This window comes from Piliocolobus tephrosceles, chromosome 1, assembly GCF_002776525.5.
Source record: "Piliocolobus tephrosceles isolate RC106 chromosome 1, ASM277652v3, whole genome shotgun sequence".
Classification (NCBI taxonomy): Eukaryota; Metazoa; Chordata; class Mammalia; order Primates; family Cercopithecidae; genus Piliocolobus; species Piliocolobus tephrosceles.
The window spans coordinates 11,937,028-12,081,206 of record NC_045434.1 but is presented as its reverse complement, the minus strand read 5'-3'; the positions used below and the strand labels follow the sequence as shown (position 1 = coordinate 12,081,206).

The following is a 144,179-nucleotide window of genomic DNA, read 5'->3' as shown; positions in this document are numbered from 1 at the left end:
ATGAATAAAACTATTGCACCTGCCCTGGTTAGCAAGAAACTGAACGTCACAGAACAAGAGAAGATTGACAAACTGATGATCGAGATGGATGGAACAGAAAATAAATCTCAATTTGTGGGAACGCTATTCTGGGGTTTCCCTTGCCGCCTGCAAAGCTGGCGCTGTTGTGAAGGGGGTCCCCCTGTACCACCACATCGCCGACTTGCCTGGCAACCCCAAAGTCATCTTGCCAGTCCCGGTGTTCAGTGTCATCAATGGCGGTTCTCATGCTGGCAACAAGCTGGCCATGCAGGAGTTCATGATCCTCCCAGTCGGTGCGGCAAACTTCAGGAAGCCATGCGCATTGGAGCAGAGGTTTACCACAGCCTGAAGAATGTCATCAAGGAGAAATAAGGGAAAGATGCCACCAGCGTGGGGGATGGAGGCGCATTTGCTGCCAACATCCTGGAGAATAAAGAAGGCCTGGAGCTGCTGAAGACTGCGATTGGGAAAGCTGGCTACACTGATAAGGTGATCATCGGCATGGACGCAGCGGCCTCTGACTTCTTCAGGTCTAGGAAGTGTGACCTGGAATTCAGGTCTCCCGACGACCCCACGGGGTACATCTCACCTGACCATCTGGCTGACCTGTCCAAGTCCTTCATCAAAAACTACCCAGTGGTGTCTGTCAAAGATCCCTTTGACCAGGATGACTGGGGAGCTTGGCAGAAGTTCACGGCCAGTGCAGGAATCCAGGTAGTGAGGGATGGTCTCACGGTGACCAGCCCAAAGAGGACAGCCGAGGCCGTGAATGAGAAGGCGAGCAGCTGCCTCCTCCTCAGAGTGAACCAGATTTGCTCCATGACTGAGTCCCTTCGGGCGTGCAAGCTGGCCCAGGCCAGTGGTTGGGGTGTCATGGTGTCTCATCGTTCTGGGGAGACTGAAAATACCTTCACTGCTGACCTGGTGGTGGGGCTGTCACTGGGCAGCTCAAGACTGGTGCCCCTTGCTGATCTGAGCGCTTGGCCAAGTACAACCAGCTCCTCAGAACTGAAGAGGAGCTTGGCAGCAAGGCTAAATTTGCTGGCAGGAACTTCAGAAACCCCCCAGCCAACTAAGCTGTGGGCAGGCAACCCTTCAGTCACCTGGTGGCTAATTAGACCCCTCCCCTCGTGTCAGCTCGGGCAGCTGAAGGCCCCTGACCAACATTTGTAGGGGCCGCTGCTAGTTAGCTCCCCTCGCCCACCACCGTGGAGTTTGCACCGCTTCTTTAGAACTTCTACAGAAGCAGGTTGCAGTGAGCCGAGATGATGCCACCGCACTCCAGTCTGGTGACAGAGTGAGACTCCATCTCAAAAAAAAAAAAAAAAAGAATTTCTACAGAAGCCAAGATCCCTGGAGCCCTGTTGGCAGCTCTAACTTTGCGGTCATGTAATTGGCCCAAATCATTGTTTTTCTCGCCTCACTTTCCACCAAGTGTCTGGAGCCACATGACCCTCCGGTGTCATCTCCAGGGTGGCCACAGGCAAGATCTCCAGTGATTTTGTGCTCAAAATAAAAAGCCTCAGTGACCCATGAGAAAAAAGGAAAAAAAAAAAACCAGCAATGAGAAGTGACCCTGTCTTGTTGGTTTATTACTTTTTTTGTTATAAAGTACTTTGGTGAATTAACAGGATGCTGTTACTCTTGAGAACACCTGCCGCATCTTTTTTATGCAAATATGTTTACAATCGGTGGACTATCAGTAATGTCGTTTGCTCAAATATTTTTTATTTTTTATTTTATTTTATTTTTTTTGAGACGGAGTCTTGCTGTGTCTCCTGGGCTGGAGTGCAGTGGCTGGATCTCAGCTGACCGCAAACTCCGCCTCCCGGGTTTTACGCCATTCTCCTGCCTCAGTCTCCCGAGTAGCTGGGACTACAGGCGCCCGCCACCACACCCGGCTAGTTTTTTGTATTTTTTAGTAGAGACGGGGTTTCACCGTGTTAGCCAGGATGGTCTCGATCTCCTGACCTCGTGATCCGCCCGTCTCGGCCTCCCAAAGTGCTGGGATTACAGGCTTGAGCCACCGCGCCCGGCCTCAAATATTTTTTAAAGACCTGCAGAAACTGATGGTTATTGGGAAAACAGTCAGGAAGCAGTGAGGTAATCAAGGCCATGGGAATAGTGTTTGACAAAGAGAGTACTCCAAATCCCCTTTGGTTACTCAGGACTTTAAAAAAGAGTACTCCATCACACCTGTAATCCCAGCACTTTGGGAGGCCGAGACGGGCGGATCATGAGGTCAGGAGATCGAGACCATCCTGGCTAACACGGTGAAACCCCGTCTCTACTGAAAATACAAAAAACTAGCCGGGCGTCATGGCATGCGCCTATAGTCCCAGCTACTTGGGAGGCTAAGGCTTGAACCCGGGAGGCGGAGCTTGCAGTGAGCCAAGATCACACCACTGCACTCCAGCCTGGGCGACAGAGCAAGTCTCTGTCTCAAAAAAAAAAAAAAAAAAAAAAAAAGGACTCCAAATCCCCTTTGGTTACCTGGGACTTTAAAAAATGTAATGTGATAGTTAGGCTGGGCGTGGTTGCTCATGCCTATAATCCCAGCACTTTCAGAGGCTGAGGTGGGTGGATCACCTGAGGTCAGGAGTTTGAGACCAGCCTAGCCAACATGGCGAAACCCCGTCTCTACTAAAAATACAAAAATTAGCCAGGCGTCATGGCAGGCGCCTGTAATCCCAGCTCCTTGGGAAATCGAGGCATTAGAATTGCTTGAACCCAGGAGGTGGAGGTTGCAGTGAGCCGAAATCACGCCACTGCACTCCAGTCTAGGCAACAGAGCGAGACTCCATCTCAAAAAAAAAAAAAAAACTAATAATAATAATTTAATGTTAATATTTACTTTTTCATCCTTTGTGTAAGGCTGAGTGCTTCACCCCTAAAATAAAGCTCAGTTAAGAAATAAATGAAAATCCAGTAACCTATTGGTGAAATGTAACCACCTCCAGCTTCTACTAGCCCGGCTTAAGACAGTACCTCATCACACTACACAGCGGTTTAGCCAAGAGGAGGGAGTCTTTACGTGCACGCTGGGAGGGAAGGGATTCCTTCAAATCCAAACTTTAAAGGATTTTAAACAAACGCAACATTTGGTTCAAATTTGTTATTGGAAAGATCAGATTTTCTAGGTAATTTGGGGGAGAAAATATAACAGGCAAAGCCTTGCTTTGACTGACAATTCCATGAAAGTGCTATTTGGTTTTGGTTATGGGCTTAGAAAATTGAGACACTTAGTTCAATTTGGAAGGATTCTGTATAAGTCCCTGATTAAAATAAGCAAAAATGACGAATAACACTGATTCAGTACAACCGAAAGATTAGGATTAACTCAAAAGAAAGTTATTTTCTAAACCACCATGTTTTTTTCCACTGACAATTAAAGTGGTTTTCATTAGGTTGCTAGCACATGAAGTCAGCCTCCCCATCAATTGTAAACTCTAAACCAGCAAAATCTATTATAGAGACAGACTTATCACTTCTGATTTAGTGCTCGTCATATCCAGCTCATCTTCTCTTGTCAGATTTATGAGATAAATGTCAGATTTATCACCAGATATATTGAAAGTAACAGCCAGTAACAAAATGTTGAGATTTAAAAAAATAGATTCTTTGGCAAATTGGTGTTCAGTGAGGCAATTATGAAACATTTTTGTCAGCCAGGTTCCAGGCACTGTACAGAAGCCGTTAGGAGTTCTTGCCATCTACAAATTGGATTTGATGTATCACATTCTCATTAAACTACATGTGACACATTCTCATTTATTAGCCCAGAATTTACTGTGGGGAAATGGAAGAGGACATTCCTTTTTTACCTTTTGGAGAAGTGGGATTTAAAAGGCTGTGGTTGTTTAGTGTGGGTGGTAGCAGACCCCAGCTGTCTGATGCTCTGCACTTCTTCTATCCGGCCACCCCCGGGGATGCAAAGAATGGATCTCAGGGTGACAATCTTCTTGCACACGACTGCCTGGCCAAGTGCCTCCAGAAAGCCCCTTCCTTCCCCCATCTCCACCCAGGCCCACTTGTCACCTGAGCCTAACACCAGCCTGCAGTCTGTGGCCACCATACAGGCAGTGGGAGAGGGAAAGGGGAGGAGCGTGGGAGGGAAAACCCCTTTCTATACCTCTCCTCACCTGTTCTGTCCTCCTCCCGCCTCTGGGCCTCCACCCCCCGCAAACAGACAGAAAAGATGGAAGAACAGGTGGGACCTGCACCCCCCCACCCAAGCCTTCATCCTGGTGGAGGGGGGATGGGAAGGTTTCTCTCAAGAGACTCCTCCACCTCAGACTGCAAAAAGGGCAGAAGCCTGGCAAGAAGAAAGGGCACCCTGGGGAAGAAGGGCATTGAAATAACACCTGCGGCCCGGCACGGTGGCTCATGCCTGTAATTCCAGCACTTTGGGAGGCCGAGGCAGGTGGATCACGAGGTCAGGAGTTCAAGACCAGCCTGGCCAAGACGGTGAAACCCCGTCTCTACTAAAAATACAAAAATTAGCTGGGTGTGGTAGCAGGTGCCTGTAATCCCAGTTACTCCGAAGGCTGAGACAGGCAACTGCTTGAACCGGGGAGGTGGAGGTTGCAGTGAGCTGAGATTGTGCCACTGCACTACAGCCTGCGCGACAGAGTGAGACTCCGTCTCAAAAAACAAAAACAGAAATAGCACCTACCCCCACCCACTGCCCGCTCTCCTTCCCGCCCCCATCCTTTCCTAGTCTTCACTCAAGTCCTCCGCTCAGAGGAAGCCCTGCTCTACTGAAAGCCACAGGGCCACTCTCGGTGGCCTGGACAGCAGCCCAAGAAGTGGGCTTCTAACTCCCTCCGAAGGGCCACAGCAGCGAACATAAAGAAAAATAGTAAAATGACCTTAAATTCTAAATTTAAAATTTGGAAAATTTAGTGAGCACAGCTTCTAGGGGGCATGTTTCCAAAATTCCAACCACGAAAGTGCAGTCTTAAAACCGACTGTAAACTGAATGTACCATCTTATCTGAAACACAGCTATTGTTCACAAGTGTCAGTGGAACTTTCCTTCCTTGAGACGGATCAGAAATGTCAAGCAAGATGACATTTGCTGATTTGCAGGGTTCAGGCAGATAAGATACAGGCAGAGTTGAGTGTGTGCCTTTATCCTTACATTCAGTAATAACAGGAATAACAAGAAAAACACAGGATCACAGGGTAACCTCCCACTTGTCTCATTTGGTATCATTATTTCCAGAGTCCTGATTGCTAGTCATGTCTAACACTGGATTTATCATCATCTCGTTGCTAGCGTGGCTAGGAAAGCTTTGAACATCCTTATAGTTCTGTTTTAATTCCTTTTAAAATTGCATGGGGAAGTTCGAAGGTGGAGGAATTTTCTTTCTTTTCTTTTTCTTTTTTGTAGAAGGCGAGTTGGCTGGGGACGGTGGCTCACGCCTGTGATCCCAGCACTTTGGGAGGCCAAGGCAGATGGATCGCCTGAGGTCAGGAGTTCAAGACAAGCCTGGCCAACCTAGTGAAACCCCATCTCTACTAAAAATACAAAATTACCTATAGTCCCAGCTAGTGGGAAGGCTGAGACAGGAGAATCACTTGAATCCGGGAGGCAGCACTGAGCCGAGATGGCGCCACTGCACTCTGGACGAGATCTGCCACTGGGCGAGACAGAGCGGAACTCCATCTCAGAAAAACAAGAGAGTTGATATAAATTTGCTGTTATAATTTGACTGTACTGTTTCTTGCACATGTTGTCATCTGTAATGACTGGAGTTTATGAAAATTTTTGATGAGTAGGAGCATGCCATTAACAGAGAGAAATTTAATCAAAAGATTTTTAAAGTTCCTTCGGAGTCCAGACTTTGACTAAATGTAGTATGATTTATATCAATGTTGCCTACAAAAATATCAAACAGTAATTCCCAACTGAAATACAAGTATCAATCAATTGCATAACAATGCAAAAATCATTTTATTTAAAGTTAATTTATGGCAAATAAGTACTGTAATAGCATAAGCATGATGATACTTTACAAAGGAGAGAGTGGAAAGGTAGGACATTATAACTAATTGATCAAATAATTGTTAAAATTTAAGTTTATTAATACTTTTACTTCTGTCCGTAGGGATCCATGTTAAATTGGGCATATTATAAACTTAACTGCTGATGATGAGGTCCTTTTGCTATTAGAAATCTAATTTTTATTTCTTTAAATTATTTTTTGGAGATAGGGTCTTGCTCTGTTGCCCAGGCTGGAGTGCAGTGGCGAAATTATAGCTCACTGCAGCTTCAACCTCCTGGGCTCAAGGAATCCTCCTGCCTCACCCTCCTACCTCACCCTCCTAAGTAATGGAAACTGCAGTCCTATACAAGCAAGCCCGGCTATTTTTTTTTTTTTTTTTAAGTAGAGATGGAGTTTAGCTATGCTGTCCAAGCTGATCTCAAACTCCTGGCCTCAAGTAATCCTCCCACGTCAGCCTCCCGAGTGCTGGGATTACAGGCTGGAGCTGCCATTCCCAGCCTAGAATGAAATATCTTTTGCTAAATTACAGGGCTGGGTGTGGTGGCTCATGCCTGTAATCCCAGCACTTTGGGAGACTGAGGGTGGGAGGGTCACTTGAGGTCAGGAGTTCGAGACCAGCCTGGGCAACACGTGATAATTCTGTCTCTATTTTAAAAAGAGAAAAATCTGGGGTATATTCTCTGAAACAAAACTTTGATCTGTAATGGTAGTTGATGAGGTTCTATGTAGTATGCATTTCCTTGGTTGCAATAGCAAATTACTACACACAGAGAAAGGAAGGCCACACTCATCCACACATCCACACACAGGAGGGCTCACACAGGAGGGAGACTCAAAGAAGGCACGTGACTTTTCAAATGGCAAAGGTTTACATTGTTAGGGCTTAAGTGGTGCTGGGATTTCCCACAAGTACTCAAAAGATCAACTGTATGAACAAGTCACCTATTTTTACAGCACTAAATAATAATTATTCAACAACATAGAAAATATGTGGTAGCAGACAAAAGATGCTGCGCCCTGGATGTTCCTTAATAGTAATTTTTATGTGGTACTGCCCCCTGCTGGAGTATAGCATCTATACATATCCTTTCTGACTGGGCTGACGTCCTAAAACCAGCCTAGGACCAACCAGCCTTTTATTAATATTAATTCTTAGCCAGGTGCGGTGGCTCGCCTGTAATCCCAGCACTCTGGGAGGCCAAGGCGGGCAGATCGCGAGGTCAGGAGTTCAAGACCAGCCTGGCCAACGTGGTGAAACCCCGGCTCTACTGAAAATACAAAAATTAGCTGGGCATGGTGGTGCATTCCTGTAATTCCAGCTAGTCAGGAGGCTGAGGCAGGAGAATTACTTGAACCAGGATCCAGGAGGCAGAGGTTGCAGTGAGCCAAAATCGCACCACTGCACTCCAGCCTGGGCTACAGAGCGAGACTCTGTCTCAAAAATAAATAAAAATAAAAATAAATTAATTCTTGGTTGTATGCTAAAAGCCTTGCAAGTAGCCCCACTAGAAGGTAGGAAGAGTGAGGCTGTTTTGCCAATGAGCACATACAAGCAGAACGAGGCTGGCATAATTGAGATGAGGGTCCCCGTCCTCTGAATGTGTCCATCGCTACTTCACCCTGTCATTCGGATCCAGTGTGTGACCAGCCAACTCCAATAACAGTTCCATACTCTGGGAATTATTTTTACCACTCAGCAGGATGCCTTCTTCCTGTAGATTTAGGCTAAGCCCTTTGTGGACTTTTGGTCTCTTTCCCTTTCAATTTAGCATCCGAGGAAGCGGTTGTGACCAAAGGTAGCTGTAATGTTAAAGTACAAAGTTCATAGTTACAGCAAATATTGACCCAGAGCACTATCCTTGTCCCTTCCTCTGTAATATGCAATGCAAAAATATGTTCTTTTAAGTACAATATTAATAAGTAAGGTCTAGGAGATTTTCTTCCCCCTTCCTTTCTCTTTTAGATGAATTAATGTTTTACCTAGTTTTGAGGAGACTGTCCTTCTTATCACATCTCTTTCCACTTCTGCCCTCCTTGTTTTATAATTTTCCTCTCCTCTGGGTCCGTGTCATTGTTTCGTGTCACTTGTTTTCAAGCCATTCACTCATTTCTCAAATCAGATTTCCTCCATATGCTGACGGCCTTCCTCTCCCCACCACGGGCTTCCTTTTTCCTGACCGTGCCGAGGCAATTGTTGGCTTGTGTTTCTGTTTTCTTTTTTCTTTTTTTTGAGACAGAGCCTCGCTCTGTCACCCAGGCTGGAGTGAAGTATCGAAATCTCAGCTCACTGCAACCTCCGCCTGTCAGGTTCAAGCGATTCTCATGCGTCACCCTCCGGAGTAGCTGGGATTACAGGTGTTTGCCACCACCCCTGGCTAATTTTTAGTAGAGACGGGTTTCACCATGTTGGCCAGGCTGGTCTTGAACTCCCAACTTCGGGTGATCCACCCATCTCGGCCTTCCAAAATGCTGGGATTATAGGCATGAGCCTTGGCTTTCATCCTTAATGACACTTTGGTCCTACTATTGCTAAAACCATTTTCTACTCTTTGAAACACAGCTTATCTACCTGAGCCCAAGGCAGTAGCAACGTTCACCCCCATGTCTTCTCTGATCTCCACCTTCTGAATCCTGTGTACTCGGTTGTAAATGGATGAGGGCAAGTCTTGCTTCCTTCCCCTTGTTTACAGAGGATCGTGGCTGAGATGCTGGGCCATGCACTGGGCCTGCTGGCACCCCTGGGCTGGTGGATACCGCCCCTCGGGGTGCTCACCACCTAGACCAGAAGAACCAAGGTGAGGGAGAACCTGTTCCCTTTCTTCCTGTGGCTGCAGGGGCTGCGAGTCATGGGTCTAGTGGCCATGTTTAGCTGGGGATGCCTCCTAGAAATCAGCTCCACCGCTGAAGAGACCAAAGCAATGCACAGTGCCACTTGAAATTAAACGATGGAGCTCATCAGCGCTTTTGCAAATGTACAAGAGGGTAGCTTCCCCGGACATCCTGAACGGAGCCATGCTCTTCTATTTGGTGTAACAGCCCAGTGACCCCTGCATCTTCCCAAGGCAGGTCCTCGAAGCTTCATGGAGGATGTTCCTTAGCCGCAAAGGTGATGCTCTTGAGCTCCTAAATCTTCATGACACTGTTTATACATCTTTGTGCTGTACTTTTTAAGCTGCCTTCATGTTATCATCTGTATGATTGTATGTTTTGCTTCTAAATAAGTAAAGATTATTTTAAACTCTAATAATGGGTGCTACAAAATTAAAGATTATGTCAATCACTGTCTCTGATGAATTATGTAGATTGCAACACAATCATTGATTCATGTGTACTCGGCACACATGATTATCAGCCATCTGAGCACCTACTGAGTTTCTAAAATGGGCCCTGGATGCTGAGGATGCAAAGATAAGCAACACATTTCTATCCTCAAGGAGCCTGTGGATGAGGGAGAATCACTGCAGACAATGAGGGAAGCTACCGGAGAGAACAGTGCACATGTGGTCCAGAAATGGGTGGAACAAAGTTGAGAATCACTGAACTAGGAGAAAAGACAGGCCATTGACAATCCAAGGCTGGGCACAGTGATTCACACCCTAATCTCAGCACTTTGGGAGGCCAAGGCAGGAGGATCCATTGAGCTCAGGAGATAAAGACCAACCTGGGCAACCTATGGAGACCCTTCTCTACAAAAAAAAAAAAAAAAAGAAAAGAAAAAAATTAGCCTGGCATGGTGGGGTGCGCCTGTGGTACTAGCTATTCAGGAGGCTGAAGTGGGAGGATTGCTTGAGCCCAGGAGGTGAAGACTGCAGTGAACCATGATCACGCCATTGCACTCCAGCCTAGGGAAGAGAGCAAGAAAGACCTTGTCTCAAAAAAAAAAGAAAAGAAAAATCCAATGAAGTGTTTCAGATGTTGTGATATGTGTAAGTGAAAGGTGGTTTCACTGTTACTTTTCACCTCTACTCATTTTACATCTCTGACCCATGCTTATCCTCTGAGTGACCAGACATTCCTAGCTGTGGACTTGATGTCTCCACATGGAGCCTCTCAGGCACCCCAAACTCAACCTGCTCTAAGCTAAACCCATGATCTTTCCTTCCAAACTTGTTTCTCACCAGAGTTCCCATCTTACCATCCACCTAGTTGTTTAAGTCATCCTTAGACCTCCCTCTCCTTCCCTGTCTATTCTACTTCCCAAATATCTCTTAAATCCTTCCATCCTCTCCCACCTCACAGCCACCATCCTAACCCAAACCCAAACAGCTACCCTTTCTCACCCAATAATGACCTCCCGGATGTTGTGTGTCTGTAGAGCTGGCGAATCCTTTCGTCTTCAGCCTGAATCTCTTTTGATGAATTCCTTTTTTTTTTTTTTTTTTTTTTTTTTGAGATGCAGTCTCGCTCTGTGGCCCAGGCTGGAGTGCAGTGGTGAAATTTTGGCTCACCGCAACCTCCACCTCCCAGGTTCAAGCGATTCTCCTGCCTCAGCCTCCCGAGTAGCTGGGATTACAGGTGCATGCCACCATGCCCAGCTAATTTTGTATTTTAGTAGAGATGGGGTTTCACCACGTTGGCCAGGCTGGTCTTGAACTCCTGACCTCAGGTGATCCACCCACCTCGGCCTCCCGAAGTGCTGGGATTTCAGGTGTGAGCCACCGCACCTGGTCAGATTCCTATCTTGAAGACAAAGCCCCAGACCATCGACACGGCCTGCAAGGCCCTGCGTGACTTGCCTCCTGCCCCAATACCTCGTGTCATCTTGCTCTACTCTCCTGCAGCTCCTGAGGCTTTAGCCACCCTGGAATTCCAAGTCCCCATGGCCATTTTTTTTTCCTGCTCCAGGTGTCACCATGTGCCATCCCCTCTGCCCTTGTCTACACCCACGCATCCTTCTCCCGCCCCAGCCACACTCATGTGGCACGCTGTCCTTCCCTGGCTAATCCTCCCACACTCAGTACCACTTTCTCCAGGAATTGCACCCAATCCTCTGCCACACTTGTCTCCCTATGACCCACTCCCACAGCTCTTGCCACAATGGTAATTGTTTGATTCCTGCTTGTCATCCCTGCAAGGCTGCAAACCCCAGAGGACAGGGACCCTGTGTTCTCCTTCGCCCCTGGATCATCAGCACTAACTGAGTACCTGGCCTAGAAGAGATGCTAACGATGCTGAATGAATGAAATGGGATGAACGAATAGATAAGTGGAAAGCCTCTCAATAAAGCAAACCTTTCTTTACCATTTTATGGCCCTCAAGGAGGAAAACACATTATCAATGGAAAATGCAAAGTGAGGAGATCTGTTTAGCAAAGGAAACCACGAATTCCTCTGGCGCCCTGGCAGCCTGGGTTTCTGTTGATGAGGTCCACCCCCTTCCATCCATCTTCTGGGCTAAAGAGTTCAAAGCAAAACATGTGGAATTTGATACTGGTGCTGGTTGCACAACATTGTGAATGAACTAAAAGCCACTGGATTGTACAACTGAAAATGGTTAAAATAGTGAATTGCATGTTACATGAATTATAACCTAATTGGGGGAAAAGGCTTAAAAAAAAAGACAAAGCTTCCCCCACAATGGAAAGGAAGGTATAATAGAAACAGCAGCTCTCAAACCTTGGCAGGATAACGAAACCCTGTCTCTATTTTTAAAAATTAGCTGGGCACAGTGGCACATGCCTGTAGTCCCAGCTACTCGGGAGGCTGAGGCTGGAGGATCGCTTGAGCCCAGGAGTTCAAGCCTGCAGTAAACTATAATCACGCTACTGTACTCCAGCCTGGGTGACAGAGCAAGGCCCTGTCTCAAACAAGGAAAGAAGGAAGGAAGGAAGGAAAGAAGGAAATAGCAGCTCTGAGCTTAGAAACAGGAAGGAAGGAAAGAAGGAAATAGGAACTCTGAGCTTAGAAATTGGAGTCTGGCTAGTAGGGAATGGGAAGAAAGAGGGAACTGGGGATCTGAGGAAGAAGCAGGTATTGTAACCAGTGAGGACTGTGCTCTTGTGAGCCCAGCTAGGCAACTGGCAATTCCATTCTGTTAGTTCCAGCTAAAATGACCCAAAGCCCTCTAGAGCTCTGCTTTCCTCTGCTCTCTTCGCGGCTTGACCAGGAGCTGAAGATCCTGCTCCTCTTTGAGCATCTGCGGAGCTGCGCCCTGCTGGAAATCCCACCCTCCACCCACCCCGCCTCCCCGCTCCTCCACCTGCTGCCTCGAGGCCCCTCCCACTCCCGGGATGGACAAAACACTGCAGAGGCTGAAGTGACTGGGGCTGTAGCTGTTGGATTTGTACATGTTTTAGAAAATCATCCGCCGGGCGCGGTGGCTCAAGCCTGTAATCCCAGCACTTTGGGAGGCCGAGACGGGCGGATCATGAGGTCAGGAGATCGAGACCATCCTGGCTAACACGGTGAAACCCCGTCTCTACTAAAAATACAAAAAACTAGCCGGGTGAGGTGGCGGGCGCCTGTAGTCCCAGCTACTCCGGAGGCTGAGGCAGGAGAATGGCGTAAAACCCGAGAGGCGGAGCTTGCAGTGAGCTGAGATCCGGCCACTGCACTCCAGCCCAGGAGACACAGCAAGACTCCGTCTCAAAAAAAAAAAAAAAAAAAAGAAAATCATCATATGTTTTGTGTGGACTCCATGCGTAACAACAAAAGAGAACCAACCAGACCCCATAGACAGAAGGGGGTGTGAATTGAAGACAAAATTTAAATTATAATGAGTTGCCTTCCATTCAGATTTCTCCCATTTTTAACAAAAAGGGCCCCAAATTCCTAAATTTTATAGTTGTCTGCAGCAACTTACCATCTTTCTCCTTTCCTTCACAGCCAAGGTTTTTGAAAGAGCTATCTGCGGCTGGGCACAGTGACTCACGCCTGTAATCCCAGCACGGAGGCCAAGGTGAGTGGATCACCTGAGGTAAGGAGTTCGAGACCAGCCTGGCCAAAATGGCAAAACCCTGTCTCCACTAAAAATACAAAAATTACCCAAGCATTGTGGCATGCACCTGTAATCCCAGCTGCTCAGGAGGCTTAGGCAGGAGAATCACTTGAACCCAGTGATTTGTTTTTCTAAGACCACCAGAGCGGGTACAAAAGAACCAGCGACCAGGCAAGGGTAGAAGCAAAACTGCAAGTTTATTTTTGGTCACTTAAGGTGTGGGGGAGAGGTCTATCGGCCTCCGGCAAAGGAGGCCGACAGAGTCCCCCCCGGTGAAGCTCTCCGGCGGAGTTCCTGATGCAGTCCCGACATCCTGACAGGAGTGGGACTGGGAAGTCCGCGTGGGACCCTGGCCAAGAGCGGCTTTTCTAGGAGTGGGAGGGCAATAGGCGGGGCACAGGCGTGTCGGGGGGCGTTCCGCCAGTGCAACCAGGTAAATCTTGGTCTCTTCGGATTGACGTCACCTGGCACATGCCCAGTTGGTCTGCACCTTCCCTGGGCGCTGGCTGCATTTTCGCCGGCACGGGAAAAGCTGGCGAAGAAGAACCCGGAAGTGTGCCATCCTGCCTCTGTTCGTCCAAACACCCAGGAGGTGGAGGTTGCAGTGAGCCAAGATCTCGCCACTGCATTCTAGCCTGGGTGACAGAGTGAGACTCCATCAAAAAAAAAAAAAAAAAAAAAAAAAAAGTAAGTGTCTGTTCTTTCTTCTCGAACTCTGTTTCCCATTGGAGTCTGTGACCTGCTGCCATCTGCCTCAAGCGAAAGGGGACTAGCAGAGCTGGTGAATTACCTTTTAATTCCCGCAGCTGCACCCTGCCCATACCAGCTTGAATCTGTATGTAGAAGCTTAGCTTAATCCCTGCAGGACCTCCAGCATCCACTGGTCACAAAAGAACACCAAATAGCGTGACAAAGAATGGTCACATGGAGCTGAGGAGCTGCTGAGATTGAACTCAAGCCGGGGCTACTGCCGGGTGGAACTGGACATGCCCAGCCCATGGGAAGTTCTTCCCACAAAAGTCATATTTGCAGGGGCCTCCCAGGAGACAGCACATTCTGAGCAAAGAAGCCAGGCAGAGGTAACTCTTCAGGAACCAAGACACACTCATTGGAAAGAAGCAGAGATTTTCAGCACAGTGTCATGGATGTTTCTTGAATCTTCCCCTGTGGATGCCCCAAACCTTGAGGTCCTTCCAGCAAATAGCACATCACTAACAAACTGTGGCTCAAAGAGGAGGGAACACGCTCCCCTACTCTGTCACAAATCACTGTGAAGCTCTGGCACCCTGACTGCTCAGGTGGCCACCAACAGAGAAGGACCACGAATGGCTGAGTCAGGAAGTCACAGCCGTGTGGCTGGAAGAGGCTCCGCCGTGCTCTGGGAGAAATGCCTATCCCCAAGAAAGCCTGAGTATCCATGGGAGAGAAACACTGCAGCAGTGGTCCCCAGGACTCTTGGGAAGCCACTTCTGGTGGCAGGGGACTCAAAGGGTGCTGGGGGACCTGTGTCTGTATCTGGAAGTGAGGAGCCAGAGAAAAATTTCTTTCAGCTTCTTTTTTTTTTTATTGAGACAGGGCCGTACTCTGTTGCTCAGGCTGGAGTGTGGTGGAGCAATCTCGGCTCACTGCAACCTCCACCTCCCAGATTCAAGTGATTCTCCTGCCTCAGCCTCCCGAGTAGCTGAGACTACAGGTGTGCACCACCATGCCCAGCTAATTTTTGTCTTTTCAGTAGAGACACGGTTTCACCGTGTTGGCCAGGCTGGTCTTGAACTCCTGGCCTCAAGTGATCCACCCAAAGTGCTGGGATTACAGGTGTGAGCCACTGCGCCCGGCCTCTTTCTGCTTCATTTAACATTAATGGTCATCCCACAGGATGGCAGTGTGCACCTATAGTCCCACCTCCTTAGGTGGCTGAGATGGGAGAATCACTTGCGTTCCAGCTGTAGTGAGCCTTGATCGTGCCTGTGAATAAATGCCACTTCTCTCCAGCTTGGGCAACATAGGGAGACTCTGTCTCTTAAAAAACAAAACAGGCTGGGCTCGGTGGCCCATGCCTGTAATACCAGCACTTTGGGAGGCCAAGGCAAGACGATTGCTTGAGCCCAGGAGGTCAAGAGTAGCCTGGGCAAAATAGGGAGACCCCATCTTTACAAAAAATTAAAAAATAAAAAAAATTAACTGGGTGTGGTGACACACCTGTAGTCCCAGCTACTCTGGAGGCTGAGGTGGGAGGATCTCTTGAACCTGAGAGGTCGAGGCTGCAGTGAGCCATGATCATGCCACTGCACTCCAGCCCAGGCAACACAGTGAGATCCCGCCTCAAAAAAATAAAACAAAACAAAACTCATCTCTCCCTTGGCTCCTGAGACTACAATCCCTCATGGTTTTTTTCTACTTCTCTGTTTTTCTCTTCTTGTCTCCCTTTTTTCTGGTCTCTGTGTCACCCAGGCTGGAGTGCAGTGGTGTGATCATAGCTCACTGCAACCTTGACCTGCTGGGTTCAAGAGATCCTCCCACCTTGGCCTTTTGAGTAGCTGGGACTACAGGCGTACACCACCATGCCTAGCTAATATTTGTAGATTTTGTAGAGACAGGCAGGGTCTTGCTATGTTGTCCAGGTTGGTCTCGAGCTCCTGGCCTCAAGTGATCCACCCACCTCAGCCTCCCAAAGTGCTGGGATTACAGGTGTAAGTCACCTCACCTGACTTCTTCTTGTCTCCTTTTTGGCCCCTTATTTATTTATTTATTTATTTATTTATTTATTTATTTATTTATTTTTGAGATGGAGTCTTACTCTGTCGCCCAGGCTGGAGTGCAGTGGCGTGATCTCGGCTCACTGCAAGCTCTGCCTCCCGGGTTCAAGCAATTCTCCTGCTTCAGCCTCCCGAGTAGCTGGGATTAGAGGAGCCCGCCACCATGCCCAGCTAATTTTTTGTATTTTTAGTAGACATGGGGTTTCACCGTATTAGCCAGGATGGTCTCTATCTCCTGATCTCATGTGATCTGCCCGCCTCGGCCTCCCAAAGTGCTGGGATTATAGGCATGAGCCACCGCGTCTGGCCGATAATTTTTAAAAAACCATTTCCGGTTAAGGTATCCACTTAAGGTCAGAAAATGAGAATTTTTGTTTTTTAAGCTGTAAGTAAAACAGACTCATTGGGGACTTGATGGCTCATGCCTGAAATCCCAGCACTTTGGGAGGTTGAGGTAGGATAGTCACTTGAGCTCAGGAGTTCAAGATCAGCCTGGGCAACATAGCGAGACCTTAGCTCTACAAAAAAATTTAAAAATTGCCCAGGCATGGTGGCATATACCTGCATTCCCTGCTACTTGGATGGCTGAAGTGGGAGGCTCCCTTGAACTCAGGTGTTAGAGGCTGCGTGAAACACGATCGTGTCACTGTACTCCAGCCTGGTTGACAGAGCAAGACCCTGTCCCCTCCCCTCAACCCCGAAAAAAAAAAAAAACAAAAAACCTAAATCCAAATTTTAAAATCTTCCTTGACTCTTCAACTTGCTCACCCCCTGTCAAATAAAATAACTATGAAGGAGACTTGTTTTTTACTCTTTCCAGGGGTACCTTATATGTTTGTCCTGAAAATATAAATCATGGCTTTACTCAAGCCATAGTGGTGAGTCCTCATTGTCACTGTAGCCCAATTACGATTTTACAACTCCATTTAAAATTCAATTTAAACACAGTTGACAAATTCAGTCCAAGTCAAACAAGCTCTCAGTAGCTAGAAGCAAAACTCTGTTCAGGTCCTTGATGGATCTATTTGTACTTTCTTTCATGAAAACAGAAAGTCCTTTTTTACACATCACACAACAGGAAAATTCATAACAGACATTGTTTTTCCTGTTCTTGGCAAAGACAGCTGAGCTCTTAACAAGCAAGGTAACTATGGAGATGACGTTTTGCTCCAAGTTAACCCTTACATATTAGAAAGATTTCGAAGGTGGGCAGATTCACTGGAAAGTTTCCAAAAGCTTCACTTGTTCAACAAACAATGTCAGAGAGGGAGCACCATGCCCTCAGGCCCCTAGAAACGAGTCCCACGTGGTCCAGTCCTCTGTCCAGCGTGCCCAGCGTCCACTTGGGAGAACAGCATGGCCTCCTGTCCAGGGCAGCCCATGCCAGCACTGCCTGCCCTCTCAGGCCCACGGTTCCCACTAAGTGCCATATCAAGCATACTTGGCCAGGTTTCCCTATCACGGCCAACAAAGAGGTTGTTCAAAGATACTTGTCAGGTCGGGCATGGCAGCTCACACCTGTAATCCCAGCACTTTGGGAGGCTGAGGTGGGCAGATCACCTGAGGTCAGGAGTTCAAGAACAACCTGGCCAACATGGTGAAACCCCGTCTCTACAAAAATACAAAAATTAGCCGGGCATGATGGCAGGTGCCTATAATCCCAGCTACTCGGGAGGCTGAGACAAGAGAACTGCTTGAACCCAAGAGGTGGAGTTTGCAGTGAGCTGAGATCACACCACTGCACTCCAGCTGGGACGACATAGCGAGACTCTGTCTCAAAATAAATAAATAAATTAAATAAATAAATAAATAAATAAATAATAAATGCTTGTCAACAGTTTCACTGAATCCAGAATACTTTTATGAAATGTCAACCCTATAGAATACATTTTATAAAATTATGAAGGCCTGGTCTGGTGCAGTGGCTCACGCTTGTAATCCCAGCACTTTGGGAGGGCAAGGCAGGTGGATTACTTGAGGGCAGGAGTTTGAGACCGTCCCGCCCAACAAGGTGAAACCCTGACTCTACTAAAAAATACAAAAATTAGCTGGGCGTGATGGTTCACACCTGTAATCCCAGCTACTCGGGAGGCTGAGGCAAGAGAATCACCTGAACCCGGGAGGCGGAGGTTGCAGCGAGTGGAGGTCGCGCCATTGCACTCTAGCCTGGGTGACAGAGCGAGACTCTATCTTCAAAAAATAGATAGGCCGGGCGCGGTGTCTCATGCCTGTAATCCCAGCACTTTGGGAGGCCAAGGCGGGTAGATCACAAGATCAGGAGATCGAGACCAGCCTGCCCAACATGGTGAAACCCCGTTTCTACTAAAAATACAAAAATTAGCTGGGCGTGGTGGTGGGTGCCTGTAATCCCAGCTACTCAGGAGGCTGAGGCAGGAGAATCGTCTGAACCCAGGAGGCGGAGGTTGCAGTGAGCCGAGATCAGTGCCATTGCACTCCAGCCTGGGTCACAGAGCAAGACTCCATCTCAAAAGAAAAAAAAAAAAAAAAAAAAGATAAATAAATAATAAAATAAAATAAAATTATGAGGGCCTTAGGCCAGAGAATTACCAAGGGAATATTCAAAGTTATACCTCCAAGTATCTACAGTGAAGATACTTTCACCAGAAAAAAGGAGTTTACGGCCAGGCCCTGTGTTCATGCCTATAATCTCAGCACTCTGGGAAGCCAAGGCTGAGGCAGGAGGATCACTTGAGGCCAGGAGTTCGAGACCAGCCTGAGCAACAAAGTGAGATCCCATCTCTACCAAAAATAAAAATATAAGCTAGGCACGCAACTGTAGTCCCATCTACTCGAGAGGCTGAGGCAAGAGGATCGCTTAAACCCCGGACCCCAGCCTGAGCAACAGAGCAGGATTCTGTTTATCAAAAAAAAGAGAGAGAGAAAAAAAAGAAGAAGAAGAAGAAGGAGAAGAAAGGAAATAAAATTTAAGGAAAAAAAGGACTTAATAAGGTTGCATGAAGGCAAGAATATTCTTAGCTCTGTTTAAGTCAAGACCTGAGTAGTAGCTCTACGTAGCTGTATGTCCATAATGTTTTTGAGACAGCACTACCGATAAATTGTTTCATAATAAACTGCTATGGCTGGGCACGGTGGCTCACGCCCATAATCCCAGCACTTTGGGAGGCCGAGGTGGGTGGATCACCTGAGGTCATGAGTTCGAGACCAGCCTGACCAATATGGTGAAATCCTGTCTCTACTGAAAAGACGAAAATTAGCTGGGCGTGGTGGCGTGCCTGTAATCCCAGCTACTCAGGAGGCTGAGGCAGGAGGATTTCTTGAATCCAGGAGGCAGAGGTTGCAGTGAGCCGAGATTGCGCCACTGCACTCCAGCCTGGAAGACAGAACGAGACTCCATCTCAAATAAATAAATAAATAAACTGTTAAATTAAGTTTAGCCTAAAGCTGCCGCCTTACATATTTTAAATTCAGGTTAAAGGTTTCCCTGTACATAGTGAACTGTAACCTGACTGGATGTGTAAACGGACTGTAACCTACTCTTGGGCCAGTCACTGAGCTTTGGTCAATCAAAGGCAGCCAACTGTTCAAACCAGGCTAAAATAAGGCAAATGTGAGCTCTAACCAATCCAGCCATTTCTGTACCTCGCTTTCATTTTCTGTCCATCACTTTCCCTTTTTTATCCATAAATCTTCCTCGATGTGGCTGTGCTGGAGCCACTGTGAACCTCTTCTGTTTCAGGGGCTGCCCGATTCATGGATCACTCCTTGCTCAATTCAACTCTGTTCATTTAATTTGTCTAATGTTTTTCTTTTAATCAAAGTAATTTGGCTGGGCGCAGTGGCTCACGCCTGTAACCCCGACACTTTGGGAGGCCAAGGCGGGTGGATCACCTGTGGTGAAGAGTTCAAGACCAGCCTGGCCAACATGGTGAAACCCCGTCTCTATTAAAAATACAAAATTAGTCTAAATATTAGAGGGAGCCCTGGACCGACTGCATTCCACAGAGGATTGTGGGTGCAACATAGGTGGCAGATTGAGAAAAGCAAACAAACAAGCTCAGCCTTTGGAGCTTTGGGGAAGAAAAACTGCTGAGCAGTGAATGCTGGCTTCCCACGGAGAAGGCAGGCTGCTTCCTCAGCTCACATCCTTCCGTGCACCCACCTCCACTTTCCGGAGGTCACTTGAGATTGCTTTATGGCAGAATCTCTGGGTCACAGGAATGTTACGTTTTGATTGGGGTTTCCCCCTCCCCTGGAGGCCTGGGCCAGCTCCCCAAGGGCTAGTCTCTGTCCCAGGCCCTACACTGCCATAGCACTTAGCAAAAGCCTAGAGAGAGCACCGCAAAATGCCAAGCACAACAGGAACGTGTAGGAAGAACGCACTTGGAGTGACAGGGACGCTAGAACTGCCCATGGTCGTGGTCTGACATTTTCGCTCCACGGTCTGAAATACTAAAAGTTCTTAAACAGCTACTTGATTTCATACAATTGTTTTCAAGAAAACAGTTTTTGTTGGTTGGTTGGTTGGGTTTTTTTTGTTGTTGTTTTGAGACAGAGTTTTGGTCTTGTTGCTGGGTTTTCTCCATGTTGGTCAGGCTGGTCTCGAACTCCTGACCTCAGGTAATCCACCCGCCTCGGCCTCCCAAAGTGCTGGGATTACAGGAAAACAGTTGTGCATTTGAAACAATTATATAGGCTGGGCGTCGTGGCTCACACCTGTAATCCCCACACTTTGGGAGGCTGAGGTGGGTGAATTACCTGAGGTCAGGAGTTCGAGAACAGCCTGGCCAACACGGTGAACCTCCATCTCTACTAAAAATGCAAAAAATTAGCCAGGCATGGTGGCGCATTCCTGTGATCCCAGGTACTTGGGAGGCTGAGGCAGGAGAATCGCTTGAACCCAGGAGGTGGAGGTTGCAGTGAGCCGAGATAGCGCCACTGCACTCCAGCCTGGGCGACAAGAGTGAAACTCCATCTCACAATCTCAAAAAAATAAAATAAAATAAATAATTATATAAGCTACCTTATTGATGTAGTTACAAATGAGCCGCTGAAACATGAATTTTAAGGAACAAGCCACATATCTTTCACCCACAGCTTCACCAACTAAAGGTGTACGTAGTACTTTTGTGGAAGGCATTTGGACATGCTTTGAGGGAACCTGAAATACCGCCATGATTATGTGATTTTTCTAAAACCAGACTCTACTCCTACATTACAAGAATTTAAAAGTTCAGAGTAAATATTTGTAAGACCTAGGTTGCTAGAAAAGATGATGATTTTTTAAAAGACGCTGCCCATTTTGTCTCCACTTCCTTGATTAAAAAAAAGAAAAAAAAATTTGCTCAAGTTGGATTCATTCACAGAATTCTACACGTTACAAATGATGTTGTAGGTTGAGTGTGGTGGCTCATGCCTATAATCCCAGTGCTTTGGGAGGCTTGAGCCCAGGAGGTCAAGGCTGCAGTGAACCAAGATTGCACCACTGTACTCCAGCCTGGGCGACAGAGCAAGACTCTGTCTCAAAGCAAAACAAAGCAAAACAAAAACAGAAAAAAATAATGTTACAGAAAAAGTACAATATTTTTAATATATACAGATTTTTTTTTCCGAGACAGAGTCTTGCTCTGTCACCCAGGCTGGAGAGCTGTGGTGCCATCTCAGCTCACTGCAACCTCCACCTCCTGGGTTCAAGCAATTCTCCTGCCTCAGCCTTCCGAGTAGCTAGGACTACAGGCACCCAGCACCATGCCTGGCTAATTTTTGTATTTTTAGTAGAGACAGAGTTTCACCATGTTGACCAGGCTGGCCTTGAACTCCTGACTTTGTGATCCGCCTGCCTTGGCCTCCCAAAGTGTTGGGATTATAGGCATGAGCCACCGCGCCCAGCCAAAAGTACAGTATTTTTAATGACATACAAAGATGTTCATTCTTTGTGGTTGCCCTGGATGAGAGGGACTATTGATACTCAATAGTGTTTCTTTTGTTTCTACATTGTTTCTATAGTGAAAATACACATTGGCTTTGTATTAAAAATGTACAGTAAAAATGGTTTTATTAAAAATAGCAAATAACTACAAAAGCTCCATTGGAATGGAAAGCAGCCGTTGGATTTTCTAGTTGAATGAAACAAGTAATTTATCCAATGTTAGAAATGTCTAAAGGCTTGCTCAGCTTTCATGGGCAGAACAGGAATTGAATTAAAGTGAAACTGCAATGCCTGATGTGGCGGCTTGTTCCTGTGATCCCAGCATTTTGGGAAGCCGAGGCAGGGGATCACTTGAGCCCAGGAGTTCGAGACCAGCATGGGTAACATAGGGAGGCCCCATCTCTACAAAAAACAAGAATCATTAGCCAGGCAGGTTGGTGCATGCTTGTGTTCCCAGCTACTTGGGAGGCTGAGGTGGAAGGATCATCTGAGCCCAGGAGGTTGAGGCTGCAGTGAGACATGATCAATGCACTCCAGCCTGGATGACAGAGTGAGACCCTGTCTCAAAAAATAAATACATAAATAAATAAAGGTACAATCGCAATTAAGTGTGTTTGCATTGGTGGTTCCTGACCAAATTCCCTAAGCAAGCAGTACGTTAATGAGCAGAGAGGCCACAACTCCTCTTGCTCAATTAAAGCAGGAGCAGGCTGGGCTCGGTGGCTCACACCTGTAATCCCAGCACTTTGGGAGGCCGAGGCGGGCAGATCATGAGGTCAAGAGATCGAGACCATCCTGGCTAACACGGTGAAACCGCGTCTCTACTAAAAATACGAAAATCAACTAGGCATGTGGCGGGCACCTGTAATCCCAGCTACTTGGGAGGCTGAGGCAGGAGAATTGCTTGAACCCGGGAGGTGTTTTCGTATACATGATCTCAAGAATTGCCTGATCACTGCTAGGGTTAAACCAATACAGTAACCACCTGAAGTGCTGAAAAGTCAAATAGGAGCTTAGAACCTCACTCCAGATCCTACACAAGCTGATGGTTCTATTCCCAGAAACAGCCCAGCTTCCCGATCATCTGTGGCCAGCGCCGTGTAGCGGAGTGTGAGATCACCACTTAGGGGGTTCTTCAGCTGGATCTAGAAATCAAATGGACACCGGCAGATCAACAAGAGAAAAGTATACAGCTTTTATTGCTTTTATATGTACGTGGGAATCTGTACGAGAGCAAAGTCCGAAGAGGTGGCCAAAGCAAGGTGTTTTTATACTTTTTTAGAAAAAGAGCAATAAATTGGAGAAGAAATGATAGCACAAAGAAAGTCTAGCTGGGCAGGAAATTTTCTAGGAGAATCACTAGGACATGTACGAGGGATGGTGTGTAAAGCAGGTGAAAGATAAGGGCTAGTTCCTTAAACACGTTCACCCTGGTCCAGTGTAGCCTCTACGATAAGGAGCATCTCCTCGCTCTGGTGTGGAGAGGGCACGCCTCCCAGAGCAACCTTTATCACTCAGGGCACGCAGGAAGAGACAGGGCAGCCTGCCCTTTGTGAAACTACAATGTCTTCAGTGTTTTCAACTCAAAATAACCAATATCCCCCACCTGGCATATCTGGGGATGGCACGTCCTTTGCTCCTTCAGCTTGTTCTCCCTGAAGGTCCTTTGCGTAGTTGGGAATCTCCACAGAGGGGGCAGCTCTTTGGTCGAAATCCATGGCAGGCAGAGTTTCGACAATATTCCCAGCTTACGTGTTTCTGATTCTGAGTGGCGGTTAGATCCCTTAGTACACCCCTGTCCCAGTGCCTACAGAATGGGCATGTTAATAAGCGTTGGCTGAACATTCAGTGATGGATACGGAAGAATAGGAGGCAAGAGAGATGGTGGTCTCCAATGCCAAGCCCCTGTGCTAACTGGGGCGGTTTTTTTCATGGCTCATTTTCCTAAAAGCACCCTCAAGAGTCCCACAAAACTTTTTCCAACAGCTAAATCACAGACTGATCTCCCATCAACATCTTTCCATGACTATATATTAATTTTTTTTTTCTTTTGAGGTGGAGTCTTGCTCTGTCATCCAGGCTGGAGTGCAATGGCACTATCTCAGCTCATAGCAACTTCCACCTCCTGGGTTCAAGCGATTTTTCTGCCTCAGCCTCCTGAGTAGCTGGGACTGCCAGCGCATGCCACCATACCTGGCTAAGTTTTTTTTTTTTTTTAGTAGAGATGGGGTTTTACCATGTTGGCCAGGATGGTCTTGAACTCCTGACCTCAAGTGATCCGCTTACTTTGGCCTCCCAAAGTGCTGGGATTACAGGCGTGAGCCACTGCGCCTGACCATATATTAACGGCATCTGATGAATTTGTTCCGTCGATTAAAATCTTGTGCCTCATCGCATGTGGCACTCCATCACATGTGGGGCACAGGGCTCCTGAGGGTTTGTGGCTGTCAAACCAAGATGATTTCTTGCTTAATCATGCAGATTTAAAAGTTCATCTCTGCTACCAGGAAGCACTTGCTCAACTCAGAAGACAATGTCTTATCAGCCTTTCACTATCACGCATCTGTTCTTCAAGATTCGTCAAATTGGTTAAAGCTCCAGTGAAATGGAGGCTAAAGTGAAACTTTTTCTCTTGTATAGATTTTTATTTGTAACTAGGGAAAAATTAGGCACCCACAGGAAAATAATGACCTAAAAAAATTAGGCTGAACGTAAGAAAAATTTGTGATGAAGTAAACATTTCAATCAACTGAAAATATTTTTCTGCCTTTTTATGTGCCACCATTAGCTACATCATTGAGAAAACAATATTTGTATTAAAAAAAAAAGAGCTGGTGAAAATCTGGCAATTGGCCGGGCATAGTGGCTCATGCCTGTAATCCCAGCACTTTGGAAGGCAGAGGCAGGCGGATCATTTGAGGTCAGGAATTTGAGACCAGACTGATCCACGTGGTGAAACCCCATCTCAACGAAAAATACAAAAATTAGCTGGGCGTGGTGGTGGGTGTCTGTAATCCCAGCTACTCGGGAGGCTGAGGCAGGAGAATTGCTTGAATCTGGGAGATAGAAGTTGCAGTGAGCCGAGATTGAGCCACTGCACTCCAGCCTGGGTGACAGAGCAAGACTTCGTCTCTCTCTCTCTCTTTTTTTTTTTAAACTTCGTCTCAAAAATAAAAAGAAATAAAGAAAATCTGGCAATCTAGTAAAAACTGGCCACCATGGCTTGCATGTGCTATGCATAAACATAAATTGACGCATAAACTTAATTTTAGAACTGGAAGGAAATCTGGAGTTCTTTAGGAGCCAGATTTTACAGATGCAGAAATATAACAGCTTCAGTTTCGATTCAATAAAATTTGACTAACTAAATTTAAGATAAGCATGGTTATGCATTAGAGTATTAACTCTCAAACTTTTAAAAAAGAATTCTTCCTTTGCTTGCTAATTTTCTTTCTTTCTTTTTTTTTTTTTTTTTTTTGAGATAGGGTCTTGCTCTGTCGTCCTGGCTGAAGTGCAGTGATGTCATCATAGTTCACTGCAACCTGTACTTCCCCGGCTCAAGTAATCCTCCTGCCTCAGCCTTCTGAGTATCTGGGACTACAGGCATAAGCCACTATGCCCAGCCTTTCTTTTCTTTTTTTTCTCTTCTCTTTTCTTTTCTTTTTTTTCTCTTCTCTTTTCTTTTCTTTCTTTTCTGTCTCCCTCCCTCCCTTCCTCCCTTCTTTCCTTCTTTCCTTCCTTCTTCTTCGTTTTTTTTTTTTTTGATGGAGTCTTGCTCTAACGCCAAGCTGGAGTGCAGTGGCGCGATCTTGGCTCACTGCAACCTCCACCTCCCGGGTTCAGGCAATTCTCCTGCCTCAGCCTCCCGAGTAGCTGAGACACAGGCTTGTGCTACCATGCCCAGCTAATTTTTGTATTTTTAGTAGAGACGGGGTTTCACCATGTTGGCCAGGATGGTCTTGATCTCTTGACCTCATGATCCACCCACCTAGGCCTCCCAAAGTGCTGGGATTACAGGCGTGAGCCACAGCACCCAGCCCTTTCTTTCTTTTTATCAAGACAATAACATGTCTTTATAGTGCTCCCAAGGCTAAAGTATACCTTACATCCATGTAAACACTCAACCTGAGCTTTGCAATGGCCCATGTTGGCAGCAGTGCAAACAAAAACAATTATGAAACCCATTTTCCTTTGACAAAGAGAAATAAGTGGCAAGAATTGCTTCTTTCTCTTAGTATGGGTCTCTGAAAAGAACCAGATCAATCAAAAGGGGAATATTTTTCTGGAGGGATAGGTTTGGCCTAGTGGCTTCTGCCTCTTTTAGATGTTCTTGTTTTAATGTTAAATAGACACTAATAGGAGAAATCACATTAATTCAGTCAACAAACATTTACTGAGCACTTCCTGTGGTCAGGCCCTCTGTTAACTTCTCAGACTACAATGACAACTCTGACACTCTCAACTCAAGGAGCCAACAAGTCCAGGAATAGAGACAGACAAGAAAACAGACAATTACAACTCCACTGTTAGGATAAAGGTACACTGAGAACTTGCAAATATTCTTCATCCCTTATCTTAATTATTCATAACATGTTTACCACCAATAAGAACAGCAATAACAATAAATGCCCAACTCAGACAGTAATGTCCATTTACCCTGTGTTTACACAGCATAATACAAGCAAGCAGTGGACAGGGATTCTCTTGTTTAGTCCTCACAACTCTGCAAGGTGGGTTTTATTACTCTCCATTTCTAGATAAAGGATCTAACCTAATACTACACGGGCCAGCGCTCTTCCAATTGGGGTATGCACAACCCTGGGGGTAGGTGACGACCCTGCTCTGGGGCCTTCAGGTGGGGACCATCAACCTCCATTTGTACTCTTTTCTGAACATTGGTCTGTCTGAGATAGAAAGTCCCTGCAATTAAGGCATTAAGCTGGCTCTTTTTCTATTTCTCATTTCATAATTGCCCTTCTCCCACTTTACCAAAACCTTTCACCCGTCATATATACATAAAATCCCCATATATATCCTATATATCTCCCCTATATATATTCTATAGATACATATCCTATATATATGCACATACACATCATATATGTGTGTATACACACATATGTTATATATGTATGCATATATGGTATATACATATATGATATGTATACATATGTGTATATACATGTGTGTATGTGTATGTATATATGTGTGTACATGTATATTTATACACACATATGTGTGTACATATATACATCATATATGTGTGCCTATATATGTATATATGTGTGTCTATATATGCAAACATATATATGATGTGTATATATAAGATATGTGTATATATATGTGTGTGCATGTGTGTGTGCATATATAATATACAGATTAACAAGAGAAATATATATGTATATTTTGAGACACCGTCTCACTCTGTCGCCCGGGCAGAAGTTCAGTGGCTGATGACAGCTCACTGCAGCTTCCCGGCTCAAGTGATTCTTTCACCTCAGCTTCCTAAATGGCTGGGACTACAGGAGCGTGTCACCACACCCAGTTAGTTATTTTATTTTTTGTAGAGATGGGGGTCTCACTATATTGCCCAGGCTGGTCTCGAACTCCTGGGCTCAAGCAATTTTCCACCTCGGCTTCCCAAATTGCTGAGATTACAGGTGTGAGCCACTGCGTCCAGCCCGTTCTTTATTTTAATATTATTCAGTGCCCTGAGGCATATAAAAAACTCATCTTCCCAAGTAAAGGAAACTCAAGCTGATGCCTGCAGAACCTGCTTTAACAAAGGCTCTGAAACACCCTCTCTCATTAAAATGATAATTTCCAATAAAATTTTGTTTAACAATGATTTACAAAATGATAAAATTTATTTATTTGGGTTGTGTATGGATCATGGTAACAATAAAAAGACTTGTAAAACTAACTAAATGGAAGGAATCTTTGAATATTTAGAGCCTTAAGACCACAGGAATTGAAGACCACAGAAATATTAATTTATATGAATATTTTTGTTGCAGAGACATAAGAGTGATCAACGAAAGGCTTTTAAGCACTAAAAATATATTATACTAGATAAAATTCTTTGGGGGAAATGGGATGGAAATACATTTTCAAGAGAGAAAGGAGCAATGTAAAATGAGGATGTAAAATCCTTCTGCTGCTTGTCCTTGGGGTTTCCTTTTAAATAAAAGCTTGCAAAGTTTTTTTTTTTTTTTTCCATTGGATGATGGTGAATATCAAATCACTTTGGTGCTAATATTTCATTTAATACATTAATTTTAAAATGTTCTGTAGAGATGGGATCTCACTATGTTGTCCAGGCTGGTTTCAAACTCCTGGCCTCAAGCAGTGTTCCTGCCTCAGCCTCCCACGGTGCTGAGATTACAGGTGTGAGCCGCTGCTTCCAGCCCCATTTAATACATTTAAAAGAGTGGTGTAACAATTTTTATTTAAAATGTCATATTTACAAGATTCTAGAATGTATATCATTTTCAACTAATCAAACCTAAACATCCTTGTAAAAAGTGTGAAAAAATATATAGTTTTTCAAAATTCGATTAGCGGTTATGTGAGCAGAAATGTTTGAAGTATGCATGGTAGAGCCAGGCTTCAGTTCCCGGTCTTAAACATCAAGATCCATATCATTTCCAGGTACTGCATGGTTTGCTGTTTTTCCTCCTTCCCCCATCTCCAAATAAACGAAAGTATCAACATGCCTCACCTCACATAACCCTACAGTTTCAGCAGTTGGCAATTACATTTTGACTTGGAAACCATTTTTCTAAAATAAACAAGAACTGTTTGCTTATGGATCAAAATGCAAAGGACCATAACATTTAGCCTCACCTTCGTACTACAGATCGAGTTTAAAAGTGCCATGGTATAGCTAAATTATAAAGAAAAATATGAATATAACTGCAAAAGAGGAAGGAGATTTGGGATAATTCTTGTCCATTTTGTTAGGCCAAACGCATCTTTGTGCAAATTAGAAAAAGGTGGCCTTCATCCTTTCACTCTTATCCTTTTGGGGATGGAGGGGCAGTGCAGGACTGGACAAATTTGGCTAAAGTACAGACTGGGTTTCAGCTACCACATCCTCCTTCAGTTAGCTGCCCTCAGTGTGATCGAAACATATGCCACAGCCCTGGGCCTTTGTCTTATGCTCCAGCCAGCCAAGAAAAATAATGTAAAAGAGCAGCTGCTATTTGGGGTAATGACCTGGGACCCTCCCCAATTTGTTCAAGCCTGTTTTTGAATTCATTTTTCCCACATTTCTGTTCCTGGATGGAAGCTGCTCTTGGCTCTACTTGAAATTCTGTAGATTTCCTTCCTGGCTCCTGGCCTTTGGCTTTTCACGTGGCTCCAGATCCCACACACTCCCTTAATTTGGATTCTCCTGTCATTTCAGGTGAGAGGTTTCCCACTACAGCCTCTTGGGCCTCACACCGGATACCGCTTTCCCATCAGAACAGCCTGGACCTTCCCCTATCGTAGAGCAGAAACAGAATTTAAATGAATTCTCAAGAAGTGCTTGGACTCATATCTAGCAAAATTACATGGCATTTAACCTTTGACACAAAAAATGCAGCTTCTAGGAATCTCTCTAAAGATACACTGTGGCAAATACATGAAAAGAAGCATTATTTATCAAGCACTATTTCCTAATGAAATAATTCTTAGGTCAGGTGCAGTGGCTCAGGCCTGTAATCCCAGCACTCTGGGAGGCTGAGGAAGACAGATGGCTTGAGCTCTGAAGCTCAGGACCAGCGTGGGCAACATGGCAAAACCCCATCTCTAACAAAAATACAAAAATTAGCCGGGCATGGTGGCATGCACCTGTAGTCCCAGCTACTCGGGAGGCCGAGGTGGGAGGATCGCTGAAGCCTGGGAGGCAGAGGTTGCAGTGAGCCAAGATCGCACCACTGTACTCCAGCCTGGGTGACAGAGTGAGACCCTGTCAAAAAAAAAAGGGAGGGAAGGAAGGGAGGGAGGAGGGAGGGAGGAAGGAAGAGAGAGAAAGGAAAAAAAGGAAGAAAGGAAGGAAAGAAAGAAAAAAAGAAAAAGAGAAAGAAAGAGAAAAAGAATTCTTACTAATAAATGCAGGAGAAATGATAGAATTAAAATATCACCATTTTCAATTCCTAATGAAATAATGGATCTAGGCAATGACCATCAATAGCTAGATGCTAAAATCATCTGATCAAAAACTAATGGGAACTTCGTAATAGATGGATCAGCTAACAACATCTGAAACCACTGACTGGTTTTGATGCCATAAAAAGAAAAACAGCCAGTTATTTTCTGTCTCCTGATGAGTTACAGTTGGAACTACATATCACCTGTAAAGGCTTCTGGCCAAAATTAAACCCAGCTGGATCTTATTAAACCTTTGAATCTAACAGTTAGTTCTGAAGCTTTCACAGGTTAAATGAAGTCTGAGATTTGCTTCAAAATGAACCAGTGGTGGCGAGGAAGTGGGTGAGGTGTAGATGAAACAAGATTGGCCACGCTGATAACTGCTGGAGCTGGGCGATGAAAGCACAGGTATTCATCACACCATGTCTCTACTTTTGTGTATTTGTTTGTTTTTGGTTTTGGTTTTAAGGGGCAGAGAGTTTGACAGGCAAGAAAGAAAAGAGAAGGCTGAAGGAAGAAGCTCCCCTGTACAGAGACACAGGGAGGGGGCTCCAAGGCCGAAAGTGGAGGTCCGCTTGTGTATGTTTTAAAATACCCCCAGATAAAATATTTTTGGAAAAGTACTTGGTTGGATTCAATAGTTTTTTTTTTTTAATTTAAAAAAATCACCTCAAGTTTTTTCTTGCTCTAACCTGCCATAGAAATTCCTGAGGTTTCACTTGTTGCTTTATAATGAACTGTGTAAACACAAGCTGGAAGAGATTAGTTATGCGCAAGAAGCGTTGGTTAAATATTGAACCTGGCTTGCTGAGGGAAGCCTTTTAACGAATCTCAGTAATTTTGCAAGAGAAAAGGTAACAATGAACACTACGTTAAACATCATTCTTTTGCACTTGGCTAAGTATGTGTATGTAATTACTGTCTGACTGTCACTGGATATATACAGCATATACACATTTACTTTTTAAACCTTTTTTTTTTTTTTTTTTGAACAGTCTTGCTCTGTAACCTAGGCTGGAGTGCAGTGCCACAGTCTCGGCTCACCGCAAGCTCCGCCTCCCAGTTTCAAGCGATTCTCCTGTCTCAGCCTCCAGAGTAGCTGGGACTACGGGAGCCTGCCACCACTCCTGGCTAATTTTTGTATTTTTAGTAGAGACGGCGTTTCACTATGTTGGCTAGGCTGGTCTCGAACTCCTGACCTCATGATCCATCTGCCTTGGCCTCCCAAAGTGCTGGGATTACAGGCGTGAGCCACTGCGCCCGGCCCATATATACTATTTATACATTTTTAGTATCATCTTGCCTTTACATTTTACATAATTTCAGATACATTTTCCACATATCAAATAATCGAGCATTTTTTAGTACTAACATCATAGTCTGTAAGCCATTCAAAAAATGTATTTCACAAAACAGGCTATCTCATCCTTTGAGCTATCGAGATGAATTAATGTATATTCCTCCTAAGATCCCTCTCATCACTAAGATTCTTTTATTTTATGACAAAACCATAGTTCTAGAAGCTTGTTTCTCCCGCCTGAAAAGACTGGATTTGGGACATGATCCTACAGAACTTCAGAGGTAAGCCTGGGGAATCTGATCATAGGGGGTCTGGAGGGTGAAAAAAAAGTTTGGTGCTCATGGATGGGGCTAGTATTGGGGTGTGGGGGAGATTAGTCAACGCAAGAGGATTCAAAGGAGAAATTAATGCCTTTAGATTGGGGAAGATAATCAGAAGAGGTAGGTGGCACTGTCCATGACATTTCCTGGGGAAGCAGATGTATGTGTAAGGATGTGAGTGTTGTGGTTTTGTAAAGAATGCATTCCTGAAGATGTTGCATAATTTAAAACCTACATATTTTGATTAATTTTCTCATAAGAATAGCAGGGTATGTGTTCTCAGGACTCACAAATGTATAATCCATTGTGGCAAATTTTTGCTTTCAATTTTTTTTTATCATGATCGTCACAGGTTCTGTGACAAGAGTTCTGGTTTCTAAATTCACAGCTTACCAAGTCAGTTCTTTAAAGTTCTTGATACGGTTTTATCATATCTAGCTTGTATTCCAAAATTATAGAGTTGGGCCATATTTTCCCAGCACTAGCAGCACTACTTAATGGATAGTTGGAGAGGGGCTCCAAAAATTTTTAAACTATGTTAACAAAAATAACACAGCAACAAAATAATAAGCAAAATCACTGCCAGAGTATTCCTTAGCTTGAAACAATATGGTTCACATGGATAGAATACGGCATCTATTTCTGTTTGATCGGTTAACCCTGCTAAGTAGCAAGAGCTTACAATTCATGTCTAAAATAATGATTTTTTTTTTACTAGTTTTTTAAAAAAATGTGGGCTATATATAAATAGATATAATTTAACATTGTGCTTATAAGACTTAATTTTGCCTGGGTATGGTGGCTCATGCCTGTAATCCTAGCACTTTAGGAGGCTGAGGCGGGAGGATTGCTTGAGCCCAGGAGTTCAAGACCAGCCTGGGCAACATAGTGGGACCCCATCACTACCAAAAAAAAAAATAATAATAATAATAATTAGTCAGGCATGGTGGTGTGCACTTGTAGTCCCAGCTACTTGGGAGGCTGAGGTGGGAGGATCACTTGAGCCCAGGAGGTCACGGCTGCAGTGAGCCACTATTGTACTACAACACTCCAGCCTAGGTGATAGAGTGAGACTATGTCTCAAAAAAAAAAAAAAAAAAAAAGACTATTTCTAAATGTATGGCTATATTATACCATATAAATGTGGCTTCTTGGGTAAGGAAAGAGGACAATGTAGATGAAAAAGAAATTGATCCTACCTGAAGTGATCCTTTTATTGTATAACTCTCAGGCAGTTGCTGCAAATAATTCGCAATATCTACTCTGTTTTTCTGAAACTGGTTTTCACAACTTTTATTGGGAACACCATCCCCTGTCCTGCATGATCAGTTTCTCCTCTCCACAGATCATTCACATGAGTAAAGTCAGTAGTGTGCTGGTAAGTGTTTAAGATCTTGTTCTTTAGGGGAAAAAGGTCCTAAGTTATAGCAGTTGCCCTGGATAACTTCAAGGTATCAACATGGAAGTTATGTGCAAAATTGGCTGTCACCAACCAGTATGAACTAACACCAACATACCACCCAGTGTTCTTCAAACTTCAGGTCACAGTCCGTTAGTGGGGCTTGCAAACATTTTAGTGGGCTATAAGTAGCATTTTTTTTAAATGAAAAAAGTAGATTGCTTTACACATAACCGGAGTATTGTTTTGTACAATTTTTTTTTTTTTTTTTTTCCAAGACACAGTTTCACTCTCTTGCCCAGGCTGGAGTGCCATTGGTGCAATCTCAGCTCACTGCAACCTCCGCCTCTGGAGTTCAAGCGATTCTCATGCCTCAGCCTCCCAAGTAGCTGAAATTACAGGCATGCGCCACAAGGCCCAGCTAATTTTTGTATTTTTAGTAGAAAAAGGGTTTCGCCATGTTGGCCAGGCTGGTCTCAAACTCCTGACCTCAAGTGATCCACCTGCCTCGGCCTCCCAGAGTGCTGGGATTACAGGAGTGAGCCCGGCCAAAATTTTTGTTTTCATAATTTTAAGTATGTATGTAGTAAGTCTCAATGGAAATGTCAAAAAAGTCTAAAAGTTGCCAGTGTAGTATCTTCTTTTTCAAAACAAAAACAACACGAGAAAACCTGAGTCTCCCCTTTGGTCCACTGCTTCCTCAGCTATAATGCTGCTTCTCCGTTCCTCCTCACAGCAAACATTTTCGAAATCTTTATAGTCACGGTTTCCACCAGTTCTTCACCTCCCATTTCTCAACCCATTTCAGAGTCACAGTCAGCCATAACTTCACGTTCCTAAGCCCATTGCTCCCTTCCGTCTTTCTTGGCCTCTCAGCACACTTGGCACAACAGGCTGTTCCTCTTTCTTTGGCGTCTGTGACACCACTTTCAGCAAATTCCCCTGGTTGTTCCTTCTCAGTCTCATTTATCGACATTGTCTTATCTCCCCATGGCTGTCCGAGGTGATTTTCTCCCTCTACTCTCCTAGGTGGCGCCATCCAATCCCATGACATCCTGTCATTCTCCCCTCATGCTTCAGCCATGCTGGTTGGTGGCCTTTGTTTCCTGAACACATTTAATGCATTCTCAAGACCCTCAGGGACTTTGCAGTAGCCGGTCACTAAGGCGGGAATGCTCTTCTGCACCATCTTCATATGGCTGTTTTCTTTCTTTCACTCACCAGCTGCTGAAACTTTGCCTCCTCAGAGAGAATTTCCTTGTCACCCAACTAAGGTTGCCCCTCAGGTGCTCCCAATTTAACCTTCTCTAAAACACATCACTCTATGTGTCCTCAACTAGAGTGTAAGCTTCCTTGAAACAAGAACAATCAAAACGCCCTGCCCTCATGGAGTTTATAGTCTTATGATGGGTGAAGTAACATAAAATAAAAAGATATCTTATATAGTATATTAGCATGACAAATGTTAGCCAGAAATAGAGCAAGGAAGAGTTGATAGGGAGTGTGTATGAGTGTGTTTAGGGACAGTGTTTGCAATTTTAAATATTGGTGGTCAGGAAGGGCCCCACTGAAAATTGACATCTGAGTAGACTTGAAAAGGGAAAAGGAAATATTGAGTAAAGATTTTAGGATGGAAGTGTGACAGGCCTGCTAGGAGAATAGCAAAGTCAGTGTGGCTGCTGCAGAAAAAGCGAGAAGGTAAATATTTGGAGATAAAGTCACAGTGTGTGAGGATTGGGGCAGATCATGAAGTGTTCCTGTAATAACTGGATCTTTACGCAAAGAATGAGCAAAAAGTAGGAGACAACTGGCCGGAAGCGGTGGCTCACACCTGCAATCCCAGGTTACAGGAGGCCGAGGCGGGCAGATTACTTGAGGTCAGGAGTTCGAGACTAGCCTGGGCAACATGGTGAAACCTCATCCCTACTAAAAATACAAAACTTAGCTGGGCATGGTAGCGCACACCTGTAGTCTCAGCTACTCAGGAGGCTAAGGCACATGAATCACTTGAACACGGGAGGCGGAGGCTGCAGTGAGCTGAGACCGCAACACTGCACTCCACTCCAACCTGGGTGACAGAGGGAGACTGTCTCAAAAAAAAAAAAAAAAAAAAAAAAAAAGTAGTTTTTAGTAAGGGATTAACATCATCTCAATTATGTTTTACCATGATTTCTCTGGCTGCTGTGTTGAGACTAAATTGCAGAGGGGCAAGGGCGAAAATAGGGAGACCAATTTGGGTACTGCAGTAATGTAAGAGACGTGGACTCTATCTAGAAGGGCCTATGAGGTCCTTTGCATGCTAGTATTCTTTACTGCTGTGCCTGGCCATGATAGGCATTCAGTGAATATTTGCTTATTTAAAATTACACACTGGGCTAGTTGAACAACAGTGCCAAATGAGGGAGCTATTTCTAGGAATAAGTTCTTAGGATTTATGAACATTTTAATCCAGATTTTCTTTGTTAACTCTCTGGCCCTTTTACTCAGCCCCATTTGTACCTAAATATGACTTACAAAAGAAACACAGCATTTATGTGTACTTATTTCAACTTATTTTAGCTTTCTAAAGGAGAAGTACTAGGTAGACTCAGGGCCCAGCTTGGTGACTCACGCCTGTAATTTCAGCATTGTGGGAGGCCAAGGCAGGAAGATATTGTGAGCCAGGACTTTGTGACCAGCCTGGGCAACATAGTAGACCCCGTCTGTACAAAAAAAATTTTTTTTAATTAGCTGGGCATAGTGGTGTGTGTCTGTAGTCCCAGCTACTCCTGAGGCTGAGGTGGGAGGATCACTTGAGGGAAACCCTATCTCAAAGGGGGTGGGGGCGGGGGAGACTCAGGCAGAAATGTGAAGATATTCAATTGCTCCTGACTTTATCAGTAATTTAACACTTCAACCTAAATATCTATTTTATGCAAAGCATTACACTATGCACTGGAGAATGTATAAGACAAGTTCATTTTCTCAAACTACAGTCGAGTTGCACAGATAAAACACACGACACCCACCAGACGATAACTATAAATCCAAGGCAGTGTATGTCAAGGGTAAATTCACTTATTCAAATTGGATCTTGAGAAGTGTATCAAACTTGGAAAACGGGTAAAAAGGAGAGAAAAGCAACAGAGAATCAGAACACGAGTTCCCAGTTATGGGACTTGTAATGAATTCCTCAGTTAAAATAAAAAATAATGAAAACAAAAGCCAAGGAGGGAGAAAGCCCATGTTGGTGACACTAAAATATATCTTTCCAAACAAATGTGGATAAAAGTCAAGTAGAGAAGATAAGAACTTTGAGGTCCCTAACACAAAACAAACACTAAGCAGCAAGCCATTCCAAGTGGCTGACATGACTTTGTTTCCAACTTTATTTATATTTCTGGCTGGTGTGTTTACAGCCAATAGGTCAAACTATCAGTGTAGAGCCCTGAGAAGCTGGGTATTTACGGAGCATCTAATACGCACAGAATTGTGCTCCATACTGCTTAAACTGTTCCCTAAGTGTCCAATTTGGAGAAAACACCCACGCGCAGGGTAACCAGCCAGTGACGCAGAGTGGCTGTGAGTCCACGTTATCACTAACAGATGGGGCGCTTTGGGCTGGGCACAGTCCAGCGTACTGAACCCTTCCCCCACCGTTTCACCTACATCCAGAGGTGTGTACTGTCAAAAAGTAGCGCCTTCAGGTCTCTTCTGGCACTGTCTGGACTCCGATCCGAGGCAGACGAGGAAGCTGAGAAAACCCTGGCGTTGACCCCGTGGACCTGGGCACCCCGGGAAGGCCAGCGCTCGGTCCAGGCAGGCGGGGCCTGTGCGGTGATCACCCTGGTCCCGGAAAGTCCCAGCCCTGAGCGCCCTCCTAGACCTGGAGGCCTGGAACAGCCAAGTGGACGTCGGCCCATTTGCTGTGGAAGAGAAAGCCTTTCTCTTCTTTCCTTCCCATTTTCCTACCACCTTCCACACCACTCCGCCTTCGGGGCAAAGGCAGCCAGATCCACCCAGGACACATTCTTTGTCCTTATCCTCTGTGCTCTCCCACAGCAAGCCAGTCGCCGTCCAAGGCCCCAGAGGCTGTGCAGGAGGCCGAGCTGGGTGGTGATCAGCGGCGGGTCCCTGTCCAAAATCCAGCAGAGCCGCCAGGGACGCTCCATACACAGAAGGCGCGGCGCGGGGAGGGTGGGGAGACCGCAGCGGGAGGGCGCGCTCGCCGGGAAGTGAACGAGGACTGACTCCTGTGGCTTCCCGTAGCCGCCCACGGAAGCCCGAGCCGGGAACCGGAGGGCACCTGGCGGCTGACAAACAACCTGCTCCGTGGAGCGCCTGAAACACCAGTCCTTGGGTGAGTAGCGCGACCCCCGGCCACCGGGACAGTCGCTAGGGGCGTGGCTGCTCTGAGGGTCTCCCCAGTGGAGGATGGCATTCGGATGTCACGGCTCCTAAATCACAATTTGATGGGTGGGACAGTGTCCAGTCCACCCCAACCCGCAGGTTCTCACCGCGGCAGAGCCGGGGCTGGGTGGCGGGGACGCTGCCTCTGCAAGCGAGGCTGCTCCGGGGCATAAGGGATTATCAGGAGTCGCGGCCTTTCTTGTACATCCCTGGCTGGAGTCAGGCTATTTGTCCTGGGGTGTCTCCTCGCTGCAAATCCACCCCACCTGTGCTGCTTTCTACCCTGTTCCCTCCTAACCTGAGGCCTAGAGCCACCTCCAAGTGGAGGAATCTGGGGAAGCTTCCTTCCCGGAATTTGTAGTGACGTTGCTTTCCCTGCCTCTAACACGCTCTTTAGGATGCCGAGTCATCGGACTGCAGTATTAAACATTACAAAGAGCAAGTCATGGGACTTCCTTTGACCGTACGTGAAACTTAAGTGATGACTTCTTGTGATGCATACGAAGTGTTCATGCTGGCGGGACCTGTCCCTGGGGATACTTCGGGGGTTGCGTGATTTAATGCAAGCCAATGGCTTAAATTGGGTCACTCGCTGGTTATCACACATGTGTATGGCAACTCGGCGTCCATTCTTTTTGCTCTTGTTCTTGCTTCCTGTATTGAGTCACGGAGCCAGAGTTCTGAGGTTTTGACTAACGAATTAAGTTAATGACATAGACTGGGGTTATATTTAGGTGGTAAACCAAGAGGGGTACAGTTTTTTTCTTAATAAAGGAAAAGTAATAGATTTGATCGGTGTGTATTGTTGGTGTGCGGTATAATGACAATTGCTGGAAGTAAAATACAGGAAGCTCTAGTTTCGTTTCCCCTTTAGTTCTGCTTAAAGTCATCAAGTTTTTCCTGGAGTTATTAAATGTAGTGTCCATGGGTGCTTTTTTCTTAAAAAACGTGGCTGATGCTTTCCAACACTCCCCTGCCCTGTGATTTTTTTTTTTTTTTAAGCAGCAGAGAAAACTGTATCTTAATAGTATTAAAATTATTGGATTTCCCCACTTTGATTTGTTTAAATTGGAGGAGGAAGAGCAATTCTTTTTATTCACAATAATAATAGCTAACATAGCACTTACTCTTTCACTATTTTATTAACTCAATCCTCAGAACAAACCAATGATGTGAATACTGTAATTATTGTCCTTTTATGGAAATGAAAAGTGAAATGAATACCTCTGATAATTGTACAGGACTGTTTGATTAGTAATTGCCATTAATTAATTAATTTGTTTTTTGAGATGGAGTCTCGTTCTGTTGCCCAGGCTGGCGTGCAGTGGCATTAATATAAATTTACTGAAAATATAAATTTACAATTAATATAAATTTACTGACTCACTTCAACTTCCACCTCCTGGGTTCAAGCAACTCTCCTGTCTCAGCCTCCTGAGTAGCTGGGACTGCAGGTGCATGCCACCTCATCTGGCTAATTTTTGTATTTTTAGTAGAGATGGGATTTCACCATATTGTTCAGGCTGGTCTCGAACTCCTGACCTCAGGTGATCCACCCGCCTTGGCCTCCCAAAGTGCTGGGATTACAGGTGTGAGCCACCATGCCTGGCCTATTTTAGTATTTTTAATAATAAATTCCATGTTAGAAATTTTCTACTGATGTATTTTTTAAGTCAGTATTTCCTACACTCACAATCCAAAATTGTTTAGTGTATGAGCACACTGGTAAGAATGGGAGGCAGATCTTTGCTTGTAATAACATTCTATTATTTGGTAAATATCAGTAACATAATATATAAATTAAATTTAAATTTTAAAATATGAAGAAAAATATATAATTTAAATTTTAAAATATGAAGAAAAATGCTACATGCTTACTTTTCTTTTCCTCTATTTTTACTTTACACAGGGCCAGTGCCTCAGTTTCAATCCAGGTAACCTTTAAATGAAACTGGCCTAAAATCTCAGGTCATACACAGAAGAGACTCCAACAAGAAGCTGGAAAAGAATGATGTTGTCATTAAACAACCTACAGAATATCATCTATAACCCGGTAACTGATTTCTAGAAAATAACATTTTACCTATGCCAGGATTGAGAGCAGATCCAATAGAATATTAATTATCCATTGGGAGACAGGGCAAGAATAAAAGCCAGTGAACATATTTAAAGCACCTACTATGTAATAGGGATGGTGGTGGGCGCTGACTACAAAATAGCTGTTGTCCTCTAGTGGAGGAAGAAGTCACAATGACAGTATGACGTGATGAAACAGTGTTATGAACAGGGAACGTTTGGGTAGAGTGGAGGGAATGCCAACTTTTGGTAATGGGAGGAGGCTCAGCTAATCATAAATTGTAGTTTTTAAAGGCAAATGGATTTCTTCCTCTACAAGTTTTTCATTTTCTTTTTTAATTAGAGCTGTCCTTGAGAATTTACTGTCTTGATCTTTCCCTCAGCCTTTCAAATACTGCTTGGCACTTGAGCAGGGAAAATGTCAAAAGCCAATGGGGAGACGGAGAGTGAGAAGTAGTAAAGGGTCTCGTGCAGTTCAGGCTGGTCCTAGAACCCCTGAATGACTGTAATTGCTGGAAATTGCCCTGTAATCCTAAGCAGTAAAGAGCTTGTTTTAGTTTTATGTGGTAGTGAGAATCTTTAGGAATGTCTAGTTTCCACTTATCTGAAGCTGAATCCTGAATTGGGGTCGGGGAAAGGACAGCCACTTTTTTTAGTAAACCCCCTAGAAGATTCTTGGGCAAAAGGAAGGGTGAGAATCCTTGAAATAAGCCCTAAACCAGTTTTGTTAGTGTGTGTGGGTTCAAGTTTTTGTCATTTACTTTATAGCTGTAATTCCTTTTTCCCTAAGTTTTAATGTCATTGTGTAAGAATGAGGTATCACTGCTGTATCAAGCGAAGTCAGTTTTAGGAGAAATAGCCGTTCAGTGGTAGTAAGTTTAAAAAAGATGACTTCCTGAAATGGAAGCTAGGGAGACATTTAAGATGACTTTGTGCATGTTAGAGTGAAAAACATCTCAAGGTTGTAAACTGATTTCCTGCAAAGATCTTAAAAAACAACAACAAACCAGGCTGCCTGCCAGGGGTATCTGAAGTTTCATTTTGGCTCAACCTGGGAGAATGGATGAAGGTTATACTGTTCAATTCTGCCCTTCACACAGAAAAGAAGATACTTGCATAGATACAATTCCTGCATATCTTGATTCTCTCATGCTGATGATTCCTGTAGTTTCTGGGGTCAGTACTCTCAACTATTGAGGTGGAACAAAAATAAGTAGACTTCATTTCCTGAGGAAGGGGATCTGGAGAAGTTGTTCTGCTCCAGAGCAGAAAATGCCTTCACTCCTGTGGCGTGGCCTGGATGCTGTTCTGAGGATGATGCATTTCCAAGGGAGATATTTTTGGCAAATAGCTTTTTTTTCTTTCTTTTTAAATTTCTCTGTTTTATTATCAGTTCTCACAAAAGAGTAGGAAAGGTTAGAGGTAGAAAGACTGAACTGAATGGCAAAAACATTTTACTCTGTCTTTAAATTTCACTACTATAAAATATTTATAGTATTACGGGCCCGTATTGCACTGAATTTCTTTCATTTGTAGCTAGTTGCCCTTTCAATGTTCCAAAAAAAAAAAAAAAAAAAGGCTGTAAATAACTTATTTTATTTATTCAATTAATCAAAAAAAATTTTTTTTTGAGACATAGTTTCCCTCTGGTCGCCCAGGCTGGAGTGAAATGACGGCATCTTGGTTCACTGCAATTTCTGCTTCCCGGGTTCAAGCATTTCTAGTGCCTGAGCCTCCTGAGTAGCTGGGACTACGGGCACGTGCTACCATGCCCAAATAATTTTTGTGTTTTTAGTAGATACAGGGTTTCACCATGTTGGCCAGGCTGGTCTCAAACTCCTGACCTCAGGTGATCTGCCCATCTTGGCCTCCAAAAGTACTGGGATTACAGGCGTGAGGCACCGTGCCTGGCCAACTTAGTTATTTAAAGTTAATCAATTAGTATATTTTATAAGCTAGACTTAGGAAAACTCTTTTCGGCCAGGCGCGGTGGCTCATGCCTGTAATCCCAACATTTTGGGAGGCTGAGGCAGGTGGATCACGAGGTCAGGAGTTCAAGACCAGCCTGGCCAAAATGGTGAAAATAAAAAATACAAAATTATTTTTCATATCTCTACTAAAAAATACAAAAATTAGCCAGGCGTGGTGGTGGCCTCCTGTAGTCCCAGCTACTCGGGAGGCTGAGGCAGGAGAATTGCTTGAACCTGGGAGGCGGAGGTTGCAGTGAGCCAAGATGGTGCCACTGCACTCCAGCCTGGGTGACAAAGTGAGACTTCATCTCAAAACAAATAAACAAACAAACAAACAAAACACACACACACAAAACCTGTTTTATTGAATCATGGTTATTTTGTTACTAATAGGTTTAATGAGTAAATATTTATTGAGTGTCAGTTGTATTCTTTATTAGGCATTATAAACACATCGCCACTTTTTAATTTTTATTTCATTAATGTTTCCATTTTTTTTTTTTTTTTTTAAGACAGAGGCTCGCTCTGTCACCTAGGCTGGAGTGAAGTGGTGCAATCTTACCCCACTGCAACCTCCACCTCCTGGGCTCAGCCTCGCAAATAGCTGGGACTATAGGCATGCACCACCATGCCTGGCTAATTTTTGTATTTTTTTTTGGTAGAGACAGAGTTTTGCCATGTTTCTCAGTCTAGTCAAGCACTCCTCGTGCCTCAGCCTCCCAAAGTGTTAGGATTACAGGCGTGAGCCACCGCGCCTGGCCTATTTCTAATATTTTGGTCCACATTGGTGTTAGACCAACTGTCCACATTAAGTTTTCTTGGAAAAGATGAAGTAAATATTGTGACTCGCCTATGTATTTTTTTCCCTATTTAGTATATTTCTTTGACTAGTTCAACGGATAGAATTCCAAGACTTAGTCAGGCTCTAAGGCTGGGTCCAGAGGCTCACACCTGTAATTCCAGTACTGTGGGAGGCCAAGGCTAGTGGATCACTTGAGCCCAGGAGTTCAAGACCAGTTTGAGCAACATAGTGAGACCTTGTCTCTCTATAAAAATACAAAAATTAGCTGGGCATTGTGATGCGTGTCTGTAGTCCCAGCTACAAGGAAGGCTGAGGTGGGAGGATTGCTTGAGCCCAGGAGGTTGAGGCTGCAGTGAGCAGTGAGTGTGACTCTGTGCTCCAGTCTGGGTGACAGAGCAAGAACCAAGCTCAAAAATAAAAATAAAAAGTCAGAGGCTGGGCGCAGTGACTCAACGCCTGTAATCCCAGCACTTTGGGAAGCTGAGGCGGGAGGATCACTTGAGGTCAGGAGTTCGAGATCAGCCTGACTAACATAGTGAAACCCTGTCTCTACTAAAAATACAAAAATTAGCCAGGCATGGTGGTGGGGGCCTGTGATTCCAGCTACATGGGAGGTTGAGGCAGGAGAATTGTTTAAACCTGGGAGGTGGAGGTTGCAGTGAGCCAAGATTACACAAGTGCACTGCAGCCTGGGCGACAGAGCGAGACTTCATCAGAAAGAAAGAGAGAGAGAAGAGAGAGAGAGAGAGAGAGAGAGAAAAGAAAGAGAAAGAAAGAAAGAGGAAGAGGAGGGGAGGGAGGGAAGGAAGGAGGGAGGGCGGGTGGAGGAAGGAAGGAAGGCAGGCTTCCTTTTCTGTTTTTTTTTTTCTTTTATTTTATTTTATTTATTTATTTATTTATTTATTTATTTATTTATTTATTTATTTATTTATTTATTTATTGAGGCGGAGTCTCGCTCTGTCGCCCAGGCTGGAGTGCAGTGGCCGGATCTCAGCTCACTGCCAGCTCGGCCTCCCGGGTTCACGCCATTCTCCTGCCTCAGCCTCCGGAGTAGCTGGGACTACAGGCGCCCGCCACCTCGCCCGGCTAGTTTTTTTTTTGTATTTTTAGTAGAGACGGGGTTTCACCGTGTTAGCCATGATGGTCTCGATCACCTGACCTCATGATCCGCCCGTCTCGGCCTCCCAAAGTGCTGGGATTACAGGCTTGAGCCACCGCGCCCGGCCTATTTATTTATTTTTTTAAGAGACAGAGGCTTGCTCTGTTGTCCAGGCTGGAGTGCAGTGGTGCGATCTCATCTCACTGCCACCTCTGCCTCTTGGGTTCTAGCAATTCTCCTGCCTCACCCTCCCGAGTAACTGGGACTACAGGTGCACACCGCCATGCCCAGCTAATTTGTTATTTTGTATTTTAGTAGAGACAGGGTTTCATCATGTTGGCCAGGCTGGTCTCGAACTCCTGAGCTCAGGCAGTCCGCCTGCCTTGGCCTCCCAAAGTGCTAGGAGTAGAGGCGTGAGCCACAGCGCCTGGCTGCTTCCTTTTCTTTCTATTCAATTTGAGTGAATAATTTGGAAGACAGTATCTTTACTTCATACCAGGAATGCTGTCAGTGAAATTTCTTGTTTGGCAGTTCATTATCTACCTATATATTTTATTTTGGTTGTTGTTTATAGACTTCTTAAGGTATGAGTAAATGCTAGCTGGTTAAGAAATTATTTAGAAATGAAGCAGAATTGGTTGTTACTCTAAGTTAATACGCTGCTTGTCAGCATGAATCCTACCTGGTACTGAAAAGCAGATCATTCCGGTTTTCTTAGGAACCTTGTTTCCATGTTTATCCTTTTCTCCTTAGTATTCTAAGTACCTCCCTTTTTACCTTATAATTTAGTCTTAAAACACAACACAGTCGAGTCTTTTTTTTTTTTTTGAGACAGTCTCGCTCTGTCTCCCAGGCTGGAGTGCAGTGGCCGGATCTCAGCTCACTGCCAGCTCGGCCTCCCGGGTTTACGCCATTCTCCTGCCTCAGCCTCCCGTGTAGCTGGGACTACAGGCGCCCGCCACGTCGCCCGGCTAGTTTTTCTTCATATTTTTAGTAGAGACGGGGTTTCACCGCGTTAGTCAGGATGGTCTCGATCTCCTGACCTCGTGATCCGCCCGTCTCGGCCTCCCAAAGTGCTGGGATTACAGGCTTGAGCCACCGCGCCCGGCCACAGTCAAGTCTTTCTTTTGTAACCTGTGAGGTCCCCTCCAGCCTTTGTGCTGTTTCTCTTCTTTTTTTGCTGCCTGCCTTCCTGAGAGTAGATTTCCTTGCTAAGGCTCTGCCCACTGATTTTTCACTCTCTTAATTTCTTTCTTGGTTTTACTAGTGAAATTCTGTCTTTAATGTCTCTTTCTTTTATGTCTTTACCGATCACTCATAGGTTTTTTTTTTCCATATGTATCCAGTTCCAGCCTTTCACCTAATGTGAACCTCCAACTCTCAGTTGCTCAGCCAGACCTTCAAGACGAGGAGTTCAAAACCAAACTTGCATCTTCCTTCCCAAACCAGCTTTCCTCTTGCAGTTTTCTATTTCTGTCAGTATCCTTCTGCTGGTTAACTTTTGCCTCCACCCTTGTTTCCTAGCACCCAATAGTTGGAAGATAGTCTGTCTTCAAAATTTGAAACTATATTTATGTCCAAACCAGTGGCTTTTCCTTTTTTAAAAAAATTTTTCATTAAAAAAATTTAAAGATAATATGTGCATCATTTTTTAAAAATTCAAATAGTATTTAAGAGTTTCAGTGAAACATGCATTTTCCTTCTACCCTAATACTTAGTTTTACTCCCCAAGGGCAATCACTTTTTACTGGTTTTTAAAAATATATCCTTCCTGAGATAGTTATGCATATCCAAAAGCGTGTATGTTGTGTATATCACTTTTTATGTATCACTGTCTCTTTACATGCATGCATTTTACTATATATACTGTTTTCTACCCTGCTTTTTCTATTTGACCTGTTTTGGAAATGTCAGTTTATTTAGAACTTGCTCATTTATTTTAACAGCTGCATAATTAGTAGTAAAACTTACGTAAGCAGTCCCTTGTTAAGGGCTGTGTCTTTTTGTGATGATACCCGGTGCTATAGTGGACATCCTTGTGTGTGCATCTTGGTGCACCTGTGCTAAGTATTTCTGTAGGATAAATCTGTAAAAGTGGAATCACTAAGTCAAAGGGTATGATCCATTTTATTTACTTATTTATTTAATTTATTTATTTATTTTTGAGATGGAGTCTCGCTCTGTCGCCCAGGCTGGAGTGCAGTGGCGTGATCTCGGCTCACTGCAAGTTGCACCTCCCGGGTTCACACCATTCTCCTGCCTCAGCCTCCTGAGTAGCTGGGACTACAGGTGCCCGCCACCACGCCTGGCTAATTTTTTTTTGTATTTTTAGTAGAGATGGGGTTTCACCGTGTTAGGCAGGATGGTCTTGATCTCCTGACCTCGAGAGCCACCCATCTCAGCCTCCCAAAGTGCTGGGATTACAGGCATGAACCACCGTACCCGGCCCCATTTTATTATCTTTATTTGCTTGGATCCTTCTTAGCTTTTTCCATGTTAAAGATATTGACAGTTGTCCTCTTACTGAAATTTATGAATCCATTGACTCCCTTGATATTATCGCACTGGACTGATTCTTCTCTCTCCGATCTCTTCTCACCCCATGTTGAGGTCCCCAAGGTCACACCCAGTTTTGATGACTCACCAGCACAGAGTTGTACTTGTGGCTATGATTTATTGCAATGAAAGGATATAGAGCTGGGCACGGTGGCTCAAGCCTGTAATCTCAGCACTTTGGGAGGCCGAGATGGGTGGATCACGAGGTCAGGAGATCGAGACCATCCTGGCTGACATGGCGAAACCCCGTCTCTACTAAAAAATACAAAAAACTAGCCGGGTGAGGTGGTGGGCGCCTGTAGTCCCAGCTACTCGGGAGGCTGAGGCAGGAGAATGGCGTAAACCTGGGAGGCGGAGCTTGCAGTGAGCTGAGATCCGGCCACTGCACTCCAACCTGGGCCACAGAGCAAGACTCCGTCTCAAAAAAAAAAAAAAAAAAAGAAAGAAAAAGAAAGGATATAGAGCAAAATTGCAAAGGGAAAGGCACCGAGGGTGCAGTCCAGGGGAAACCCAGTGCAAGTTCCAAGGTCTTCTCCCACCGGAGCCACATAGGATGTGCTTACATCCTCCAGCAATAATTTGTGACAACACTTGTGGAATGTTGTCTGCCAGGGAAGCTCATTAGAGACTCAGTCCCTAGGGTTTTTACTGGAGGCTGGTCACATAAGCACCCTCACACATAATCAAAAAATTCTAGTCTCCCAGAAGGAAAGCTGGTGTTTAGCATAACCATATTATTTGCATAAACAATTCAGGTAGAGGAAATCCCCATTATCAGGTTGGTGGGTGCCCTTCTAAAATCTCAAGTTCCTAGACACCAGCCAGGGGCCTGCCTTGTAAGGAGGCCTTTCAAGGACAGCAGTCAGGCCTGCCAGTGTTAACTCTTTTCTGCAAACCTCCTAATTTCAGAAACCACTGAGCCTTTGCTGCCTGACCTGTCCTGCTTTTCAATTTCTTTATCTGCTTTGGTATCTTTACAAAGGATCTTTACCCTGACTTTTAAATGCGTGCTCTGGCCATTCACCTAGCGTGTGGTTCTGAGTCTCCAAGTCTTCTTAGCAGATTTGCTCTTAGATGTTCTGCCAACGCTTCACATCAAGTGTCACAAACTAAACTCGTCATCTTCCTTCTGAAACCTGTCTCCTGGGCCAGGTGCGGTGGCTTACGCCTGTAATCCCAGTACTTTGGGAGGCCAGGGTGGGTGGATCACTTGAGGTCAGGAGTTCGAGACCAGCCTGGCCAACATGGTAAAACCCGTCTGTACTAAAAATACAAAAAAATTAGCTGGGTGTGGTGGCGGGCACCTGTAATCCTGGCTGTTCAGGAGGCTGAGGCTGGAGAATCTCTTGAACCCGGAAGGCGGAGGTTGCAGTGAGCCGAGATGGCGCCACTGCACTCCAGCCTGGGCAACAAAAGTGAAACTCTGTCTCAAGAAAAAAAAAAAGAAACCTGTTTCCCCCTTCAGCTTTGTCATTTATTTAGTCATCCTATGTAGACAATTTCCTTTGAAACATCTCTTGGACTTCTCTGCTCTTCCAGGGCCATTGCTCCCAACGTGGATTGTGTCCTTATCACTTCACAGCAGGCTTACGGCAGCAGTCAGTCACCCAGATGACCTCCTGACCTCTGGCTTATTTCACCCCACTGGACTGTTGTTCCTAAGCACTTTTTTCGTATGCCCCTCTCAAATCTGACCCTGGCTGTACCTTTCTTTAACTACTCCCTGACTACTCACTGAGAGCAGGTGGGTCTTGTCTTTTCCTGCCTCTCTGCTTTTGTAAAATGCCATTTCCACCTGAAGTGGCAACTGAAATCGTACCTTCTTCATAAACTGTCTTTGGCTACCTCAGTAAGAATTCCTTATCCCATTTTCCTGAAGCATTTCTTTGACTCTTCTTTATGGCCCTCCCCCCACTTTTTTTTTTGAGGCAGAGTTTCGCTCTTGTTGCCCAGGCTGGCGTGCAATGGCCTGATCTCAGTTCACTGCAGCCTCTGCCTCCCGGGTTCAAGTGATTCTCCTGCCTCAGTCTCCTGAGTAGCTGGGATTACAGGCGCCCGCCACCACACCCAGCTAATTTTGTATTTTTAGTAGAGACGGGGTTTCTCCATGTTGGTCAGGCTGGTCTTCAACTCCCAACCTCAAGTGATCCGCCCACCTCGACCTCCCAAAATGCTGGGATTACAGGTGTGAGCCACCACGCCTGGACCCCATTTTTTTAAAAAAGATGTTGAATTGGTCAGAGTTTGTAGTTACAAGCAACAGAAGCCAACTCTTTAAGCAGAAAAGGAATTTGCTAAATGATAGTGCAAAGTTCTCAGAATCTCTAGCAGGATGAAGAACCAGGCTTGGAGAATAGGTAGCCACAGATACACAAGCATGCCGTAGGACCGTTCCCACGAAGAGGCATCTGTTGTCACCACTGGACACAGATGGTACTGTGTCTCTGCTACTTTACCAGTGCCACTGCTGCCTCTGACCCCAGATGTAGCTCCCCGGACCCTGGATATAGCTGCCTCTGGCCCCGGATGTAGCCCCCTCTGACCCCAGATGTAGCTCCCTCGGACCCTGGATGTAGCTGCCTCTGGCCCCGGATGTAGCCCCCTCTGACCCCAGATGCAGCTCCCTCGGACCCTGGATGTAGCTGCCTCTGACCCCGGATGTAACTTTCTCCAACCCCAGATACAGCTGCTGCCCCCTTGCCAGAGTGAATACTGCATCATTGTGGCTGCTTCTTGTCACTGGTTCTTACTTAAAATCTGAGCTGGAAATTCTAATTGGCAGTTTTGTCCCCTGCTTTTACCTTGTTGCAGTCTAGATGAGGTCTAATGTTCATAAGGTAGGGGATTTTCCAGATATGGAAGGGGATACCAATTTTCAACAGCCAAACAGAGTATCACATTTTCGCTCTAATTATGTTTCCTGGGTGTCTGACTCTTACGCTTCTTTCTAGCTGCAGTCTGCCTAATAGAGAGCCTTGCATTTGATAAGTAATCATCAAAAAGGCAAAGCAACATGAATCAGCAAGGGTGTTTTGGCAAATAACACCAAACCTGACTGTGGCATAAGCTTGCGGTATTGTCTCCAGTGTGATCAGATCATATTTTAATTTTTTTAATGTAAATTAATAATGATCTGTGAATCACCAAAGTAGCTTGGAGTAGCCTAGAAAACAATGAATGTCCTTCTCCATTTTCACAGGAGCCATATAGTCATGGGTTAAATAAGTCAGCAGCAGGGCATTGTGTCTCATAGTTTAAAAAAAAAAAAAAAATTACTGAAGTAATGCAAGATCTTTTCTGAAGTAGAAAGCATGAACCCAGAAAACTAAAGCAGCAAGTGGCCACCATTCTTAGCATAGTTGTTTCTCAAACTGGAATAACCTAGTAACAGTTGTGAACAAGGTATTAAAAGTGATGGGACCGGGCGTGGTGGCTCAGCCAGAAGCTCATTACCTCCCAAAGCAACCCCAGCACTTTGGGAGAATCACTTTGAGCCTAGGAGTTCGAGACCAGCCCGGCCAACATGGCACCAGCCTGGCCAACATGGCAAAACCCCGTCTCTACTAAAAATACAAAAAATTAGCTGGGCATCCCAGCTACTTGGAAAGCTGAGGCAGGAGAATGGCTTGAACCCGGGAGGTGGAGGTTGCAGTGAGCTGAGATCGCACCACTGCACTCTAACCTAGGGGATAGAGTGAGACTCTGTCTTAAAAAAAAAAAAAAAAATTATGGGAATAGGTTGTTTTGTCTCAAAAAGCTCTTTCCAGCTCCAAGATTAAACATATAATTAAAAATATTTTTGTGGTTATAAAAATATCGATGCTTATTATAGATATCTGCAAAGTAAGAAAGTATATGAAGAAAAAAATTAAAATCCCATCATCCCCCATGAAAACTGCTGTTATCAGTTTTGGCTGACTTCTTTAGTGTTATTCTTTTTTTAATTTTGAATTTTTTTGAGTATATAGTAGGTATATCTATTTATGGGGTATATGGAATATTTCGATACAGGATACGATGTGATTAATTAGCAAGGTTTTCTTTTTAATGCTGTATTTATTTAGTTGAAATCATACTATATATACCTTTATAGATTACTTTCTCACTTATATTACTAAAATTTGTGTTATTAAATATTTTGCATAAATATCATTTTAACATGAACTTTGAAGTTATAAAAACCTCTCGTTTTATTAAGAGATTAACGCTATGAAACATGCTGCTATATAGTCTTGGAACCAGCTGTGACCCAAAAGATCAAGGTAGGGATGTAGGTCCTTCCCCATTCTCTGCACACAAAATCAGGTACTCTGATGTGCAGCTGTAGCCCCAGTCTACACTCTCTGTTGTATTTTTTGTTTTCTGATGTCATGGGCCTTCCACCCTACTCCTAGCAATTGCTATGACAGCAAATAGATAACTGGCTTCCATAATTTCTCATCTTATTGCCTAAGGCAACAGGGAGCTTGTGGGCTCAGCTTGCAGTTCAGCAGCTGCTTTGTTGCCTCTCCTCTATAGGTATGAGGCCTGCCAGAGCCCACTTTTCAGACAGGTGAGAGTTCGTTCATTCACCATGCAATTACCGATCGTCTCTTGACCTCTCTCCTGGGGAGGTAAAGGTGATGAGCCAGTCCTGTCCCCTGTAGCTCACAGTCTAGGCAAACTGACATGTAAACAAACAGAATCCAAAGTGCTATCATGAAGCCTCTGAGAGGGGCTGACTCTGTCAGCCCAGGGAGCTTGAAGAAGGTTCCGCAGAGGAGGCTGTGCCTGAAGTCGATTTCAGTTTAGGAGCCACCAATTGATAATCACTTTTCTGTGGCCCGTCTTATTTTATTTCTTATTTCTTGACAATCAGAAGCACCTTGGGTAGGTTTTACCGTGCACATCGTAATTTGGGTGAGCTTGGTGTGAGGCTTAACAGTGTGTGGGCTGCACATCCTGGTCAGATGCTCCCGATGGAGGCAGATGGTTGTGACGCAGGAGAGGCAGCCACATAGCACAGGTCCCCAGCCAGTGGACTGGGAGGACAGTGTAGTCATCTCTGGGGAACGGGAATGACAAGATCTGGTAGTGTGGCAGGTCCCAGAAAAAAGGGCTGGGTTCTGGGCAGTGAGGGTGCAGGTTGAGACCTGAATACTGGGGGGGGCCAACTGTAAGAGCCCACGCCTGCAGACTGGACTGGTCCAAGGCAGGTGGATGCCGTGTCTTGAAGACCCACAGGCACCCACTCATCCTCATGATCATGCAGTTCTCTGGTTTCTCACAGTGCAGTCTGGGTTGCAGTCTGGGATCCAACAGAGAAGAGCAGGCCCAGGAATCCCAGGTGTGGGGGTGTGGTTTAACTTGGAGTTTCCTTCAGAGGCAGTGAGTGCTTGTCATCGTCTCCATCAGCATTGGCTTTTGGGCCTAGTGTGGCCTTGAACTTTCTGTCGGGATCAGCAGTGGAACAGTGGGAAAAGGAATGAGTAGACATGGCATTGCAACAACTGTGTGTTTTTATTTTTTTCTATTAGAATTATCATATTAAGCAGAAGTTTTGCTTCACAAACTCTCAGCCAAATACAAACTACTGTGAATAGTATTTTGTATCTTGTGTCTCTTTCCAAAGAGACATAGTGGTTTGCAGCTATTGCAAATATCCTGGCCATGCGGTTCCTTTTTATAGCTGTTTGAATAGGAAAGATGACTTGGAAAATACTGGATTCTGAGCAGATTTATGTGCAGCCTTAAAAAACATAGTTTTTCTCTATCAATAATGAGTTTGGATTGTAATTGCTTAGAAAGTAATGTTGTTTATGTAAACGTACATTTGTTAAAATTTTTTTTTCTTAGGTAATCCCGTATGTTGGCACCATTCCTGATCAGTTGGATCCTGGAACTTTGATTGTAATACGTGGGCATGTTCCTAGTGACGCAGACAGGTAAAATCATTGTGCTGAAGGAAGGAGCCTGAATAAGCCGTCTTTCTGTGATTGTGGAACGATAACAGAGTAATGTGGGAGAGGCCCTTTGATACTTTGAGGCCTAATTTGCTTTCATCAGCAGCCCTGGCCAAGGTGCTGAGGAGCGGGGAATGAATGATTAAATAAAGGTTATTGGGATTTATTTCATTGCTGTAAGTCTGATTTCAGTATAAAAAATTAGAACTATCAGCTGGATGTGGTGACTTACACATGCTTTTCCAGCACTTTGGGAGGCCAAGGCGGGAGGACTGTTAGAGGCCAGGAGTTCGAGACCAGCCTGGGCAACATAGACACCCCAATCTGTTAAAAAAAAAAAAAAAAAAAAAAAAAAAAATTTTAAAATTAACTGGGCATAGTGGTGTGCGCCTGTAGTTCCAGCTACTCAGGGGGCTGAGGTAGGAGGATCACTTGAGCCCAGGAGTTTGAGGTTGCCGTGAGCTGTGATCAAGCCACTGCACTCCAGACTGGGTGACAAAAAGAAAAAGAAAAAGAAAAAAAGAATTAGGTATGTCATTAAAGAAAGGAATTGTGGTCAGATGACAGGGACAGTCTAGTTGTAGTCTGACATTCCCACAGCATCACAGAAGATCTAGTTCAGATGGTTTTACTGAATACTTGCTTTGGATGCAAGCTGTGGTATCGTTAGTGTTGGGCTCGGCTCTGTGTACCTAACACCTGAAGAGCAGTGGTTTAAGTGAGATGTGAAAATGAAGTCTCAAGGAGACAGCCCCGGCCTTTCAGTCAACTCCTTCAAGTCGTTAGAGAAGTAGACTCCTTCCAGCTCACCACTCTGCTATCTTGAGGGTGAGGTGAGGTCCCTTTTCCCGTTATCCTTGGCAGCTAGATTTCCAGCCCTCACCTCTGTGCTTTGGGTAGCTGGATGGGTGCACATGGTGTTTGCGGGGAAGCAGAGATGGACAAAAGGCAAGTGCTTGCTGACTTTGAAGGCAGTTTCCAGTAGTGTTCCCTGAGCCCTTCACTTCCATCTTACCAGCAGAGCTTTAGCTGCACAGGCGGGCCTAGCTGCAAGGAAGGCTGGGAAAGGTAGGTTTTTATTCTGGGCAGATTCAGACCCATTTCAAACTCAGGGGCTGTGTTACTGAGGAAGACAGAAAAGAAGATTAGGCAGCCAGCTCTTTCGGCCTCATAGTGAATGAACGAGGAGGGATCCATCAGTCCCGTCACTGGGCCTGGAGTGTAGTGCCTGCTGGGCCTTTCCCGGGAGCTTTCCTTTCTGAGCGCTCTTGGGGCCCCTGTGTCTTCCCTCATACAGATTCCAGGTGGATCTGCAGTACGGCAGCAGCGTCCAACCTCGAGCCGACGTGGCCTTTCATTTCAATCCTCGTTTCAAAAGGGCCGGCTGCATTGTTTGCAATACTTTGATAAAAGAAAAATGGGGACGGGAAGAGATCACCTATGACACGCCTTTCAAAAGAGAAAAGTCTTTTGAGATCGTGATTATGGTGCTGAAGGACAAATTCCAGGTAGGTTTTGGAGGGGGACAGGTTGAGTCCTCATGAGCCAGCAGGACTGCACAGGGGCGCTTTTCACGTTTGTGAGCCCGGCCTTATATTTCCTACACCTGAGACATTGTTTGGCTTTGTAGTTTTTCTCCATAAAAGGACCAGGAAGGCACCTACATGTGAGGTGTGGCCCACTACTCTCCAGCCAGTTGTTGCTGTGCAGAACTACGGTCCATTGTGACCAGATCTTTGTATTAGATCCTATTTCTTCTAGCAGGGCTGAGTTCTGAATTGACACAGTATTATGTTAATGATGGGAGGGTAAGTTATAATATAACCGCCACCACCCGAAGAGCTAACAAGGGCAATCCTAGCATAGAAATCAGAAGGGTTTTATAAATTCAAGTCTTGCCACAAGATACTTCTGTAGGATCGAGATTTTAGATCCAGAGGAGATCCTAGAAATCCTTGATGTCACTTCCATCTCTGGCTTCATGGAGTGTCTTATACCTAGCACGTATGTGTACGGTTGAATTTGGTCCTAGAGGCTCTTTTACACCTGCTGGCCCTCCGGCCTGTGGAGCTTTCTCAGAGTAGAGGTTTGTACCAGTGTGAGAGCAGACCCGCATGTCTGTGGCGCAGATCTTTTCTAATCTTCAGGATACCGCTCCCGCCCGAAAATCTTTCTGAATCTCCCAAACTCCATTCCCCTCTCCTTTCTCTGGCCTTTCCAGCCCGTGTCTGTATCATTCTTTTTAACAGTTTTTTAACAGTTGTGCTTTGGCTTTATGTGTTTATTTTGCCCCCACGATGGGATTTTAAGCTCCTTGAGTCAGAGACTGTATTGTATGCTGCTTGCGTGTTCTGCCTATAACCTAACCTGGTACCTGGCATTTGAGAGGGAGGGAGGAGGAGCAACGTAGAGTGCTGAGGACCTGCGGAAGCTACTTTCTCATCATCTGGCTACTGCCGTCTGTTGAGGTAGAGATTGTTCCTACTTCAGAATATGAAAACCAAATCTTAAATATGTTGAGTAACTTGTCCATATTAGTTTTATTTAGCAAAGTCAACAGATTTTGATCTTTAACCTGGGTTCACAACCTCCAGGGCACCTGTGCCTGGGCTTCCAGGAGACCTTCGAACCCAGATGTCTCACGTGTACGCAGAGGCGCACACAAGCACACGCCCCTATGTTTGTGACTGCGTGTTTGTCTGGGGAGAGACAGTTCCTGGTGCTTAATCAGATCAGGAACTCAAAAGAAGTTTGGAAGCACTACAAGTGTTTTAGGTGCTTTCGGTTACAGTTTGGTCAGATGTGTGTGGAGACCTGTGGGAAAGGGTATAAAACTGGATGCAAGGAAACATTTAAATTTGGATAATAAGTTAATTTATTAACTTTTTTGGGGGGGGGGTTTGTCTTCTGTATCTTTCTAGGTGGCTGTAAATGGAAAACATACTCTGCTCTATGGCCACAGGATCGGCACAGAGAAAATAGACACTCTGGGCATTTATGGCAAAGTGAATATTCACTCAATCGGTTTTAGATTCAGCTCGGTGAGTGACCTTCCACAGCTTGGGGTCTTTTATGAGGATGGTTTTTGATGAGATGGTAGAAAAAGTCTTCAAATAACACTTCTCTTGACATAAAAAGGACGGATCTCCCTGATTGGAGTATGAACTTGTTGGAAGTGAACTGTTCACACTAGCAGAGGGTTATCCGCCAGGGCTTCATTGTCTGTAGGATCTCACATCTCGTGTGGTTTTAGCAAAACACACATTGTTTTTAGCTGGGTAGTGGCTATTGCCTTTGCATGGATGTAAAATGGACTATTTCCGTAAGAGAGTTTCCTAGGCTGGGAGTGTCTGAGTCAAAGAGCACAGTCATGTGTTGCATAAGGACAGTTCAATGATGAACCGCATATACAACAGTGGTCCCATAAGCATGTCATACTGTTATTTTACTGCACCTTTTCTATGTTTAGATAAGTTTCTATGCACAAATACCTACCATCCCGCTGTGGTTGCCTACAGAATTCAGTACAGTGCATGCTGTACAGACTCACTGTCCAGGAGCAACAGGCCACACCCTACAGCCTAGGTGTGTAGTAGGCAGTACCATCTAAAGTTGTTAAGTAATATTCTGTGATGTTCGCACAATGACAAAAATCACCTAAGGACACATTTCTCAGAAGTACTCCCTTCGGCCAGGCACAGTGGCTCACACCTGTAATCCTAGCACTTTGGGAGGCCGAGGCGGGCGGATCACGAGGTCAGGAGATTGAGACCATCCTGGCTAACACGGTGAAACCCCGTCTCTATGAAAAATACAAAAATTTAGCCAGGTGTGGTGGGGGCCGCCTGTAGTCCCAGCTACTTAGGAGGCTGAGGCAGGAGAATGGCGTGAGCCTGGGAGGCGGAGCTTGCAGTGAGCCAAGATCGTGCTACTGTACTCCAGCCTGGGTGACAGACTCCGTCTAAAAAAAAAAAAAAAAAACGAGAACATACCCCTTGTTAAGCAACATGTGACTGTATTTGCATTGAACATTTTGATAGATACCAACTCACTCTTCACAAGGATAAAAACAATTTGCATTCTCAGCCGCCATCTTCCCACCTTCTTGTTGACATTACCTCTTATTCTGTGTAATGTTTGCCAATCTGATGGGGGCGGAAAGGACCCCAGTGTTAAATGTATTTTTGGATCATAGTTTTCAAGCGTCTTTTTAGTACCGTTTATGATTTTTTGATATGTCAAACAGGTTATATATAGAAAATATTTTCGGCCGGGTGCGGTGGCTCAAGCCTGTAATCTCAGCACTTTGGGAGGCCGAGACGGGCGGATCACGAGGTCAGGAGATCGAGACCATCCTGGCTAACACGGTGAAACCCCGTCTCTACTAAAAAGTACAAAAAAACTAGCTGGGCAAGGTGGTGGGCGCCTGTAGTCCCAGCTACTCGGGAGGCTGAGGCAGGAGAATGGCGTGAACCCGGGAGGCGGAGCTTGCAGTGAGCTGAGATCCGGCCACTGCACTCCAGCCCGAGCGACAGAGCGAGACTCTGTCTCAAAAAAAAAAAAAAAAAAAAAAAATTTTCTACTGGATGTTACATATTAATCTTTATTTTCTCAGGATTTACAGAGTACCCAAGCATCCGGTCTGGAACTGACAGAGATAAGTAGAGAAAAGGTAAATACTAAATCTTTTAATGAGCCACTGGTTCAAAAATGTTGTTTTAGCTCTCATGTAAATGAAGTGGCAAGAAGGCTGGGTTTTTGAAAATTATGCTTTTAGAACACAAGTAATCATTTGAAAATTGAGATACAATAAGTTTTTGCTGATGCTTCACCTGTCAGTTTATGTAACTGCCACTCACTGTTCTTATGTAAAAAGAACTTTCTCACTCGTAACTGCTGAATAGTACTGTTCTGAGGTATTTCTGAATACTGAACATCAGCCAGTGCACTGGCAAATGAACTTCCACGTGCATCTTCAACCCCTAGGAGAATAACTGCAATGTAAAAACACGCCGTTATTAATGGAGAAAGTGAGGTCTTACTGACTGGCACGTTCACAACTCACAGACAGAATAGAATCTCAGCATTCTGGGGGCACCCTGGAAAGGACAACTAAGACACGTTTGAAGTTCATATAGTCCTGGGTGAACGTAGTGGCTCAGGCCTGTAATCCCAGCACTTTGGGAGGCTGAGGTGGGAGGACTGCTTGAGCCTAGGAGTTTGAGATCAGCCTGGGCCACACAGGGAGAACCCCATCTCTACAAAAAATTAAATTATCCGGGCATGGTGGCGCATGGCAGTGATCCCAGCTTTGGGAGGCTGAGGTAGGAGGATGACTTGAGCCCAGGAGGTTGAGGCTGCAGTGAGCCGTGATTGAGCCACTGCACCCCAGTGTGGGTGACAGAGTAAGACCCTATCTCTTAAAAATAATTTCATATAGTTCTATGAAAAATTATTAATTTATGGTGGAGGATAAAGGACTCAGATGAACAGGGTTATCAGACTGTCTTCTCAACCTGTGTAGCCCTGCACAACGCCATCCCATCCCATCATAAAGCACTAGCTGCCTGGAGACCACACCAGAGTGGAGCAGGAACGTCCCCGGCTCCGGCCAGGCTCAGCTCAGCACAACCAAGGCTTCATATTATAAACTATAATTCTTCCCCTTCTAACGTTCTTGTGTTTTGTTTCTTTTCCAATAGGTTCCAAAGTCTGGCACGCCCCAGCTTGTGAGTATTTTTGCCTGGGTTATTTCATGTGGAATATTTTATAAAATTGCATAGAAAATGAACAGTTTAAACCTTGGAGGGCAGCTTCATTCATTCCATTCCTTACTGTAGAACTGTTTCCCTACAGCCTAGTAATAGAGGAGACATTTCTAAAATCGTACCCAGAACTGTCTACACCAAGAGCAAAGATTCGACTGTCAATCACACTTTGACTTGCACCAAAATACCACCTATGAACTATGTGTCAAAGGTTTGAAGAGCCCCCAATTTTCTTAACTCTATATAAAGATTAAGTTGTAATGAGCTGTTACAAGTAACCTGTATCCACAGTAGAAGCCCAAAGCAGCCCCCCTCTGCATTTGTGTGCTGTCCCTGGACAGATTCGAGCGTCAACGAGGCCTGCCTCTGAGCCATTCCTGTGTATTTCCTCAGCGCCTCCCAGCTTGGCTGCTTCCCCTGCAAGCAGAACACAGTGCTGCCTCAGACCCCAGGCACAGGGGGCCTTCCTGGGGTGTTTCACTCATACAGAGGGCATCGGGTCCCACCCTGTCACTCATTTCATCGTCTAAAAGAAATCAGTGAGTGTTTGCCTCGAGCCAGGGACAGTACTGCTGCAGGGGACCCAGCTGGGCCCAAGGCAGACTGTCTCCCCTCCTGGGATTAACAGGGTCATGGCTCGGAAACATTCTGTAGTGTTCTTTGGACACGAGTTTTCTCTGGAGATCACGTTCTGCAGACCTCTTGGTCCTAACTGTGGCTTCTTTTCAGAGCCTGCCATTTGCTGCAAGGTTGAACACCCCCATGGGCCCTGGACGAACTGTCGTCGTTAAAGGAGAAGTGAACACAAATGCCAAAAGGTCAGTATCCTTGGGTAGCAGTCACAGTGCAGATACTTCCGTGCCTGTTACGGCCTTCCACCCGTGAGCGGTCTTATGAGCTAGAATTAGGGCTAGTGTCAGAATCTTCATTTCCAAGGTGAGATGATTCAAGCAGGAGGAGGTTAGATTGCTAACAGCTAGTTGGCGGCAGAGCCAAGACTAAAGCCCAGTGTTCTGACGTCAGCTTTTTCTGGCCAGACAAGAGAGTAGCATTTTTGTCCACGAGGCCTACCCTTGCCTTGGAGAATTCCAGGGCAGCCCCGTAAGGTCAGGCAACATTGTTTTTTTCTTTTTTTTTTTTGAGATCTAGCCTCACTGTGTCATCCAGACTGGAGTGCAGTGTCGCAATCCCAGCACACCACAACCTCCACCCCCTGGGTGTTCAAGCGATTCTCCTACCTCAGCCTCTGGAGGAGCTGGGATTACAGGCGCATCACCACGCCCAGCTAATTTTTGAATTTTTGTATTTTTAGTAGAGACAGGGTTTCACCATGTTGGCCAGGCTGATCTCGAACACGTGACCTCAAGTGATCCGCCCAGTTTGGCCTCCCAAAGTGCTGGGATTACAGGTGTGAGCCACCGCGCCCAGTCCAGGCAACATTTTTTAGGGCCCCTCTTGTCATGTGATTTAGAAAATTTCTGCTTTAACAACTTTTTCCAGAGATGTGCAGCCTTCTGAAAGCTTGAAATTAGAGCTATTTCCTAGAAAGTGGCATACTTTCAAGAAGGAAGGAACACGGGTAGATGATGAAAAGAGAATACCTGCTTGAGAGGATCCCAGGCTCCTGTGGCCTGAAGTAGTCATTTGGTTTAACTGGTGTTAAACCTTCAATTTCTGTCCAACCACATCTCAGCCTCAATGCTCATTTTAAACGGTTTTTAATTTTTTTTTTATTTTACAAGTAACAAATTAGTGGAATGCTGACTGAGTTTAAAATTTCAACTTCATCTGCATTCCCATGTCCATGTGGATACATGTTTCACAGAGTTAGAGTCATAGTTCAAGCCTGGCCATTAACATTGCTGAAACTGCCACTACTCTGTCCTACTTGGTTAATTAAGGTTTGTTGTTGTTGTTGTTGTTGTTTTTTTCCCTTTCTCAAAAGCTTTAACGTTGACCTACTAGCAGGAAAATCAAAGGATATTGCTCTACACTTGAACCCACGCCTGAATGTTAAAGCATTTATAAGAAATTCTTTTCTTCAGGAGTCCTGGGGAGAAGAAGAGAGAAATATTACCTCTTTCCCATTTAGTCCTGGGATGTACTTTGAGGTGAGGTTACAGTTTTTGAAAATGGGACAGCACCAAGCATCCTGGGAGCAGGAGTGGGATAAGTGGTCCATTTAAATCAAGTCCTAACTCAGTATGTGGAGGTCATGTATGTTTTTTGTTTACCTGGAGATTGTAATTTGCCCCTTTTTATAATGTGGGCAATCAGTATAAATAGCAAAGCCAGTAGAGTGTCAAATTATGTGCACTGGAATTGGCATTTGTCATCATATTAAAATTCCTGTGTAGCCCCATATTGATAGGAATGTAACCAGGAAGCTTGTCTCAGGACTAGAGTCACACATTTAATCGCAGAAGCGGACATGAGGATGTGGAGACCCTAAAACTGCTTGCTTGTACTGGCCATCACCTCCCATCAGGGTAGATGGTTTCAGGTGGCAGTCCTTTCTCCTAAGGAGTTAGTCTTGTTTGTATGTATTCAAGGAAGAATACATCAGTCCCTTGGAACTAAAAGGCATGTAGTCCTGAGTCCCCAAATAGGTGAATATTGTAACATACACCTTTCCCAAAATGTTTTTGGGATGCTGGGCAGAGAATCGTGTCCTTGTGATGCGGATGCCGGGTGGTTGGCCAGCCTCGCTCACCAGCTCAGGTGCCACTGCCTCACACAGTCACTTAGGGTCACTGGTTTAGGTTATAATTCTACAGCATTTTAAACTGCCACATCCTCTGGACCATGTGGGTTCTTGAGGACTCATCAAAACCCGTTACTAAAAGCATGAATATCAGGCAGAATAGATGGCAATGTGACACGCGTATTTATTCCTAAGTTCCAGTCTAATGCAGCGCCCTGGTATGCGGAGTGTAGACAGATGGGGGCTAATCATGGAGGGTTCCCTGGAAGTTGTGGATATTGGTTTGGAATTCAGAAAGCTGGGAAGGATGTGGAAGGCTGAAGGTTGGCTTTTCTAGATTTAGGGCTTGATCTGAACAAGTCCTTAGAGGTGGGAAGGGCAGCACAGGGTTGCTGGCTTGGCAAGAGTCAAGGCGTAAAGGGTGACGTGGGGTTCGCTGGAGGGAAACAGAGGTGAGCACTCTAGAAGGGAGTTGAGCCTTGTGGTGGGTGACAGGAAACCAATGATGTAACTTGTTTTGGACCTATCTGGGCCCCAAGTTTGGATTTACTATATTAATATAAAAAAGGACAATAATGATACATTCAAGTAATGCTGAAAAATACTAAGATGAAAATATCTCCAACTTCATAATTCAAATCATACCATTAGGATTAGATGAACCATATTCCAGGCAATTTTTTTTGCAGACAGTGAAAAGCATGGCTGGCTGAAGGAATGAATAGATGGATGTTGTATGCTTTTGAACAATCATCTTTTCCATTTAATTTTCTAATTCAGGAACAGTAATTATCCTCATGTTGATCACTGTTGACGATTTTCTGTACTGATAGATCCTTTCCAGGGGCTTCCATCTCTTGCCTTTTAACTATGCTTGCACTGAGATTATCTCAGATCTTTCCATTATGCCATTACTTTCATTTTAAATCTTCTTGCTGTTTCAAACACACTTTAGTTGTATCTACAGTGTTTTAAAAACAATCTCATTCAGTATTGTAATTTCATCTGTGGGCTCTTCCTCTGGATGGAATCCATGTTCTTCCCAGCTGTTTGGCAGCATCAGATGGTTGTGAGGGATTCTGTTGTTCTGTTTTCTTCTAGGCTGAGGGTCTTGCAAAGGATGTGCCTTCTTTTCATTTGCAGTAGTCTGCTCATCCAGAGGCATGTCATTTCTTTGCCACTTGCTTGTAATTCACTGGCTTTGCACTTGCTCTGATACAGTACAGGTGACTAATTGACTCCCTCTGCTGCCAACTTGGTTTTCCTTCTGAGCGACAGCATGAGGCTGTGTGTTTTGTGTTTTCTTGAGATTTTGTTAAATATATCCAGGGTCCCTTCTACCTGGTTGGAACTGGGATTTCCACCATTCTTGTGGGGTAGAATCTCAGGTTACGCCTATTTCCCCAATCCTCTGTAGCCACAGAAGCTTCATTTTGGCCAGCTCTGTTATCAGAGTGCAGGACTTGAGCTGAAACTTCCTCCCCTTCCTGGTTTTTCTTGGCAGCCCTTTCCACGGCTCCTGTCAAAAGAACGAAAAAGGTTTTGTGCTTCATTCTGGCCTCTGGGGGTGGGGCCGGGTTGGCAGCAAGGCTGAGCTGCCCGTCCTCCTTCTGAAGCCTTCACAGGGGGGCCAGGAGCACAGGGAGAGCTCAGTGCAGGGCCTCCCAGTGGCCTTCTCAGTGTGCGTGGAAACCCAGCCTGGCATTGGCAGCGCGGCGCCAGAAGTATAAAGTTTAGGTGTAAAGGTGATGTAAAAGGCTAGTTGTTGTTTTGGTTTTACATTGTTTGAGTTTTGGGCACAGATGACTGTGAAGGGCAGACACTGCTGATGAATCTGAATGAATCTGCCAGAATGCACAGCACTTCCCACTCATGGGGTACCCAGCTTTGATGGCTTTGGACAAACACACTGAGGCTAAGATGTGCTGAGCTTATGGAATCAGGATCACCAAGCAGCTGTAAAAATCCTAGCAAGTGCCTTAAGCTGCTGAAATTTCATATTGTCTGGCTTGTTGACGATGCTAGCGTTTGAGGCAGAAAAGACAGGATCCAAGTCCCTTGGTTCCAGGCTACTGATTTGCTTTATGTGACCACCAGAGCTGGCGCCAGAGGAAAAGGCAAGTAGGCAAGATAAAAAGGAAACTTTATTATGTAGCCAATGTATAGAAAGAGGAGATGAGGTTCACCGGTCTCCGGCGGTGGAGGCCGAGGAAGTCGCTCTGGCGTTCTCTGGCGAAGTTCCTAGGTCCGCATATGAGGAAGGGGCCGAGGAAGTTCGCGCCGCGCGCCTGCCGGGAGTAGCTTTTCTGGGAGTGGGAGGGCAATAGGCGGGACACGGGCGTGTCGGGGGGGCGTTCCGTAGGTGCGGCCAGGTAAGTCTCGGTCTCTTCGGATTGACGTCACCTGGCACATGCCCGGTTGATCTGCACCTTCCCAGGCGCCAGCTACGTTTTCGCGCGCGTGGGAAAAGTTGGTGTTGAAGAACCCGGAAGTACGCCATCCTAGTCACCTTTGTTCTTTGTTTCCCTCTCCCTCTGTCCAGACAGTCCAACCTTTTATTGATTATGATGATTGGGGGCGTCGTCTGTCCAGCTGCTTCCTGCTTTTAGGGGGCGGCGTCATAAGGGTCTATGGTTGGCACCTGGACGTAGGGATGTAGGAGCATCTGGTTGAAGGCGACCCGGGTGATCTCTTGAACTTTGGCTCGGAGAAATTTGATTAAAAGGGGGGCCAAACATAGGATAAGACAGAGAATTAGTATAGAGATGAGAAATGGGAGCATCTGTTGCACTACCGGTAATAACCATATAGGTGGACCTGGGGTTAAGGGAGTGTTGTAGTTTTTTAGTTCTGTTTTAATCCGGTTTGGGGTTTGGATATTAGTGTCAACTAGACCTGACTCATTTATGTAATAGCAACATTCTTCTCCTATGAAAAGACATGTTCCTCCTTTTTCTGCTGTGAGAAGATCTAGTGCTCTTCTGTTTTGTGCTGCCACCTGAGCCACTGAAGTGATTTGACGTTGTAAAGAGGCTAGACTTTCAGCCGACGACTCTATAGCTTCTTGAATTTGGGCGGTTAGAGATCGGGTAGATTGTACAGAGTAGGCAAGAGCCCCAGTTCCAAGTCCTGACGCCGCTAAGGAGGAGGCTAGGGAAATCCCGATGACTAAGGGAAGGAAGATGGCCTGTTTTTGGAGATTATTAGGAGGAGAGTTAAATTGTAAGGTGAGTTCAGCCATTTCTGCTTTGCTATATAGGGTTAAACTAGGTACTAAGGACACTGGGGCACAGAGGGATTGGCTGATGGATGTATGGTTAAGGACCTTGAAGAGGGTTTTATTACACCAGAAATAACCTCCAACGGGGGCTGTCTGGGTTTTCTTGGGCGGTTGGGTGTAATTACACCAGGAGGAGTTTGGGGCAGAGTAACAGAAAGGAAGGATTGGAATTTCTGGGTTTTGGTATAGTGGGACTTGGAGTGAGAACGGTTTTTGGGAGGTGCTTGTAGAGCCAGCTGTAGCCTTGAAAGCAGTAGGTAAAGGGACTGCCACTGAGGGGGCTTCTTTAAGGGCTGCACAGAGGAAACAGTGGGGGAGATGTGTTATGTTAGCTGCCTTTGTTAAGTTTAACCCTTGACGGACTAGCTTTAACCATGAGAAGGGGTCTTTATTGGAGGAATGTAGTTGATCTTGTATGGAGGAATGTAGTTGGTCTTCTATGGAGGAGTGTAGTTGATCTTGTAGGGCCTGTTCTTGTGATTGTATGGCTAAGGTTAAATTTTGTAAGTGTTTTATATTTTTAGGGAGGGAGTTTTCTTGTTGGACTAGTGTCATTTTGATTAAGAGGGTGGCAGTCGGATATGAAGTTGACCATCTAGCGTAGAGTCCTCCTTTTACCCCGTCCGCCCATTGGGGGTCCCACAGGTCTTGGATATTTAGTTGATATTGATAGGGTACAGACTGTACGTTTTGGGTGAAGAAGCGATCTCCGTCATATGCATAGTGGATTTTACAATATTGATGGGGCATCCTAGGTTTATTTTTTGCCAGTAGTTTTTACAGTTATAGTCTGGTCATATAGAAAGCAGAGAAACGGGTTAGGCCATCTATTTTTGCGAGAAGCGAGGGTGAAATTTATGGTGAGGAGGGACTGACAGCCTTGGGGTGGGCAGTCTGCAGTGCCTTGTAGGTGTCTCAACTATAGAGAGAATCTCCATACAAAAGTGGGGTTAGTAATGGACGTTGAAGTGTATGAGAAGAATAGTAATGTAAGTATAAAGTAGGACTTCATCTTGAGTGTCATCACAGAGTACACCTTGCCACTGGTGGTGTTCTATAAAGGTGAGTAAATGGGAAAACCACTGTGATGGGCTATGATCTGGGGGCAAGTAGGGATCTGGGGTAATATACTGGAATTCTGTTATGTTTATATAGAGTGTGGTGAGAAATCGGGATAAGCGTAAGAGGTCAGGGAACATGTGGTGGTTGAGGGAGTTTGGTGAGTTTGAGGCGGGTAGGGGCAAGTCTAGTAGATGTCCACTGATTGTCTTCTGTGGGGGCTTTCTTTAGTTGTGATATGTGGACCCAGTGCATGTGTCCTAGAAGTTTGGCTGCTGTGTATGTGGATAGGAGGACAGTATATGGGCCTTTCCACCTGGGCTGAAGATCTTTGGCTTGGATATCTTTTAAGTATACTTGGTCTCCTGGGCTGAGAGAGAGATGTGGGCTATAGGTATCTGTTGGAGTGGGGTGTGCTAGTTCTGCATGTTGTCTTAGGAGTTGTCTCAAGAGGGTGAGGTATGGAAGATAATTTGCCAGCGGGGAAGAAAGGGTGGGTAACTGCTGGAGAGAGGCCGGCCGTAGACTAGTTCAAATGGACTGAGGTCTGTCGGACTCCGTGGGGCAGCTCGCAGCCAGGTTAGGGCCAGGGGAAGGAGAGTTACCCATGATTGTCGAGTCTCGAGTGAAAGTTTGGTGAGTTGTTGCTTGATGAGCCCGTTGGCCTTCTCTACTTTACCGGAGGACTGAGGTCTATAAGGGATGTGGAGTTTCCAGGTAATGTGTAGGAGGGTCACCACGTGCTGGACTACTTTGGAGATGAATGCTGGGCCATTGTCAGACTGGAGAGTGAGTGGGAGGCCAAACCTAGGAATAATGTGTTCAGTAAGCGTGGAAGCAACTATATTGGCAGTTTTCTCCTGTAGTAGGATAGGCTTCTCTCCATCCTGAGAAGGTATCAACGAGGGTTAAGAGATATTTGAATTTTTTATGTTTTGGCATATGGGTAAAGTCAATCTGCCAATCTTCGCCTGGTTGGTGCCCTCTTGAGTTGATGGCTTGGATGGGGGTTGCGCAGTGCGCCTTGAGGGTTTGACTTGAGGCATGTGGAACACTGTTGATTGATCATAATTAGGTGTTTCATGAGTGTGGGGCAGTGGATGAGGGGGCTTAGGAGGTTATAGAGAGCTCTGGGTCCTATGTGTAGGGAATTATGCTTTTAGAATGGTGTGGAGTTGTGTTTTAGGAATAACTAATTTATTATTGAGGTAAATCCAATTGTCTGCAGCTAGTTTGGCTGTTGAATCTTGTAATAGTTTAGTCTTTTCCTCTTGGGTATAATTGGGGGTATATTGAGGAGAAAGAAAATAAACAGAGGGAAGTGTGGGAGTGGAGAATCTGGCAGCCGATTTGGCAGTGGTGTTGGCAAAATCATTGCCAGCCACCACTGGGTTAGATGGAGTCTGATGACTTTTACAGTGTATGATGGCTGCTCTGGAAGGTGCTGATAAAGCGTCTAGCAGTTCGAGTATTTGTTTCTTGTTGACTATAGGGGTGCCACTGGTGGTTAGGAACACTCTCTCTTTCCAGATGACAGAATGGGTGTGTGCAATTAAGAAGGCATACTTAGAATCTGTGTATATGTTCACTGTTTTTCCTTTGGATAGGAGGAGAGCCCTAGTTAGTGCGATGAGTTCTGCCTGCTGTGATGTTGTTCCTTGTGGTAAAGGCTTAGCTTCTAGGACAGTAGAAGATGTAACTACCACATATCCTGCCTGTCTGTTCCCTTGAGAATTGATAAAAGAACTGCCATCTACAAATAGGGTTAACTGTGAGCCTTTTAAGGGCTGGTCATGTAAATGTAAGTGACTAGGTGGTTGGGCCTCTAAGAGTTCTGGACAGGAGTGTTCAGTACGAGGTTGCTTGAGAGGGTCAGGAAGTAAGGTTGCTGGATTCAGAGAGGAACAGATTCCTAGGGCAATGGTGGAGTCTTCTATGAACAAGAGGTGAAAGAGTTGGAGTCTGGACGGGGTTAGATGGCTAATACTTTTGTGGGCAATAAGATCTTGAAGGCGGTAAGTAGAGAAGACTGTTAGGTTACAACCTCTAATGAGTTTCTTTGCTTCTTGGGTTAGGCAGGCTGCTGCCGCTAGGGCGCGAAGACAGGGCTGCCACCCTTGTACGGTGGGGTCTAGTTGTTTAGATAGATATGCCACAGGGCGGTAGGTGGTGCCTATAGCTTGGGCTAAAAGGCCAACTGCAACTTTTTGTCTTTCATCCGTGAAAAGCTGGAAGGGACGTGGGAAGTCTGGGAGTGAGAGAGTAGGGTGTGAGAGAAGGCAGTTTTTTAGGTGAGTGAAATGTTTATAAATTAACTTTGGGTTAGACAAAGGTCCTTGGGGAGTCTCCTTGACAGCTGCGTATAGAGGTTTAGCTGAGATTCCGAAATTAGGAATCCAGTGTCTGAAAAACCCTACTAGGCCTAGGAAAGATTGGATTTCCTTAGCGTCTTGAGGAGGAGAAAGATTTTGTATTAGAGTTAAGCGGTCTGTGGTAAGTGAGCACGTCATAGGAGTGATTTCAATACTTAAATATATGACACATTGTTGTGAGAGTTGAGCTTTGTGTTTGGATACTCGGTAACCTTTGGATCCTAGATGATTAAGGAGGATTGCAGTATCTAAAAGAGAGTCCTGTCTCGTGGGACTACAGAGTAAAAGGTCATCTACATATTGGAGAATTTTACTATTGGTAAGAGGACAGGAGGCTAAGCTAAGTCTTTTGCTAAGGCCTGCCCAAAGAAATGGGGGCTGTCCCAGAACCCTTGGGGAAGCACTGTCCATGTCAGTTGGGTGGAGGTATGGGTGTCTGGGTCTTCCCATGTAAAAGCAAAGAGAAACTGACAATCTGGATGTAAGGGAATAGAGAAAAATGCATCTTTTTTAGATCCAGCACAGTAAAGTGTGTTGTGTTAGGTGGGATGAGAGAATGAAGGGTATAGGGATTGGGGACTACTGGATGGGTGGGGCAAACAGCCTCGTTGATAAGACGAAGATCTTGCACTAACCGGAAAGTTCCATCTGCCTTCTTTACAGGTAGGATTGGGGTGTTGCAGGGAGAATGGGGATGAGGATGTGTTGGCTGAGTAACCTAGTAATGATTGGTTTTAGTCCTCGTAAGTGTTGTGGAGAGAGAGAGAACTGTGGGCAGGTTGGAAACTGAGATGGGTTTCTAAGTTTTATAAGTATTGGTGGATGATGGTGCACCACAACAGGAGTGGAGGCGTCCCACACTTGGGGGTCTATAGGAATGGGGAAATCAGGAAAAGGGTTACTAGGATTGTTGGAGTCATTTGAGTTAGTCAATACTAGAAGTAGATGGCAGGTGGGGTGGGGGGCGCTAGCAGGAAAGGAGATACAGGCTTTCAGTTGACTTAAGACATCTCGGCCTAGCAGAGGAGTGGGGCATGAGGGGATGATGAGGAACGAGTTGCAAAATAGTTGTTGGCCAGGCAGCAATTAAGAGGTGGGGTTTTCCGAGGGCTGGACGGGGAGCCATTGACTCCTACAACAGAAATATTGGAGGGAAGGCTAGGCCCTTCGAAAGACGGCAAAACAGAGTAGGTAGCCCCGCTGTCGATTAAAAAATTAATTGTCTTACCCGCTACTAAGAGAGTTACCTGCAGCTGGCAAGGGTGATGGGGGTCCCCGAGTCCCAGCACCTTCAGTTGTCGTCCAGATGTAAGAGCTGGAAGGAGCTCCCAGGATCCTGAGAAGGGACATCACGTTGAGGCGCCATGCTCGTTTTCAGGGTGGGGCAGTCTGACTTCCAATGCCCTTCTTTATGGCACGCTGGGCACGGAGTTGTTGGCAGACGAGGGTTAGGACACATTTAGCCCAGTGTCCAGCTACTCCACACTTGTAGCACGGCCGCGTTGGCTCAGGCGGTTGGGGACTCTGGGGACATGTATCAACCCAATGCCCTGGGGCACCGCATTTATAGCAAGCCCCTTTTGTTGTCTTCGAGTTTCTGGGGGTTTTGCTCTCTGGTTTTGGGTTAAGGCTAGGCTGCAGAGCAGCAACTAAGGCTTGGGTCTGGAGCTGTACCTTCTGTTTTAGGCGGGCCTGTCATTGGGCCTCAGCCATTTCCTCCCTTGAATTATAGACCTTGAAGGCCGACTTGACTAGGTCTTGAATAGGAGTTTGGGGTCCATCCCTGCCTTTTGGAGTTTTTTCCGAATATCTGAGGCCGATTGTGAAATAAAATATGATGCTAGAATAGTGGCCCTGGCTGGGGAAGCTGGGTCTAACCGAGTGTATTGAGTTAAAGCCTCAGTTAGCCTGTTTAAAAATGTGGCTGGATTCTCATCTGGACCTTGAATAATTTTTTAGTTTATTAAAATTTACTACCTTATTTGAGGCCGCCTGCATACCAGCCAGAAGACATTGAATCATCATATCTCATCTTCGGTGGCCTGGCTGGCCTACTTGATAGTCCCAGTCTGGGTCTATAGAGGGGACTGCTTGTTCCCCTAGTGGGAAGGCAGGGTCTGTTAAGTGTAGTTGGTTGGCATGCTGCCTGGCGGCCGCTAGGATGCGCTCTTGCTCCTCAGGGTTTAGAGTAGAGGTAAGAATAACCTGGAGATCATGCCAGGTTAAATCGTTAAGCCTGGCAAAGGTATCTAAATTCTTTGGTGTAAATTGTAGGATTGGCAGAAAAAATCTCCTAAATGTTTTTCAATTTTTGAAAGATCTGCTAGTGAGAAGGGAACATGAACTCTAACTACGCCCTCCGTTCCGGCCACCTCACGCAAGGGTGCTAAGACCACAGGGGGGTTGGATAGCGTGGGAGTAGGAGCAGGGGTAGTTACACAATCTTTAGAGTGGGTATGGGCAGACATAGGCGAACTAAGGTGACCAGGTGGAAGTGCTGAGGGGTCGGAGGGAGGTGTAGTCTCAACAATGTTGGGAGGGACCGAGGAGGAGGGCGGAACAACAGCCAGAGCGGAAGAGGAAGGTGGAGCCGAAAGAGAAGGTGGGGCCAAAGCGGGAGGGGGAGGTGGAGTATACGGCGGGAGTGGAAGGGAGGGAGGGGAAGTAAGGTCTTCGGGCAAGTCAGACAGGAAGGATGACTCCTCCTTTTTGGACTTTGTTAGGCCTGCGTCCTTAGCCAACATGACTTGGGCCAAGGAACACTGGGTACACAAGTCCAGACGAGAACACAAGGCCCAAAATCCTTGTATATAGTTAATTTCGGACCACTTGCCTAAGCGTCGGCAGAAATTACCGAGGTCAACTAAAACGTTACGGTCTAGAGTGCCTTCAGGCGGCCATTGAGACTGGTTGTCTAATTTATATTGTGGCCACGCCACAGTGGAGAGGAACACCAGTTGCTTTCGCCTAAGATCTTGTTCTAATTGTAAAGTTTTGAGATTTTTTAAAAGACACCCTAAAAGGGAGTCTCTAGGTATTTTGGATTGGGGGTTTCCCATTGCCTTCCTCTCGCCTATGGGCGGAAATGGAAACCGAACTCTACCTGGCTACAAAGCGTCCTTTGGAGCCACTAGAGACCAGTGGGAGGCTCCTGGAGCCGGAATATAGATTACCTCTAGGCGGACGTCTCCATCCTTGACGGGTCTCCCATGGAACAAAATGGAGTTCCTTTGGGCAGCCGTCTCTGCCTTTGGGAACTCCCCTGTGGGTCACCTGGTGACCGGAAAAAACTTTGGGCCTGCGCAGGACTTCTGGCCAAGGAGTATGAGAGGGAGGCAAAAGGTACTCACTCCTAGGAGCCTTGGAGGTGTGGAAAGCGATGTCTAGGTCCTGGTCCGTCCACGGCGTGGAAGGAGGAGGCTCCTCGGACCTTGGGGGGCCCTGGAGGAGGGGGTCTCCTCCCGGGTTTCGGCACCAACTGATTTGCTTTATGCAACCACCAGAGCCGGTGCCAGAGGAAAAGGCGAGTAGGCAAGATAAAAAGGAAACTTTATTACGTAGCCAATGTATAGAAAGAGGAGACGAGGTTCACCGGTCTCCGGCGGTGGAGGCCGAGGAAGTCGCTCCGGCGTTCTTGGGCAAAGTTCCTAGGTCCGCATATGAGGAGGGGGCTGAGGAAGTTCGCGCTGCGCGCCTGCCGGGAGTGGCTTTTCTGGGAGTGGGAGGGCAATAGGTGGGACACGGGCGTGTCGGGTGGGCGTTCTGTAGGTGTGGCCAGGTAAGTCTCGGTCTCTTCGGATTGACGTCACCTGGCGCATGCCTGGTTGATCTGCACCTTCCTGGGCGCCGGCTACATTTTTGCGCGTACGGGAAAAGTTGGTAATGAAGAACCTGGAAGTACGCCATCTTAGTCACCTTTGTTCTTTGTTTCCCTCTCCCTCCATCCAGACAGCTACTAGCTGGAAACAGCATCTCAGTGAACTAGAGCGACCACATTAGGAGTTTTCCTGCTTTAGGAGAGTCCACAGCACCAGCGAGGAGGGGCAGCACTCCAGCTTTCCAGGAGCAAGGGGCAGGATGCGGCCGAGGGAGAGGGGCTGTTGAGGAAAGGAAGGCCGCAGGCCCTGGGGATGGTGTGAGGCTCCAAACACGTCCAGGTCACTTCCCTGGGTGGATGAAGCAGACAGTGCCACCACCAGGGGCCCTTTAGTTAGATTAGGGTCTTGGAAGTCACAGAAGGAAGTCAGCAGCAGCAGGCTAGGACTTTTCTATGTATAAAGAAATCAAATGGTTTATTCTGACACCTTGTTAGTGTGTAACAAACACAAAATGTTAAACTAAGGGGAACCACTAATGGCATGTTTCCTTTCCTTTCAGATGATAATTTATTGTGATGTTAGAGAATTCAAGGTTGCAGTAAATGGCGTACACAGCCTGGAGTACAAACATAGATTTAAAGAGCTCAGCAGTATTGACACGCTGGAAATTAATGGAGACATCCACTTAGTGGAAGTAAGGAGCTGGTAGCCTACCTACACAGCTGCTACAAAAACCGAAATACAAAATGGCTTCTGTGATACTGGCCTTGCCAAATCGCATCTCACTGTCATTCTCGTTTATATTGTTAAAATGAGCTTGTGTGCCCTTAGGTCCTGCTGGGTGTTCTCAGTCCTTGCCATGAAGTATGGCCGTGTCCAGCACTGAATGGGGACATTGGGGGCAGCAACACTTACAACCAGTTAAAGCCACTCTGCCCGCTCTCCTACTCTGGCTGACTCTTCAAGAATCCCATTCAACAAGTATTTAGGGAGTACCTACTATAATACAGTCGCTAACATGTATTGAGCACAGATTTTTTTTTTTTTTTTGGTAAAACTGTGCAAGGAGCTGGAATATATACTTAGTGGTCAAACAGACCAGTATGTTCCCTGTTCTCTTGAGCTTCGACTCCTCTGCTCTATTGCTGTGCACTGCTTTTCCTGCAGGCATTACATCAACTCTAAGGGGTCCTCTAGGATTAGTTATGCAGCTATTAAATCACCCGAAGACACTAATTTATCGAAGACACAACTCCTTCCTCGGTAATCACTCTCATAACCAGTGCACTATCATATCCCATCATTGGGAGGACTAATGTTGACTTACATCATTTTCATTATCACAATAAACATGTGGCTCTATTAGCTGCAAGCTTTACCAAATAATTAGCATGACATCTGAGCACAGCCCAGAAATTAAGGCAAAAAACCAAAGCAGAACAAGGAAATGGTGCTGAAATTAACCTGATGCCAAGCCCAAGACAGCTGATTTCTGTATATTTGAACTTAGGGCAAATCCAAGTCTACACAGACTCCTACAGAAAGCTTAAGGAAGAGGCAAGATGCATTCAATTTGAAAGGTATTTATGGGCAACAAAGTAAGGTCAGGATTAGACTTGAGGGAGTCATAAGGCAGGCAGTATCAGAAAGTGTACACCAACTAAGAGACCCACAAAGCAGGCAGAGGTAATATATCTGTTTTGTTCCCATGCAAATCACCACTCAAGGCCTCTGTTCTTCTTAAGATTAGTCCATCATCATTAGCAACTGAGATCAAAGCACTCTTCTGCTTTAAGTGATTAAAATCAAACCTGCATCAGCAAGTTAAACTGTTGCATTTCTGTAATTTTTCTATTATTTGAGGGGAGCTGGCAGAAGTTCCATGTATATGGGATCTTTACAGGTCAGCTCTTGTTACAGGAAATTTCAAAGGTTTGGGAGTCGGGAGGGAAAAAAGCTTGCTCAGTGAGGATCATTTTATCACATTAAACTGGGGCGGAACTCTGCCAGGATTTAGGAATATTTTCAGAACAGATTTCAGTAAGATATTATTTCTATCCATATATTGAAAAGAATACCATTGTCAATCTTATTTTTTAAAAAGGACTTAGTGTAGAAATTGCTAGCCCTTAATTCTTTTCCAGCTTTTCATGTTAATTTATGCAGAGTCTCACCAAGCTCAAAGACACTGGTTGGGGGTTGGGGTGCCGCAGGGAAAGCTGTAGAAAGCAAGAAGACTCCAGAATCCTCCAGTTATTTTTCTTCATAAAGACCATCAGAGTGCTTAACCAAGCTGTTAGAGACTGTGAGGCATTTAGGAAAAAAAAAGCCCACTCACATCATTCCTTATAAGTCTTAAGTTCATTTTCATTTTATGTGGGTAAAAAAATTTAATAAGCTATTAGTATTATGAATTTTATTGAGACATTTCTTAGAAATATGCAATTCTATACGAGCAAGCTCTGTCTCTGAACTGCAAGGTGACCTTTTGCTTGCCACATTTCTGCATTAAACTTCTGTATTAGTTTCAAAGGCTTTTAAACTCATTGCGAACATTCTATGGGATTGTTCTTGATGCCTTTAAAAAGGGGGCAGATTTAATTTTATTTGAGCCCTCACTTTCCAACTTCACCATGACCCAGGACTAGAGATTAGGGCACTTGAAAGCACTGAAAAAAATCTACTGATACTTACTGTCTTAGACAAGTAATTCTTAGTTAACCATCAATGGAATTGGGTTCATTCTTAATCCGGGAGGAGCTTCCTCGTGCCACCCAGTGTCTCTGGGCCCTCTGTGTGAGCAGCCAGGTGTGAGCTGCTTTAGAAGCAGCGTCGCCCCCGTTTCCCAGAAGGATAAAGGTGACAGTCACACTCCTGGGCTAAAAAAAAGCATTCCAGAACCACTTCTCTTGATAGGCACAAGAAATGAAGGCTGAGGTTCGCCTACCCAAAATGAAAAGTAGGCCTTACGGTCAAAAGTATTTCTGTTGATTGCTAAATAACTTCATTTTCTTGAAGTAGAGAGCAACTTGGAGTGAAATCTGCAACACAGATACCATGTATATGAGACACTGCTATATAGAAGAGTTAAGGCTTACAGTGCAAATGAGGCGTCAGCTTTGGGTGCTAAAAGTAAACAGGTCTGATATTATTACCATCAATCAGGAAGAGAATAATAAATGTTTAAACAAACACATCAGTCTGTATAAAAATACCATGTATCATTTACTCTTTCTGCAGCTCTATACAATAGGCAGGAGAGGCTTATGTGGTAGCATAAACCAGGTGAGAATTTTGTAAAGAAGTGATAAAACATTTGTTAAGTACCACGTAGGTGTATTAAGGCACCAAAAGTAACATGGCACCCAACACCCAAAAATAAAAATAAGAAAAATCAGAACTCTGAGTAGAGTATGAAACACCATAGAAAGTCTTAGAAATAGCTCTGGAGCGGCTCTCCCAGGACACTTTCCAGTTGCTGAATAGTCTTTTGGCACTGATGTTCTACTTCTTCACATTCATCTAAAAAAAATAATAATCAAAATTAAAATCTGAGTCCGTCCGCCTGCCTCAGTTCTCATTAGTTGAACCTTAATATCTTTCATTCTCTGGCAGTCGTTCAATCAAGAGTGAAATGAAGCACATTAACAAAGCAGGGGGTGCCACGGACTGCCTCCCTCCACACTGTTCCTTCCACCTTCATTCCCTGCCCACAGGCTTGCACTGGAAGCTGAATAAGAACCGCAAAAACTCAAACTTCCTAGGGATGCCACCCCTTTAGTAGCTCACACTTCCCCCCTCCAGGAGCTAAGAAACAAAGAAGAATGTACTTTTTTAGCTTAGATAAGCAGTGAATCAGTTAAGTACTGACCTACTTGCTCCACCATCCCTCCCTCAATAACATTTACTGTTATTTCCTGGGCCTAAGACTCTATGTTCCAGATCTGTCATAGCTCCCTATGTCACACTCACGAGCTTGTGATCTTTGTCAAATAATTGAAACCTTTAAAGCCTCTAGTTTCTTCCTTTGTAAAACAGAGATAAAATGTTGTGATTTTTAAGTGAAATAATCCATGTAAAGCACCTAACATGGAGTAGTGAAGGAAAGTCGCTTGCTACTAAAAGTGGACATCCTACTGCATCCTTAATGCCACTAGGCCTTTCCATTAAATAACCTCCCATGTGGGGACCAGAACTTCAGTCATATAAATGTACGAGGTTAATTAAAAACACTACTGTAATCTGCTTGTATGATCACAAAACACCACAAAAGTAAAGACAGTGAAGATTACACTGTAAACGGACTCTCAAATGATCACGAGGCAGTCACTTCGCAACTCGCTCCCTCCACCCAACTCAAAACAGGAGCTCGAGCCTGCCTGGATTTGAGACTGGAGCCGCCTGTATGAGGACTGGATCAACTGTTAGTCATGTTATATCCAAATCTGCATTATCATTGGGCACATTTTCACAGAATTTTACTGAATTATTCCTTAATTGTTTAATAGTTGGGAATAGTTTGGGAATTACCTTCCATCAACTCTGCTAAGAAAGGAATGGATTCTGGCAGCAAGACAATATAATTCTCCTTTAGTTTTTCAGCCAGTGCTAACACAGTAATCAAAGCAGCAAATCGAACCTGAAAGGGATAAAAGAACAAAGAAATAAAAAGTAGTGTTACTGTATTATCTTAAGAGCTGTACTGACTGGAGACAAACTCTAACTTTTTAAACTAAACATTAGTTCATATGCATTTATTCACCTCATTCAGCTTTCATCTTAGAATACCAGTTTAACCATTTGGGAGCTGTTTGTAATACGCATAACCTTATAAATCAGTGTTTTCCAAACTGTGTCCTATGACTGCAAATCTTTAATGTGAAATGTCTTTTTATAATCTCTTCCTTTGAAGAAAAAAACCAATAAAATAAAATACCTCACGCAAACTCAAGTGTGTTGCCAAATTTTATTTCACTGGAGCTCGCCAGCCCACTAGGCTGGCAATACAGTGCCTCTGGCCTCCTCTGGCGGGTCTCCCCACCCAGAGCCCCTGACTGTGGTCACCACCATAGTTGTATTAGGGGCCAGGACACTCGCTTGGGGAAAGTGCCCATCTCAGCACTGAATAAAAAATATTCTGTGTCACAATATCCTAGTTTTGGGGCTTTAAAAATGTCTGGGTGTTCCTCACATGCCTTGTCTATGATAAGGAAAGCAAGCAGTAGTTGGGTATTGTTAGCTTTTGAAACAAAAGCCCTACTGGTCTTCTAATTTTGGGTATTTTAAAGAATATCTGGATAGTACAAAGTGAATTATTAAAAAACCATTTGTAACTACCTAGATTCAATCAGGACTTCCTTGATTTGTGCAATCAAAGTAAAATATTACAATAAATTTGACGCTGCTACTTGTATAAAAACCTATGGTTTAAAATGTGGGGGTTCATGAAAATAGTCTCATTGTTAGCATATCCTAATAAAGAATTTGAACTAATAAATCCTCTTAATAAAATTCTGCTTTGGGCTGTTATATCCAGTAAGGTTCTAATACAGTCATTAGTTTGAGAAATGGCGACTCATTGCTAAAACAGTTTGAAATTTGTGACACTTGGGTGTGGAATTTTGACTTATACTTAACCTACTTATAATCAAACCTACCATGTTTTATTTCCACTGCCACCACTTACTCAACAAGATCATAAGCCTAGTATCTATAAACAACAGAATGTATTGCTCTAACTCAAAAGACTATTCTGTGGACAAATTCAATGCATCTCTCTCTGGAGCACAATGACATTTCAATGGCACTTAAAAAACAAGGAATTACTTCAAGTCTTTGTTAGTTAAAAGTATTTAGAAAGTATTTTGGTACTTCTGCCCAGTGCACCATTGGGGTGGGGATAAGGGCATAGCTATTCTTTACAAATAGCCTATAAGTAAAAACCAAAATTTTCTTAGGCACAAATTTCTGCCTAATACAAAAGACTGGACCTCTAGTACTGGACGACAAATAGCAATGTTCTTCCCGGCCAGTTTACCAGGGGCCTGCATCTGTGACCACATGCAGGCTGTTTAGGCCATGCAGTGAAAAGCTGCGGTGTCAGTACTTGTCACCCAGTTCCTAACCTTAGGCGAGGCATCTCTGGTCTTTAGCAGAATCTGGTAGTTCAGCGGTTTCCAAAGAGAGTCATCCGCCATGGCCACCGAAAACTGTGCGATGCATGGTATCAGCTGCTTTGTCACCCGTTCCTGGAATTTCTCTTCTCCCCCAAGCCTGTTTTCCAGCTATGAAGACACAAAGACTTTCAACAACAGGTCTCATTTCTTTCTTCTGTTTGAAAAAATACCCAACATATACATATTTTACTATCTTTCATGATATAGCAGGTTCAAAAACCAGGCATTATTCTAATACTGTCTAGGGCAAATGTATTGCCTTCTGGAACTCAAATGGAATTTCATACCCTTTACCATCGCCCCTTTCTCTCCAGCAGAACATCTTGGAGGAGCCCTTTCCTCCAGAGGGCAGCCATGCTGTGACGTGTTCTCAATGAGGCCCAGTTAAAACAAATGAATACATTAACCATGACACCTTATATCATGTCTTTCTTTTGAGCAGTTAAACAAACAACCCAAAAAACAACTCAGGGCCAGGCACAGTGGTTCACACCTGTAATCCCAGCACTCTGGGAGGCCAAGGTAGGCAGATCACTTGAGGTCAGGAGTTCGAGACCAGCCTGGCCAACACGGCAAAACCCCATCCCTACTAAAAATACAAAAATTAGCCAGGTATGGAGGCAGGCGCCTGTAATCTCAGCCATTCAGGAGGCTGAAGCACAAGAATTGCTTGAACCCGGGAGGTGGAGGTTGCAGTGAGCTGAGATTGCATACTGCACTCCAGCCTGGGTGACAGAGCAATACCCTGTCCTATCTCAAAAAAAAAAAAAAAAAAACAACAAAACAAAAAACTCAAATTCCACAATGAAGTTGTATCTTTGAAAAAACAATTTTCAAATAAAAAATTTCATTTAATAAGACCAAAAAAAAAAAAAAAAAAAAAAAAAACAACCTTACAAGGGAAAAGCCTAACAAGCTGTCATTTGAGCAGATCTAAAACCTGCCAAGCTCGAACAGTGATGGCTTCCTCAGTAACGAAAGATGATTCTGTTCGGTTACCTGATCCACCAGAGGCATCATCAAGGCTTCTGCTCTCTCTTTACTTATAAAATGCTGGGTATCAAAAAGGAAGATTTTGTATAAACAGTTCAAAATAAACTGCAACAGCAAGCAGCACTTTTCAGGGTCATTTTCAGAGTCAAAAAATGCTTCATCTGCAGATGTGGGAAGAGTAAAAATGAAAAAACACTGAACTTAACCATTTAACCTCCAATGTTTACACTGAAATCACTATTAAAATAACTGTAATCAGAAGAGGCTAAAATGATCTAGAAATCATAATTGGGATGAAGGTAGAACATAAAAAGGATGGTCTCTCGAAGAATGATTCCTTCTTTTACAGTTAAGATTCCAACACTCGGTTTGGCAAGTTAAATTCCCTCAGCTGTCAAGTGGGTCATTTATTAGCATCAGAGAATAAACGAATCTTAATTTTTATGTTTTAAAGTTACTTCCAGTAACTGACAGTAATGGCCATTTACTTTATCCTTTCTCCCAAGTGAGCTGACATATAACATTTGTTCATCATGCTAAAACAACACTTCACTCTGACAACAATGAAGTAAAAAATTCACCCTCCTTAGCTTAGAACTTAAGAACTTTTAAAATCTTGTCTCCGAGCACTAGGTTGTATCTTACTGGTACCTTGTATAAGACACACCAGAGCGACAACTGAACTGAAGCAACTACCCACCTGTTTTGGAGATGTTCACCTGGTTCAAGGTGTCAGCCAAAGGCTTCACTAAGTGGCCAGCAAACAGCGTAAAAAGCCCTTTCAGCTTTTCAGCAATGCAATCGGCCAAGTTGTAAAATGTCAACAACCTGTCCTTTGGGGCATCTTCTGCTTTAGCCCAATCAAACAGCTAAAAGAATAAGACAGTATTAGTTTCTTCAACATCTTGTCACTTAAATCTGAGCACAAAAGAGAGGAAGAGGAAGAAAGCATCACCTTGAAGAACAGCGGTCGGAATGTGACCTCGGAAAGCTTGACAACCATGGCTACTAGACAGTCAATGATAAAACTTTCTGTTTTTCCAACTTCCTCCAGATCGTTCTGAAAACAGAAGAGCCCGTTTATTGGAGTGCTGATATCTAACTGTCAATTATGTTGGCAAGTACCACCGTTACACAGCTAGACAGACTGTCCTTGGACTCTTCAACAGGTGGATAACAACTTTAGGATTTGGAAGAGTGAACCTGAGCTTACCTCAGAGTGCTGGGCTCGGAAGTCCAGGGCCTCCAGGAAAAAGGTGGTTAGCTGAGACTGATGGGACGTGAGCTCTTCCTTCTTCATCACCCCAATATGCTCTTGCAAGATGCTCATAAACGGACCCATGTGATTCTACCAGTAACACAGTAAAGAGATGTGCCATTTTCAAATGATTCCTAGAGTTCAGCAATGTGCATTTTTCAAAATTAAATAAACATATTCTTCTTTAAGTCAAAGTTTACACATTTCAGTACCACCTCTCCCTTCTCCAAAGTCTTAATACCCAATATGATCTAACCTTCCAGTTCTTCTCAATCTGCTTGTAAGTTTTTCTGATGGCGGGCAGCAGGACTCGGGGTGCGAGTGTGGTAGCCAGTGTCTTTTTCAGAGATGTGAGACGGATATTAGCCTGTGAGGAGGCCGAACCCATTTCACTAGTGATTTTCTCCAAGTGAATCACCTACAGGAATATAAAAAAGTCATCAGGGCCATTGCAGATCCTCACTGACAAACACACACTTAGAGAAAGGCTTCATGATGACTTAGTAGTATTTGGAAAATGCTTAGCACCTTTTAACTACACTCAGTGTTCCTTTTAAAGCCAGCCCTAAACGTCAGTGGATAAAACTGGGCAGACACCTCTTGCCCAACTTGCGATCAGGGACGAAGGCCAGTGGTAGAGGCAGAGCAGGACGAAGGCCAGTGTCTGCACACAGAGCACACACTGCACACAGAGCACCCAGACAGATGATTTTCTTAGAGGACAGGAATACAAGGGACCATGGCAAGAGTCAAGTTGCTAAAAAACCAAGAAAGCTCCTCAGAGCACAGGCTGAGAAGGTTACTTGTAAGCCCTGGCTGTGGTGTATGTGAACCGGTTTAATCATTTGCCCATGGTAATGAAGGCTCCTAATCTTGTAAATGGCAAACGATCAACATAATGGAATAGCCAGGGCTCAACATTCTTGAGCATTTTCAATCAGAAATACCACTGGCCCCTAGCGTGTTGACAGGAAACTGCTGACCTGCAATACAAAAATTCTGCTTTGCAAGATGCCTTTGGATTAAACCTCTCACAGTAGAAACAGGGCCCACCAATTTCCACAAGTAATAAAAGGCGGCTCTATCAGCCCAACTCCAAATATCTCACAGAAGAAAAACAAAACCAGAATACATTCCGCACAATTAAAGAAGAGAAGCGCCTCACTAAAAAGTGACCCCCATATCAATTTCAAGATTAAGCGGCAAGGAGGATGGAAGAGAAAAAAATCCACATTTAATAAAAGCAAGCACATCTCTTCAGAAATAAGACTCCTTTCTGTCAAACAGAAACTAACCCTTAAAGAAAAAACAATCACGAAATTTGTGATCTTCTACTTGCCCTAGCCACCCCGCGTAGCGTGTCGTGGTCATCGTGGCTCACCTGGGAGAGAATGCCTTCCAGGTATGGGCTGATGAAGTGCGGGAGAGTCTCCACAACCTTCTGCAGGGCGGCCAAGGCACTGAGCAGGTAGACCTCGCTGGAGACCAGCTCGCTGGTGTTCTTCATTGTTGTCAGCAACGATGGCATCAGGCTAGAAACGGAATAAGAGCTTTAGAGGAACCGAAAGCAGAAACGGAGGCTAGGGAATGCAGCAGAGGCATTATGAAAAAAAACCACAAACTTAGCCTATTCCCTCATATTGCTAGCTGCCTCATAGCCTAAAAAGCACTGTCTACACATTTTATGTGGCTAAGCACAAGAAATCTCCCAGTGCCAACAGTACGGACACAACAGTCATTTACAAAATAACAATGGCTTTCATTAACTGAACACTTACTATGTTTCAGGCACTATGCAGAACTCCTTGCAAGCACTGCCCTACAGAAATCCTATGAGGTAGACCCTGTCTCTGTTTTATAGACAGTAAAGCTCTAACAGGTTAAGGAACATACTGGCTGTGTACAGTAAAGAACTACCACAGCCAGGAGCTTCTAACTTCCAAATTTGGCAACAGAAGGCAGTTTTGGCCTTGCCTAACTGGGTGGGCCCCTCTGCTGAGAACCTTCACCCACTGCTTTTTGACTATGCTAGACAAAAGGAAGGAAGAATGGGGGACGATTAACATCACAAAGCAGTGCATCTGAAGATAAATGGGAAAGCTGTCGTTCCATTTGAAGATTATTTTTATTATTTTTTCAAGAGACAGGGTCTCACTCTGTTGCCCAGGCTACAGTGCAGTGGTGCAGTCATAGCTTACTATAGCATCACACTCCTGGGCTCAAACGATCTCCCTGTCTTGGCCTCCCAAAGTGCTGGGATCACAGCCATGAGCCACCACACCCTGCAAGATCAATTCTTTAACAAATCCAATTATATGCAACATCTACGCAGAGGAAAAAGAAAAAAGTCACCAAGGTGCCAGGCGGTAACAGCTCCTGTTTAAGTCTCTGGCCGCGTACCTGGGAAGCTGGGGGATGGCCAGTGCCTCCAGGGTGGAGGTCACCTCTGCTACGCACAGCAGCGCGCTTCCCAAGACATTCTTCTCCTCCTTTCTCTCTGGAGCAATCAGTTTCACAGCAGTGCTCAGCACTGGGACAAAAGGATCTGGATTTTCTGCACCAAAATTCTTGCATAAAAGCTTTAAGGTATACAATGCTGTCTGTCTGTTGATTGCTTGTTCTTCTTCCCCTTCCTTTTTCTTATGCTGCACAATGGCCAAAAGGTCTGGAACCAGTTTTAGGAAACGGGTAACCTGAAGGGGACAGCCAGAATCCCCAAGTCATTAAAGCTGCAAAAACTGTTTGTCCATTTTTCCCATTGTCACAGCTTGAGACTGTCCAAATGGAAATCAGACTCGGGGGTCCTGAGTCACACAGTCATGCTAAGCAAAATGCATGTTCTAACCAGTTTTTCACGTATACAATTTGGAGTAAAAGGGACTTAGAATTATGCTAAGGCTAAGGCCACATAAGCTGGGTAGTAAGAATTCCACTAGGCTGAAATTTCATTCTAAGAGCTCTTACAACACACATATACTCCCATTAGAATTAACATCACATTTTAAAACATGTCATGGTACTATATTCAGATAATAATATACTTCAATTTGAAATTGTACCACTAGAGAAACTGAAGGGAGTTAAACGCAGCTCCTTGATAAAGCAAAGTAAATGGGTGTGTCCTGGGTCTTCACTCACTATTGTCTTCTTCCAGGATATATTCTGCTGTAGCTTGTTATTCAAAAGGTCCAGCGCTTTCCGCCGAACAGACGGCAGGCGATTGCCCACCAGCCCTCTGATCACAGGAATGAATGTCTCTGTGGGCAGCAAGGCATTGACCTAAAGAGAAGTTTTATATTTAACATGATAAGAAAAAAAAAAATAAAAAGATCAACTTCGATTAAGACAGACTGCTGTCCACTGCACACCTCCAGGCACCAGGCACTTTCACACACATTTTCTTATTTAATTCTTAAAATAACCTTTCGGGTAGGCATTACTAACCACACATTATCAAACAAAACAAAGGCTTGATGTCAGGATGAAGTGTCAAAGGCACGAAGCTAAATCATTTAGCTAGATGTGAATTAGCAATCCTAATTTCAAGGCCAGTGATATGTATGTAACATATTTCATATTTTTATTGTATTCCACTTGAATAAAGTAGAACATTATATATTACATGACTTAATTTTTAAAATATATGACGTACATATTCTCATAACTGGTAGGGAAACAATTTTTTCCAGACAAATTTACTTCTAGTCATCAATAGATTATTATTATTATTATTAATTTTTTTTTTTTGAGACAGAGTCTCGCTCCGTCGCCCAGGCTGGAGTGCAGTGGCCGGATCTCAGCTCACTGCAAGCTCCGCCTCCCGGGTTCACGCCATTCTCCTGCCTCAGCCTCCTGAGTAGCTGGGACTACAGGCACCCGCCACCACGCCCGGCTAGTTTTCTGTATTTTTTAGTAGAGACGGGGTTTCACCGTGTTAGCCAGGACGGTCTCGATCTCCTGACCTCGTGATCCACCCGTCTCGACCTCCCAAAGTGTTGGGATTACAGGCTTGAGCCAACGCGCCCGGCCAGAGATTATTTTCTAAGAAAAATCTGAGCTTCGTTATATTCATAAAAGGAATTGCTAAGTTTTTTCTTAAAAACTTTAAAAGATTTCACAATAATATAAAAAACAGCAACAAAACAATTAATTCCAGGGAGAAATGAAAACCTACCTTGTCTAACAGGTCGTAAGCTTTACTAAGGAGTGCACGCCAGAACTTCACAGTGAGTTTGTCTGCGTTCCTTTCCATGGACTGTGCAACAGCATTGATATAGCCGAGAACAGTCTCCAGCAACCTGAAACACGGAGCCTCGCTCAGCAAACAGCAGCTGAAGGCACTCAGAGTACTCGCTCATGTCTATCTCATGCTGAATGTTTCAAGTAGAAAGACCAATTAAATAATTCTGTACTAAATTATTTCAAAACTACTCGGAAAGAAAGGAAATGAGGGATTACTGCCATAGACAGAGATCATCAAGAAGTAACCAGGCACTTCTGTGCAGAAGCATCGTCCTCGCTCAGACTCTGTGAGGTGAGGAATAAACAACAGATGCTGAAGGCGTTTAAGGAACTCACTCATATCTAGCTCATGCTCAGTGGGTCTCACTGTGCTGTCCAAGTGGGGTGTTCAAGGAATTATGGCCCTAGGTTAATGGCAGGTGTGTGTACACACACACACACATACGCACACACCATTTGTATAAAGAGAAATATTAATACAAATGAGCATATAACCCACTTCTTTCACATTATTAGGAGACCAAAAAAAAAAAAAAAAGACTATAAACTTCAAATAACCTGTAATTAGAAAAGCACACATCAAATTCCAACACAACTACCACTGGAGATCCCCCCACTGCTGCCAGCCTGAGGTGGGAGCTAGAGGGAAGAGTGGAGACAGAAGTTGACACAGCACAGCAGAGGAGGGGAGAAGGGGGCTCAGACAAAATCAGCTCCAAAAACAAAAGTCCTACACATAGCGCTAAAAGTCGGCCCACAGGACTGGAGCTCAGCAGCTCACAATACACATCCTGACTACAGGGCAGGCACTTTCCAGTGGACAGGGCAGGACAGTGGCCCTGGGAACGCCCTGCATCTGAAAAGGAGGTAGACAGCAAGGCCAGGAGGCACCCCCTCCGAGGACACAGGAGTGAAAGGAAAATTCCTGCACCCAAATATATAATGGCAACATATGGATTATAATCCATGGAATAAAGAATTCATGAGCCCATAGAAATCAGGGCCAGATGAAAAGACACTGAACAGATATGGCAACTCAATACGATACCGAAACTTGACATGGATTGTGATGCAGAAACACATGCGTTGTAAAGGACAGTGCTGGGCTAATTCGGGAGACTGGAATAGGAACTGTAGATTACATCACTGGATTGGACCAATGTTAAATTTTCTGAATTTGATCAATGTACTGTGGTTTTATAAGAACATCTCTTATTCTTAGAGACATAATATATATGACTTACTTTCACATGGCTCGGAGAAAAAAACCCTACGTAGCGAGAACGCTAAGGCAAATGTGGCAAAAGTGAACCTGATTGTAAAGAATATATGAATTTTCTGTACTATTTTTCCAGGTTTTCTATAAGTTTGAAGTCATTTCCAAACAAAAAGTAAAAAAAGAAAAGTAAACATACCTCTCTTCAAGGCCTTTTAAAATCTCAGGACCACCACTCTCAACTACCTAATTTTTAAAGAAGATGTCATTAGAATATAGAAGTTGATAAAAGTCATTTCAAGTCAGTTCAATGAAACTTGGACCATTCACTCAAACTTTCCATAGCAACTTTTTCTGACATTACAATTTAATCAGGTTCATATCATCCTCATTATACTGTAGTACCTCTATTTATCTTAATTACATTCTAGTGGTAGTATCTGAAAAGAACTACAATAGTTCAGAAAAACACAGCAATCAACACTAAATTACCGCTACCGAATTCTATGACATGCTGATCTGGTGAGGGCACATATCATTGGTTGAGAAGTTAAACATTACAGATTTCAGCTGGAATCCCCCAAGTACTGCTCCTTGGTCCTATTCTCCCATTACCCCAAGTCCCACAAACACAACCATCATCCCAAATCTGCTATCAAATGTTTCAAACATATCATGGAACAACATGTTTTTCTGGAAACATATTTTTGAGATCTATGCATGGTGACTTATGTTCTAGTTCATTCATTTTAACTGCATATGATATTTCTCTATAAATACAACTTATCTATCCATTTGCCTTTGTTGCCAGATGTTCAGTTTATGTCCATTTTTTCCCCTTTTATTAGTAATGCTAGAGAAGAACATTTTTACGTCCCTTTGAGCATCTAGGCAAGTTTTTACAGCATATATGCCTAAGGAAGGGAATGACCAGATCATAGGAATTAGCAGAACTTTCAACCTCATGGGATCCTGCCAACTGCTTTCCAAAGTGGTTGGAACAATCACGCTGCCTGCCACTACCTACCCACTCCCTGGGATTAACAACTTCAACAGTTTTGCCAATTTGATGGGTATCACATTTAATCACATTTCCTGCTTACTGGAGAGGCTAAATGACACTGTACATTAATTGGCCATTTGCGATTCCTCTTCAGTGAATTCATATTCTTTGCCAGTTGTTCTAATGGAAACTGATGTTTTTTGATTTACGCAGAGCAGTAATCTTCTCTTAGGCTGTGGCTTTCTAGTGAATCAAAATTTTAAAGAAATTCTTTCTATCCTCCAGTCATGATCATGTTCTCCTTGATTTTCTTCTAAATATTTGAACTGTTGTTTTTCACAGTAAAGTTTTACTCTGACTAAAGTTGTCTTTTCTGTAAGGTGTGACATCAGACTTTTCCCCAAATGGAAAACAAATGCCAGGGCCAGCACTTGAACCATTCTCTCCCCCATCTGCTTTGTAAAATCACCTACTGCACTTCTTACCTACGCCTGCATGTGTTTCTGGGCCTACTGTTCAGTCGCATTGGTCCATCATCAGATGGTATGGTACGGTATCAGATGGTATGGTACGGTATCAGATGCTGAGGTATCAGATGGTATGGTACGGTATCAGATGTATGGTACGGTATCAGATGGTATGGTACGGTATCAGATGTATGGCATGGTATCAGATGTATGGCATGGTATCAGATGGTATGGTACGGTATCAGATGGTATGGCATGGTATCAGATGGTATGGTATGGTATCAGATGGTATGGTATGGTATCAGATGTATGGTATGGTATCAGATGGCATGGTATCAGATGTATGGCATGGTATCAGATGGTATGGTATGGTATCAGATGGTATAGTATATGGTATCAGATGGTATAGTATATGGTATCATATGTATGGTATGGTATCAGATGGTACGGTATGGTATCAGATGGTATGGTATGGCATAGTATGGTATGGCATGGTATCAGATGTATGGCATGGTATCAGATGGTACGGTACGGTATCAGATGGTACGGTACGGTATCAGATGGTACGGTACGGTATCAGATGGTACGGTACGGTATCAGACGGTATGGTACGGTATCAGACGGTATAGTACGGTATCAGACGGTATGGTACGGTATGAGACGGTATGGTACGGTATCAGACGGTATGGTACGGTATCAGACGGTATGGTACGGTATCAGATGGTATGGTACGGTATCAGATGTATGGTATGGTATCAGATGGTATAGTATGGTATCAGATGTATGGTACGGTATCAGATGGTATGGTACGGTATCAGATGGTATGGTATGGTATCAGATGTATGGTATGGTATCAGATGGTATAGTATGGTATCAGATGTATAGTATGGTATCAGATGGTACGGTATGGTATCAGATGTATGGTACGGTATCAGATGGTATGGTACGGTATCAGATGGTATGGTATGGTATCAGACGGTATGGTACGGTATCAGACGGTATGGTATGGTATCAGATGGTATGGTATGGTATCAGATGTATGGCATGGTATCAGATGGTACGGTATGGTATCAGATGCATGGTATCAGATGGTATAGTATGGTATCAGATGGTATGGTATGGTATCAGATGGTATGGTACGGTATCAGACGGTATGGTATGGTATCAGATGGTATAGTATGGTATCAGATGGTATGGTATGGTATCAGATGGTATAGTATGGTATCAGATGGTATGGTATGGTATCAGATGGTATAGTATGGTATCAGATGTTTGGTATGGTATCAGATGGTATAGTATAATATCAGATGTATGGCATGGTATCAGATGGTACTCCTGCACCATACCCTTGTCCTTGGCCCCTTACAGTTTGGTATCAATGTATCAATATAATTTCTTACAATCATATAATTTAAAAAGCACATTAAGTTTCTAGACCTATCTGGGCAGATCTGCCATCTTTAAATAGTGAGGCTTCTTATGCGTAAACAGCGTCTCTCTTTCCATTTCTTCCAAGTTTTCTTCTGTGTCCCTTCATATCTTGGACATTCCTCCATAGTATTTGTGCACATATTTTTGTCAGGCTTGTTCTTGGTACCTTGTAAGTTTATGTTTTTTTAAGTTTATGTTTTTATTATACAGGAAATCTTTTTTATCTACTCTGTCTTCTAATTTGAGGAATAATATTAGTAACAGTGTGTGAGACTAATTAGTTCAGCCAGCTTAATTGATACATATCATGACCTACACTTACCTCTAGATAGTGTCTACACTGATCTCTCTCAAGCAAGCTTACTGAACTCATTATTAGTTCTAATTGCTGATTCTCTTCTTTCCTGTTTCTTACACTTCATTTCTTTTCCTGAATAGAAACAATGACAGAGGGCATTCTTGTCCCTGACTGCAGCAGGCACACCATTAATATTTCATCATTAGGTATGATGTAAACCACAAGCTTCAGACTGTCACCTTTATTAGGCCAAAGTAATTCCCATCTATCCTGCACTGCCGAGAGGATTTTCTTTTCTTAAGTTGTGAATGAGTATTGAATCTGCTGAATTATTTCACTGTAAAATGTAAAATGATCATATGTTTTCCCTTCTTCATCTGTTAATGCATTTTAGGACTTAATGTACTTTACAGTACTCTAATGTCAAACCGTTTTTATATTCCTGGTCATGATATTCCTTTCTTTCCTTCCTTTCCTCTCATTGTTTAAACAAGTTTAATACACAAACAGAGACGTACACAAATCATACATGCAGAACTCACTATATCCAGGTAAAGAAAGGCTGGGCATGGTGGCTCATGCCTGTAATCCTAGCACTATGGGAGTTTGAGGTGGGAGGATCGCTTGGGGCCAGGAATTTGACATTAGCCTGGACAACACAGCGAGAACCCGTCTCTATCAAAAAAAGTTTTAAAATTAGCCAGACGTAGGTGGCACACGCCTATAGTCCCAGCTACTCGGGAGGCTGAGGCAAGAGGACTGCTTGAGCCCAGGAGTTCCAGGTTGCAGTGAGCCATGATGACTCTGCTGCACTTCAGCCTGGGACACAGAGTGAGACCTGTCTCAAAAAATAAAATAAAACACAGGCAATTTATCTACTCTGCTGGTAGACATTTGAGTTGTTACCAGCTTTGTGCTACCACGAAGAATGTTATGAATATTACAAACATTCTTGCAGTTTTTTTGGTGTACATGTTCATATACTTCTGGTGGGCACACAACACTTAAGAATGAAACCACTGAACATAGAGTTTACATTATGTTCAATCTCAGTAGATCGTGACCAACAGTTTTTCAGGGTGAAATGTACTTTTTTTTTCTATTATCTGTAAAGGCATGCCTCACATTTTCATAACCCATTTACCAAGCTACTTCTACTAACTGAAAACACAGTTCCCTTGGAAACAGCAGAATTACCTTTTTATAAACACATTTAAAGAACACATTACCTTTTTCAGAAAATTATTGGAAGACAGGAGCTGAGACATGAAGGACACTGACAAAAATTTAAAATGCCGCAGTTGCTTGCTAGTGTGAGTCTCTACATTAAAAATCTGTAGCATTTCTTCTTGTGATTCACTCTTATTAGACACTGCTTTGGAAATGGTTTCTGAAACAGCAACAAAACAAGTGACCCCACTCACTTTCACCCAAATCCTTCATACAGAATTAAGAGATATGACCTTTCAAGTAAAGGATGGTTAATGGGATAACATTTTCACAGAGAAATTTGTTCATCTATTACATCCAGTTTCTCCTCTTCTAAATTAGTGAAAAACGTGAGTGTATTTGCCAAGAAAGTACCCAATGGCCCTGAGAAGCGAGTGTTTAAGACAAAAACCAAAACAGGGAAAGCGGACAATCAAATGGAAGAAGACCATATCACAGAAGGAGTCTTTGAACTTCCAACTGCAGACGTAGATTTCTTTATCAAATGTATCTAATGTACATGGGGTTGGCAGTGCAGTGTTAAAAACCACTATCCTACAGAATGACTTACTGCTAAGCCACTTCCTTACCCACATCACCACATACTCTCCAGGGACCTCCCGTGTCTGTCCCTGCCAAACCTGAGCTGACTGCAGGGTGGGACAAGTCACTGCCCAGCCAAACAGGGATGACAGGGCCAATGGCTGGCCATGCAGAAAAGAGTCTCCGCGGAGCTCTTAGAGTACCTTCTTTCTAACGTGCCTTGTTGTGCTGCTTCGAAGAGTAGAAAACTAAGAACTTTCAACATGTCAACCCTTTCTGAACGAAAAAAAATTTTTAGAGATGGGGTCTTACTACGTTGCTAAGGCTGGTCTTGAACTGGGCTAAAGTAATCCTCCTGCCTCACTCTCCTGGGTAGCTGGGACCACAGGCTGATACCATCACACCTGGCTTCATCAACCCTTTCCTAAGCCAGCCTCAGTGGTGCTGCAGTTAGTGGGATTTTCTTCAAAGCTCTGCTGTATGGTACAATGTTAATATTTTGCTGCCACTCCTGTGGTACCTACTTTTTTTCTTTTCATGTAAATGTCTTCAGATATTTTAATGAGAAGCTGAGAGACAGCTAACGAGGTCCTGATCATTTACTGTCATTTGAACCTAACTCATCCGGGATACCAGTAACATTCCACAGCCAAGATGTCAGCACAGGGCACAGAGGTATAAAAGACAATGTGTGAGGAATGGCAAATGGAATTCCGACTACTTTCCATAAGGATTCAAGAAAGTACGCAATCAAATTAAAATGATTAACTTACTTTAAAAATCCTTCTGAAGATGTACTAAGGATAACCTACATTCTCTTCTGTTTCTCCTTAGCTTTCAGATTGAACGGTAAGTGACACCCAATCTACACTTACCTTCTTTTTCCTCTGGCAGCTTTAGTAAGTACTGGAGGATATTCATCAAGCTTTGTATCTGATGCTGGACACTAAACTCACAACAGACTGAAAACCAAAATTCAGTGTCTGCTTCTAAAATAGCATCCTGTGTAGAAAGATAAAAAAGTAATAAATCTGTACTTAGGAATTGTGAAGGCATAATTTCAGGATAATGTGCGTTAGGATTTCTAGCAGAAAAGAGTATACTACTTTATTTAGAGTAGGTCGAGATCTACTCCCAGATCCCATGTCTAAGAAGTCATTTAAAAATGGTCCTTGACTTATCCAAACAGGGCTTTTCCAAACAGTTACCTGTGTTTGTGTCTTACTAACTTCAGGGACACGGAGGCTCCTCTATTTCCCCACAAACTGCCTTCAAAACCACTTTGAAGAGACACTGTTTCATTACTCATCAGCCATACTCTCCTGGGCTTAAAACAGAACCACCTGCATGGCACCAGATCTGTTTCTCAGAAAAGTTAATTCACCCTCAGATGTTTCGCTGCAACTGAGGATATTCAGAGTGCTATGGGCTCTGAATGAAATTTTTCTAAATGCCAAAAACCTTTTTGAAAAAGGTTCTGAGCAAAAAGGTTCTAAATAACACACATTAGGCATCACCAGCCCCATGTTTAAACTGGACAATAACATAAAATCTGTGTAAATCACCGTTTTCCTTATCTTCCCACCCTAGGTTCTGACCTTTTCTCCATAGGCAGCCGCCAGCACTGTTTTTGTGACATACTGTTCAAAAAGCAAGATGAGGAGAACCCAGAGGAATTTCTCTGCACCCAGTGTATCAACAAGCTGAACAAGGATGGGCAGGCGCCTGTGCTCCGGGACATGTGGCAGTGCATCCACAAATACACTAATGATTTTTACCACAATCTCTTCAACGTTTCTTGAAACTTCTATGGAATCTCCACTATCAGACTGCAAAACAGCAAGCAGAGACAGTAAGTAGGTGCAAGTAATCTTCCACAAAACAAGCTTTAGGTGGACAAGATAAGGCTTTTAGATGGGCCCCAAGAAGTTACCAGAATAATTTTATTTATTTTTTTAGAGACAGGGTCTTTCTCCGTGGCCCAAGCTGAAGTGCAGTGGCGTGACCATATCTCACCGTAGCCTGGATTTCCTAAGCTCAAAGCGATCCTCCTATCCCAGCCTCCCAAGAAGCTGGGACATCCCAGAACCCCCACCACCACTTTTTAAAAATGTTTGTAGAGACGGGCTTTTGCTATGTTGACCAGGCTGGTCTCAAACTCCTGGCCTCAAATAATCCCACCTCAGCCCCCAACGTGCTGGTGTTACAGGGGCATGTCACCACACTCAGTCAGCCACAAGAGTTTTAATAATCAAAGCCCTAACAATAAATATTCAGTAAGTACCTATCATGTCCCAGGTGCTATTTAGCCCTGAGGGGAATACAAAGTGTATAATATGAGCCCTGCCCCAAAGGAGGTTTATTTTCTGTATGAAACAGGATATATGGCCGAGCGCAGTGGCTCACGCCTATAATCCCAACACTTTGGGAGGCCCAGGTGGGCAGATCACCTAAGGTCAGGAGTTCAAGACCAGCCAGGCCAACATGGTGAAACCCATCTCTACTAAAAATACAAAATTGCTGGGTGTGGTGGTTCGTGCCTGTAGTCCCAGCTACTCGGGAGGCTGAGGCAGGAGAATCACTTGAAACCAGGAGGCGGAGGTTGCAGTGACCCGAGATCATGCCATTGCACTCTAGCCTGGGCAACAAGAGCAAAACTCAGTCTCAAAAAACAAACAAACAAAAGAAACAGAATACATATGTGAAAAGATAGCAGGAGGCAGTAACGGCAGACGCCAAATACGTGACACTGATTGATAGCGAGTTCGCTTAGGCTGCCTGGGAACACTGCACAAATCACACAGGATTTGGGTTGTGCCTCAAGAAGAACGAAGATAAGCAGAGCACAGAAAAGGCCAATAACCTCTTGCTGCTTTCGGAATAAAGTTTGAACCATTTTATTCCAGGTATTGGCGATCAAAATATAGTTGTTAAATAAATGACAGAAAACACTTGAATGAATGACTAAACCAATGTCTACCTGTCTCAACCCTCTGCTCTCCATCAATCGATCGCCATTACATTCTTCAAACATGCTGTGAACATTCCTAGATCATGCCTTTTCTCATACTATTGGCTCTGCCATCACTGAACAAATCCTATCTTCTTTCACACCGGTTCAAATTTTCTTACAGAACTTTCTGGTCATCCTGTCCCATATGGACTATCTCCTATTCTGAACTCTTTAGCATTTACTTGACTGGCACTGACCATATGAATGCATATTATTATTTTTCTTTTTAGGTATATATCCTATACTTGCCAATTTGGTGGACACTGAGAACACCAATCTAATACTAAGGTTAAAAGAAGGTGCTGAATATGGTGATCCCTGGGATGGTCAATAGCATGAGAAAAGACATTAATTAACAAGTGAGGGTACACAGAAAACTCAAGCAGGTGACCAAGCTCTTTTATTCTTGAGGCTACTTTTAACTTTTGAATTGTTCATTCCTTACTGGGAGAGAGAACATCTCACCTCTCTCTCTGAGTTGAATGCTTGGCAAACATCTGCTAAACTGCATGTTAACAAATTTGTCACTGCAGCTCTAAAAGTTCCTGTCCTCATCAACATGTAAGAAGGTACTATCAAACTGATGCAGTGTCCTGAAACAGACGGTGGATGTAAATTTACCTCATCCAAATGATGTTAAGACACTTACAGTTACACACACACAGCACAGCAGAACCAGCTATAACATGTTTGTTTAGATTATTGGGAAAGACATTGCCCAGACTGCTTCTTAGCTTCAGCTTTCTAAAACTTAAGGGAAATGTATCTGAGCATTTCAGAAAGGCTTTTATACAATTGTTGAGGATAAAAAAAAAAACCAAAAAAAAAAAAGGCTTTTAATGTCATTTATATGCAAAATTCTTAAATTAAAAAAAAGAAACCCCAGGATGGTAAAAAGAGAGCTTACCTGAATAAGTGCGGGAATAACCATTTTCACTGTCTTGTTAATAACCTGAAAACTGTAAGTATCATCCAGGCGCATGACATTGGCTCCCATAAATGTAAAAATAGACATGATATTGTGTAGAACTTTATCCTGAAAGAAAACATAACTATCAACATTTTCTATTTCTACTAATTTTTTTTTTTAAGAGATAGGGTCTCGCTAGTCATTCAGGCTGGGGTGCAGTTGTGTGATCATGGTTCACTGTAACCTTGGACTCCTGAGCTCAAGCAATCCTTCCACCTCAGCCTCCTGAGTGGCTAGGACTACAGGTGCAAGATACCATGCCCAGCCAATTTTTTTTCTTTTTCCTTTTTATAAGGATGGGGTCTTGCTGTTACCCAGGCTGGTCTTGAACTCCTGGCCACAAGTGATATTCCTGCCCAGGCTAACATGTTCCATTTCGCTGATTCATTACAACTCACCAATAAAAAGAGAAATAACCTGATTAAAAAACAGGCAAAGGATTTGAAAAGACATTTCTCCAAAGAAAAAATTCATAGGAAAAGAATATAAGCACAAATACTACTTCACACCCACTGGAATGGTGAAAAAAAAAGACAATAGCAAGTACTGGCAAGGATGTGAAGAAACTGGGATCTTCACAGGCTGGAAGCAAAATGGTGTGGCCACTATGGAAAACAGTCTCGCAAGTTACTCAAAAGTTAAACATAAAATTCCGTTTGACCCAATAATTCCACTCCTAGGTATATACACCCAGGAGATATGAAAAATGTCCACACAAAACCTGGTCTAGAATATTCATAGCAACATAATTTATAATAGCCCCAAAGTAGAAACAACCCAAATGTCCATCAACCGATGAACAGATAAACAAAACGTGGCATACACATACAACAATATTATTCAGTCATAAAAGGAATACGGATTCAAGCTTCAACATGAATGAACCTCAAAAACGTTATGCTAAGCAAAAGAAACCAGACACAGAGGGCCACATATTGTATGACTCAATTTACATGACACGTCCAGCATAGGCATTGATAGAGACAGAAAATGAATTACTAGTGGCCAGGAGCAGGGTGGTGGTGGTGGTGGTGGTGGCAGGGAGGGGGGGAGGAAGAGTGACTGTTAATGGGTGCAGAGTTTCTTTTCTGGGGTGATGAAAATGCTCTTAAAGTAGATCGTGGTGGTGATTACACAAACTTTGTGAATAGACTAAAATCAACTGTATACTTATTAAATGGGTGGATTTTATGGCATCTGAACTATATTTCAATAAAAACAGAAAAAATATTAATGATTCTCAACTATTTCTGGATTATCAACCCCTTTGAGAAGCACAGACTCTCTTACAAGAAAAAAAAAACCCCACAAACATAAAACCTTGCATATGATTTCAGTACATTAAGACCCCCTAAAGCTCACAGAGAACCCCAGGTTAAAAACCTCTGACTTAAATCCGCAATATGAAAATAGTTTCAATCTCTTTACAAATGTTTAAATGATATTTTTCATAAAAGGGACATGATTTCTTTAAATCATACAGTTTGTGATCGAATTAATTTTCTTAAGTCACTGGTTAAAGGTTATTTTGAGGATTACTTGAAGATAAGTGAGATACTAACTTTTCCCAAATAACACTAATACCCACTGTTTTATTAGATAGACAGTGTGCCAGGCGTTGTGCTAAGTACTAACCATAAATTATCCAACTGAATTCCCCCAACAATCCAGTGAAGGTTATTATTTCCACTTGATAAAAAGGGAAACCAAAGCTTAGCAAGATCAACTGGCTCAGACAGTCCCAGCTATGAAGAGGCAGGGCTGAGTCTCACCAGTGCTGGAAGATTCCAAAGCCTAATTGATTAAATTTAAAATCAATAGGTGCCAGTGCATTTCTGTGGAAGAAAAATCTCTGAAATATCTGCTAAAACTTTGTATCATTAACACTTACCGGAAATATTCCAGCCACAGTGCCCAAAAGTAAAAGGGCGTGGTGATGGGTCTGCGGCATCTCTGAAAGGCGGACGCACTGAACTATCAACTCCACATTGAACTTCTCCTCATCTAAAACATCTACAGTGGTGAGAAAGGCAAAAACTCTAAGTGCCAGGTGCACTCACACTCAAAGCAGGTAATTTTTCTAACCTTTCCTTCCCAAAAGTACCTACCTTTGGGTATTTTGCCACCATCCGGAGAGAGTTTCTGGCAGATGTTGAGCAGACAACTAAGAATTAACTGTTTGGTGTATTCCATATTTCCCTGCTCTTGTGGCAAGGGCTCTAAACACCTTCAGGACACCCAAAAGAGAAATGATGGGAAATGTAAAAGTTGTACAATTCATGGCTGCATTAATGACCGTTGTCCAGAACTCATATTCAATAAGGAATAACTAAAATACTACCATTAAACATGAAGTCTAGAAATAAGATATAAGATTTCTAACTCTAATTTTCTCTCATATAGACAGGTGCTATGTCAAATTCCACTTCCTCTCTATTGCACTTTCTATTAACCTATTTGGAATCTTACAGGAAAACCTTCAGAATTACTTTGTCTTTCACATGAAAGCACACTCTACAATTCATACTCAATTGACACACACACACACACACAAACACACAAATCTATATATATAAAATATATACATCTATATATATGAAAACACAGATAGCAAATACTATATATACACACACATATATATCTATATAAATTCAACATTATATCTTGAAATACAAGTAATGATGCCCCAGGCATGTTACTGAAAAGTTCAGAGGAAAGTAGGCTGTAAAGTGAGTGGTCATTTACTACATGACACAGGACACTAAGGTCAGTTTGGGGTGCTGGCAATGGATACCCAAAACCAATCTTTTAAATTCACCTATAGTACTTGCTTTATTTTACAGACTATCTAAACAAGAGAAGAGTATGTTGAAAACAGAATGTTAGATAAGATGGGCAAGAATTAGAGTCCTATTCTCTCACAGATCAAAGTCAAGTGTCACTACCTTGATAGCAAGTTAAAAAGAGTTGGCACCAATATCTGAGGACTTTTGAGCTTCTTTTTGTGCTGCAGTAATTCCAGGATGAGAGTTACTCTTTGCCAGTAGGAACCTCCAACTTCCTGGACAGATTCTAGATCTTGTGATTTTCTGGAAAATGGAGAAGACAAAAAGTTGGAAAAGCAAACCCCATGATGTGCTAAGTAAAAACCACTGTGCCTGATTATAGCAAATTGATGAGTATCAAAAAGTTCCAAGGTTTCATAACATTCCAAGTCAGGGGAACAACAGTAAGTGCTCAATGCATTTGTAGCTCTTACTTCTGCTGCATTTTTTGCCTTCTTTTTTGCTGAACTGTGCCCAAGGGTTTAGCTTTATCTGCTGGCTCCAGTTCTATTCTGACTTGTTCAGCATTAACGGAAATCTGAAATATTGAAGGAAGAACAGTTGATGATATAATCCATTGGATAAAATTAGAGCAATATATGTTAGATGAAGACATACAATGAAAGCATTTACGTCCATTTTTATGTCTTTATGTCACTCCATACCCCAGCCCAATCACCAAAGGCAAACATCACTGACAATTTCTTAAGCATCCTTTTAAAAACTTTCCATATACCAATGGCTAAATAAAGATTCTATTAAAAAACATAAATAGAAACGTACTATACACATTGCTCTGTACCTTAGTATGTTTCACTTAGTGTACCTTGCATACCTATACTCTCACCAGTATATACTTATCATATGGTATATATTTATTGTCACAGACCATGAGAGTGTTTCGAGTGTATTCTGGTAACCAAAATAATTTTTGTAGTCAAAGTACAACTGGCCTGACATTTAAGGCCAATCTTATTTCTGGCTGATATGGCACGTCTAGCAAGCATCTCACATGCTCTCTAGCCCACTGTCAAATAGAAGAGGGAGGAATTTGGGCCAACACCTTCCTTCTCATAATCCTCTAAATTCTTTAAGATGTTCTCATTTGGACTAGATCTTAGCTCAATTCAATTAGCACTTCATTAGTACGATATTTGAAGCCTCCTAAAAATGTGTTTTTTTGTGATTCCAATTTTTCCAACATTTCCTTAAAAATATTAAGACTAAAATCAGACGCTAACCCTAGGAAGGATTTATTCAATTAAGAGAGAAGAATGACTTACTGGACATACATCTGCACCCACTCAGCACTGGCTGCTACTACCTTGTTACAGACCTCTTGAAAAACCAGAATGAGAAGAAAGCAAAATAGGGAAGGGTATAAACCAAAAGCAATAGCCAACATAAATTCATCTTCAGATTTTCATTTTAACTAAGCTCTCCCACTACCGTGCACTTGCTTTCTATACAATTTGTCTTGGGAGTCTCAAGTTACAGCCCTGCACTTGTCGTGATTATGATATGGTATCACTTCTCCAGTGCAGAGTCACTCAATTTCACGTTCATCCCTTAGCGTGGAAAACTAGTAACGCAACATAGAATCATCCATACCAATTGCTTCCAAGTGCCGGATCAGATAAGTATATTCTAATCAGCTGGGCAGGAATAAGACACACACACACACACACACAGATTCACAGCCCCAGAGATTCTTTAGATATGGGGTGGGATCCAGATATCTCCTTTTACAAGGTTCTAACATCACGACTAAATCTTTGGATTCCGATTAAGAGAACAACTATAAAAAATACTTTTGAGATAACCATGGAAATATGATTATGAACTAGGTATTAGATAATATCAAGGAATTACTAATTTTTTAAAAATTCTAATGCCATTATAGTTGTATCCACTTTTCAAAAGATGCACACTGAAGCACAGAGGGATGAAAGTGCATGAAATTTTGAGATTTTCTTTAAAATACTTCAGCAAAGAAAAAGAAGGAAAAAAGATTAAGTAATTATGTTAAAATTCTGAGAACTGCTGAATCTAGATACTAGAACTTTATATTATCCTATATTCAAAAAACAGAATAACCAGGTGGCTATTCTGATAATAGCTAGGTTTCAATACACATATAAAACCAACAAGCAGAATTTCAATTCCATTATAAGTCATTAAACAACTAAATTAAGTAGAATTAAATTAAAACATAACATTTAAACTAAAACAATTAAATTAAGTAGAATAATGTTACCCCGTTCAAAATTGAGCCACTCACTCATTCCTATTCCTTGCATAAAGGAATAGGTACATTCCATGTAATATGAGTAAGACCACACACACACATATTCCTACACACCCTATCTGGTTAAAATTATCAACAAATATTTCATAAAATAAAATAATGGTAAAGACTTAAAATTTTTATTTTATGCCTCTCTATGACTCATTTTTCCATGATTTTTGTTAACGGTAACATCTGACCTCTTACAAGCACTATAAAATGCAGGACTCTTAAACATGGTGTCCTTTGGAAGACACTAAACATTAATAAAAAAATTACAGGAAGTTTGCAGCTTACCCCTTTAAAAACACTGCTGACAGTCTGAGCACAATGTGAGTTTTTACAGTTCACCAATAAATCAAACAACATTCTTAAAAGCTTCTGCTGAACTTTTTCATCTGATATGGCTGCAAAAAATGGTTTTGTAATCTAGAGGGGGTAGAAAAAAGGCAACTGAGTTCAGTGAACAAGTTTAAACTCCAGAAATAATTTTTATATCAACCTCTCTCAAAATGTAAAATTGTTTCCCATTTAATTGTGTCAGTTAAAATGCAATTCGTTTTAATGACCCATGTACAACATTCAGTTTTCAAAAATGGGTCAAATACATCATATTCCTTTAAAGTATGTCTAGTCCACCTGTAACTATCTTCTCCAAATAAATTAAAGTTTTTTTTGTTTTTTTTTTTAAACACTGTTCCTGTTGCTTTCTACCTTTAAATGCTTGAACATGCTATGCCTTAGCTTCTGAAAGAAATCACTGACCTTTTCAAGGGCTGTGATCTGAATGGTTGGCATTCCTGCGTAAAGTTCCTTTGTTGCGTGCACAGCTTTTATAAATATATCTAGACTCTTTGGATCCTTATTTAAAAGGGAAGCTGAAAATTCATTATACTTTCCCAGAGTGAGATGCAAAACAATGGCCTCATCTTTCAGCACAGCTGTGGGCTCCTTCTGGATCTTTTCTAGCAGTTGTTCAGCCATAGGCAATAGCTGAGAAAGCACCATCTAAAGATCGAAAGACTTATAAGTAAATAGTTACGTATACTGATACGTTTTTGCTCACCCTATAGAGACACTCAAAGCCTGTCGGAAGATGGGAGTTTAGCCTGGAGGAAAAAACCCAATGATGACAACTTCTTAGACATGGGGACAGCTATTAACTCACACTGAGGCACTCAGATCCTTTCTGATAGAGTTCATGTGTAATGCTCAAGTTCTAAACCCTTCAGAGATGAGCAGAAAGATAATCTGTGAGCATCCCTCAAGACTTGAGAAAACACAAACTAAAACTTTAGAGAATAAAAATAAAGTTTAACATCCCCTAAAAACACTGTATGTAGCCTTCAATGCTTCCAACTTGGTATAATTAGTATTACTTCAAATTATGTATGTGAATCTTTAACTGCTAAACTGGGGGCCAACAAATTATGGCTTGCAGGTCAAATTCAACAGACCACCTGTTTTTGTAAATTTTATTTATTGAAACACAGCCATGCTCATTTGTTTACACCCTGTCTGTGGCTGCTTTCCTGATACAACTGCAGAGATGAGTAGCTGCAACAGAGACTGTGTGGTCCCGAAAGCATAAAATATTTCCTATCTGGTCCTTTACACAAGAAATTTGTCAATTCCTAATTTAAACTATACCAGGGACAACTAGGGGCTGAATGCAACCTGTTTGTTCCTACCAAAAAAATGTAATCAAATGGTCTTCAATCCATTTGACTCATTTTAGTTTCTAAGCCCACAGTCAGTCCAGGACTGAAGCACACAGGCGTTTCTGGAACACTGGGATGACAGAACCTTTTTTTTGTTGGTCAGCACATGCCATCACATCAACGAGTGTTTCACAACTGCTTTCTTGTAACACAAGCTTCTTTGAGAACATAATGAAAGCTCTAATTATGTAAAACAAACGAGCAAATGATTTTGGAATTTTCACAGACTCGTGTCCAAATAGATTCCTTTGTATAGAATTTTCACTTGAAAAACAGAGATAAACCAACAGCTTCTTTTAGCAGTGTAGCCCCAGGAGACACAAGACTGTGAAGTTCATTTCAAATAAACTAAATGATTAGACGGGGACAACACATCTAACTTTAAAATTAAAAGAAACTCACCAGTACTTGTTTTTGTATCTTGTATCTTTTTTTCTCTACCTCAATTCATCCCCCTCTCAAATTAATATTACATTTATCTCTTCTGAGCGCACACATGCAACTCTTACAATGGACTTTCTCACCCACAAGCAGTTACAGCTATTCTTTAGTAACATCACAGGAATGTACGCTCCACTTAAACGGCACATACCTCACCGTTGACTCCCTGAAGTACTTCCATCAAATCTTTTGCTATGTAAGATGGGCAACTATATACACAACTAAGTAAGTTTTTCAAAGTTTCAGACAACTTCTGATGATACTTCAGTTTCTTTTCTCTCTGTAGTTCCTCAAATAAAGTAGCCAAATCCTAAGATACGAAAAAGGAAATTGGATAAAAAAGGGTTAAGAAACTACAAAGGCTAAATATATTCATTATGGAAGATTCTTACTTTTCCATTTCTCCTTAAAACCTTAATAAGAAAGGTTATTGTAAACACAGAGTTGGCTTACTATGAAAAGCTATACCCTAGTCCTTTATCCAATGAAAAGAGCACAACTGAAATATGACATTGCTATCTTTTAAAAAGTAGGGGGAGACAGATGTACAGATAATGACCTATCAGTTTCTAAATTCAGTGACTTAGTCCATCAAAACCCCTACACAGTGAAATGTCGAGAATGGAGAAAATTGCTCATGAGTACACACAGGCATGAACGCACTCAATCTTCTTTGCTAACGAGCTTACCTGAATAACATAGGCAGCATCTGAAGTGATCTCCTCTGCTTTAGGAATCAAATGATCTATTATCAGATGAAAGGGGGATGCCACTCCACTGAGGGCCTGGAGACACTGAATGGCAGCCCTGCGAACTTCTTTTATGGAGCTTCCCAGGTTAATGAGTAAAGATGTCACCACTAAAACCAAAGGGGAAAAAAATTTAAGAAACAATTTTAAAAACTGAAACAGCACAAAATTTACATAGTACCAAAGGTACTTGATAAAAAGATAAAAAGAATCCCTTCGAATTCAAACCCCCTCTCTGAAGATTGCTCACTGTTTGAATATTTAATATTCCAGAGAAAGGTTAGGCATGTTACCAGGTGCATTCTTTTGAAAATATACAAATAAGATCAAACTATAAACCCTGTTCTACACCAACTACTTTCATATCTGAGTTGGACGTTGTACAATGGTGCAATCTCGGCTCACTGCAACCTCCGCCTCCTGGATTCAAGCAATTCTCCTGCCTCAGCCTCTCGAGCAGCTGGGATTACAGGTGCACGCCACATGCCTGGCTAATTTTGGTATTGTTAGCAGAGACTGGGTTTCACCATGTTGGTCAGGCTGGTCTCCAACTACTAACCTCAAGTGATCCACCCACCTCGGCCTCCCAAAGTGCTGGGATTACAGACACATTTCAACTCTTCGGACTGTTTTCCATAAGTACATACATATCCAAATTCAATCCTTCTTTTTTTTTTTTTTGAGATGGAGTTTTGCTCTTGTTGCCCAGGCTGGAGCTTGCAACACAAGCTTCTTTGAGAACATAATGAAAGCTCCGCCTCCCAGGTTCAAGCGATTCTCCTGCCTCAGCCTCCTGAGTAGCTGGTATTACAGGCACGCGCCACCACATCCAGCAATTTTGTATTTTTGGTAGAGATGTGGTTTCTCCATGTTGGTCAGGCTGGTCTAGAACTCCCAACCTCAGGTGATCTGCCCACCTCAGCTTCCCAAAGTGATGGGATTATAGGCGTGAGTCACCATGCCCGGCCAAATCATTCTTTTTAATTGTAAAGTATACTCCAATGTATTTTCCATATTTTAAAAACTGGTACCTTACTAGTAAAGTTTAAGTTGTTTCTATTCTTCTGTCATCAGAACAATGCTGCCACAAACACCCCTGTGCATACAGCCTTGTACAAGCGTGCACAGAAAATTACCCACCTGTGCATTGTTCTCTGCAAACACTTGGTCCCAGACTGCTGTGCTTTGATTTTACTTTTTGATAGAGAAATGTTAGAGTCAAATTTTTCTTCTACTTTTTTCTGTTGCTTAAAAAGGCCCTCCCCACTCTGTGTGAATTTAGAAAGTATCTATCTCTATATTTAGAAGGAGAGATCATATGTACCTCATGCTTTCGTCGAATGCCAGAGCTAAGTTTATATTAAATCTTTAGTTCACATGAAATTTTTATCTAAGGAATGAGGTTGCAGTCAAACTTTCTAATGTTTCCAAATGGATAGTCGGATGTCCCATTTAACAATCCACATAACCATCTCACAGATCTTTGATTTCGGCTTTATTATATTCATACATTCCATAAGTGTTTGAAACTTGTCTATTTCTGCCAGTTACTACTTCTAGAATCACGTTCAATAAGAGTGATGATTTTAACAGGAATGCCTTTGTTTTCCCAATTATGAAGTGAAAATGCTAGCTTTTAATTTGAGGAATTTTTTGATCATGTTACTCCTATTCTGCTGTCAATTAGGAATAATTACTATTTTTGGCTAATGCCTTTTCAAATCTTTGGACATTTTATGGGTTTTGTCCTTCACTGACACAGTCAATTATATATTAACATAGTTCCTTTTACTGAACCAATTTTATATTCTGGGCATGAACTCTAACTATGTAAATGATTTTTATAAATATGCTGCTAAAGCCCATTTGCAAATATTTCATTTAGGATTTTTACATAACATTATTCAAGGCAACATGGCCTACAGTCTTTTGTCTGTAGGCTTTCTCAATTTTCAATGTTATGCCAGTTTTAAACGAAGAATCTGGAAGCCTCCCTTCTCTATGCCCTGCCCAGTTCAACAACACTGAAAAAATCTGCTTCAAAGATCTAGTAAGAATGCATCTGTGAGACCAACTGCGCTAGGGTTTTTAAAAAGATGTCTTTGGAACAAAGAGGTATCTAAGTTCCTTTTACAGTAATTAGTTATTTAAGCTTTGTTTCATATCTACTGCAGCAAACTACAGTCATTTATATTTTGCTAGAAATTATCAATTATACTTTCCATTTCTGAAATACTAAGATAAAGCTTGACAAGCTTTCAAACCTGCCTAAGAAGTCCACACAGGCTGAGCAACGTTGACCCAAAAATCCAAAATCTCAAATTTTCAGAGCACCAATATGACATATGACAATATGAAAATTCCACACCTGATCTCGTGACAGACTGCAGTGAAAACGCAGGCATACAACTGTTTATTCAGTGTCCCCACAGAAAAAAAGACAGCGCCAGCCCCCTGCAGCTGCAATGTATCTTTTTCACAAAACCAAAATTCTTCCACACAAGCATGCCCACAAAGGATAGTAAAATGGGTCAATGTACCCAAACTTTGTTTCAAGCACAAATTAAAAATATTGTATAAAACTGGATGGGCAGAGGCTCATGCCTATAATCCCAGCACTTTGGGATGCTGAGGCAGGAGGATCACTTGAGGCCAGGAGTTCAAGACTAGTCTGGGCAACATCACCAAGACTCCGTCCCTACAAAATATGTAACAAGAAAATTAGTAAGGCATGGTGGTGCAGGCCTATAGTCCTAGCTATAAGGGAGGCTGAGATGGCAGCATGACTTGAGCCGAGGAGTTCAAGGCTGCAATTAAAAACTGAAACAGGGCTGGGTATGGTGCCTCACACCTATAATCCCAGCACTTGGGAGGCCAAGGCAGGTGGATCACTTGAGCTCAGGAGCTCAGCGTAGACAATATAGCGAAACCCTGTCTCTACCAAAAATAAAAAACTTAGCTGGGCATGGTGGCACATGGTGGCACGTGTACTTGCGAGGCTAAGGTAGGAGGACCGCTTGGGCCTGGATGGAGGGGGTGGGGAGAGGTTGCAATGAGCTGAGATTGCGCCACTGCACTACACCCTGGGCAACAAAGTGAGACGCTGTCTCCTAAAATAAAATTTTAAAAATTGTACAAAATTACCTTCAGGCTATGTGCGAAAGGTGTATATAAAAGATAAATGTATTGTGTTCAGACCCGGGTCCCAATGCCAAGATATTACGTTATGTAGATGCAAATATTCTAAAATCTGAAAAAATCTGAAGTCCCAAACACTTCCCAAGCACGTTGGATAAGAGACACTCAACCTGTATCATCTATGAAAGCTGGAAATCCTTTCTGGTTTTCACATGGTTAATTTACAAAACAAAGTCAGGGACAAATAGCTGGAACGTTTAATTCACACAAGGGGCAGGCTTGGGCCAAAATATCTATTTGGTAATATTCCCTGAAGAGTGAAGGGCAGCTTCTACAAAATCCAAATTCAAGGACAAATTCAAAGTACCAACTACCAAAGTTATCATGTTCAAGTAAGATACCAGAACCCAACAAAAATTACAGCCACTTACTTAAATGATCAGCTTATAGAATTTTTGTTCTTTCATTTAAAAGTCTATGTGATTTCATTCTTTCAACTCATTTTATCTAGATCTGCACTAGCATTTTTATGTAAAAATAAAAAATACTTGAGTTTGCTTTTAAACATAAAAATAGATTTAATACATTGAATTGACATAAAAAATAAATGAAAGGCAGCCCCCATCTTGAGGCAGAGATTTAAAAATAAATATGCATTCATTCACTCCAACAAAAGTAACAGGCTAGGCAAGGGTTAAAAATAAAAGAAACGCTGGGTGCGGTGGCTCAAGCCTGTAATCCCAGCACTTTGGGAGGCTGAGACGGGCGGATCACAAGGTCAGGAGATCGAGACCATCCTGGCTAACATGGTGAAACCCCGTCTCTACTAAAAAAATACAAAAAACTAGCCGGGCGAGGTGGCGGCGCCTGTAGTCCCAGCTACTCGGGAGGCTGAGGCAGGAGAAGGGCATGAACCTGGGAGGCGGAGCTTGCAGTGAGCTGAGATCCGGCCACTGCACTCCAGCCTGGGTGACAGAGTGAGACTCCGTCTCAAAAAAATAAATAAATAAAAAATAAAAAAAAAAAAGAAACAAGTTTTCTTCTGCTTAGCAGCTCACTTCAAGGACAGTTATAAGACAATGCTCATTGTCTGAAAAGCCAAGGCCAAAGGAATGGGCTCCAGACACCCCCCGCACCCCACTAGAGCAAGGTTGAAGGAAAAAAAAAAAAAAAAGAAAGACAAATTCCTTTACTGTTACTCCTTTCCCTGGCCTCTGAAGCACGACTGTTTTACAAATGTCTGTGTTTAGCCAGTTCTTGTTTTTTCTTTTCTGCAGCTACAAGGCCACCAGGTATGCAAGGCCCCAAGTTATGCACTGTATGATTAACGGCCTTTGTTTGGCTTCTGTAAGCCTGCTTATAAAAAGCCCCACTCCGTCTTTGTTCAAGGCTCAGCTTTTTGGATGTGAATCCGCTAAGCTGGTGCGTACCCTAAAATAAATTCTTCCTGTTCTCCCATATCTGTCTCTCTGTTCCTCAGTTTACTGCAACAATCTCACAAATGATAGGAGGAATAGATTTGTATTGACTGGGCACAGAGGCTCACGCCTGTCATTCCAGAACTTTGGGAGGCCAAGGCGGGTGGATCACCTGAGGTCAGGAGTTCAAGACAAGCCTGGCCACCATGGTGAAACCCCGTCTCTACTAAAAATATAAAAATTAGCCGGGTGTGGTGGTGCGTGCCTGTAATCCCAGCTACTCGGGAGGATTGGGCAAGAGAATTGCTTGAACCTGGGAGGGGGAGGTTGCAGTGAGCCAAGATCACGCCACTGCACTCCAGCCTAGGCAACAAAGTGAGACTATGTCTCTTTAAAAAAAAAAAAAGAATAGATTGTATTTATTCACTTAACAAAGACTTGCTATATGCAAGACTTTTTATCATACCTGCATAGAAAATAATAAATGGTGGTTAGATTACCAAGCCACTGACAAAAACTCATATAATATTGTGTTATATTACTATGTCATATTGTATAATTGTAATATCATATAACATTGTATTGCCTTTTACTTCTGAATACAAAAATTTAATAATATAAACATATTTATGTATCATTAATGTTATATTACATGATATCACGTTTTACTTATGAACACTACATTTTTGTAAATATATTAAAACAGATGCCAACCAATAATTCCTAGACTCTTCACAGATAAGGTGGGGCTAGAAGCTCACTGCAGCCCTAAAGAGGAGAGCCCGCAGGGCAGGTACAATAAGCGGCCTTCCATTTGAGGCGCTCTGCGACTCGAGCGTCTGGTCTTTGAACTTCCAAGTAGAACAAGGTGCATCTCTCCTGTGTTCAGGAGTACTGCAACAGGTGTACACAGCATAAATGCAAAGTACGTCAGGCAGGCAGGAGATGGATGACAGGGCAGCAGTGGGAGGCAGGGAGCCTGTCTAGCAGCAATACCAGTGGAAAAGTGAAGTTCTTCCATCTTGCTACTTATAGTCAAAACGACATATATTACTCAGAGGCCACTGTCAAAGGACAGTAAACATTTAATACCAAATTGGAAAACTGAAATAGTTATCTCTAAATAAAATATATGTACCTTTTTGAAAACCCACAAGTTTAGGAGAAAATAACTATCTTAATAAATTGCTATCTCTGTACAATGGAATACTCTGCAGGCAGTTATAAAAAGATAAATTTTTCCATTTATTAATATGGAAAGATGTCCCTAATGTATTAATTGAAAAATTAAAGTTCAAAAATGTATAGGGAGTTGTTCTTATCCAAATATTACCAGAAAAACCTTAACAGTAAACTCACCTAAAATAAAGACCGAAATTTTCTAAGTCAATAAAAAAATTACTTTTATGGAATTTTATTTTAGAAATCAAACTTGAAATTACATATCTACTTTACTTTGTATGCAACAAAATTTGGTTATAAATGCATGTGCTCTTTCAAAGAACTAATAAAAAACACTGAGAAATTGTTCAGGGAAAAGTATACAATCATCTACCTTGCTTTTACAGAACATTTACAAAGAGTAATTTTGGAATTAAAAAAAAAAAACCAAAGACATCTTCAAATTTCCTCAGGGCCACTCTTAGGCCTCTGATATTAATAACATTCCAGCTGGAAGCATCAATCATGCCATTATTCTAATCAATGTTTTCATCTTCAACCATTCTTCTTTGATCTAATTTTGCCACATCCCCTCATGCCAATAGCTCTGAGTCAACCCACTTTTCAATATCGCAGTCACTGTTTCATGAAATTTTGCATCTTTTGCAAAATTTGCAATTCCACGTTATAAAAAAACTTAACTTTCAGATATTTCATTAGAGAATGCCGAACCTGAATATGACTTTTGCTTGACAAAAGAGATAAATGCAGGAGCGTTTTGTTTTTATTAGTTCATTATTAAATTGTATTATGATGATCTGACTTCCACATCTAACCCTACAGCTGCTACAGCTCAGAAAATGAATAGCTGATAATTAAGAACTCATATAATCACCTGCCATTTCTATTGTTAAACTTTTCTGTTTGGTGAGATTTTGCAAGTGACACTAATAACTTAAAAGCAACACTTAGAAGTAACCAGATATACGTACAGATGTACAATTTATTTTGTTTTTTTGAGACAGGGTCTCACTCTGTTGCCTACTTTGGAGTGTGGTGGTGCAATCACAGCTCACTGCAGCCTTGACCTCCCAGGCACAAGCTATCCTCCTACCTCAGGCACCTGAGTAGCTGGGACTACAGGCGCGCACCATCATGCCCACCTAATTTTTGTACTTTGTGTAGAGGCAGGATCTCATCACGTTGTCCAAGCTGGTCTTGAACTCCTGGCCTCAAGTAATCCTCCTTGTCTTAGCCTCCCAAAGTGCTGAGACTATAGGTGTGAGCCACCTCGCCTGGGCTTTATAGATTTTTTTTTTTTGAGATGGAGTCTCGCTCTGTCCCCAGGCTGGAGTGCAGTGGTGCGATCTCAGCTCACTGCAACCTCTGACTTCCTGGTTCAAGCGATTCTCCTGCCTCAGCCTCCCGAGTAGCTGGGACTACAGGCATGTGCCACCACGCCCAGATAATTTTTGTATTTTTAGTACAGACAGGGCTTCACCATGTTGGCCAGGATGTTCTCGATCTCCTGATCTCATGATGCACCTGCCTCGGCCTCCCAAAGTGCTGGGATTACAGACATGAGCCACTACGCCCACTCTCTGCTATTTTTTAAGTTAAAATTTTCCAAACTACATAAACCATATAAAGAAAGCATGAACAGTTGGTCATGACAAAACCTAACAATGCTACTTTTAATACCTGGAGAAGATATGGATGCCAGTTGGTGTTTACACTGTGTCTTCTGAGAAGAGAGCACTGCAGAGCCCACATAAAGAGCTTGAGTCTGCAGCACTGTTTTCACATTGCAGTTAAGTGGATTTGAAAGGCTAGAACCATAGGTCCATAAAACAGAACAGAACTTGAATAACTGAAAAACATCTTCTAGATGTACCTAATCACAAAAAAAAAGAGCAAACTTTTAATTCTTACTCAAATAAGTTGGTTCCAAATCCTTTTTTCACTAGTGTACAATTATAAAGAAACAAGTAATTTAAGGCAATGTTTTGCTTTGTCTAATCATTTCAAATTATTCTATACTCTATGTTTTAATGAACTGGGAAGATGTCAATGAAGAGTGATATTCAGAAGCTTCACTATAACTTTGCACTTGAAAACACTGAGAACCAAGACAAGAGCAGTATCTGGGATGCCTAATTAAGAAAATACTTCCACAATGTGGTGAGCAATGCCAACTCAACGTCAAATGCTGTATAGAGAACAAGTCAGGCAAGAACAGGAACTGACCACTGGGCCTGGCAACACGGAGGTCACTGGTGCTGTGGATGAAATTTCCTGAGTAACTCTGCTAAATAACCTCTCGAACATCAGTATTCACATTTCTAAATGGTATTAACCAATCAAAAAGACTGGGCTGTTGTTATTTTTAAATATAGTAACAGGCCTAACATATTAGTAGGAGTGTAGCAATGTTAGTTTCTATTCAACCTACTGATTAGTATTGTGATTGTACTCTTTTACAGGGCCTGTGCTTACTATTATATACTCTTCACTGCTTACAAGTCTACTTTCATTTACATTATAAACTGACATAACCAAAATAACCCACAATATCTTTTTTTTTTTGAGACAGAGTCTCACTCTGTCTGTCGCCCAGGCTAGAGTGCGGTGGTGTGATCTCAGTTCACAGCAAGCTCCGCCTCCCCGGGTTCAAGCGAATTCTCCTGCTTCCGCCTTCCAAGTAGCTGGGATTATAGGCCCCGCTACCACGCCCAGCTAAATTTTGTATTTTCAGTAGAAATGGGGTTTCATAATGTTGGCCAGGCTAGTCTCGAACTCCTGACCTCAAGTGATCCACTCGCCTCGGCCTCCCAAAGTGCTGGGATTACAGGAATGAGCCACCGCACTCAGCCAGCCATATCTTCTTTAAGGGTAGAGTACGCCTGAAAAGGATGAGCCTTGTACCTTTATGAAAAGTTTCATCAGAACTCTGAAATGAACAGCATCAGCACCATTGAGCATCATCTCAAAGAGCCCAATGAGCAAGTGCAGATAGTCCCTGCTGTCTTCTTTTAGTTGTTCCGGATTCCACCATGTGTCACCTACATGGACATGGAAAGAGAAATGATGCACAGCCCTGCATGAACATGCCGGGAGCTTTTTATTCAAGACAAGCAGTCATTGTGGAGTCATTCATTCAGTTTTGCAGAGTATCACATTTAAAAGATTCACAGCTTGTATCTTACCTTTACGAAAAGATTTAGGAGCTTTCAGTGCATAAATAAAATTTTTCAGGGAAAATACAAGAAAAACCGAGTCCTCCACGGCCATCCTCTGAGTGCTGTTGAGCTCTTCTACATAATGTGCCCACAGCTCTGCTGGTATCCCTCTGTCTAACATCAGTTCAATGTGCCATTCTGAGGGGATTTCCTGAAATGTTAAAGGAAACAAAAACTAGTACAAACTAAGGGTTCTGAACACGGGTCAATGAATTCCTCTGCAAAACATGCAACAGTTTTGTTTATGTGTATATTTTGGTGGGGAAAGGATTAATAGACCTGCTTTTGTCAGATTTTTAAAGAGGTCTATCACCATTCACAAGGAAAGACAAAGTTAAGTTAAATTTTATCTATGTCTTACCTTAAAACATTAAACAAACTTTACTCATATAAACTGTTTATCCAATAAAGGGTAGGAATAAATAGGCATATTTCTTTTTTTTTTTTTGAGACGGAGTCTGGCTCTATTTGTCACCCAGGCTGGAGTGCAGTGGCACAATCTCAGCTCACTGCAACCTCCGCTTCCCAGGTTCAAGCGATTCTCCTGCTTCAGCCTCCCGAGTAGGTAGGATTACAGGCATCCGCCATCATGCCTGGCTAATTTTTGTATCTTTAGTAGAGATGAGGTTTCACCATGTTGGCCAGTTGGTCTCGAACTCTTGTCCTCAAGTGATCCACCCACCTCAGCCTCCCAAAGTGCTGGGATTACAGGCGTGAGCTACCGTGCCTGGCCAAAATAGGCCTATTTAAAAACAGGAAGATAAAGAGTTGGATTGCCAAGACATAGTTAAAGGGACTTCTTTCATTTCACTGTTTTACCACTCATCTGAATAAGGTACACACAGTAAAATTTCCAAACCTACAGATGATTTTAAACAAGTAGCAAAATGTCAGGTGTTTAGAAATTATACTATAAATGCCAAAAGAATGCAGAAGAACAGGTGTAAGAAAATGACAAATGTGACTCTGTACAACCAGAGCAGAGTAATAACTTAGAAGGAAAATAATCCAAAGCCAGATTTACAATGTAACCTCTCCAGTGAGGGATTTGATTAACTCAATGTGCTGCTACAGGCAAAAATATGCTCATGACATCGAGAAAGGGTATTAAAACTAAAGCAATATAAAACAACCTGTTATCTACATATGTATAATAAAACAATCAATTTATCCATACTTTTAACACTGAGAACCAGTACAGTTCAGGTCATCACACTTCACAAAAGACATCAAGAAATTAGAAGTTAAGAAGGGACTATCTGGGCTATTTTTCAAAATATGAAGATTTTACTCTTTTTAAAGTTTACAAATTTTAGCTAACAATGGCCATGATCAGAACTTATAAAATCCTGGGGGTATATGTAAATGTGAAAAAGATATAATTCATTTAAGTAAATCCTATAATGAGAAGCCCTCTAAAATTTGGAGGACAAATAAAAACAAAATACTTACATATAGCAGATATTAAAAAAAAAACAGTCTTGCTACCTCAAAATGTGTCATGAAGTAAAAATATAAACAGCTAAAAAATGTCCCTCAGTAATGCTATCAAAGACAGTAGTAGGCTGGAGGGATACACATCTATGTAATATTAAAATTGTTTAAAGCCTAAAAGATCTATTTTTAGTAAAACAATGGAATGAAATAGTATTTTGTTCAAGCACTAACACGCCAAGTGAATTTTTCATCACTAGAGGTACTTATGTGTAGCTTGGGTAATTACCCAATAAAGACAATAAAAGAGAGGAGAGTCAGGCATCAGACACAAAATATTGCAACCCTGAAATTTTATAATTCAACGAAACTTTCTGCAAAAGCAAGGGAGTGCCTCGTTGACTATCTCACTGCTACCCAAGACTGCTTCACATTTCATCCAGCCAGTATCCACAGACTCAACATCTCGCCTCTGATTTCCAGTTTTGCTGTGACTAATAGGCCAGGCTGTTGCTTTATTCAACATCCCACTTTCTGGAGATTCTGCTTTTCTTACCACTGCAGTAATGACACTTTCAAGCTTCTTTATTTTTTTCTGCAACAAACTGAAGACTCTTATCGCAAATGGAAAGTGGGTTTCTTTTAAAGATGAACAACAAGAGACGAGCACAGACATGACCACGTGAAACGTTACTTTCTGCTTCTGGTTAACGGACTCCTCCTCACCCAGGCTTATTAAATCCTCCACCTTGAAAAATAAACACACTCTATCACTAGTTGCTCCTGACTTTCATAAAACAATTTTTCCAACTCAGGTCTATCTAGGTATTGTGTTTTACATTTAAAGTGAGATGACAAATAGAAAGCCTTTATAAAGTACTAAGCACTGATTTCTAAGTAATTATAAGAATAATGTCAGAAATTGTAATGAACATAATTGCACTTGCCAACTGGTTAATGTATTTAAATCACACATCTAATACCTTTACAAAGGTTTATTTACTGAGGCAAAGATAATTTTCTCCTCTTTGGGATTATATTTTGCTATTTTAACAACAACAACAAAAATACTAATATTTTAAATGGGAATAAGAGAAAATGATGGTAAAAAGGATGTATTCTTATGGGTGTGATATGGATCCACATTGAACAAATATATAAAATGTTTTTAAAGATTCCAAACATTGCACAGAATTTATTAAACAACACTGTAATGTTTAAAGTAAAACCAAGTACTCAGGAATGAAAAAAAAAATTTTGAAGAAAAATCTAGTAAAGCAAAAGCTGAGAATTTAATAAGCATATGAGAAAGAAATCCAGGGGTTGGACTTTCACAGCATACTTACCATCTTTAACATTAAAGAAGGATCTCCTAAATTTATATTATCAGCTAACAACTCAATCATCTTCTGATTTGCTACACCAATTAGTTTTCCCGGCTTTGGGCTTTTAATCACATTTTCAAGAGCTGTAAAGTAAAATTGAATGCAGAGAGCTCTTATGTCACCAACACCAAAGAATCATACGAAGAATTGAGGCAAACAGTTTACTATTTTTTATGAAGGTTTGCTTTTTATTTTTCCTTATATCCAATTCTGAATTTGTCTATCTATGAATTGGCTTCCTTCTCCCTGTATACTTTTTATCTTCGCAAAACTTTTAAAAGACCTTACTGGCATATAACATGACAAACAATACATTTTAAATTTTCCTTGTTTTCTTTTGTACTATCTGTTTACGTTTTCTAAAAAACAACTAAATTTTTTACCTTCTTCCCAGCCTCTTAATAGAGGGTGCAGAGAGCAGATTCCTGATTTTGATAAATATATAGCAATTTTCATCTCAGCAGATTCCATGTCATCATTATTGATAACCATAAATGGCAGCAAACATACAACCACCTGATTTGACAACCGATCATTTTCACTTAGTATCTCTTCTTTAATTAATATGTCAGCTGCTATCTTAAGTACCTTGTACCTAAAAGACATGCAAGCACATTTGGTTGAAAGACACATTGGAAGGCTTCAACTGGGCAAAAATTCATCATTACATTACTCCAGCTTAACTGACAATATCCTGGTCTCCTGACCTGAACTATTATTCAGACACACTAAGACACCACTTAAAATCCATGTCAATAACAGAGTTATCTGTGACAATATTTTTATTTATTTATTTCTTGTACAAGCATTGGGATTATAGGCATGAGCCACTGTGCCTGGCCAACAATACTTTTAATCTGCTCATCCTGTCTAATCTTAAAAAAAATAATAATAATTTTTCTTAGAGAAATCACTAGAGGTTAACTATAATATAAGACATATCACACTAGATGTCTCAACTCTACCGGAAATCAGATTCACTCAGGCATTCAAAGAAAATGAACCCAGCACGTCCTACATAATAGACATCTACCCATATGATAGACACAAAAACACGTAAGACACACTGTCATCCTCTACGGAGCTTACTTACTTTTTCTTGCAAAAAGCTTTGGTGCCAAAAATGAAATAAACAGAGCTCATTAAAAACTTACCACAGATGGTATCATGTGTCTCTGAACTTATTTTTTAATTTAATACATTGGTATTCGTTTTTAATTATAAAGTAAAAATTATATAAAGTAGAAAATTAGAAAGTCCTTCCCATCTTACTTCCCAGAATTCAGTATCATCCATTATGTATTTCCTTTTGCATTTTATTAAGGGAAATTCCAAACACAAGAATAGTATAATGAACACACACAAACACAAATTAACTAACTGTATAATGAAAGAAAGTATTACATTAAGATCTGTTCTACTAACCACAACAAAGGGGTCATGTAATCAAAGCCTTAAAAAAAAAAAGAAGAAATAGAAAGAACTTGATATAAAAACTTCATCAATTCAAAATAGTGTGAGGAGAAATGAATACATACCATTCTCTATTCTTTGAAAGTTCCGCTCTTTGAAAGAGATTCAGAAGATTTGAAATCGTCACTTCTGCAGTGAAATGTTCTTTGAATATCTAAAGGGAAAAAATATCCATGAGTAGATTTGTACTTGCTTCAAACATATATGGTGCTTTTTAAATGCAAATTTTAAAAAGACTGAATTATAAGGAATTTCTCCCGGGAATCCTAGTACAACTTAAAAGTTTTAAGATGTATTTCTCAAAAGTGGCATTCATAAGACAATGGTCCCAAGGTATTTGCTATTGATGAAAATATGTTAAAAGCAATATAAAAATTCACAAAACATTTCCTGTTTGAACAACTTCCATATATATTTAATATATTACATTGTGAATTCCTATGAGTTTCTCCTAACCAGACTTAAGTCTGTGCTCTCCAGAGAACAAATTTCCCATGGAAAAATAATTTCCAAAAATATTCTAGTCTCAAGCAGAGAATCATGTGAGAAGGGCAAGAAAATTTACAAAATTGTGTATCTCAACAAATGACAAATTCACTCACCTCAAAAGCACTTATAGCCGACAAAACAACATCTATATTATCATCATCTAATCGGGCTAAAACAGCTTCTTTTATGAAAGACTCATCAATACCCTCCTGAGCAATAAAAGAAAAAAATTAATTTAGCTGTTGCTAAAAATCTCTTAAGGCTTTGCGCTAGAAAGGAAGTATGGTTTTGTGAAACACACTCCAGAATAACAGTCTAACACAGGCTCTGCTCTGGCTGAGGACTGAAACACACTAGAACTAGGTAATCCCTAAGGGCCTTTCGAGATTAATAATTGTTTGGTACAAATCTTTTTCGAGTTTTCAGTGAAAATACAGTAATATAGTAAATATGGTATACTCCAAATATAGTTTTTGTAATTAAGGAGTTCATCTTACTAAAGTGAGAGCCCAGATATTGAAAGGGCATAGACTAAAGAATAAGAATGTCTAATTTAAATCCGAGCTCTACCACTTACTAGCTGTGTGACTTTAGTCAAGTCACTTAACCTTTCTGGATCTCACTATTCTCACCTATAAAACAGGTTTGTTAATAATAATACCTACCTCCAAGGGTTGTTAGAAGATTAAAAAATATATGTCAGTCTGTAGCACAGTGCTTTACACGTAAGTACTGTTAAAAGTTAGCTAGTATTATCTAAATTTTTACAAGGATAAGGACATGTACTACAAGGCCAGTCTGCCAAAAATAGAGATCATTTTTTAAACATAACAAATAAAAGAAAACAATGTCTATTCATTCACAGAGGAAAAAAACTAGGTCTGCTAACCAACCTGAATACATCCTATCAGTATGTGGCAGGCAACTAAATAATATAAAAAACACAGGTCACTCTGTTGGGAGAAAAATGAAAATTCATAGAATTCACAAAGATTCAGTTAGTCAGGCACAGCGGTGCATGTCTATAATCCCAGCTACTCCGGAGGCTAAGGGGGAGGATGGCTTAAGCCCAGGAGTTTGAGGCCAGCCTCGGTAACACAGCAAGACCCCATCACTTAAAAAAATCCTCAAGAGCTAATAAGCAGCCATATATCTGAACCTGGAGTTTAGAATAAAACCTATGTCCTGTCATGGATGAAGAAAAGCAAATGAAACATGGTATGCAAAGGAAGACATCAACCGCAATTACAATACTCAAGCCTGTAAGCTGAATGTATGCAGCTAACCAAACCCAGAGAACGGGGGAGAAAGGCAGTAAGAGTAAAAGGAAGGATGAGAACACTTCAGAAACAGAAGATTCCAAGACTCCCCCTTTATTCCAGAAGAATTTCTTATCACTAAAATCCTCCTATGATAACAAAGACTATTATTCAATGAAATTATTTAACACATCAACAAAATAAACCTATTGGCAGTTTATAAAAGCAGAATTCATGCCAGATCAAATAAAGCAACATTTCTCAAACCTGAATATTACATCAGCCACTTTTAAAGAAACTTTCTCAAAGATCTAAATGTTGTTTAAATTGTTTATTGTTTATATATCAACTTAAAATTAAGTATAACTTCTTAAAATATGGATGACATAAAACAAAAATTTTTTTTAATCTGCAAGGGAAATACTAAAAACTATAAAACCAATGCAATTCAAATGAAGATGAATTTAGTGTGATTAACTGTAATTAGCTGAAATTAAATTTTACTGATCATATGATTTTACTTGTAATATGAATCTGGCTATAATTGCTGTGACACAAGTTCGAGAGGTCGGCATGTTTACACTGCCATGTGCTACACGGAAACTCAACTCTGTTACCGCTTTACTCTATTACAGAAATTTCTCAAATATGCAAATCATAGTGCATAATTTTAGACATGACACAGATGGAGCATTCCTATTTTAATTATAGTAACTGTAGTAAAATGTATATACAATTAGCACCTCACACCCACAATCTGAAGGCTATGTAAAAAAATAATGAGTCCATCTGAAATAAAGAAAAATTTTGAGAAAACAATACTACTATCAGTGGCAATTTATAATTTAGCAAAAATTGTAAAAGGACTGCTTGAATGACTAAAGTTTGGAAACTACTATTCTATCTGTATCACTACCAAGTCTTCATACCAATGCCTTTTGGTATAAATGCAAATTAGACCAAATTATTTACAAATATAAGTCAGCCTCAATACATATTTGAAGCCACTTACATTTTAAAGACAAATGAAACTGCAGGTACCCAAATCACAGAACACTGTTCAAAATTCATCACCCAAATGTCCCAAAATACGCCTTCATCTAAAATTAAGACTATCAAAATCAAATTTCTTGGCTTTTCTTTAAACAGGGTCTTGCCCTGTCACCCAGGTTGGAGAGCAGTGGCATGATCGTGGCTTACTGCAGCCTCAACTTCACGCCCAAGAGATCCTCCTACCTCAGCCTCTCAAGTAGCTGCGACCACAAGTGTGTGCCGCCAAACTTGGCTAATTTTTTATTTTTTTTATTTTCCTATAGAGAAGGGGGTATCCCTATGTCGCCCAGGTTGGTCTCAAACGTTTGGGCTCAAGTGATCCTTCTCACAGAGTGTTGGGATTATAGGCATGAGCTGCTGTGACCAGCCCAAAATCAAATTTCAAAACTAAAAAAATTCTCAGATAATTAATGAACCTATGTGAATTTACAAATTCCAGTTTGAAAAACACTAAAGATAAACAAATAACCGTCAATGTGGAAACATAAAAGCAGTTATTAGGTTATTGTTAAAATGGGGACTATTGGCACACACAGTCCTAAATATTACTCTAAAGTAAGTACTCTCATGAGGTTTATTCAGCTCATCTGTACAATTATCCACTATCAATTCTAGGTGGTAACTCCAATTTCTTATTCAGAATTACACTGCTCATCATTAAGAAAAAAAAAAATCATAAACAAAAGCAATCTGAAACAAACCTTTGATGTTTGCATGATCTTTTTCAAATGATTAATGGCCAGAAGTCTTACAGGAGCAAGTGGATGATTCAGGCTGAGCATCAAAGAAGTATCAGAATCTGCTAAAAACTACAGGGTTCAACGTAATTATCAAATTATTTCACTTAATCTGAACAGTCTACGATCAAGAATAAAACCCAAAGAAAACCATCCCAAATTGTCCAATGTTTTCAGTAACAACCATCTAACTACAGAAAACAAACAAAAAAAAGCAAAATCTTTGTTTCTAGAACATTATTATATGAGTTGCAACCGATGAAAAAAATTTGTATCGTTAGTGGTATGATTTCACGTATACTTGCGTCTATGCGTAGCTTTAATTTAGTGAAGTAATTCTACAGAGTAATTTTGTATTTTGTATGCATATCTGATTCCAAAGTAAAGAGCACCTAAGATAAATCACTGTTCCAGCACCTCCCAGGAAACAGAATGCAACTCATCTACATGATATAACAAATAGTGACACTCAAATTAGTGACACCTTAGTTCACTTACGCAATTAGACAAAAAAGGAAGTCTACCCATCAACCTAAGATTCAGAAATGCAACACCATCAAAGATGAAAGTCTAATTATGGAAGAGAAATACTAAAACAATCATATTTCTCTTCATAATTATCTGTTTTTAAGGCTAATTAAAGAACTTCTGCTTAAATGTCTAACCTCTAGTATAACGCTTTAGTCTTGAATCACCAGAAAATTTCTTGTTTTAATATGATCATGAAATAGAACCCATCTCCCCCTTGCTAATCAGTACTATAAATAGCCATTTGTGGCTGGTACACCGGAAAGCACAGACCTAGCTGAAAGACAGAACGCCAGAAACCTACGTGAGGCCATCCTTTGATGATTCTTAATAAATATCCCGTACAAAATTCTCCAACAATACTTTTCCCGAAATAAGTATCACGTTCGTGGTTATGTACAAATTATTGTACCTTTCTCCAATTCTTCTATTCCTGCCTCAGAGCCATACTTCAGGCAACTAGGCAAACTATATAAGGTCATCTCTGTAAAATTTTGCACACAGTGGAAAAAACTGGCAAATTTCCTTCTGGATTTCTTCACATAACCATACAAATGTACCCCAAATTGTCATAATTCCTTTGGAGAACAACATACCTGGTACTTTCCTCCACTTGTAGAAAGAGAAACAAACTGATGAAAAAGCTCTTGTTTCTTCAGATCTGCAATTTCCTTTAAGTGTTCCTCTAATACAACTTCTAACGTTCTGGGGTATCTGGGAAGCAATTAAAGAGTGAATTCATTATTCTTAATAAATTTATTAATCTCATACATCATATGCATATAAAGGAAAGACATAAAATTTTAAAAATTATTGAGACTATGACTTGAATTTTAACAAATGTTGTATGCAAAACCAAATGATATTGGTCAAGTTTGTTACTATAACTACTCCAATAACAAAACAGTCTCTCTATAAAAAATTATACTCTCCATAGCCCCCACAGTCACTATTTCCTCTTATATTTCAAATATTTTTAATTCCGATACTCGACCCTCCTTGAAGAAAAAATTTAAAAAAGGACAATCTCTGTACAATTCAGTATATTAAGATGTGACTTGTGAATCATATCTTCATAGAACAGGAAGTACTTTAGAACAGCATAAACATTCACGCATAACTTACTTGCTTTCTAAAAGCCTAATGAGTGGAAGAAATTGTTCATTAAGCAAAGACACTTTATTAGAATCCATTTCTTCCTGTGAACTATATGAAATATACTCTTCAAATAGAAGGCTGTAAAAAAAAAAACACAGAAATATCAGCCTACATAAGAGTTACTATTTATTGAGTACCTACTATATTCTAAGTGCTTTAGAAATACTATCTCTAATTGTCATACTTATAAAAGGTGTAATTTAATACTTATTTTACAGATAAAGAAACTAGGGGCCTGGTGTAGTGGTTCACACCACTGGCATTACAATCCCCGCACTTTCAGAGGCCAGGGCAGGAGGACTGTTTAAGGTCAGGAGTTCGAGACCTGTCTGGACAACACAGCAAGACTACATTGCTATTTAAAACTGTGGTGGCTCACGCCTGTAATCCCAGTACTTTGGGAGGCCGAGGCAGGCGGATCACCTGAGGTCAGGAGTTTGAGATCAGCCTGACTAACAAGGAGAAACCTCGTCTCTACTAAAAACACAAAATTAGTCGGGCGTGGTGGCACATGCCTGTAATCCCAGCTACTAGGGAGGCTGAGACAGGCAAATTGCTTGAACCTGGGAGGCAGAGGTTGCAGTGAGCTGAGATCATGCCACTGTATTCCAGCCTGGGCAATAAGAGCAAAACTCCATCTCAAAAGAAAAAAAAATAAGGAAAAGAAACTAGGGTATAAGTCTTCCAATTTGCTCATGAGCACAGCAACAAAAGGCAACACTCAGTGAGCCCTTCTGTGCCACAGAGTGGGGTTTCACATTTTAAGCCCCAGTCTGATTCTAGAGCCTATGCTCTCAACATTACTACATGTATATACTCTCCTTTAATTCACAAACCAACCCTCTGAGCAAAGGGGCATGAATGATGCACACCAACACATAGGTACCCTCTTGATGCTACGAAATGGCAAAGCCACATCCACTCTCACCTCCAAAACTTACTATAGTCCTGGAAGTGGTAAGGGCAGAATTACACCTATGTCTGACTGCAATGCCTACATCTTTTCACTGTATCAAGTTGCCCATTAATTAAAAAAAAAAAAAAAAAAGACTGAATTATCTTTAGAGCAATGAAATAATCCTTACTCTATGCCTACCTTCAATATTGTTTCTAAATGACATTTACGGCGTTCTAATTGTGATGTGTTATTTCAGATATTATGGTCCATTTACTAACATAAAACTTCAAATGGCCAAAAACTGTGTTTAGTTATTACCCAAATTTAGCTTAACCACTAACTTTCCATTTTCATATAGAAGCACTAAAGACATGCAAGAAAAATTACTTTTGCTTTTAATGCTGCCAGTTACTGGGTTAAGTACTTAATAGTTAACGAAATGATATAGACAAAACAAGATATACATTAAAAAGGAATACTGGGAAATTTCTAACCAATCTTGAAAATAATACTGAGTCACAAAAATGGAAATCAAAAGCATGTCAAAAATAATAGCTTACCTAGCCAACAAATGGTCTAAGTTGTTCTTCAGTGATATTTTTGTAAGTATAGCTTCTAAGTGTCTCTTGTAGATTTGACCATCCATTCCTTCAGTTTCTTCTCCTTAATATGTAAAAATTAAAATTGTGTTGGGAAAAATTTATTTTGCAAGCTAACATTATTAAATTCACTTATAGCAGAAAATCTTTCTCAGAATAAAACACACTGATACCCAGCTTTTCATCTATTTCCAGAAGTGCATTCCACTTATTTAGTCATTTATACTTTTCAAAGCTTTTTTGTATAGATCACCTTCATTTTTCTTTTATCTGAAATTCTCTATTTTTAACAAGTACTATCATGCTTATAACGATACTAAAACAAAAGTCCAAAATTAGTCTTTCCCCAGGTAACATTACAAATTAGTTGTGATGGTACCAAACAACTATCTCTGAAAACAGGCTAGACTTTCATCTCAGTACCTACCCCCTTACTGAACCAAGAGTGGTCATCTATTTCAGATTTATAATAAACGTATGAATCTGATCTTAGCCCTTGCTTTCAAAGAATGGAACATTACTCATTACCTTCAGAATAGGAAGAATACATTTTCATTTTGCTAGTCACTTTTCTAAAATGCATGTTTAAACCAAGATTTGGTTATGAAAACCTCATTTTCCAGTAGACTGACATAAGTTTAGAGAAGTCTTTCTTAGGATTCTCCAAGTAGCAACAGAACCTAGTGTTTCTTCCTAGTCTTTTTGTATTTATTGAAAGACGTAACGCAAACAATCAATTTCTAATTATTATTATTATTATTTTTGAGATAGAGTCTCGCTCTGTCGCCCAGGCTGAACTACAGTGGCGCAAACATAGCTCCCTGTAGCCTTGAATTCCCTGGGCTCAGCTGATCTCCCACCTCAGTCTCCCGAGCAGCTGGGACCACAGTTGCATGTCACCATGCCCGGCTAATTTTTGTACATTTTTGTAGAGATAGGGTTTTGCCATGATCTGCCCATCTGTTTCTCAAAGTGCTAGGATTATAGGTTTGAGCCACCTGGCCCTCTAATTATTACTTTTTGCTTTGTTTTATAATTTGGATTTTTATGTATAAAAATTTTCTTGGTCTTATATTTTTAATTACTGTAGGGAAAAGACTTTTTTGGCAACTAGATGAGATATTCATTGTAAAGGAATCACTATTCATTAAATACCTAAATGAGAAGGCAAAGGTTTACTCAGTAATGAATTTTAAAATTATTCTAGTCTTTTTCATGTAGAGACTATTTAAGTATTTAAGAACACAGATCAAAAAAAAAAGTAGAATTCTAAGAAATTACTCATTTAACAAGGATCTCTCTTCAACCAACCTGCTCCCCATCCCAAATGTTTCTCACTTAAGAAATAGACAAGTTACACAAGAACAAATGGAAAACAGAAATTTTAAATATTTTAAAGCTGTTAACCAGGATATGGTTACTATTTTTAGATCAAATCTTAGAAAATTTCTGGACAAAAAATACGAAACCACATACCTGTAACATGATGAATGATGGAGACAACCAGATGGGGAAGCATGTAACGCAGAAGAGGACTGACATCGTAAGTTTCAGAAATCCCATGAAGTATTGTAACAAGATCGGGAACACTACATAAGTGAGGGAATGGCCTTTAAAGAAGCAAAAGTACATATCGTGTTGACTTTACAAGTTAGACAGTGAGTGACAATATAAAAAAATACACATAATCACTTATCTTACAAAAAAAATTTTTCAAAATAATTTTATTCACCTCTAACTAGCACCATTTCTCAATTCAATGGTACATACTTTTTCCCAAGGCTCTCTGGCTTCTGTCTCTGCAGGAGCACTATCAAGCAACTTAATCCATCCTTGATCAAAGAGGGAATCTTGGTCAATGTTTTGATGATCTGTGACGCCAATGAATTCACAAAGGTATCTTCCATGGTCACTTTCACAGAAATTTGACATATTATCATGTATGTTGCAGCTCTGTAATCTGGTAAAGATGATTTCAATCCCTAAATATGTTTTAAATATAAGGAAAAATGATAAACCATATTATTTTCTGCTACTTTAAATGTTAATCTGACAAATTAGAAATGTCATAGAGATTAATACAACCTAATGCATAGTCAATCACTCTTCAGACATAAACAATAAAGGAGCCGACCCCTTTTTCAGAGTGGAGACAGAGATGAGACAAGTCTGTTGGACGAGAAAAAGGATCTCAGAAAATTTCCCAACTCAAACATCTACCGCATGTCCTAACAGGAGCCAGTAAGCTCTTCTTTTATACATAAAATCCTACTTATGGGAGGGAGACCTCAATCAGATCACTAATGGAAGAAACAAGTCTGACGAAAGATAACAAGTTGGGATACTGTGGGAAGTGGAAGCAGTACCTCCATGGGGCACCTGGGAAGGTAGCAGGTAACAAGGCATTTGGGAAGGAGAAACGCTCAGAGGCAGGAGCCAGTGCACAAAGAATGCTGAGAGGCTGCTTACGCCCGGAAGAGACTGTCTGCTCTATCCGTCTTCCAGTGAGGTACAAAGACTGCTATGGAAATCAATCTAGGAGATAGCGGCAGGGCCAGACAGCCAATGCTTATTCTTAAGAGTCCTGATTAAGGTCCCAGTCTGGTGAGTTTCCAATAAAAAAGTGTTATATTTTCAACATAAAGGCTAAATTTCATCAACCATCTGAAATAAACTGTCCATTTAAAAACACTTAAATCTAAAAAAAACTTTCGAAAGCAAGAAAATTCCTTTAAGTACAAAATAATCTACTTAACACATCAGCAGTGCCAACCTTTTGGATATAGGGGAATAGTTTGGCGATGATATTGTCTGATACATCCTCTGCAGCGACCAGTGCCGACACTATGGTGGAAGCATAGAAAGCCAAGAGCACCCTCAACTGAGCTGAGCTGCCCGGGGACTCAGCAAAAACCTGAAACAAGGAACACAAACAAAACACATTTAACAGTGAAAGGGAGGTAGAAGGATTGCTTGAGGCCAGGAGTTCGAGGCTGAGACTTCAGTGAACTATGATGGCACCACTGTACTCTAGCCTGGGCGACAGAGCAAGACCATGTCTCCAAAAAAAAAAAAAAAAGTGAAAGGCCAAATAAATATTTACCGTTCTCCTGAACTACCATATGCAACAATGAATAAATACACAACGTGACAAGAATTAACTGCCTAATGATATTCCTAACATTTTAATTAAAAAAAAATTTTTTTTGAGAAGGAATCTTGCTATGTCACCCAGGTTGCAGTACAATGGCACAATCTTGGCTCACTGCAACCTCCACCTCCCAGGTTCAAGCAATTCTCCTGCCTCAGCCTCCTGAATAGCCGGGATTACAGGCATGCGCCACCATGCCCAGTTTATTTTCGTATTTTTCGTAGAGACGGTGTTTCACCATGTTAGTTGGCCAGGCTGGTGTCAAACTCCTGACGTCAAGGGATCTGCCTGCCTCAGCCTCCCAAAGTGCTGGGAGTACAGGCGTGAGCCACCGCGCCTGGCCTTATAATTTTTTAAACAGCTTTCCCAGGTTGAATATTCCTGACATTTCTAGAAGTCTCTTTGAATAGTCACTGTAACTAGAATCTGGCAAGGAATAGGCATTTATTTTTGTAGAAAAACACCTTTGGTGATAAAAGATTGATTCTTAAACAAACAAACAAACAAAAAAAACCACGGACTTTGAAACTACTCCTGCTTCAAAACACCAGACCATTTAACAAAATAAATTTATCCAAAGTACCACTGTTATTAGGGTATGCTTTAGTATGTTTTCTTCATTCAAAGCAGGCAATCTTTTCATACAATTATATACTCATGAAACAAGACTGCTCACCTTCACAGATTTTGTCACCAAACTACAAATGAAATCCATGAATCCAAGATCTTTGTAGCAGTGGGTAATCAAAGTTCCTTTAGCTAAGGGCACTCCAGATTGCTGTTATTGACAGAAAGAACAAACTATTAGCGACATTCATCAACTGATCCTGATTTAAAAGTATTTACCCTAGTAATGTCTTCATACTGCTCCAATTTATAAATTAAAAATATAATCGCTCCTTATAACTGGTGTTGGTGATGAAATTAACACATAAAATCATGTAAACAGAAATTTAAGAGAAGGTCATAAAGAGGGGAGAGGTATTTAGTGAAAAATGTTTGCTTATCATATGTCACATTTTGAAAGGTATTTACCAAAATCTGGATGCTCTAGATTCTCAGTAATTTTACTGGTTCGAAATGGTTTCTGAGCCAATATGATATGCTTCTGTCACTGCTTTACAATAACGCTAAGAACAGAAATAGACGAGGAACCTGGACAACTTATACCACTATTCCCACCATCTAGCATTGTACATGGTATGTAATAGATGCTCAATAAATATTAAGTGAAAGGAGAATTTTAAGTGAACTTTAGTAGGTGAGTGGAGTTTGGATACCTGGAATAAGAATGCCTAGGGAGCAGCAAGGTCCAAGGGTAGATCAGAGGAAGAATAATTTTGATGCTATGGGCAGAGTGAATGTTGGGAAGAGCAGTTTAAGCACTTTATCAAAGGCTGGCCTTCTCCAACGTTCTTTAAAGTGCTTTACATTCAGATTCTTAAATTATCCTTCTAATTAAAGAGTCCTCATTCCTCCTGTCTTACTAATTCTGAACACTGACCCCACTACCATCATCAGTCAAATGTGCACAGCCCCATGATCTGTTAGCTTACCCTCACCCCAACGTGCCTCCTCTCCTACCCTGGATCACCATGCTCAACATGCAGCAAAGTTCCTGCTAACACCATACATCTACTTTCCTCCACCATATGCTGCAAAGTGCTAACGGTTAGTCAGTTGGTTTGTCTACAGTATCATGCTGTCTTTTCTTACCCAGACCCTTCCTGTTACACAAGCATCCTTTTATTCGTCTGTAAATTAATTACTAGCATCTTCCTCACAACTTTAATAAATTATTGAAGCCCCTGAAGTTATCTTTATCCTTTTCATTTTTGTAAGTATTTTCTGCCTTTGTTCGTCTTCAACTTTTAAGTTCTCAGTTCCAAAATTTAAAATGCCAAATAGCATGGTACAACAGAAAGGCACAGGCTCTGGAATCAGACTGGGGTTCAAATCTCAACTCTGCCACTTTTTAGTTATGTGAACTTTGGCAAGCAGCCTGTCCTCATCTGTAAAAATGAAGTTTTGTGATAATCCAAGATAATATAATGTACATGGCCTAGCCTGACGTCAGATACTAAATAAAAGCTAAATATTATTAACATTAATAATAGTTTCAATTCAAAGTTAGGAAATAAAAATGATGGAGGTAATTATCTGGACTATCCCCAGGAGTACTGACTTATTTTTTCCTAATTAAATCCCTTAATCAAGATCTGTGATGATTACAGACATGTGTCATTCAGCAATCGTACCTTAACTGGCAACAACCAGAACCATTTGTGCTTTGAATTATTAATTTTTAGAAGCTGTATGACTCGCACAAATATTCTTGTCTCATGGTATGGCAGAACACAAGCAATGAGGCTATCTTGATTATAGAGATGTATATGGAACCTGGGGAAGAAAAGCAAACAGTCCAGCTGGATACAAAACTTAATAATAAACACCTATTTCCTCACATGCTCAAACTGTACATTAATGAGCTAAAACAACCTAGAATGAGTAGCAGTAAAAATCACACAATTATAAGCAAGACACAGAGCATTTAAAAAGTCCTCAATTTTGCATTCACATATCCTTCAACATGGTCCAGCCAATTCCTATCCAATATCTTTGAATATTCAACATCAAAATCTACATCCCATTAACTTTCTCTCAGCTTTAAAATTTTTATTTATTTTTTTGAAATAGAGTCTTGCTCTGCCACCCAGGTTGGAGTGCAGTGGCACAATCATGACTTACTGCAGCCTTGACCTCCCAGGCTCAAGTGATCCTCCCACCTACCTCTCCTGAGGCGCTGGGACCACAGGTGAGCATCCTGAGGAGCTGGGACCACAGGTGAGCACCATTGCAGCTGGCTAATTTTTTATTGCCATATAGAGACCAAGTCTCCCTATGTTGCCCAGACTAGTCTCTCAACCATTTTTTTTTTTTTCAAGAGGGAGTCTTGCTGTTGCTCAGGCTGGAGTGCAGCACCACAATCCCAGCTCACTGCAACTTCCACCTCCCGAGTTCAAGTAATTCTCCTGCCTCAGCCTCCCAAGTAGCTGGGACTACAAGCGTACACCACCACGCCCAGCGTATTTTTCTTTTTTTACTTTAGTAGAGATGGGGTTTCATCATGTTGCCCAGGCTGGTCTCCAACTCCTGAGCTTGGGCAATCCACCCACCTCAGCCTCCCAAAGTGCTGGGATTACAGGCGTGAGCCACTGAACCCAGCCTATTAGTTTGACATACAATTTTAGCACTATCCAAGCCGTTACTTTTTCCATGAAGCTTTCTTCAACTATTCCAGGCAGAACTACATCCAAAAACTGTGCTTAATCCTTTATTATGGCATTTATTTCAAAACAGTAATCAAGGGCAACGTACTTACCTGTGTACTGAACTTAGTATTTGCTGAACATATAAAGAAGTTATCTTAAGAAATAAAATGAAAAATCAAATGCAAAAAGGATAAGTATTCCTTACATTAATGATCTATTTGGGGGTAAAATTAAGTGCTAGAAAACAGAGAGAAATATTACAGACTTTTAAATATTCTTTTTTGTCTGTCTGCCCTAATGTTCTGACAATCAGAAGACCCAAGTTAAAATTATGTTTTCTTGATGACTCACTTGCTTCTTGAAAAAAAATTAGTTTATCCCCATGTCTCCATTTTTTGTTTTTTTTTTTGATACGGACTCTCCCTCTGTTACCCAGGCTGAAGTGCAGTGGCGCAATCTCAGCTTACTGCAAAATCCATCTCCTGAATTCAAGCTAATTCTCCTGTCTCAGCCTCCCAAGTAGCTGGAATTACAAGTCCTCATCACTGCACCCAGCTAATTTTTGTCTTTTTCAGAGAGTCAGGTTTTACCATGCTGGCCAGGCCATGTCTCCAATTAATGGAATAGAAATCTACTTTTAAAACATGTAAGGTGGACTGGGTGTGGTGGCTCATGCCTGTGACCTCAGCACTTTGGGAGGCGATAAGGCAGGAGGATTGCTTGAGGCCAGAGTTCCAGACCAGCCTGGGCAACAAACTGAAATACTGTCTCTACAAAAAATGAAAAAAAAAAAAAACTAGCTGGGCATAGTGGTGCATGTTTGTAATCCCAGCTACTTGGGTGGCTGAGATTGGAGGATAATTTGAGCCCTGGAGGTCAAGTAGGCCATGATCACACCACTGCACTCCAGCCTGGGTGACAGAGTGAAATCCCGACACTCAAAAAAAGTAAAAATAAAAAAGACAGCCACGCGCAGTGGCTGCAGTGGCTCACACCAGCACTTTGGGAGGCTGAGGTGGGTGGATCATGAGGTCAGGAGTTTGAGACCCGCCTGGCCAACATGGTGAAACCCCACCTTTACAACAAAAAATACAAAAAATTAGCTGGGCTTGGTGGTGGGCGCCTGTAATCCCAGCTGCTTGGGAGGCTGAGGCAGGAGAATCGCTTGAACCTGGGAGGCAGAGGTTGCAGTGAGCTGAGATCATGCCACTGCACTCCAGCCTGGGCGTCAGTGCAAGACTATCTCCCAAAAAAAAAAAAAAAAAAAAAAGACATACATAATGGGAGAATAAACAAAACAAAAATGTGTATGCTGTGATGTGATACCAATATGTAAGAACATAAACCGAGGAAACTTACTGAGACAATTCCCAAAGCAGATAAAAGATCAGACCTTGGAAATGAACTTCAGTTGTATCCTAGCTTTGCCACTTACTAGCTGTGTGACTCAAGCAACTTAACCCCTCTAAGCCTCAGTTTTCTCAACTGTAAAACAAAGATAATACAAGTAATCTCACCAGAGGAATGCTGTGAGAATTAAATGAGATAATGCAGGTAAAGTGCTTGGCAGGGCCTTGTGTATAAATGCTCAAAACACAGTAGCTACCACTGTTTTTCTCAAGTAATGGTATTTCAGAAGATAACATTGTCTGCTTCCCCAACCATTTTGTTATTTTGCCAAGAAAGAAGCTTAATACTCATTGCCCCAGGTGTACAGGAACAAGCTGTAATGGCAAAGTGACATGGGCTCCTCAGAACTAATGAGGTTAGGCTGGGAGAGGTGGTTCATGCCTGTAATCCCAGTACTTTGGGAAGCTGAGGCTGGTGGATCACCTGAGATCAGGGGTTCAAGACCAGCCTGGCTAACATGGTGAAACCCCATCTCTACAAAAACACAAAACATAGCCAGGCATTATGGCAGGTGCCTGTAATCCCAGCTACTTGGGAGGCTGAAGCGGGAGAACTGCTTGAACCCAGGAGGCAGAGGTTTCAGTGAGCCAAGATTTCGCTATTGTGCGCCAGCCTGAGTGACAGAGTAATACTCTATCTCAAAAAAAAAAAAAAAAAAAAAAGAACTAATGAGGTTAGACTATTTACTCGAAATAATCAGTAGTTCTACTTTTCACTATCAACAAAAAAGAATGTAAAGGCAGAAGAGCATGCTCATCTCACACAATGGACACTGTATCAATCTCTTAATATACCTAATTTTACAGCTTTCACTTGATAAGTGTTCTCAACTACTTCATTTTTTAAAAGACCAAAGTGATTAGCCCATAGTTATTTCTGTAATCCTATTAGCTACCTGTGAATCAACCACTCCAGACACTTCTGTGCCGGCTTAAGCAGGAAGTAAGGCGACAAGTGAATAAGGAATAATGAAATGTTTTCATCCAACTGTTTGTTTACTGCTTTGGTCTGAATGCTTCGCTCCAAGGTTTTTGCTAGCTGACTGAACAACGGTGCTTCAAACTGCTCAAAGGAAGGATCAATTCCAAGCAACTCTTCCAGGCCAGTGCATCCTAAATTTCAAAAAAAGCCAGTTTATTTAACAATTCTTTGCAAGCAAACTCATCCCACACCTCTTCTACAGTTTTACTTACCCCTAAGAAGTCTCTGAATTCTTTAAGTACATATAATTTATAATACAATCCCAAATACTGATTTCTAGTTTTCAACATACAGAGTAAATCCCATCTCATCTACTAGAACAGAAAGCACTTCGTGGCAGGGAACATTGCCCTTTTTTTTTTTTTTTTTTTTTTTTTTTGGCTATCCCCTACAATAACTAGGCCAGTCTCCGAGAGGACTTCTCCTCTCAGTCACTGCCTCCATCCCCTTTTAGCTGTTCTTCTTTCTGACATATTAGTTGACCTCTCTTAACCTCGTTTCATCTGTGAAATCCAGACACTACTACTCAGAAACATTTCAAGAACCAAAGCACCTGGCTCTTATATTCTCTTTCCCTTAAAATATACGTCAACATGTTAGAAACTGCTAAGGAAGAGGACAACGCAGAGGAGAAAACAAGAAAACAAACAAACAAACAAAAAAGTAACATCCAGAAAACGCTTCAAAGAGCTTTTCTAAGTTAAAAGATGGCTCACCTATGGCAAAGGCGGTGTCTCTGTCGATGGTGGCCGCTTCCTTAGGGTCAAACAACAAAGAGGCAACTTCATCTCTAGATAAGAGGCTGGCATCAGTTTGAGGGAGGGCGAGTCGTTGGAGCTGCTGGGCTAAGGACGTCATCTTTCACGCCAGCGGAGTTTTAATGACACAGGCTAAAAAAACATAACCACTTTGAGAAGTTTCTACGAAACTATGAGGCGCCTCGTAAACAAACAATTTTCCTCTGCACTCAGAGCCGTCATGGACACACAACACGGCTGTCCTGAGATTTGTGGACCCCGGGAGAGGCAAAGACCACGGCAACAGCGCTAACAACTAATTACAGTACCGGCGACCGCGCCAAGGTTTTCCTTCAAACCTGGTTCCGCAGATATCCGGAAAACTCTTACCCTCCCTCAGTATGCCGCCCCCATTCACAGCCACATCAAGCGGCTCTGTGCTCCTCCTTACCCGGAACTGGGAATTTGGGTATATCTTGGAATGCAACAACTCTTCACAGCAGCTCCCACATGGTACCAAGGAACCCTACCCTCACCCGGAAACCTAAAACACGCTGTAGAGGAGCTTCCGGCTGCAGGCACTACGGCAAGGGAAGAGGTTCAAGACAGCTCCGCCTCCCGAGACGAAAGCCCGCCCCCTCAGCCCGCCCCCCTCAGCCCGCCCCTCAGCCAGCCTCTCATCCCGCCGAACTCAGGCTCAAGTCTTAGCGTCGCCTCCGTAGCTCCAGTCTAGCCGTCTGCGCTGCGGCTCATGTCTGAAGCTTTCGGTCTCTGGATGGGCCTTCTGTGGGCTTTAAGGATCCGTAGCCGGAATCATTCATTCAGTATATAGTGATCCAGCCTTTACTAGATGCCAGCGGCACCGCGTAGTGCTGAAAGCCACGGGTTGTGAAGTCACGTGGTTTGGGTTCAAATCCTGGCGCTGGCGCCTGTCGACCGGGTGAACGCCACCAAATTATTTCATCTCTCTGAGCTTGTTCCTTACTCTACAAAGTGGGAAGAGGCCGAGTTTGTCGTGAGATGAGCTTCTGCTGCTAGTGCAAACCGATCTATGAATGCTGGGCTCCACCGCCCCAGAGCTTGGGGGAGATCTTGTTACTCCTCTTTGTTTCCATTCTCTAGGGGGTACTTGGCATATATTTTTTTCTTTCAAAACGAATCCTAGCCGGGCGCGGTGGCTCACGCCTGTAATCCCAGCACTTTGGGAAGCTGAGGCGGACTGATCACCTGAGGTCAGGAGTTCGAGACCAGCCTGGCCAACATAGAGAAATCTCGTCTCTACTAAAAATAAAAGAATTAACCAGACGTGGTGGCGGGCGCCTGTAATCCCAGCTATTAGGAAGGCTGAGGCAGAAGAATCGCTGGAACCCGGAAGTCAGAGGTTGCAGTGAGCCAAGATTGCACCACCGCACTCCACAGAGCGACACTGTCTCAATAAATAAATAAATAAATAAATAAATAAATAAATAAATAAATCGAATCCTGTTGAGGTACAATTTACAAACAATAGTTGCACCCACTTCAGTGGAAGAGTTTGATGACTTTTAGCAAATGCATGTATAGGTGTAATGTACCTCCCCAGTCAAAATCACAAAGTTTCCATCGCCTCTAAAAGTTGTCTCTTGACTGTTCGCGAAGATTCCTGCAACCACTGGTCTTCTTGGCGTTACTACAAATTAGTGTTGCGGAAGAGACAGTATCCTTATGTATGAATATACCTAATCTGTTTCCAAAACACTATGGTACGCGCTAGAACTAGGATGAACTGACGTCTTCCAGACGGAGTGAGATCGGTTGCTCTATCTTTTCTGGATGCGTTAACTTCTCTAAAGAGCTCTCCGGGGCCAGGGGGTCAAGCCTTTCTGTAACTGCCTTCCCTGGAGAATGTCGGAAACATAGATACAAATCTGGAGGCCCTGGTGTTCTATACTTCATGCAGATTCTCTTCCATTTACAGTCTTTTGTTGTTGGTTTGCTTTAAAAGCATTTAAAACAACTAAATATTTTCTTCAATAATTAGTATTTCTACTGATCGTTAATAATCTTCTTTCCATGTGGTGTTAAGTGCCTTGCAGAGAATAACATGAAAATTCTAGTAGTACCTATTTCATTCTTACAAACAGATCTCTCAAAGGATTTTTTTTTCCTTCTAACGTGTCACAGGAATTTTACCTTTACAGAAGCAATCAGCTTTCGGTACTTTATAAGAAATGAACACCAGTTCTGTTTTATCGATAAGATAATTTGCTTTTCTTGCTTAAAAAAAAACCCTATATATTTTTTAAAAGCTTTATCAAAGTGAAACTTTAAAAAGTGCTACAAAGAGTTGACTCAGTCCTTTCTATGTCAGCTGTGATGGCATATAGTGCCATGCCGAATTTTACTTTGAAAAGTAAAAAGGAAAACAAATTAGATGTTCATAAATGTAATTTTTTTAAAAAAAGCTTTGGTTTTAAAAAATGTAATAATCTTGAATTATATATTCTGATTATTACATCCTTGAACTTTCTAATTATGTGCCTGTCTCACAGATTATTCAATTGAGGATGAGAACAAACTTCATTTCTCTTGTTTTTGAATTTAAAATACCAGTTATAGATCATAGGTAGCTCTGCAATTCTCCTACCTAATAATCCTTTTCATGGCTTTTGCTATTTACAATTATTAAATCCATAATTTTAGCCATGATTGACATGTATTTCTTGATAGAAGGAAAAGCATTGTTTTCAGAGACGACACTTTACCCATACATTCTCTTGTTCTGACTGGCGGGGGAGTTCTCACAGTAGAGTGGTCAATTCTATTCCTCATTTCAATCACTGTTCATGGCATGAACTCTACCTTTAAAAAAGCAGATTTGTAAGAATGATTTGAATGAGTTTTTTAAAAGGATATTCTCCCTCTCCTACCCTACCACCCCTTTTAACCCAGAGTAGAGATACCTTGATTCATTCCATGTGTACTTATGACAGGCTGAGGGTATAGGGTGAACAAGAGACTGAGGTCTTTCAGTGAAACCCCATCTCTACTAAAAACAACAAAAAATTAGCCAGGTATGGTTGCGGGACCTGTATGTAGTCCAAGCTACTCGGGAGGCTGAGGCAGGAGAATGGCGTGAACCCGTGAGGTGGAGCTTGCAGTGAGCGGAGATCATGCCACTGCATTCCAGCCTGGGGGACAGAGCGAGACTCAGTCTCAAAAAAAAAAAAAAAAAGACTGAGGTCTTTGCTCCTGTGTAACTTGCATTCCAGCAGAGAGGCAATACACAAACAGATAAACCGAAAACAACCAGGAAATGTGATAAGTGCCTGATGACAATAATACAAAGCCATATAATAGGAGTGACTAGAAGGTGTCATTAGTTTGAGTTGTTAGCGACCTTTAAACTGAGACCTAAATTTAAGCTGAAACTTGAATTTAAACTGATATCTGAAGGAGAAGTCTTGAAAAAATTGAGGTCATCTCAGGTAGGATTGATCTTGGCATTTACTCCACTCCAATCACAAGGGATCCTTTCTGTCCATCAGATATATCAAGCTGGTATTTTCTTCATAGCCATTATCCCTACTTGAAATGACCTGATTTGCCTGTTTGGTTACCTGTTTATTTCTTGTATTCTCTCACTATAATACTGGCTTCAGCAGGTTGGCAGGCAGCCCATCCCTAAGATTTATGGAGCCTGAGAAAGAGTACAGATGGACTCACTGCTGTAGGTATAAATATTTAAAAGTTATAAATCAACTTAACACATTATTAACTAGGATATGCTATAACTCTCAATATTGGCGAGTAAACATTTATAATGGCAAAATAAAAACGTTTTTATATAGCTGAAAATCAGCAAAATCTGATTGCATTTACTTATTATCATACCTGTCCAGGTGTCCTATTGATTGGCTGATGGTTTTGGATGAGTAATAAAGACTTCTATAGTTAATACATTTCCTATGTATTTAGCCCATGAAAATTTGCCTTCATTTCAGCAAAATTACCATGTATGCTGTTTAATCAAGATTTTTATGTAATTATGTTCTATCAGAAATAATGATCAAAAAGGATTAAAAGCAAAATTTAATTATATTCAAAATGTAGAAAGTTTGAATGTTTTAATAAAAATATAAATTAAATTAAGAAGCATTACATTAAATCTTTTGCACTTTTTTCAAAAGATTTACCTTTCTTGTAAGATGTAAAATATAATTAGTGACAACATTTTTGTTTATTTATTTATTTATTTATTTATTTATTTATTGAGACGGATTCTCACTCTGTCGCCTAGCCTGGAGTGTAGTGTCGCGATCTCAGCTCACTACAACCTCCACCTCACTGGTTCAAGCAATTTTCTGTCTCAATCTCCCGAGTAGCTGGGATTACAGGTGCCCGCCACCACACCCGCTAATTTTTGTATTTTTAGTAGAGACAGAGTTGAATTAGTGACAAAATTTTAAGTAAAATCATTTAAATAAATCTAAAGTTTTATTTGTTTTTTGGTAAATATTACTTAATGAAAGTTTTCATAAAAGTAAATTACTCACAAGGGTATCATTCAATGTCCACCTAGTTGCCAGTGTAAAGAATTGGTATCACCCTTCATTCATGTTATGTCTGTATCTACCTATTTTCAAATTTCAGAGTCATGTGAATTGTTTAATATTGTTAGATGTTCCTCAGCAACCATATCTGATTGTTGAGAATTCTACACTAATCCCTGAGTATATCCAGAACCATAGATTGGCGGTGGGGGGCAGGGGAAGGAAATAAGAAATTACATGTTTGGAACTACTTAGATAGAATACTTTATAATGCAAAAATATGTTCATGTAGTTTGAAAGGAAGAGTGTGATAAATTAACTTTTCTCTTACCTAAGCATTTCTGTATTCATCATCCTGGTCGGGTCCTGGCCAGGTGCGGTGGCTCATGCCTGTAATCCCAGCACTTTGGAGGCCGAGGTGGGCAGATCACCTGAAGTCAGGAATTTGAGACCAGCCTGGCCAACATGGTGAAACCCTGTCTCTACTAATAATACTAATCCCGTCTCTCCTAAAAAAAAAATGGCCGGGTATGGTGGCACATGCCTGTAATCCCAGCTACTAGGGAGGCTGAGGCAAGAGAATCTCTTGAACTGGGAGGTGGAGGTTGCCGTGAGCTGAGATCGCGCCATTTGCACTCCAGCCTGGGCAACAAGAGCGAAACTCCGTCTCAAAAATAAAACAAAACAAAAAACAAACAAACAAAAACCAAATTTTCCCTATGCTCTTAAGCAGCATCCGGAAACAGTACAATCCACGGATATTCAGGGTATTCAGACAGGGCTATCTTTTACTTTCAGGACACGGGACAAGAGACCTATTTCCCACAAGCTTAAATGCATAAATCATGAGGGTCTATGTTTAGGTTTATAGGTTATACCACAGTAGTGCTAAATGGCAGGTTTTGAAAGGCAGGCTCCCACATTTTTAAGCAAATTTATTTTGTATGATTTGTGATATGCAGAGATCAGGATCCTACCTTCATCTAAGAATGATGTTGAAGACTTTCTCACGTTTACTACTAAATCCTAACTACCAAATGAAGTACCTGGGACGTGGTTAACAATACATATTTATTGACTGAATGAGTGTGTGAATGTAAAGTGCATAAGCTGTATCTGTATCTCCTTCCTGTTCAAGAAATGTGTATCAGAATGCAAGTGAATAAGTGCAGCATTGTTATAGGAATAACTTAGAATTATTCTAACTATAATAAAAGTAAAATTTTCAGAAACTTCAAAGGTTTATTATTAGTGGAGTATTTACATCATATATCGCAACTGATGGGATACCATCCACGTGAAAATATATCTGTTGCTGGGCTCAGTGGCTCACGCTTGTAAACCCAGCACGTTGAGAGGCCAAGGTTGGCAGATGGCTTGAGCCCAGGAATTCAAGACCAGTCTGAGCAACATGGGGAAACTCCACCTCTACAAAGAGCACAGAAAGTAGCCAGGTATGGTAACACACGCCTACCTGGGAGGCTGAAAATGGGAGGATCAATTGAGCCTGGGAGGCGGAGGTTGAAGTGAGCTGAGATCGCACCACTGAACTCTAGCCTGGGCAACAGAGGGAGTCTCAAAAAGTAAAAGTAAAAAAAGAAAGAAAAATAACAAGAAAACAAATAGGATGTTTGTAACTAGCAATGTGAAGTCAGCATGTTAAATCTACGTTTTGGCAAGTGCTAAACAAAATTTGACTAAATGATTGAGAAGTATGTGTTTCTTCATATTGCATCCTAAACAAATTTATTTGCATTTTTATGAGCTTGACCACTTGCACTCTTGCTACCAAAAAAATTATAATTATTTTTTCTGGTTATTTTGAAATGTGCTGGGAGGGAGCTAGGAGTTTAAAAAAAAAAAAAGAAAAGAAAAAGAAAAAAAAAAAGATTTGGAAGTCAACAGGAGCAAGTCCCTGAAACATCTTTGGAAACCGGCAGGTGGCACCAAAGCATTTTCCTGACCCCAGAGGGCATTCAGGGTTATCCCCAGTTGCCTTATGGAAGTATCAATATTCACATTTTTTAAAATGGAAAATTATATACAGTTATATAAAAATTGGTTCATGAAAGCTTCCATGTGTCACAAAAATGCCATAAAAATAATGCCTTCAAAGGTTAGGGAACTACATGAGTTAACAATATTTAGATATTCTTGGCTAATGAGAATCACTCAGAATCATTGTTCAATAAATACATTAAATTTAGATGTGGGTGGCCTGAATCCCTTTCTTCTCTCATCCTCACCACATTCTAAGTTAGCTTCTATTGACTATTTGCCACCGGGGACACTTCTTATTAATTAGGGCAATGGTGAAGTAGAGAACTGGGAAAGCCAGCAGGTGAAGTCAGCATATTTATCATATAAATATGGTTGCAAAGAATTATCCAGGACATTTTTTGGGGGGGATAGGTAAGGGACAGAAGGACTTGGTTCTATGTGAGATGGTTTTGAAGGGAAATATGGGACAGAAAGAGTTTTGGGAGGAAGTTGGAGAGAAGGGCAGCTCCCTGTGTGAAATAATATTACATACTAGATTGATAGGAAATAGAGAGAAAAAGAGATTTTTGTTTTATGTTTGTATTCTTCCTTAGGTATTCTTTAAAAACTTACGTGAAAATTTCAATTTGTTTTTAGTTCTACTTGAGAGTGACTAGTACTTCTTTTTTCTTTTTCTTTTTTTTTTTTGAGATGGAGTTTCACTCTTGTCCCCCAGGTTGGAGTGCAGTGGCATGATCTCGGCTCACTGTAACCTCCGCCTCCTGTGTTCAAGAGCTTCTCCTGCCTCAGTCTCCCAAGAAGCTGAGATTACAGGCATCCACCACCTTGCCAGACTAATTTTTGTATTTTTAGTAAAGATGGAGTTTCACCATGTTGGCCAGGCTGGTCTCAAACTCCTGACCTCAAGTGCTCTGCCCGCCTCGGCCTCCCAAAGTGCTAGGATTACAGGTGTGAGCCTCTGCACCTGGCCACTAGTATTTTTTATAGTGATATTCTATGCTGTGGCTGGTTTCGAGACCCAGTAAGCCAGTCTAGTTTTATGTGGGTTATTGGAAAAAAGAGACAAAAATATCAGTATTTCCTAGTTACATGATTATATACCTAGAAAAGCCAAGGATTCCGTTCTATAAGCAGCTGGAATTAGTACGGAATATAGGAAACTAGGCAGCGCAAGTATACACACACAGATACATATATACATGTGCTGCCAACATTTATCTACAACTGTAGGAAAATAAGCTGGCCAGAAAAAGAGCCAATTTCCAATAGCAACACACACACACAGAGTACCTGAGAGTAAATCAAACTTACAAGAAGATCTTCATGAATAAAACTTTGAAACCTAACGGAAAATTAAAACAAAAGATTTTTGAGTAAGTGGAGAAGATGGATTGTTATATTAGATTGATTGTTATATTATGTTCCTGGATAGGAAAACTAACATGTAAAATGCTTACTTGCCAACCCCAAGTTAATTTACATATTTAATTCAGTCTCAAGAAAAATCCCAGAATGGTTTTTTAAATTTGACAAAATGATTCCAAAGTATATATAAAAGGATAAGTATGCTAGAATACCTTTAAAAAATTCTCAGAGAAACATTTAATGGAAGAATATAATAGGGTATACTAGCATTATCAGATATTAAAAATATGTGGCAAAGCAGCCGAAGATAAAAGAGTATAATTCTACGGTAAAAACTGACAAATAGATCCCCCAGACCAAACAGCTAATCCAGAAATGGACTCCAATATATGTGAGTATTTAATATACCACAAAGAAAGTATAAAAAAATCGTCAGGGCCAGGTGCAGTGACTCATGCCTGTAACCTCAACACTTTGGGAGGCCAAGATGGGTAGATCACCTGAGGTCAGGAGTTCGAGACCAGCCTGGCCAATATGACAAAACCGTGTCTCTACTAAAAATACAAAAATTAGCCGGTTATGGTGACCAGCACCTGTAATTCCAGCTACTGGGGAGGCTGAGGCAGGAGAATCGCTTGAACCCGGGAGGTGGAGGTTGCAATGAACTGAGATCGTGCTACTGCAGTCCAGCCTGGGTGACAGAGTAAGACTTCATCTCAAAAATAAATAAATACAAAATAAAAAACCATCAGGAAAGAAAATGTTCACTAATTAATGTTGGGTTAAGTAATTTTGGTGGAATAAAAATTCAACAATATATATCCGTCTCAATCTATACACAAGAATGGAATCCAGAGTACCAAAATAAATTACGGTTTTGAACAGGATGGAATAACAGTGACCGTATTTATTCTCCCACTGAAAGGAACCAAAAAATGGATGCAATATATGAAACAACAGTTTTTAAGACTATCATCAGGTAACAAAGTTACTAGTGAGCCCAGAGAGATATGAAATAAATGAGGTGAGCCTAGGAGTGCCTCAGTTTACTGCCTTGGGAGAGTTTCCAGACAGCCCAAGGAGGAAACCCAGGCAGAGCACAATAAACCCTCTGAGCTGAAGAATATTCAGCCGAGTAGTAGTCAGGTCTTCCTCGTGGGAACACTACCAAAACCTGAGGAAAGAACCATCTGGAAGGATTAGAGGAAGCAATAACTACATTCGCAGAGCTGGAAATAGAGCCTGTTCCTACCAGTGAGATTGAAAATCTCATGATTCACAGTGTTGTGCGAAGTATACTGAAGGGTCTGGCCTCACAAGTGAGGAATGATTGGCCCTAGACTGAGCACTACTCTGGACTCACCTAACACATCTCAAAAGCAAGACCGAAAGATATAACCATTTCCAAGAGACCTAGCCACATTCCAGAACAATGATCAAGAATATCTATAGGATATACAGAAATATCCAACACCCAACAAGGTAAATTCCACAGCGTCTAGGATCCAATAAAAAATTACAAAGCATGCACGAACCTAGGAAAATACTGCCATGATGAGGAGAAACGCCCATTGAAACTGACCCAGAACTGACACAGTTGTTAGAATTAGCCAACAAAGACAATAAACAATTAGTATAACCATATTCCATATGCTCAAAAAGTTGAATAGAGACATGGAAGATTTTTTTTTCAAAGACCTATATTGAACTACTATAGAAGAAAACTATAATCTATGAGATGAAAAATACACTGGATGAGAAGAATAGCAAAGTAGATATTACAGAGGAAAATATTAGTGAAGTTGAAAGCATAGCAATAGAAACTATCCAAAATGAAACATACAAACACACAGAGAAAAGAGAATTTTTTTGAAATAAACTAAGCAACAATAAATTATGGGCCAACTTCAATGGACTAATCTATGTGTCATTGAAGTGCCCAAAGAAGGTGGGGGGACAAAACATAATTTAGGGGGAAAATGATTGGCCATTTTCCAGACTTAAAAAAAATGACCAATTCATATATCTAAAAAACTCAGTAAATACCCACACAAGAAACAGGAAAAAAAACTACCTCAAAGCTCATTATACTCAAAATGCTAAAGAAGTTAGATAAAAACTTAAATAGTAGAAAAAGAAGAAATAATAGAATTGCATATTTATCAATTTTAAGGAGACCATGAGAGACAACTTCCTAGAAGTTTCAGAAAAAAAAGTATTGAGGAAAAGATCAGCAGATGTAACTACACATACACTAAAAATTCAAGTATGTTCTACTTTTAAAAATAATGCATAAACAAACAAATTGAAGAAACAAGCAATAAGTAGAAAACATCAAATGTAGAAGATAAAAGAATTATATTACATATGCATATTTCTGTGTATAGAATACATATCCCATAATAATAGTTAGAAAAACACTACGATTTTAATAAACTGCTGAAACAATAACCAAAAGATTCATACACAACAAATCTAACTATTAAATTTACAGGATGTTCAACTCCGTTAGAAAGAATAATGTAAAGAATAATTTGTAGATTAGAATAATGCACTTTATACCAAAGAAATTAGAACATTTTTAAAGCAATAATTTTATAAAGTAATGTTATTTATTATTTCATAATGATAATTTAAGATTTAGTAATATTATTTAATGTAATATTTATTCCTGGAAATGGCATATTTTAATTTATATTTTCATGCATTACCAATGATAGTATAAAGTGGTATCACCCTTTCAGAAGCAATTTGGAACTATGCGTCAGGAACTCAACATATTTTCATACCCATTAATGTACTGATTCCATTTCTGGAAATCTTTATCTTTTTTCTGAGACAGAGTCTCACGCTGTCACCTAGGCTGGAGTACAGTGGCATAATCTAGGCTCACTGCAACCTCTGCCTCCTGGGTTCAAGCAATTCTCCTTGCCTCAGCCTCCCAAGTAGCTGGGATTACAAGTGCCCCCCATCACGTTCAGCTAATTTTTGTATTTTTAGTAGAGACAGCGTTTCGTCATGTTGGCCAGGCTGGGCTTGACCTCCTGACCTCAAGTGATCCACCTGCCTCAGCCTCCCAAAGCGCTGGGATTACAGGCGTGAGCCACCGTGCCTGGCCTCATTTCTGGAAGTCTTCAACAATCCAGCATTCCATAGCCATAAACAGACTGTATGGGTTGGTGAATTTTAAAAATATATGGTTATATACAGCTAAGTATAAATACAATTAATGTAAGTATATATATTTAAACATAAACTTATAAAAACAATAGTTTGACAGTTTTAAACAAAAATAATCAAGGATTCTTTTTCTAATTTATCTATTGGTACCAATGATTTTTTACATGATGTCATTTGCCCTTTTAAATCAGCCTCTAATATTTAAGCCTTGATATATATAGTTTAAATTTTTTCCCCATAAATGACTCCACATAAATAACTTGCTAGAGACTATATATTAACAATTATTTAAATGCCAATGCACATTTTGGGTTATGCTATTTTAAATACTTTTTTTAGACTGAGATCAAAGAGCTTACTTTGAAGAAGACATTTAGTTCTAAGAGTCGGGTTTCTATAACAGAAGGCATAATGGAATGATTTTGCTCCTTTAAATATAAAGACATTTGGAAGTTTTTTATTACGTATCTCAGAGGACTTGTCTGTAAAAGTCCTTGTACATGTAAAAATTTTGAGTTACAAGTGAATCTCAAACTTTAAAGAATTTAAGGTCTTTATTAAAGGGTAATGCATTTATATCTAATGCCATTATTATTTTGTACTGTCAAAAAGTTAAATGGGGGGATACATCCCATCCAGAAACTCCAACATTGGACAGGTCAAAATTATTTGAACATTTTGAAGGTTGGAAGGATGATGGTATACCTTTAAGAAACTCCTTTGATGGGTACTAGCAAAGTGAGTCCTATCCCACTTCACACATATCATTAGCTTTCTGTTTCCATTGAATGTGTTCTCAAATGTTTCAAAAGGTCTCTGAATCTTTAGGGAACCGTGGTTATTGTACAAGCAGCATATCAAAGAAGACTATAAAAATAACGGTAAGATACCGCTCCTGCCTCGTTCTTCCAATAATAAGGAGTTTGGGATCACTGTGTCCATTGACATTTTTCCCAGAGACGTGATTTGTTAGTAGTTTGCATAATTTGTAAGTGTTGCTTATTTGACAAAACAGTACTTTGTAGTAATTTGTGCCAAGATGACCAATGAAATGAGTCTTCAAGTAATTTCAGATTCATCACTATGTCATTCAAGGCAAGTCAATTCAATGAACCTTAACTACACCTCTACAATATGTCTGGCACTTTGATAAATGATAGAAAGATGGCCAACATAAAGGGCCCGTGGTTAGCCAGAAAGAAGCCTTAGGAGAGTCGGGTACAGAAAGGAAGCAGGTCAGATAAACCAGGCCAACCATCAGGGTTATAGAGATCGAGGGCATGGAGGGGTCAGCCTTCCCTGGGGAGTTCATCTTACCAGGGAAGATGACATTTGAACTGCATCTTGAAAGGTTGACTAGAAACAAGCCAGGGGATGATACTCCAGGGGACAAATCATTCTGGGCAGTGGGTTGGCATGTAAAAGGCACAGAAACATGAAGCAGAGCATTCGAGGAACTACCAGACTGATTGCACTAGCCCACGGGGTGTGCTAGAAGGAAAAACCAAGGAATCAGTTGGAGCGAGAGATGGAGGTCAGAAATGGAAGATGTTCTAAATTGGAGGTGGTTGATTCTGGCCAAGGAGTGGTTATATTGGAGCAGTGAAGTCTGATGACAGACAGACCAGTAACGTGGTGATCGCAATAGTTCAGTACTGGTGTTATGTTAACATTTTAGTAAGTTTCCCTACAGATATCATTTTAAAATGATTTCTTCCATTTTATAGTATAATTTATTGAAATTAAAAGTGTTAAGGGTTTTAAAACTGCACAAGAATTTTATGAAATAAAAAGAGCTATCAGAAAGGAAGACATTGCACAAAAACTAATAGTAACTAAGAAAGTCTTTGCAGAGCTTAGGGGTAGCTCACTAGTGTCTTAAATCTAAGCCAAACTGCCACTCAAAAGACACTGTAACACTAAATGGAAGAACTGCATGCTCAAGCCAGAAGGGCACATCAATCAAACTAACTTTCCCCTGGTAGATTTTCCATTGCTCTGTCATAATCTTTTTTTTCCCCCTTAGGGCTAACTGAAAGTTAGATTAGCATTAGTGCAACATCTACATGTCCAAAATGTAGACAGAAAGAAGACATTAGCTGAGATGGTTTCATCAGC

The 144,179-nt window shown here is 42.0% G+C and overlaps 3 protein-coding genes and 1 pseudogene across 8 annotated transcripts in view; 3 read left to right on the top strand and 1 right to left on the bottom strand.

Moving 5' to 3' along the window:
• Positions 1 to 1,560, top strand: part of EDARADD (EDAR associated death domain) — an 88,722-nt gene extending 87,162 nt beyond the window's left edge. For both annotated transcript variants that reach the window (XM_023216201.2, XM_023216202.2), the window contains exon 6: positions 1 to 1,560. This exon is cut by the window's left edge and continues 1,108 nt beyond it. The gene's annotated coding sequence lies outside the window, so the exon portion shown is untranslated.
• The window catches only part of LOC111545237, a 1,759-nt pseudogene extending 195 nt beyond the window's left edge, over positions 1 to 1,564 (top strand). The window contains exon 1 of the transcript XR_003309618.2: positions 1 to 1,564. This exon is cut by the window's left edge and continues 195 nt beyond it. The product of XR_003309618.2 is annotated as an alpha-enolase pseudogene (transcript).
• A 29,753-nt stretch (positions 1,565 to 31,317) lies between these two features.
• Positions 31,318 to 75,567, top strand: LGALS8 (galectin 8). 4 transcript variants are annotated; one of them, XM_023216198.1, is made up of 12 exons: positions 31,318 to 31,348; positions 37,035 to 37,125; positions 39,085 to 39,228; positions 51,514 to 51,602; positions 52,918 to 53,128; positions 54,542 to 54,661; positions 56,236 to 56,292; positions 57,323 to 57,349; positions 57,477 to 57,599; positions 58,118 to 58,206; positions 59,334 to 59,499; positions 71,181 to 75,567. In XM_023216198.1, the coding sequence occupies exons 3-12, from the start codon at positions 39,184 to 39,186 to the stop codon at positions 71,328 to 71,330; spliced, it is 1,077 nt and encodes a 358-aa protein (XP_023071966.1). In that variant the 5' UTR covers positions 31,318 to 31,348; positions 37,035 to 37,125; positions 39,085 to 39,183; the 3' UTR covers positions 71,331 to 75,567. The 4 variants fall into 4 exon arrangements, with proteins under 4 accessions (XP_023071966.1, XP_031791295.1, XP_031791293.1 ...); XM_031935435.1 differs by lacking the exon at positions 31,318 to 31,348 and adding an exon at positions 37,573 to 37,638 and having other exon boundaries at positions 37,003 to 37,125; XM_031935433.1 differs by lacking the exon at positions 31,318 to 31,348 and having other exon boundaries at positions 37,026 to 37,125.
• On the bottom strand, positions 72,964 to 131,553 carry HEATR1 (HEAT repeat containing 1). Its single transcript, XM_023216197.2, has 45 exons — positions 131,435 to 131,553; positions 130,963 to 131,136; positions 130,161 to 130,377; positions 126,842 to 126,983; positions 125,260 to 125,361; positions 124,206 to 124,346; positions 123,203 to 123,414; positions 122,909 to 123,042; positions 121,394 to 121,496; positions 119,903 to 120,013; positions 119,374 to 119,491; positions 118,214 to 118,321; positions 115,314 to 115,409; positions 114,777 to 114,865; positions 113,622 to 113,833; positions 113,200 to 113,321; positions 112,410 to 112,601; positions 110,387 to 110,570; positions 110,106 to 110,242; positions 108,882 to 109,074; positions 101,404 to 101,573; positions 100,866 to 101,024; positions 99,318 to 99,560; positions 98,850 to 98,981; positions 96,700 to 96,803; positions 96,386 to 96,529; positions 95,549 to 95,667; positions 95,332 to 95,453; positions 93,378 to 93,506; positions 91,056 to 91,286; positions 90,333 to 90,459; positions 88,935 to 89,095; positions 84,706 to 84,752; positions 83,223 to 83,346; positions 82,187 to 82,327; positions 81,449 to 81,741; positions 80,430 to 80,580; positions 79,305 to 79,466; positions 79,004 to 79,138; positions 78,746 to 78,850; positions 78,491 to 78,659; positions 77,797 to 77,951; positions 76,747 to 76,905; positions 75,152 to 75,260; positions 72,964 to 74,143 (listed from the first exon to the last, which is right to left on the bottom strand). The coding sequence occupies exons 2-45, from the start codon at positions 131,102 to 131,104 to the stop codon at positions 74,055 to 74,057; spliced, it is 6,435 nt and encodes a 2,144-aa protein (XP_023071965.1). The 5' UTR covers positions 131,105 to 131,136; positions 131,435 to 131,553; the 3' UTR covers positions 72,964 to 74,054.
• Positions 131,554 to 144,179: the final 12,626 nt, after the last annotated feature.

Excerpts from the sequence above, each read along its gene's own strand:
- LGALS8 (XM_023216198.1), top strand. The coding sequence starts at position 39,184 with ATGATGTTGTCATTAAACAACCTACAGAATATCATCTATAACCCG. Across the intron at positions 51,603-52,917 it reads GTTCCTAGTGACGCAGACAG|ATTCCAGGTGGATCTGCAGT; the intron begins GTAAAATCATTG and ends TCCCTCATACAG. Across the intron at positions 58,207-59,333 it reads GTGAACACAAATGCCAAAAG|CTTTAACGTTGACCTACTAG; the intron begins GTCAGTATCCTT and ends CTTTCTCAAAAG.
- HEATR1 (XM_023216197.2), bottom strand. The coding sequence starts at position 131,104 with ATGACGTCCTTAGCCCAGCAGCTCCAACGACTCGCCCTCCCTCAAACT. Across the intron at positions 91,287-93,377 it reads TTATTCCCGCACTTATTCAG|TCTGATAGTGGAGATTCCAT; the intron begins GTAAGCTCTCTT and ends GCTGTTTTGCAG. Across the intron at positions 84,753-88,934 it reads CCAATAATTTTCTGAAAAAG|GTAGTTGAGAGTGGTGGTCC; the intron begins GTAATGTGTTCT and ends TTTAAAAATTAG.